The sequence below is a fragment of the Metopolophium dirhodum genome, chromosome 2, assembly GCF_019925205.1.
Source record: "Metopolophium dirhodum isolate CAU chromosome 2, ASM1992520v1, whole genome shotgun sequence".
In the NCBI taxonomy this organism is placed as follows: Eukaryota; Metazoa; Arthropoda; class Insecta; order Hemiptera; family Aphididae; genus Metopolophium; species Metopolophium dirhodum.
Window position 1 is genome coordinate 19,021,476 of NC_083561.1, and position 144,179 is coordinate 19,165,654.

Here is a 144,179-nt window from a genome sequence, read left to right on the forward strand (position 1 = left end):
ATATTGCGATAGTAGTAATTTTTATTTCTAGGTATTCGTTATAGGTACAGTTGGTTGAACTAATTTTTGTTAAAAACAAATCGCATAATATAACTATTGTATAGTAATATTAATACATATTAGCATGATTCATGAATAAGATTTCATATAATATTATACTATGAACCTTAGGTTAGGTTATATAGTTATATAGCCTACCTATTTAGGAATTTTTCGTGGAGGGGGGTCCGGCTAATTTCCTAAACACATTTGGGGGCTCAGCTACAGAATACATTATTATATATATTAGATATCTAAATAGGTATTTATGGGGCCAATTAAGGGAGGGGGTCCGGACCACATGAACCCCGCCCCCCGTAAATACGTCACTGGTTGTTATAATTTAAGATCGTGGCGTAAATAGCTTATATATTTTAGTATATTAATTGTGTTCACAATTTTTAATAAAAAATAAAATAATGATAATTAATAATAATAGAAGAATGTTTCAAATGTCTACGATTGATGTTTTTTGAATAACTGCCACAATAAAGTGACAGACACAAAAAGAAAACACACATCTTTGTATAATAGGTATCTACCTATAATCAATATATTCATCTCTCCATTCAGAATCGTATAGCCGAAAAGTTCGAATTATGGACAAAAATACTCTTAACGATGGTTAACCTTTTGACATTTTTAACAGTAATATACTCGAAAGGACGCGATCACTATGTAACTTAAACTGAGTTAATTGACCAATTAGGAAGTTGTCAAAATCAATCGCTCATAACATTAGAAATCACTGTAGGTAATGACTAATATATAATCATCACATTTATTATTTACTTAATTTTTACTTAAATGCCTACTTATATTTAACGTGCAATCGTGAACCTAAACGTTTTTTATTACAATTTTTAACATGCACGATTAATTTAAATTTTAATATTTTAAGTGTGGATGATGTTATTATAATATAATTTAATAATTTATAAAATAATTCTTATAAATTATTTATATTTGATTAAATTTAGCACTCACATTATTGTCTTAATTTTTATGATGAGGATATCCAACTACCGAAAAGTTTGAATGGCTGTTTATAGCACAAATAGAGCACCAAGCACCCATACAATTATTTAGGCACTGATTGCGCGATATATTAAATCTGGAAAAATAATAATTTAATAGATATATGAAACAATATTTCATTATTTTTACCACAAGGCAAAAAACGAAAATAAATATTTATACCTATAACTTGGCTACATTCTATTAATTATATATAATAAATTATAATAACTGCTATAGTGCTATTACCTATATCAAGTATAGCGTATAACTTACTATACTTATATAGGTACCTGCTACCTACTATATGCCTATTTGTTTTGCATTAATAACTATTCGGAGTGCACTTCAATTATAAATACTCACGATTACACTATATAATATAACATATAATTATTACTCGGCTATAATACCTATATACGCGTCTCTCTAGTCTCTGCGTAGCCATATTTTGTTGTGCACAGGTATGTATTATTTTAATTTTGTTTTCGTACATTTTAGGTCACACATCAATACTTCGTATTACATATTATTATTGTTTAGAGAAAATGAAAGTTGGCATAAATGATTTTCTCTCGTCTTATAATAACACAACCTTCCCAACCATATACTTACCTATAGTTACCTACCTAGGTACCCATTTGACGAAGTATTATATACCTTTCGATTATCCTCCTCCTCCTCCTCTTTCAATACGGCCATACGGACAATAATATTAAAATAGTAAATTGCAGTTGGTACTTGGTACGTTTTTAGTAGATTTGCAATTGCACTGCAGTGTGTATATATATGTGCTACACCAGGCTTAAGTAATAGTGCCCAGAGGCTAAAATACAATTTTTTTCGTACTTCACACTTTATATTAAACTTAGAGTTGCCATGAGGGGCTTTGCCTGTGTATTTCATCCTTACACATAAACATAGAGACTCAGGGCCTTAAATTGTGTGCAGTATCTAGCTAATATTAAATGTGCAGTAGCAAATTTAAAAGTGTGCAGTACATATACATTTTTATTTTGTTAATATTCAAAATTGATTATTGAAAATTACTAATTAGCATATTGTATTCGTTTAAAATCCTTAACACTAAAACTAATACCGACTACACCATATTCTGGGCGGCTTATACTTTAATAATTATATTAACCCAAGCTAGTTATTTCGTTTTTAATTTTAAAATGTTCAGTCGTATAGCCATATAGGTATCAAGGAATTTTATAGAAAATTTTCTTAGATTGTATTATAACTAATTATTAATGAATATCAAAAACAATTATGCAATGAAGTTATATGTGGCATGTGCACTACGGAATATTCATTATTTTAAAATATTTTGGTGTAGAATTAGGTGTGAAGTAGGTAGCAAAATATCTTAACTTTAGGTCCTGCATAGAGAAGTCAATTTCTATTTTTGTTTATCTACAGAGTACAGACATCACAATAAAACGATTTACGTCAGTATATTTGTACGATTATTAATAATTATACATAATTTTACAGTAAATGCACTGAACTATAGTATTAGGTATACGGACAATGCAAATTTCAAAATAAAAATCCACGGAAAAAAATTCCCGATTCTAGGAAAAATTATCTCCAGACCACAATATTACTCATAACCAAATGAAATTGATTGATCAAATGTTTTTTAAAAGCTAATTAGTGTAATTACCATCACATTTTTAATATTTTGAGTCGGCTAGTCAATACCAATTTTAGTTTTTCAATTTTATTTCTGTTACCAATGGCAACCGTATAATATATAAACAGAAGAATTATTTGATTTTCAAGATCCACAACGAAATCCCGTTTGACTGTGTGGCTCCATTGCAACCTATAAGGGTTCAAAACGAAGGTAAGGAGTAAGGACACCACTCTGGATTCCGCAGAGATCACTTCAGGGCTACGCGAAACTTAAGTGCTTTTTTCACAATTTTAAATCGATCTCTGTATTAAATGTTGGTGCATTTCAAAAGATGGATATCCTCAATCGTCACAGAAGGCCGTGTTGCCACTTTTACCATTTGCAACCAGTTATATGTGTGAAACGGGGTTCACCACCTATGTACCAACAAAAACAAAATACCGCAACAGACTTGATACCGAACCTACTACTACTTACAACTTTTATCAATAAAGCCCAATATTAAGAATATTTGTAATAATAAAAAGTAATTTTACTCATCTCAATAAAATTAAAATTTAGAAATCCTGTTATTTTCTGTTGTTTAAAATATTTTTTGAATTAAATACAGAATAATGTGTACACATTATTATTAAATGAAATTATTATAATTTGTATTGCAAATAATCCTTACATCAAATGACACATTAAAACTATTGAAACAAAGTATGGGTTCTAATTGTCGAGCTAAAATAACTTACTGTTGAAAGCTAAAAAAATAAAATAGTGGTTCCTCGATAAAAATGGATATAAAAAAGGGTTCCACGGATAAAAAAGTTTAAGAAACGCTGGTGTAAGTATAGGTACCTGCTCAACTGTTTTAAAATATGTGCGCCTAATATATTTGTTGTACCATGGTACATGCTGCAGCAGGTTTAAGTACTGGGTAGGATTGCAAGTAGACAATATACTATATTATCTATGATTCAAACTTTAAAGGTCTATGGTATAAAACGCATAATTATGGATGGTGTCCAAGTTCATAAATATAACGTGGGTATGTCTATTATCTTCCAACATTTAATTGGATAATAATTTCATGTCTTTCATGTTTCAGGCTTTTTTTTCTCACATAATTGATCTAAAATTCAGCATATTTTACTTGTATAGCAATTAGCAGTGGTCAGAGGCTGTGTTGGGTTACTGGGGAATAGTCCCTTAATGTACCTATGCTACAAATTATTACTTTTAAGTATTAACGAAATTAACAAAATTTCAGGATGTTTTTACATGTTAAAAGAGTAACATCATTTGTAATGCCATACTTTGTAGGTATTTTATATATGAAAAACGAATGTTACACTACGGTCACAACCTACCTACATTTTAAAATTATATATTTAATGTAGTTAACAATTAGTACTGAAGTACGTACCCAACGTAATTGTATTACTTTATAAGTTATTTACCCAACAATGACAGTGGGGAAGCAAAATATAGGATACTGGGTATGGTCGTATTACTGGTTTAGGGCCGTTGGGCCCATAAATCATATTTTAACATATTGAACGTTCATATTATCATTGATTATAAATACTAGTATGTCACTTGTCATTCATAAAGAAAAAACATCATAAAAATTGATAATGATATAACATGCAAATTTTGTTTTCAAAATAATTGTTTTGTATTGACTTCTTATTATGTTAAAAATATATTTTCAAAAATGTTGATGTGACGAGTCAAGGAAATAGTATTAATCGTCAAAACATATGTCATTAAATAGGAAAAATGTGAAAATATGCACTTAAAAATATACATTAACCACATTAACTAGTGTAACGAGTTAAAAGGCAAATTTTTTCGTACTTGATAGTAGGTATAGGTATAAATCAAGGATAGCTTGTTTGAGCCCAATTAGTGAATGAGACAATGAACAATGAGTTCATTATCAATAAGCGGTGACTAATGCCTACATTTAATGCTGTCTAGTGTCCAAAAACATTGTTAAAACAAATCATGTTTTTAAATATGACTTATGTAACTAGTTCACAACAATCAAATCATATATACTAATTTAGTTATTAATTTATATCCTGATAGTGTACCAATAAATCTGATGAAAACTATATTTTATTATTAAGGTACTTAAAATAGCAATATAAAATAAAATCTTATTATAGTATAAAACTTGTATAATACAATATTATAATGTATACATAGTATACAAATTACATGGTGGTAAATAATGTGAAAACAATTTTAAAATAGTGTTTTGATGGAAACTCCAATATCCTATTACAAAAAAAATATATAGGTGCATCATTGTACACCATGTACGTAATAAATATACAAAAATTAATTTTAATTAAAATACAACATAATAATCCAAAACGGAAAATATTTATAAATTATAAAATAGATCATAATATATCATATTATATTACTTTGAAAATGGCGGATCACATAGACAATGTTCTATGTCTAGGTGCTTTTTTTATAAGATCTTTGAAATCTTTACTATCAACACTGTCTATCTCTTTATTCTTTAGCATTGCTATTAAATTACTTTCTTTTGCATAGTTGATTTTGAATTTATCATCATGTGTGGATCGAGTATTTTCAGTTGGACTTGGATGACATAAATTGATATTGAAATTAACATTTGGAAATGCAGGGATTTGAGGTGTTGTATGTTGGGCTGATGTTGTTGGATGAAAACTATTGTTAATTCTTTTATTTGTTGTATATTGGTCATTGTTGGTTGGTTCTGCACCAATTTTTGCACCACCATATCCAAATAAGTATTTTGTGCTTAAACCTCGACCAACTAACAATGAGCACGATAAAAATACTGTGTGGATGATTACAACAATAACGATAGGAATCAAAATTATTTGAGCCCAAAATGGTATATCCTCTAAAAATAATAGTAATAATATTTTTATTAACACAGAAGTCTATACATAAACTCAAAATCAAAAAATCTTTGTGAAAATTCCAGTTCTCATGAATCAAATAAAATATAAATAGAAAATATATGATGAAATGCAATTTTTCTTACTTAAAACCGATTTATTGAACAGATATATAGATTCTCCTAAGGCTTCTATCGGCTTCATCAACATTTTACTGACCATTTCAGCTAATATATCAGTCATGGCGATAGAATATTTAGGATCCAAAAAAATTGCTTCTTTGTGCTTTTTGCACTGATCTAGAGAAATAAATATAAAAATACAATTTAATTAGAATAACATGAAAATTAAAAGATATTACCTAAATTGTTGGATTGAAACCAAGAAAAAGTAGTCCAGCCTGTCTTTTTGCGACACTCAGTAGGCATGTACTCCAATTGAATACTGCGATTTATTTCAGCTTTCTATAATTACATAACAATATAAAAACACTCTAAACTATACAATCATTAATAAAGTTGTTACAATGATCATTGGTATTCTAATATTTTAATAATTATAAAAGTAGATATTTTTTTAGGTCCACTATTAATTTAGCACAGTAAATGTCTTAATGTAAGAAATTTAATGTAATCATAAATCATCATTTGTAGTAATTGCACTATGAGTCCATGAGCAATAAAAAACATTTGAAATAAATAAAAATATGGGTTTCTTACCATGTACATGGTATACCAGGTTGAAGCAAATCCAAGTGCAAAAATAATAAATAGAACAAATGTTAGACTGAAAATATAATTAATTTTTTTAAAAATAATATACAGTATAACAATTGAAATACAACCAACTGAAATCCAATACGGCGCGTCTTGCTTAAACTGAAACAATGATTATAGTTTGATATTAAGTAAAGTATTACCCAGCATACAAGTATTTAATAAAATTCTAAATGATATTTAATGGTTAATTATACTAGGTACAGCATGAAGGTGCAAATACAAACAAGTAATATAACAGCAGGTAACACCTTTTTTAAAATGTATTTATAAAAATAGAAACCTATACCTACATATATTTATGCATAATTAAGGTAGGTAGCTGATAAATGAGAAAAAAATATAAATATATATTATATGAATAACATTAGTGAGAAGGTTAAATATGTGGTAATTTTTTTATACCTATATAAAAAAAATAGTTTAGCTTTAACCCTCATTTGATTTAATGCCAGAGTATTTGAGAAGGGTTACATTACAATATTAGAGACAAAGTATGGAACATTTTTTGGCATAAAACTATTAAATGAAAATAGATATAAAAAGATATTTTATTCCCTTATTGTCTATACTATTAAAATACATATCAATAAATCATTTACCAAAAATTGACAATCTACTAGAATCTAGTACCTAACTAGATTACCTACTAATCAATAATCACAAAAATGTTTTCAAGGATGTTTTCTATACTTATTAAAAAGTATTTATAATGACATTAAGTTGTTTGCTTACTAATTGCTTTATTAGTACCTACCTAATTATCTACTACAAAATATTCAAATTAATAGTAACTAATTAAATAATAATATAAATGACAATTAGATACCTGATCGTATATTTTTAAACGACTGTTTCCGTGGCCATTTTCTTCAGTAGAGTTAATTTCCACTGGAGTAAATAGGCCGTTTAAAATTCGATCAACTTCTGTGTAATCTACATCCCTTTTATTGGCCATGTTTTTCAACAACTCTAAATCTTGAACACTGAGGGTCACTGATGTGTATAACTTCAGCTCTTTGTTTTCGTCATTGTTTGACACTTGATCAATGTTCTAAAAAAGAGCCACAAAATCAAATAGAATACAACACTGTTCACGAGCAATTCTTTAGAGTATATTATGTACGGATAAATAATAAATATTTATTTATTTATTTAAATATACACACTTACAGATAGTCCAGTGTTTATTAACAGTATGTTGATGAATCTTGAAAGAAAGACTGTACAACGTTCATTTTGAACGGGTTCATTAGCCATTGTTTTTGGTGTAGGAATTTTCATTGATTTCGACGACCTATCGTAGTTGAGCATATCCAACGGATCGACAAAGTCGTCTTCAGAACATTTTAGGGTATACTCACTAGATAAACACAAAACCAAAACGGTGATAGAAATAACTCTCATTGTAATTTGTAATACCTTTACGCGCTAATAATAATAATAACGATAATTTTATAATTTTGCTACAAAACCGTATTATAATGAAGGAACGACACGACCCATAATTATTAACTACCAAACTAGTAACTAACTAACTAATAAGTAGCTATTGACTATTGAGTAATTTCAAAATAATAATATACTGGTTATGTGACAAAACAAACTGACAATGACATTGTCTCTAGATAAATATTGGATTTCCTCCATTATAGTCCTTATATTATTTATTATTTAATCCTCAAAATTGATAATAATCATAGATGTATATATATACACAGTTCTAAATATCTATGATAATAATTCCCGCCGTTATTTAAATAACAATCATAAGATATATAAATAAAAATTTGTAATGATTGTACATTTGTACTTGGATATAAGTATTGGTTATAAGTGTTATAACTAATTTATAAGCAGTATTACATAATATGTATATTAGTAAATAATGCATATTGTTATTTTATTATCGTTTGACATAATTTATAACACTGAACACTATTATAATATTAAAGTTCGAATTTGTAGGCATTCGCGTTTTTATTATATTGGTCTAAGACGAAGTTACATCAGCTATATGCCATTTTATTATTATACTTACAATAAAATGCATGCAGTTTTGTTTTGCTTTTTAAGTTATAATTTTTTGAAATACTTTTTTGTGATTTTTTTTCTTTTGATTAAGTATACTTGCAAGATTTTTAGTACCTTGTATAATCTGATTAAATAAATCCGGCACGCAACCAATACAATCTATTCTATTAATTTAATAATACCCACACAAAACGGAACAATTACTTAAACAAGCTCCATGTAAAATAGGTTGTCGGCAAATTGGAAGCGTTGGTATTGAATATAGAAATGTTGGGTTTTAAACGCTTGAAACTGTATCTGCGAAGATTTAATAACTTTAATTCAAGGAATCCTGGAAGATATGACATCAGAAGAGATGGTCTATTTAAAATTCACGCCCATTGGTTTTTGTTGATGTCGAAAAAAAAATTATAATATAGGTAAGTAGATAATCAATAACAAAAAAATCCACTCTGTACTACTACCATTATAATATTATTAATTAGTTTATTTGCATATTTGTATCTACGTATTTGGTATTTAATTTAATTGCGCCTGTACTCTATGCCTTTGGATAAAACCTTTTATTGAAATATGATTACAAATAAATTATTAAATAAAGAATAATATTTTGTTTTTATAATTACAAAATGTGTAGGTTAAATTTAATTAGGTTTACATAATATAATTTACACATATTATAATTATAATATGTGAGCAATAATTCCGCATGCTGGTTGACATTTTTTATGTATAATATTAGGTATATTATATATTAGCATAGTAGGGTACTATAAAGAATATAGGTAGGTACCTATAAAGTAGCACTGTAGCTGGACACTTCACTTATACTTTCAATATAGATGATATTTGTTCAAAATACCTACCTATTTTGGTTCTTATTATAGACATTTGAAATGTGCTATAGATTTTTTCGATTCATAGTTAATGTAAGCTAGTACCTATTTGTTTCATTGTTTGCAAGTAAAAAACTTGGATATAGGCACGAGGTATTCCTCATAAATTATTCGATTTGAGTATGTATTAGGTACTCTAATTACAATAATATTCACATCTTTTATATATGACTGTACATTTGTTCATAAATCTATGAATTATTATAGTACCTATCGCATTAATATTTAATACAATGATACATTCTAGCCTTACACTTTTACGGTTAAAATATTAATACTGGCTAAATGCGGGCCGCGGTTGTTGGGTTGTCATTATTATTAAATCGTGCGTGCATGGCGACCGCCACCTATATCATTATTTATTTACGTAATTTTGACATTATTGTTATTATTTTTACGCCGCGCATAAACCCGCTGCAGATATTGAAACTACGAACGAAACTGTGCCATCACGAACATACAAATTTAAACACAGTTATGCCGTATAGTGAATCCGTATCTATGAATCGGAATATTCCGAAACCAAAAGGCTCTCCGAAATGGAGAAGACCTAAGCCGTCCGCCGACAAGACTCGTTTTACAGAAAAGCCGAATTTTACTGAGCCAACACAAACATACAAATTGTCTTCGCTAAACACAGTTATGCCGTATAGTGGATCCGTATCTATGAATCAGGATATTCCGAAACCAAAAGGCTCTCCGAAATGGAGAAGACCCAAGCCGTCCGCCGACAAGACTCGTTTTACAGAAAAGCCGAATTTTACTGAGCCAACACAAACATACGAATTGTCTTCGCTAAACACAGTTATACCGTATAGTGGATCCGTATCTATGAATCAGGATATTCCGAAAGCGAAAGGTTCTCCGAAATGGAGAAGACCCAAGCCGTCCGACGACAAGACTCGTTTTTTGGAAAAGCCGAATTTTACTGAGCCAACACAAACATACAAATTGTCTTCGCTAAACACAGTTATGCCGTATAGTGGATCCGTATCTATGAATCAGGATATTCCGAAACCAAAAGGCTCTCCGAAATGGAGAAGACCCAAGCCGTCCGCCGACAAGACTCGTTTTACAGAAAAGCCGAATTTTACTGAGCCAACACAAACATACAAATTGTCTTCGCTAAACACAGTTATGCCGTATAGTGGATCCGTATCTATGAATCAGGATATTCCGAAAGCGAAAGGTTCTCCGAAATGGAGAAGACCCAAGCCGTCCGACGACAAGACTCGTTTTTTGGAAAAGCCGAATTTTACTTCGCGTACCGGAAAACTGGTCGATGTGTTGTACGGGCGCCGTCACTGCAACCCCAGAGACGACATAACTCTGCTGTGCACTTACTTCGAAGCAAATAAAAGGTACTTACATATTATTCTTAACAGGAATGTTGGAAACAATTTTTATTATTTTCAACACCTTATGTGTCAGGGGTGACTCCAGAGATTTGTATTGGTTGGGCTAAGTCATAACTTTCAGAAAACTATAATATGTTTATTTTTACAAAAATGTACAATTTTTTAGAAATATGATCTTGGGGGATTACGGCCCCTGATACGTATAATTTGATCGGTTGAGTAAACAGATATTTTTTAATTGAGGAGAGATTTATTCAAGCAATTGATACAAGTTCTTAAAATAAAATAATCAGGTAGAAATTATGTTAATAGACATTTATTTAAAGTAATGGTTTTTTTTTTTGGAAAAGTTTGGAATTTGGAGGTGAGCTTCTCCTTGACTCTTTCCCCGCAGAACTACACTTCTAATTTACATCTATTTTGCAGTTTTAAATATTTTGTCGTGAGTTATCTGCATAGTTAGCTGTACCTATACTAGCGGCTTTTAAAATAATAAAAATATTTTGTTCTACATTTTTATAGGCACGAAAGACTTCCAAAGGGGTCGAAATCATTTGTAAAAAATGAAACCTCTAATGTTACCTTCTATTCAGATAAACGCAAACGTCGTACTACTAATATTGAAAACGAACCAAGCTACATGTTGTAAGTAATATTTATAATTAATTTTGTTTAAATAATTTTAATTGAATAAAATGACTTTAAAAATAATGATGTAGGTATACGATTTTACAATACAGCAATATTAAGTATGAAAACATGCTAAAATGACTATTCGATCATTTTTAAAAATAGTTTTTCTTTTCAAAACTGTATACATTTTTACCGTTTATCATAATTTATAATATAATATTATGTTGATTATTGATGCATTAACGAGTATAATATGGACTATGATTATTATTGCCAAATAAATCTATACTCAGACCAAAATTTAATAGGTACATTAATTGTGTATAGGTATTGTCTAAGGCGGAATCGTATGGGATCAACCAAATGTTCCGCTTTACAGAATAAAACCGAACAATTTTGGATTATTAAATTCGATTCTAAATTGTATATAATGTACTATTATTATTCCTTTTACATAATTATAGTTTATAATATTTATAATTTTAATTTTAAATGTAGGTATTGATTAATTTTTAATTGTTGCAGACTTTTTCAAATGTTCAAAGTTTTCATTCATATTTCGATAAGTTGATATTTTTCATTCAATTATAAACTTTTTTTTTGGCATTTTGATGTTTGAAAGAAACGTAACTATGTACAAAATAAACTGTTCGATGTAAAATTGTTAGTGCACAACAGCACAACTGTTTTTTCACAGCTACGAAAAATTTTATTATAAAAATAGATAGTACTATATGGTATAGGTAACTATATAATTTTCGGCTTTTGTTACACCCGCGCGTATCGTGTTTCCAGTTTACTTATGCACATAGGCGCAAATTGACTAAAGTTTTTGGGGGGACTCAAGCCCCCCTCCCCATAGGCCTTATTGCTTAATACCACAGAATATAAAAATTAGTACTAATTACTAGATTTTGAACTGGGGGACTTGACCGACATTAGGAGGGACTAAGTCCCCCACAAGCCCCCCTCTATTTGCGCCAATGCAAGGTTTTTACTATTACGGGACCTACAAAATCGTTCGGTTTTCAACTTTTAGAAAGGATCTGTTTTTTTTGGGTTCGACGTGCAGAATTTGAAGTTATAGGAACACACGCCGGGACCAAAGAAGAATTCCTGATTCGATAGTTCATAGATATTCGTTTTATTCAGGGTTCGCTTTAGACAATTGTACTATAATATAATATTATATACCTACCGTTATTTTCAAACTAAATACTTACCTAGTTTATCACGTATATTAAGTTGAGTTGTATATTAGTTATGAAGTTAACAGTCTGTTATATGAATCCATAAACCAATCAAATGAGATTTGTATTTAGTTTATATAAATTAAAAATAATATTATGGAAAAGCCGAAAGTAATTGGCATTTTTAACAGTATTTATTAAATATTACTTTATAAAACAAGTACCTGCATGGCTGTATAGTATCTTACTGATGGATGATTTATTGTTTTTTTTGTTACAGACAACAGTACAATAAACCCTCGGCAAAAATTAATGCTGTTCTTAAAGATCTAGGTTTTGTGTGTAATAGTGATAAAATGTATACATTTTATCCATCACAGATAAACTATTATAAAGACTCTCAAAAGCATATTACCAGATATGGTCAGAAAAGTTATATTGCACCAAAACCAAAAGTAAATATATGTTTTGTTTATTTACTAAAATATATTAGTGATAGAAAAATTAAGACTGGTGGGTGTTTAGGTAACTAATTTTAACAATTTTTTTTATACAATAAAAATAGAAGTTTGGGACAAATTTAATATTTTAATTTGTAAGTTATTTAGTTATGAGTTTGATAATTTATATTAATACTACATATTTATAAGTGTATAGTTTATCTGATTTCAAGTAGAAATCAAAATATCAATAATTACAAAATATCAAAAACAATAATATTTCACCAATACTTATAGTACTCACTGTAATTTATAATTATTTATTTAAACATCAAAATATAAGCATACATTTTATCTAACAATTTTTAAATATTATGTTTTTATTTTAGAATTCAATAGGTAGTTCTGATGGATATAATCAAAACGGAAGACATCAAAAGCCAATTCGCTCTAAAACATACTCGGAAAATAATCGTTACAACAAAAACTACAAAATTGAAGTATGAAACATATTTAAATTAATATTACTTTTAAAATTTTTCTTTTTAGTTAGCTCTTGAGTATAATTTCAAAATTTTAATTCCATTTGTTGTGCAAATAATTAATCATCAACTATTTTATAGCTGAAATTTAATACACATTACGTTGTACAATAGTTATTGTAAAATTCATAATATTTAGAACTTAAATATTTAAAGTTAAATAAATTTAGTTATTTATATGTATATGTTAGAATCATCATCAAAATTCAATAATTAAGAAGACTTACTCAAATCAATTGAATTGCCAAAAAAACACCACTAATCTTCATCAAGATAAACAGTTGCCTATTAAATACTGGTTAATGAGGCACTTGTTATTTACAAATTTTGATCGCGGTATTCTTTTGGACACAGGTAATTCAACTATTTTCTGTTTAAATCTTATGTTTTTAAACATTGTTTTATATTTACAGAGAGCTTCTATTCGGTCTGTCGGAGGTATTAAGTTATCATATAGCAAAGCGTTGTAAAAATAACATAGTGTTGGATCCTTTTTGTGGAGCTGGTGGTAATATTATACAGCTAGCAAAAACATGCAAACGAGGTATTATTATAACAATGTTACATAATATTTAACTTAAAAATTAAAATATATTAAAATAAAGATTTAAAAAAAACTATTTTTGTTTAGTTATAGCATGTGATATTGATCCAGATAAGATAAGATTAGCACGGCATAATGCTGAGATATATGGTGTTGCTCATAAAATTGATTTTGTAGTTGGTGACTTTTTTCAAATTTACCCAAAGTTAAAAGCAGATGTAGTATTTATGTCACCACCATGGGGTGGACCAGGATATTCAATTGAAAAAAGCTACAGTTTAACGTCTATGTGTGACAATTATTTCGGGGGAGGTTTTGGTATTTTTGATATTGTTAAAACTATTGCGCCTAATATTGCATTTCATATGCCGAAAACCACAAATATATTAGAAGTAAGGCACATGATGTATGGTGTTCAATATAATCTAACCTTTATACTATAATTTTTCAGTGTATGTGGTTGGCAAATGATTTTGGTAAAGTGGAAATTCAGCAGAATATTATTAATGGTAGACTGAATTCAATCACAGCATTCTATGGAGACTTTCACTCAAGTAACTGACAGTTGTCGGCGACTTTTGAAAATATTCTTTGCAGTTTTTGATTAATTGTGTTTGATGATTAGAATAAAGTTATTTCCAAATTATTTCATTATTTTAACGAGTATTTTATTGTAACAAATTAATATAATTGTGCAACCATCATATATTTATTGATATATTATAAATATATAAAATGTATACACTGCTAATACGACAAAATTTTATGTTAAAAAACTATAGAAAATTAAAAATTATACCAGAGGTTGACATAATTTATACCAATTTATGATTTTTAGTAACTAAATGTATTATTTTAATTGTCTCGTCAAGATAATAAATTTAAATAGATTTAGGTTACAAAATAAATGTTCCTATTCCAACTATTTTATTTTATTAAATATTAAAAAAAAAAAAATGTCAACTGAAAAGTAGTGTATTGTGAGAAGATGAATTTATAGAATATAAATGTTAACTATTTTAATATAATATTTTTTTAACTCATTGATATAAAATAAAATTATACATATTAAAACAATACAATTGCTGCAATTTAAAACTAAGTTTTATAGTTTATTGACTATTACATAAAACAAAGTTAACTCTGCGTATGTATACATTTCATTAAAAATATTTAATCAATAAAATCATTGAATTGAAAAAATAATATAATAACAAAATACCTAAATATAATGTATTTGTAGTGCTAAAAAATACTATACTTACTAGTTTAGTTTTTATCTTGGTATCTTTTAAGGATTGAAATAGTTAACTTTTAATCAAGGAAACCTACTATACACTATACAATAAAAAAAAAAATGAATAATTTATATTCACACTTTATCATCGCTTCTTAATTCTTCCATTTTATTTGCAATATTTCTTTCCATTTCAGCTTCATATCGCCATCTCCAATAAGCTGCCTAAAATTGAAATGTTCAAGTTAAATTATAAAGATATAAAGTTTTTTTTTAAATTTTGATTAAAAATATATTTACTTTTGAACGATCCCACAACGCACCAAATGAATCTAAGGCTGGCCTTACATCCAAAACAGCCACTTGATATTTATTTGGTGAATTATCTGTACTGTAATAATCAATAACATATCGTACTTCTTTACCACAACGGTCTACTATCCAATCATGTCTATCAAAAGGTAGTTCATATCCCATCCAATTTCGTATTTTTGCTCTTGGAGAAAAATGTTTAGCTTTACCCCCAAAGCTTTTCAACTTTGGATTCATACATTCACTTGCGTGGAAAGCTTCCCATTTAAGTACCTCTCGCCAAGCAAGCTCATTGTTGATGTTGTGTATTTTAATTATAACATCCATATCTTTTGGTGATAAATCATCGTCTTTCCAACGCCACCCTTTTCGTAACATTGCATTCCAAAACATCTAAACGATTTTCAAACAGTTTTTAGTAAAAAATATTGTATTCTATAATTTTATTATTCGTTTTACTTGAGCTGACGGATAAACCCAAAAGTCACCCTCTCCTTCTGACTTAGGTATAGTAGATACTTCTCGTTCTGTTGGTAATAGAAATGGTTGATCCGGTGCTGGTTTTTGATTTGGAGGTGGCATCTATGAGTATAATACATAAATTATATAAAGATTTAATAATTGGTTTTAAGTTATTAGGTATGATGAATGGTGATGGTTTATGAATCCATCAGAATATTAATTTAATCACAGTCAACATTTTTTAGGTTAGATTAAGTACTGACAACCACTGTCGGACTGGCTCGAAAAGACCCAGTCCGCGATTTAGAAAAAAGGGCCTCCAACAGGCAAATGTTTTTATTAGCCCAGAAAAAAAGGTCGCTTCGCTCGCAATCCAATAATCATGTACATAGACAATTTTTTTTTCAATTCAATTGCCATCTTGCATAATATTTATCATACAGCCATATAGGCACAAATAACTAAATACGTACCTAACTAAAATTCAATCATTCGATATAGTAACTGGTTTAACTAGAATTTATATTGAGCATATTCTCAAAAGTTATGACATTTTCTGCAGGTTCTAAGTAAATTGGTGACAAGATACCCATCAAACTGTTTTTATTATCAGACAGGGGAAATCCCATCTATCCAGACATCTAACCCCCAAATTATGCCACTGGGGGGCAGCCCTATACTGGCTACACCACCTGTGACATCAAACATTATAAAGAAAAACACCGATTCGAATTGTGTCATATTGTGCACGAGTACAATAATTATCCAAAATATACCTAAATAATTCAGTGATAATGCGAAGACCAAGTCATACGCATAAGCTCGTATGAATTTAATATAATATTATTTAATAGTCACAACAATTTTACACTATTTAAAATCAATGGTACATATAACATATTTGTATATAGACACTATTAAATTCATAGAATGATAATAATAATGTCATTATTTTAATAATTATTGAAAACTTCTCAAGATTGTAAACAAAAATGTTTCCCGATTTGAAAAAAAAAATTTATTTCATATTTCTATTTACTTTAAACGAATAATAATAATATTAATAGGTACAAAATCAAGGGCCACGTCCGCAATTGCGGACTAGCGGTCCGGACCAGTCACTCTGCTGACAACTGACAAGTATCCACAACTGAGAGTACAATTGATGTAATAGTTTTTAATAGCTAACAAAAAGAACAAATGGCGATTAAAAATAATTTCCTATATAATATCTAAGCTGAAAATAACGTCTATAGACAAATAGTAGATGAACGAAAAATTTAACTATAAATAGATATATTTACTATAAGCCAGGCAGTCTGTTTTGTATTTTTATAAATAAAAGTTAATCTCTCTCTCAAACAAAACTAAAATTAAGTCATTTTAATATTATAGGCAAATAAGTACTAGGCAAAGTAGATTATTGAGCAATATGTACATTTAGGCAATTATAATACAGTCCGATTTTAATGGATATGTCAAAATTATATATTTGTCGGGCTATAAAGAATCAAGGCTGGGCATTAACGAGTTAAAAAGTTAATTTAATTTTAACTTTTTAACTTAACTTGTTACTTTTGGCTTTTCATTAACTTTTAACTGTTAACTTACTAAATTTCTTTCTTAATTAGCGTGAAATTAACGAGTTAATTTTTCATTTTAAGAAGTAAGTTAAGTTAATTTATTTTGTTTTTAATTTTATAATTTTTCACTATTTCAGTCTATTTTTTTTTCATGTCAAAAAATATGTATCTTAAATTGTTTAAAGTTAAAAAATTATATAATTCAAATCTAACTTATATGGAAATACTGTAAGAAGTATTAACACTATATCCTATAATTGAGTTTTGGGTTGGAAAAAAATTAAGTACGCTAGCGTTGTATAAACAAATTAATTTTTTTTAACTTAATAAAAACTTAACAAAAAGTGTGTATTAACTTTTAACTTAACTGAGTTAACCTAGAGTTAAAATAACTTTTAACTTTTTGTTATTGCTGCATATTAACTTAACTTAACTGAGTTAAAAAAAAATCATTAACTTGCCCAGCCTTCAAAATATCACAGGAAAAGTATGTAAAATCCTGTCAGGAAAAATAGTATTTTAATGTATCGCCCCAAAATACCAGGTTAAGTATACTATATACTTATATGCTGTTTTAAAAGAGAACAATCGCTTTTTGTGCATAGTGAATGATGTGATAGGTACGCTAAAAATCAAGTGACCACACTAAAACTGGGTCGTTGATTGGAGAATCGCAGTACTGACGAAAATTGGCCGGTGGACTGATAATTGAATTATTCTCTTTTGAGATGGACTCTAGACCGGGTTATGTATCACATCGCCCGTAAAATATATTTATTAAACATTAGGTAGATATGTAATAGATACTTTGACACTTTTACATTAATGAAGCTAAGTAAGGGAGTTGCATTATTTAACGTTTGTGGATTCAATGGATTACAATGATTACCCATTTTATTATACCTATCCAAATTCAGCATACCACACTTTGTCATATAATATGTTTACCATATTTAGCGGATTAATGTCATCTGGGTTTCCTGCCACAGCACATCCAGTGGCTTTCTTATCGTCTGTTTTGACGTGCATTGGACATTCCGGTGGTGGGCTCATGCCAGCTGTGTTGGTTAGGCCGTGTGGATTTTTAGGCGCTTCATTGTTGTTAGTTTCGTTCTGTGGAATGAACGCCTGCACCACAAGTTTTTGAGCTCCAGAAACCGTATTTCCCATAGCTACTCGTCAAAAAATCTAAAAGACGCAACGTCAAAGTAAAAAAATACCTACGTGATACATATGTAATATCTAACTAAAACAACATATTTACTCACTCGTACTCGATGATGGGTAAGACAATTTTGGGAATTCAAAATCGTAATTTTCAGATCAGAAATATATTCACATCTTCAGTGAAGTGTCTGAAATCGGGGGTTGCACGTCGTGGTCCAAAATATTAGGAATTCAGATTTCGAATAATTCGGAACAGAAATTAATAATTATTCCTATTTCTTAGATGTAATTTTTCCTCGGAGAAAATTTTCTAACCTATATCACGTCTTCTTCCTCCGTTGGGGATGTTATCAGCTCGTATCCGCGCGTCTGATTGATAATCATCATGGAAAAGTGATTGATACGTTATCTCATAACAATTATAATCACTAACGTTTTGTTTATTATCGCACATCATATTTTTTTATGCACCACCGATATATTACACTTACTACTACTACGACAACAATACTACAACTATACAACTACAACTCATTAGTTATTATAATACATATTATTATTATTATTATTATTTCACCGTCTATGGTCCATCTTTTTTTTCTCTTTATTTCTTTTTAAAATGTTGTCGATAAAATAATAATAATATGTCCCGTCGTCTGCGCAGTCTAGTCCGACACTCCGATCCGTCCGCCGGTCCATCGTAGTTGGACATTCTCGCTCTCGGGGAGATGAGAATAAGACTATTACAAATTATTTGTTTGTCAATCGTTTAAGACTCGTAAATCGTGTAGGGCGGCTAGTGTATACCAACAAAAAAAAACCGCTTATCCGTCAAAATTCTGAGACGAAAAATCGGTACTCTGACTGTACATCAATACACCTATACCTAAAGTGTTTTATACAACTCATAATAATATATGAAAATGTCCATATCGTCAGACTCGATAATTCACAAACTGTATAACCGTCAGGTAATTGAATTTTTTTTTTTTATGATTATTATTCTGATATACTCATAGACTAATGGACAGCGCTTAGAGAGAAAAGTCAGGGGTGGGGTACGATGTAGAGTGAGCGAGTAAAGAAACAAAGTAATAAAATGTATACAGTTCCTTAGGCGGGCTTTTTGCAGGCTGTGTGCGGTGCTCCTTCACTACGTTATGTTCTTTCTCTATCAGTTATATGGTTATGTGATCGCCTAGCATTGATGGCAGGGTGGAGTGGAATGCGCTGTCCATTAGTTTATGGGTCTATGGATATACCTAATATAAAACTGCACCTTCATGTGTTGTGTTTAAAAATCCCAAATTGAACACACTTGTCACCTTAATAAGTATGAATTCTGTATGACTGGTACAAGCAATAATCGGCTTAAACCCTCATGGGTGGTAGTTTTATAATAAAATGTATTTTAAGTACATTTGATGTTTGTCGTTTGTGTACTGCATAATACATAATATACCTATGAGAAATTTAAAGTGGCACCCATAATTTCTTTTTAAATCATCACTGGTATTGTGGTTAAACCAATTTATCATTTTTTCTACTGGTTTTTTTTTTTTATTACCTACATAATACTATGTCAATGTTTAACTTTGAAATGTATCTAATTAATTTAATTTTTATCAGTAGATGTGTAATTACTTACATCAAATTATTATTAATTTTCTAGCTATTTCATTACAAGTACCTATCATTTGAATTGCATTTATCTCTTAGTCTAAATGATGATTTATGACTATAGTAAAATATATTAAAAGTAGCTCACACTTTTATTTAAATAATGTAATTAATCACAACTACTTAATTACTTTGATTTATGTTATATTTATTACATAAATGTTGTTTTTTAAAATAATTTTTTCCTAATTTCTATGAAATAAGTTTATTTGATCATTGACCCAATGCCTGACCCGACGTTAGTTGCGGTATGGTCAAAATTACCTCACTTTTTTTACATCTTGAATAAAACATATACATTTTACATTTCAATCATTGATACTCAATATACCTTTTATAAATATTATTAAATATATTATAAAATATTCTAAATAAATTTAATAACTTGGTTGCTAAAGGTTTTTTGAAAACTTCAATTGCTTGTACATTCCTATTATTTTTTTAAAAATATTTTCTATTTAATGTATAAGGAAGTAACTTTTTATAACTATATTGTATAAATTGTAAAATATGTATGAAATAATTATTTGTTTTGATAAAATTTATAAAAATGTATGAACTATTTTTTATTAAATACAACGTTATTGAAAATACTGCGATGCCATTAATGATGTAATATATACTGACGCGACTAACGTCTGTAGTTGACAACTCCTAAATTCAAACAAATACTCATACCTATTTATTTTTATAAAATATTGTACGAGTGGCTCTTCTAGGTTCACATAGATTTAAAAGTGTTGATTAATAGTCTACAAAAAAGTAATAATTAATAATTTGTATTATTCTACCTTGTTTCTAGGTTCATGGTACTTTTAAATACAAGCATAATCCTCAAAACAATACAAGATATTTATTTAAAGACAATCCGGAGTATGGTAAATTTTTCTTGCCAGATATTATAGAAGATATTTCTGAGTTAGTAAATCAATCAAATTTTATTTATTCCTTTAAACTAATATGTAATTCTTTTAATGTATTTTTATATATATTTTGTTCTTTTAGTCATGTTTTTATGGGTTTAACTCGATGTGGCCGATTTCTATTGACTTACACAATAGCAGACTCAGAGAATATAGTTGTTGTTGATGGTCCTCTTATGTCTTCATTAAACATGAAGTATAAACTGCATTTTTGGGCTTTTCGACCGGGCCAATCAGCTTTTAGGGTTTCAGAAATTTCATTATTTGAGAATGCAGAGTTTAGTGATTTTTTAAATATTTACATTGTTCAATGGCCAAACCGGTCTGACAGAATCGTAGTTTTCGGTGAAAGGTAAATAATTCTATTGAAATAAATAATATTGTTATTAACTATTCTTCTTTACTTCTAAATATAGTGTGACATCTGAAGATGATGATTGTGACATGCACAAAATTTACATTACAGTCACTACATTACCATCTCTAAATAACTGTAAAGATTGTCAATCAGTAGCCTATGAACACAGAGATGAAGGTACATAAAGATTGCATATCATTGTTTTTTTTATTATTTTATTACAACTATAATTTTTGTTTAGATCTTTCCAAGTATTATTTGGGTAACACGTGTCTTATTCATGGCCTTACTGTACACACTTCATTTACAGTTTCACATCCTTATCCTCAACTGGAGCCTTCCGTGTCATTGAAATATGATAATCATATTGTGCTCAATACGTGTAATTTTATTCACGTTTTAAATTTTGATTTAGATAAGAATCAAAATTCTACATCTGATAAATCAGAAAACATTAATGTTCCATTAGCTCACAAGTATATTATATCAAAAAATATAAATTAGTCACTAAACTTTTATTAAACGATTAATTTTCATTTACAGGCTTAGTAATGATTTGACTGAATTTGGTTATAAAATGGCAACTAAAAGTGATAGTCAAGAAAGGGGTGTCAAAAGGAGACATATTGATACAAGATGTTTTGTATGTTAACCTAAATAATAAATATAATGTAATTTAAACAATTTGTTTTTATTGATTGCAGTTTGACAAAGAACAAGATATGACCATGGCTGCTCTAAACGCCATGCCTAATTATAACAACCATCGTCTTTTAAGGATGAAAGATGCTGAAAAGGTAAATAAAATTACAAATAATATATTTATTTTTAACTATTAATCTGATGTTTTCATTGTTTACTCGATAGATATATGATTTTGATGAAAATGATGATAGTTGTTTGCTTAAGTTTAAATGGTTCAGGCGGAGAAGAATAGCAGATAAAATGTATGAATTTTGTTCGGAAGAAGAAGATATGGAAAATGTGCATCCATCATCTAAAAAAAATCTCTTTCAACGCCGTGAATCACCTGGACCTTCAGCCGTCGATCAAACACCATTATATATACAAACAGACTATGAAGATAATATACTAAATGACTGTGATAGAAAAATGTTATTTGCTCAAGAATTAAATGCAATCATTGCCGACTGGGATTGTTTATCATCACCACGTTCAGTTACCTCTGAAGATAGAGACATTAAGAGTCCTGATAGTACCAACAGGAAGATTACCAATGTGCTCAAGCCAAGAAATAAAACTCCATTGTTCAAAAATTCCAAAAGCCCCTGTGATAAGAAAATCGGTGTTATGATCGTTCCTGATAATATTCAAGGTAGACATATTTATAAATACTTTTTATAAATGTTTTATAATATAAGATAACATTTTTGTCTATACTTTAAACAACTTGATATTGATTAATAGGAAATCAATCAAGTAGTTCATTTCGATCTGTACCATTACAAGGATGTTCAGTGAAATTTGAAAGACAGTACATAGAAGTAGATGAAGAAATTGTCTCAGTCACTACAGATTTAGATGGTAATTTTATTATAATAATTTTTCGAACAAAAATAATAAGTTGAATTCCATAACCTGAGTTGTATGAAACAATATTGAAGTTGTCAATTTAAGGTTTTCGTTTTATAGGAGATGGGTATTTGTGAACTCACTCTACCAAAGCATGAATAAATATTTACTAATACTCACTAATATGTAATAATAATTGTTATAAAAATGTATCTTTAGATTGTAATGAATTATAATTTATAATTCTAGATTTAATACACATTATTATTTGGATTTTTTTTTTAAATTATAGAAGAAGATGGTATAACAGGGTCTTTATGCGCACTTCCGTTATCTGTGCATGGGTCTGCGTCTGCTCAAATGCAAATGATCAATACTGCCAAAATTGGAAAACAGGTATTTTTCTTAATCTAAAAAATAATTATTGTTGATAATAATTACTAATTAATTATTATATTTTAGTAAACATCTTAAGTAAGTAGTAGAAGTTTAGTATTTTACATTTGTTGGAAATAGTTAGTATTACTTATCTTGAGATGTTTTTTATGCAGTTATCATGATGTTTGTGTAATGTTAGTAAAAAAAATGCTGTCATTTTTAATATCTTTTAGTATTAAAACATGCACATTACAATAGTAAGTTTATAAAAATTCAAACAAAATTCCTCTGTCTATTTCAGTGGTTGTCAACCGGGGTGACACGGACCCAGTTTAGGGCTGACACAAAATCTCCACAGAAAAGAAAAAAAAATTAATTTTTTCGCAAAAAATCATTATTTATTATATTTTAAAAGTATTATTCGCTTATTATACAAATAAAAGATACTTTATGGCGGTTTACCTGCAATTACGGGATACTTGTTATAATGTTATATGCGCTCTACTCTGCAATTTATATATTTATTATCGTGGTAATAAAGATTAGGACTCTTTTCCTGCATAATATAATTTGTCGTTGGTCCTCTAGAAAACGGAACTAAAACTTATGGAAGAAGGCTTGATGGGCCATGGGTATTCGGCCTGTGTGACAATAACGAAGGAAGGTATTTTGTTGTCCAAAAAAGGGACAAAACGACTTTGCACAAAATTATTCAAAAAGAGGTTATTGTTGAGTCTTCAATACATTCCGATAGCTGGTCAGGGTATTATGGACTCTCGAAATACGGGTACAATCACTACGTTGTAAATCATACCGAAAATGTCTTAGATTCAATATCAAAAGCACATACCCAAAGGATTGAAAGTTTATGGCGGCCTTTGAGACTAAAAAATTATGAAAAATATGTGTGGTACAACTCCAGATTTGCTTCACTGCTCCAGATATTCATTAAAACCACTTTTACATTATCCCACTTATTATGAGAATATATTGTCCAAAATCTAAATATAATTGTAGAGTGGCAAAACACGGCAGAGCGCATACTGCAGTCGCAATGATGCCGGTAGTGTGCATACGACAAGATAGCCTATGTTATTACTTAGTAATAAAAGCTGTGTATACTTTTATTTACTTAGGACAAACGCTGTAAGTAAATTTTACTAACTGACAAATAATAATCAGAACAAAATGTACATTAATACTTTATCTTAACATATTGACTATTAACAACATTTAACCAATTTATAGTTTAAAATGTCAACATTTCAAAACATTTCAAAACTCAAATAAAGTGTATACTTATTATTCTTCTGCGTACTGCATTTTGTTTTAAACAAAAGAATAATTCTTAAATATATAGGTAGTTAAGATTGTTTATTATATTGATGTTAGGGTGACACAGTGTTTGATTCTAGTGGATAAAGGTTGAATAAAAAAAGGTCGAGAACCAATGGTCTATATATTAGACCTCATTAGCATATATTACACATTATATATATTTATTAATCTAATCATTTTTTTCTTTAGGAAAAAAATGTTTGCGTTATAAAACAGGCGAGCTTAGATTTTGAACATGTTAGCTATAAAGTGGCTGAAATTATTTGCAATCTTGAAGGTCACAAATTTTGGTGCTATAACGACTATGACTCGGCTATTGTTGATGTAAATATGCGTCTATTATGTTCAGTTTGCAATTTAATGATATAACATTTTAACTAAAAGATATTCAAATGTGTTTTAACAGATTTGTCCATTAAATGGTGATATTTTAATTGTATTGTGCATAAGACTGAACACAGAAGAGGAGAAGAGACCTACACCCCTCTGTCAACCAGTGAATAGCAGGTAATTTGTGTTAGGTGCTTAGTACTTATTATAATTTAGATGTCTAAAATGTATGTAAATTTTATTTAAACATAATGTAAATGTCCACTTAGGGGTTTTGAGACAAAGTGTGTGATTCTGTGGAACCCTGAGACTGATACTTGTTACCTGGAGGCTTACTTGCAACTGGAAGTAGTCACGGATGATCCGAGTCAAACGAGTTGGAATCCAGCTCGTTTTGAAGCCAATATACTGCGCAACGCGTCCATGGGTTTCTTCAACGTCCCTATGGGCCGTCAAGTGAGGTGTTTATCACATGAAGTCTGGTCTAAGCAAGTTGGTAATCTAAGTGAGTGTTTTTGCTATGTTTTGAATAATTTACCTTAAACCTTAAATAATATTAAGTATTATAATAATTTTACTTATAATTTTCAGATCCACCTTTGTTTGAAATTAGAGATGAAGATAATATGATCACTATCCTTAGAAACCGAATGGATGCGGTAGATGAAAACAATGTAATGGTGTTCCTCCGCCACAGGCTGCCAATATAACTAGAAGAGCAGTAGGAATTTATCTTAAGGTATATTAAGTTTAATTAGACTATCTAAATATTACTATTGAAAATTAAGTGTGGATAGTTATATTTTATTTTTCAACAATTAACTACATGAATTTAATTTGTAAGTTTTATATCTCATCAAATGTTTAATGATATTATACTTTACCTGTTTAATTTGTATTAAGGAATTAGTCCCTTGAACTCATTTATTTCTCGTTATTCTCTTTAAATGTTCACGAAAATTTAAAAATAATAATCAAATTTTTGTTTGGAAAAACTATTGGTATCTTTTTCAAATAAATATTTTACTGTTTAAAATAATAATGTTCAATGTAAATTTTGAGTTAAATATTAATCATTGTATTCGTTCACATTGAAAATTATTAAACTTTACAATTCTGTCAAAAACTTAGATTTATTTGTATTTTTCTGTGAAATAATCTCTCTTCAAGGAATCAACATTATTATAGTTAGAATAAACAATTAATTTGTAAAATCGTTCATATTATTATTTGTTTTTAGTCAATATCTATAATGTGTATTGTAGATATTTAAAGTACAAAAATATTATTAAAATTATATATTATAATTTATTTTGTTATTATTTTTCATCTCCCATTCAGCTATAAAATTAGTTAAGAGTATAGTATAGTGAAATTGAATAAAATTATTTATGTTTAACTATAGGTATTATTATTTAGTTATTACACATAAAATGTCAAAATAATCAAAATTTGTGTAGTTTATATAATAAAATCATGTATTATAATATTCATTTAATATTAATAATGCATAAATTAAAATTATAACAATAATGTTTCTATAATCTACATTATAAATATTATATAGATAACAATATTAGTAACATCCACTGATTATTTAAAAAATATAATATTATAATAATTTTAACTTTCTTACTCTACACTGCAATGACAAAATAAATGTCTTACTTAGTATTAGAATAACAGACTGTGAATGATGATGTATATGTGTAAAAAAAGATTGACCTGTAAAACATTTGACAAAATTTGTGACTTAACAGGATCAACATACGTATAAAATGTCTGAGCAATATAAAAATGTAGGTCGCATACTTACCACATACGTGTTTAGTTTGTATGATAGGCTTACTACTCTTAAAACTTATGTACAAAAGCGTTACTATTTTGTTGTACCTAACAGTAATATAATACCTTTTTCTAATATTATGCAATGTCCGCTATGATGCGGTGAGATTAGTATCCAACCGCGGTGGCAGGTAGCGCAAAAAAATATTTTTAAGAAACTGTTATTATATTATATTATTATTTATAATACAGTCGAGTCTCGATAACTCAAATGTCAAGGGAGATAAAAATTAATTCGACTTATTTTCGAGTTACAAATATTGCATTGAGTGTATAAGAATTTCCCAGGAACAAAAAAAAAATTTGAGTTATCGAGATTCCACTGTATATACATTCAGAATCACATTTACTTATACCATTACTATAATGTACATTCTAATTACCTCAATATTATGTTTTTTTTAACTTAATTTTTTTTTATGTGTAATTTTAATATATATTTGTCTAGTAAAAAATGTACATATTAAATAGTGTTGCATTATTTTAATTCTAACCGCTGTATTAGCAAAGTAATTTGAATGTATTATTTGTCGCGTGCTGCTCCCGTGGGCACAATTATGTGTTTGAAAATGTACACAGTAGAATCGATTTTACTCAAGACTCGTAATGTTTAACATAATAATATAAAGTACTTACTAGCTATAGAATTTCAGTTTGTAAAAATGTATTATGCCTCCGTTTGATGTTTAGAAGGTGCTGAATTGTTTTTGAGTAGGAACAATTTTTATTTATTTTTGTGAAACAATTTTTTTTATTATTATTATTACTTACCTATTTTATCTGATGAGAATGTTCAATTATTGTAAGTTCCTTTTTGTGGATTGTTTATTTTTTATAATAATAGTCCGGAAATATTTATCTTTATTGCCTATTAATAAAAATAATATTAAATGTTACTATGAAATTTGAAAATAATATAATATACTGAAAAATGCATATTAATTATATTTGTACTTTATTTTGTTGTTTATTTGATGGTAAAAAAAAAATACATGTGTAAAACAAATAAAATATTTATTTTTATCTTATGATAAAAAATTATTGAACAATGACACAAAAATTGTTAATGATAAAAATCGTCTAATCTGTAGAAATTTGGTTTATGAGCCAATAGTCTTTATTATTCCTTCACGCTAATGTTTGGATGCATTAGGATTTGTTAAAAATAATAACAAACAATTAATAACAATTATATTTATATCTATTTACACAATACATACAAAACCATCACGTACATAATATTATATGTCACTAATTAATAATAATTTGTTATAAATAACGTAATGTCTTGAGGAAAAGTCGGGTGTAGGCCACACGTTCGCCCAACTCGTACAAATTATTATAATGTAAAATTATAATATATTAATTATATTTATTATTTTTTTTTTCTTTTGATCAACAATCCATGCAATTGCTCCGCTCAGATTCTAATAACACTACAATGTTAATATTATACTAAATATTTGTAGTATTTAGTATTATTTTTACAATCTGCATTGAATCTTGTAACATTTTAGCAATGACAGTTAATTCACAAAATCATTTATAATGTATTATGTTGGTGCAATAATTAGAAAATATCAATAAATCTCTCCTAAAGTATAAGTGTTTTGTTCATTCTACGTCGTAACCGTATTCCACATCCACCCTTGCTAAATTTTTAACAATATAGCAATCCCTATTGGAAGCCGACCAGAAAGTATCTTGGTGTAATGTTGGAGAAAATATTAACTTGGTTGTCGCACTTATCATCTAAACTTCAACAAGCAAAGCAATGCTATTCCCAATTCTAAAGATGAAATCGACATCACAGAAAAAATGATTGAAACAGTACCCACACAATTCCGGTTTAGGGCTAGCGTCCGGAGTATTATCAGTGGCATGTCAGGTATTTTGAAAGGGGAGGGATATTAATTTTTGATTATTCTTAGATCATTTAATAAAGCGGTAAATATAAACTTTCACTGCTTTATCATAGGTACATTTTTTATGACAAAAATAATCCAAAAGTGGGAGATATGACACCCTCCTCCACGTGAACACGCCCCTGGATAGTATATCCACCCAATAAAGTACAGCAGTACCACAAGTACTAAAGTCATTTGTTTTAGAGTTATGCCAAAAACCAAAATCGATTTGATCAAAATAATGTATTATTTATAATTTGTTAATATAATATTATTATGGTGACAGGGATTTTATAAACTTCCACCGACATGATATTGTTTTATCTATAAGCTTATTGGAGCATGGTGATTCACTCTGATGCACATCTAACTAATTTTTCATTTGCAATTTATAAGTGCTTGTTAAATTTTTTTTTTGTGTTTAAACCACATGTTAAAGCATTTGTGTATACATACATAGTATTTAGGTCAGCCTATCTTATGAATTTTGATATTGCTATTAAACTAACTTATTTTACTTTTTGTATTACGGTATAGGTTGATTTAATTTTTTCCGAAAAAATTGTATTTATTATTAATTATATAATTATCATAGTAGAGTATATTATGTTTATCATAATATATCATTTTTATTATGTTTTGAGTCAATTCCAACCCCGCCTTAGAACATTATGAATAGGTTCATAGTACAAATAGGTGATAGCTGAACCTTGAAAATGATTCTTAACATTTTGTCAATGCCTTTAGTAAAATGTATAATAAGTACGCAAAAGTCCCCATGAATAATGTTTATAAATTACAAATAAATAACTAACATCCCTATTCGTCGTTTTAATATCTAATTTTGTCCAAATTTTAACTCAAAATATCTGTAAATAAAAAACTGCGAAAATTTTTTTTAGATTTTTTCGATACATTTTAAATTTGCAATCCTTAACTATATAAAATGAACATTAATTTAAACAGTTTTAACCAAAAATTAATTTGCACATTTTCGTGATATTGATGAGTTTTGTAAACATTTGAATTTTTAATCCTTATAAAAATCGAGTATTCATATATGTATCTTTAATATTTTTGTACTAGGTACTACTAGGTACTATAAAAGCTTTTGAGAAACCTTGTATTCAATTTTCAAGCTTTATTTTGACCCAGCGAAAATCTGTTTACCGATATTTTTGTTAATTTGTAGAAAATGCTTAAATAAAAATTTATTGAAAATTTCAAGTATCTAGGTACGGTTATTCGTTTTTAAGTTACAAAAAAATAAGGTAAAATCGTTTAACGAGAATTTATTTATTTACGAATGTAAATCTAATGTCAAAAAAAAAATTGAACTTAATACGCTTGTTAAGTATACGATATCTTTTAGGGAATTTCGTATTACATGTTCAAATTTTAGATATAAATATAAAATTTATGAATATTTAACTCAAAATAATTAGATAGGAAATGTGCACGGTTTTGACGAATAAAGGAATACCGTGGATTTATGTTCAAAGTTTTTATTTATGTTGAAATTGTATTGAATTTTCAAGTTTTTTGACCGAGGGCAATTCAATAAAATTGTCATGTATCTTTAGTTTTTTTTTTTTTTTTAGAGTTGGTTACTTACACCAAAAATCAAAATCGAACTTTATAAAACTGGCTTTCCTAAGTTTTCATTTTTTCTTCTTTGGTATTGAATTGTATTAGAATTGCAAGTTACTGACATAAATCAGTTAAAAATTATAATATAAAGAATAACAGAGTATAACGGAATCTGTTTTACGTAAATCTGTCCATGTTCTCTATTCGTAAGACGCAGTAGTGCCAACTACGCCGCGTCCATAAAGGTAAAATCCTAAAACGTTTTGATTGAAAATAACATTATATAGGTAACATTTTTTTTTTAATGAAATCCCTTATTTTAATCTGACATCTGTCATAACATAATAATATTAATATATTATTTACAATTTGGAAAAAATTTCCAAAAATCGCTTTGCAGCTAAACTGCATTGTTATGCCGTATTTCAATATTTGTTACCTATTAACTATCCTAAACACATAACTAATAATTTAGTTGTTCAACAATTTATGTAAAAGTTAAATTAACAACTGATTTCTATGTGTGCAATAGTGATAATAAGCGTTTATTACGAAATAATATTATCTTAGTTAATAGTTATGTACATCTATAATAGTACAGGCGAGTCGGGTTTTTATGTATTATTTCTATACATTTTACTATAGTACCTATAATATCTATAAATTATAATATTTATAGTTAAATAAAATAGGCTATTGTTTGCCAGTAAAAAAGCAATTGTGGGGGGACGAAGCCCAAATCCCCCATCTCATGATTATGCCACTGTTATTGATAACAATATACAACACATTTATTTTATCTTTACACTGGTACTATTTTATTGATTTGTTTACTCAATTGTTTATGAATACCTACACTTGTTTTGTATGCTGAAAAACCCTCGAAATATCAAAACTAGAAAAATATTTATAGCAGTCTTATATTCAACACTAAATATTGATCATTTATTGTACCTTCAAACATGATCAAACATATTAGTATATTGACTATATTTTTTATGTTAAATGATTGTGTATTACTCACTAGTAAGTATATACATTTTTTTTTACTTTACATGATACATCACAGATTATAATCTTAATAATCATAAATTATAAATTATAATATTAATGGCAAATCATAGGTATAAAATGCATAATTGTAACTATCTATAAACTGTTAAGAAACGGGATTTTGACGGTTTTCGACAAAATCGATTTTGGTTTTTGGTGTAACTCTAAAACAAATGATCGTATATACATGCGATTTTCACTGAATGTTTATATGTATTACCATTGTCTATACACCATAGGATTTTCAAACAATTTTGACTTTTTTTTTTTATTTTTATTTTTTTACTTTCAGTTTCCAATTTTTTTAGGTTTTTTTCTGTAAATGTCATCGGTTGGTTTGGCTTTGAATTAAAATATAATATCATTTGCACTAAAAAAACATTGCTTCCACAGCTTGTTACACTCAGGTCCCAGGTGCGTCCTACACACCTAAGTCTTGAGAAATGTTCTGTTTTTGCTAATAGATAAATACATTTTATAGGTACATTTTGTTAGTTGTTAAAAGCGGTATTCAAGACTAAAATGTTTTTTAGTTTTTGTTGTTGTTGAATTTAGTTCTTTGCAAAATAGAAATTGCTCAACAATATTAGAATGATCAACAAATCTGGCAAAACCTTTGTAATGAAAATTATTTTTTATTTTTAATTTTCTAAAACAATTTCATTAATAACATCAGCCATTTAATTTATTCGGTGGCTAATAGTATTGTTGGAAAGTGGGACTTTAGATATAAAAACTTAAGTTTCTTTACCCAATATTGTTTCAACTATTGAACTATAGCTAAACAGGCATGTTCTATTAATTTTTCTCGAATCCGTGGGACTCGTGAGAATTCATATTTTTAGCAATTAGTTCTGCAACTTTAAATGATGCTTCAAGAGTTTTATCAGGTAAATATTATCATTTTTTTTATCATACTAGATGCAGCATTTTTGTTTGAATTTAAGAGGCGTTCAAAATATGTACCTACGTGTTTTCAATGACCCGGATGTTCTGTTGTCGCTTTTTAATTTACTGGGTACCATTACTTAAATGTTCACCGCAAATGATACAAGCAGGTAAAGGGCAGTAAATATCGTCATTCCACATAAATCCAAAACATAAATAATATATATAATATCAGCATATTTACATTTATCTTTTATCACTTATTGAAGCTGAGTGTTCAATATTAATTTCAATATTTAGATTGTTGTCATTTACATTAACGCCACCATTATCCATCAATCCAAGTTTTTTTTACAAATCTATCCATTTTTAAATTTAAGTACAATAATTTTTGATCAAAATATACACGTTACAAATTACACTCTCGCGATTATCACTATATTAGTATACAGAATAACAGTTACTCAGTGACTGCTTGTACTACCCGTACCTATCGGACATATAATTAATAGTTATATAGCTGTTCTATCTGAACATTTTATCAATCTTATTTTCAGGGGATTTCTAAATCAATGTTATTATAAATATAAATTATAATTTTGATTAATATATTTAGCACACATAATAAGACAAAAATTACACGGCACAATTTTGCGCCGCGGCACAGTGGTTGACTCCTTACCTTATACAGTAATACATTTGAAAGTGGATTTGATGTTCTCTTCAAAGCCAACCGTTTTACAACTTCATTATTTTTTAAATTTAACATTTTTTACAAACCATTTAATATTTTGGATCTAGATAAAACTAAAGATTGTTATAGTAAGTATTATTCTATTTTAATTTACAACATAACTATACATTATACGCATGAACATATTATTATACACTAAATGCATGACAAATCTAATCACTTAGAGCCACCCCAATTAAAATAAGCAATTATATTGAACTTTTATCGTAATGTACAGTGTATATACCTATTTAACTTTACATGATTATTAAATATTTTAACTATATACATCTTAATTAATAATTTAACAAATATTATTTCAAGGTTATATAATATTATACTTATCTAATCTACTAAAATATATCTAAATATAAAATTATTTTTATCAAGAAAAATAACAGAAATGTTTGAATTATTGTAGTATTTGATTATTAGATTTTGATCTGTGCAATGAATGTATTGTACTTCAATTATTTGTGTTATTATTTGTGTTTTTTTTCTGTTTGTTATCAACATTTGTGGTAGTAAAAGTGCTCCAATTTTAGTCATCAGCATCTTTTCTGATACAAAAGTTAATCTAATTGGTACTTTATGAGAGGTCCATATTTTTAGAAAGCGTCGGGGAAAAAATGGGAAAAACCATTTTTTAACTTGATGGATTATTTTTAAATAAACTGAGAAAAACTAAGTTATTTTGACCCTCAATTTATTAAACTAGTTAAGTTAATAAGTGATTTGAAAATTAACATATACTAGTCAAGTTAAATAAATAATTTTTAACTTGACTTTTTTAACTAGTCAATGCCCATTGCTTAACTTTGATTATTCTTATTAAACTTAAATTGTCTTAAAAAAATACGGGTTCAAGTAAATTCCTAAATTCAATAATTCGTTTAGTTATAAATACGATAAATTAAAAAATAATACGCTACTTAAATATTATTGTTAGATAGTTTGGGCTTAGGTATCGCTTATCAAAAGTTGTATCAAATTGTATAAAAAGTTGAAGTATTAATAAAACATGTTCAATGAGATTCGCACGATGTTAGGTTCCTAGTTCTTAAATTTGGGCCCCCGTATTTTAGTTGCATAATATTATACAGTATTACGGTTAAATCATACATTTATTGTTCGTTATAATAAACTTTTGTAAATAAATTAATATTTGTAACTGAATACCTATATTATGGAAATAAAATAACTGTAACATTAAATACATAATATATCAGCTATACCAGTTGATAGTTTAAAAATATTATATAAATGTACGTATTGTTATTTGAATCATCATATAATAAATTACAGAAGATCTGGTAACTGATGGTTTCATGAATGTTACAGGCATGATAAGTATGTAATTTACTGTTTATACTTAATACTCTTATAATAATATACTACATAATTTGTGTACCCAAAACATAAAAATGATAAATTGGTTAATTGATAAACCAACTATTTCAGCAAATTTCGAGGAACACATCATGATTCATCAATTTATCGGATAATAACTTTTATTGGCCCTAAAAAACGGATGAGTGATTTATAATTATTATAACTTTTAGTTCTTCCTTAATTTTTTTTTCAACATAGTGAACCTTCTAAGGTAAATAACACAAAGACATATTATATAATATGGTGCCATACATCAATTTCCCTTAAATTGGCGGATCATATGCATTCCTTGCATGGGCTGAAATGTTTACAGACTACAGTAACTTATGTATTATACTTAATTTAGATAAAAATTATTCCAATAAAGATGGTTGGGAATTTCGTATTGTGGATGTAGGTAAGGATACATTCGTTATTTATAGATATTAGCTGTTGTAAAATTTATGCCAACGTTATTATTATTATTATCAATTTCATTTTATGTTGTTACCAGTTCACCAGTAGGTAGTCCGTCAACCATCCAGTAATGAATAATGATTTTAGTTTGTTTATGAAAGAGCCTTTATGATCTTATATTTAGTTGTTTATTTTGGATACTCGATATAATAATATAATTCGCACTAAGTACTGAAAGAATAGTGACTCAACCAAAAACACAATTATTGGTAATGACACTAATGAGTAATGACTAATGAGTTATTTAAGGTTTAAAAAATACGCTAACGTAAATGTTATAAATGGATAAATTATTATTAATGTTATTAACAAAGGTTTGAAAATATTTTGACTTATGTAGTTATGTCACTGTTCGTGACTGAAATAATCATTTTTGTGTACCTATATTGCCTGCTGAAAAATAGTGACACAGCTCAAAACTGGTATTAAATAAAATTATATCTATATCAATTAAACAGGATGCTCAAACCACGATTTTGTGATTTACGATAGAAATTTTTGTTTATAAATGGTTGCTATAGTTGCTATTATAATTATAATTATTGGTTGCTAATTTCTATTGGTTAATCGTTAATTAAATTAATATTATCTTAACATATTATAAAACAAAGTCCCTTTTTCTGTCTGTATGCTTGGGTCTTAAAAACTACGCAACGGATTTTGATGCGGGTTTTTTCAATTGATATAATGATTCAAGAGAAAGGTTTATATGTATATAAACATGCATAATATAGAAGAGAAACACCCCGGGAGGTGCTCAAACAGAAATTTTGAGATTTACGATAGAAATTTTTTTTTAATCGAAAATAGAAGCACCTTTTGTATTTACGCGCATATTATCTCAAAAAAGTATGAGTTGCACTTTGTCCGCGATCCACGTATAGTTGCACTTACTGCAGTGAGTTACACATAAAAGGAGCTGAACTGCTGAACAATCATAATTTTTTTAAGAGTTGCCATTTTCTATGGGAAACAAAGGGCACGGAATCAATCAGCTAATACTTTTATAATATTATAGTAGAAAATATATGGCATTTACATGTTTTTACAAATTTATTTATAAATCATTGACGCTTGGAACGCTGGGCGGGACAGTTAGTCGTTAGTATTATATATTTTATTCTAATTGTATTACTTGTGTTGATTAGAGCAAGAAAAAGTCTTAATACCTAGAAGACGTAAGTAAAATTGTTGTTAAAGACATAACCAAAAAAAATATTTTTATTAGATATTGATTTTGATACTTGACGACGTTAAGAAAAATAATATTGCGAAAACAGAATTTGAAAAAACAAATTATTTATAGAGTTACGGGTGAAACACGAATTTATTGCATTGATTGCGATGATTATTGCTTGAAATATTGTTTTCGATAAAATAAATATTTAATTGTAAAATGTTTTTAATTCATGTAGATATAATTTTACTGAACAACTATATATAAACAATGTTACGCTAATAAAGTAACAATAAATAGGTAGGTACTTACAGAACCTAATACATATTATTTCAGCTTACACCCAAAAGTTTGTAAGAACTTATAGTTCAGGTAATAATTATTAAACTGGCTACAATACATAAATCTGGCATTTTATAATTAATTAATAATAAGTGGTTCTATATTTATATTAAAATTTTAAAAAATAATTTTTTATCCAACTGTTTTTATTTTTTATTTTTAGGTTTTATAAGGGACCCAAAAACATTTTGTGACAATCAATAAAACATTGGTAGTTAGATTCAAATATTACATAAAAAATTTTATTTTTTATTACATATTTGTACTTTTAATTTTGTTAGGTAGTTAAATGTAAGAAAATTACTTTATTGGATAAGACGGTTACATTATATTGTTATGATTTATAAATTAATCTTATTAGATATATGTATTTATAATAAAGCATAATTTTTCTATATTATAATAATTTCTATGTATATGGTATATTCTGTTAATTAATTATCTGCAGCCATTATTGCCGTCGTTTATTTCCTTTTCCGGCCTTTTCCAGCCTTTTTTTTATTATTTTTGAAGTGGATCGACGGCGCTGCTGGGCCCGGGACTGCTTGTGCATTACGTTGATAGTGTCAATTAATATGTTTAAGGTTTACAATAACAATACGGTTTACCATATTCTTAAGCAGAAGGAGACTTGAAAAACCGTCTTAATTCATGTCAATCCATTGTCAAGCTCTACAGGGCAAACGGCTGAACATATTATAAAGTCGTATAAGGTATCAATCGATCAGAAATATTGTGCAGATGGGAACAGAGGGACCCGCTAGCAGAGTGGTTAGATGGTTTTTAAGTTATAAGCAAAAATGACGCAAGTACTTTTAAGACCGTACGGAACGAAAATATCGTTAATGTATCCATCCCCACTACTCTCATCGTGACGGCGGCGTGGTCTCTCGGATGTCGGTCGCCGGCAACCATTCGTGTATTGCTAACAACTGTGATTGTTTACTGTTTAGTGAATTCGTGATCAAGCGCGACGGTATTATATTATTATGCTGAAAACTTGGAACAATTTTAATAATAAATTAAACAATCTGGTGATAAATTCATTATCCATGGCAACAATTAAGTTCGATGGCAAATCATATTAAGCTCTTAATTCTATGATTTGCCATCATGGTCCGTCTATGACTCAAGTCTCAAGCCCATTATACATTAATTACTAAACATAATAATAAAATATAAGTTAGATGTAACGATATGTCTATAAGTATGGTGGAAAAGATGTTTACATTTTACTATTTTAGTTTTATAGAAAAAAAAAACTAAAATAGAAAAAAAGATATAATAACAGGAGGCCAACGATGTACGCTACTACGCGGCTATATGGATGATTATTATTATTATTATTATACCTATACAGTCAAATAAAATCGCGACTTATTTCATAAAAAAATAGCTGATATCACACCAAAAACACTTCGTTATAACTCCGTGTAAAAAAAAACTATGTTAAAAAAAAAAGTAATGATTAAATCTTTAAAAGACGTGATATAATATTATGGAAACTAAGTAAAATGCCACTTTATAATATTACAAATAAGTTCAATTGTAATGTTAAATACTTAGTCAACATATTATTGTTTATACAATATATTAATACTATAGTGGTTACTTATTTGTATTTATTTAAGTATATTTATTAATTCTACATCCTACCAAATAGTTAAACAATATGTTGACTAAGTATTTAACATTACAATTGATCTTATTTGTCATCATAGGTATTTGTAATATTATAAAATGGCATTTTACTTAGTTTCCATATTATATCACGTCTTTTAAAGATTTAATCATTACTTTTTTTTTTTAAACCTTTTTTTAACTTTTTTTTACACGGAGTTATAACGAAGTGTTTTTGGTGTGATACAGTATACAGTAAACGCCCATCGAGATCTCAAATCTAAAATCTCAATCTCACATCTATCATCTATGATTGCACGTTACATACTTAGCACTTACATAGTTGCATACATCATTGATCAAACATAGTATAATTATATATAATAATATAAATATATAATGTTATTATGCATAGTCAATATTATAACTTACCTATTTTATCTGATGAGAATATTCAACTAAGGTAAGTTCCTTTTTGTGGATCATTTATTTATTTTTTAAAATAATCCGGAAATATTTATTTTTATTACCTATTAGTTAATAAAAATAATATTAAATAAATGTTACTATGAAATTTAAAAACACTTAATATAATATTATACTGAAAATGCATATTATATATATATTTATACTTTATTTTGTTGTTTATTTGATGGTAAAAAAAATATATATCTAAAACAAATAAATTATTTATTTTTTGTCTTACAAGCTACGATAAAAAATGATTGAATAATGACACTTAAAAATTGTAAATAATAAAAATCGTCTAAACTGTACAAATTTGGTTTATGAGCCAATAGTCTCTTATTCCTATACGCTAATGTTTGAATGCATTAGGATTTGTTAAAAATAATAACAATTATATTTATATCTATTTACACAATACATACAAAACCATCGCGTACATAATATTATGACACTAAATTTCTATATTAAGTTATAAATAATTAGGTTCGTATTGTCTTGAGGAAAAGTCGGGTGTAGCCAATAGTCATTCCTGGAGTTTGACAAATTCAAATAGACAACGCACTCCGTTTGGTTTTGATTTCTCGACCGCGAACCACACGTTCGCCCGACTCGTACGAATTATTGTAGTATAAAATTATATATTTATATTGATTATTTTTTTTTTACTTTTGAGCAACTAATTATTATTCGTAGTCTATTCACTGGCATTCGCTTTCGGTATCGCTTTTATCTGTAAACAAGTATAAGAGACACAGGTCAAACGAAATTCACAATTATTTTTATGAAATTGTAACTCCATAGCACTTCCTCATATTGTGTGTAGGTTAGTACTCAGGGCTGGCTTAGAGACTTGGTTGGCGGCTAAGTCATAATTTTCAGAAAACATGTTTTTTTTGTAATTTTGTTTTTAACAATATACAATTTTATAGAACTATGAGCTTGTTGGGGCTTGGGGCGCGGGGATAAACCCCCCACCCCTTGTGTACTGTAATTTATTTCTAGTCTACAGATACTCAACACTCCACCGAATAAACTTGACCAAGAACTGTGTACGGTACAACCGAAATTAACCAAAAAATATTAAAAGTTGTAATACCTACTATATAAATTGTATATAACATTACAACGAGACAATCAAGGATTCTGTGTAAGTATAGAATGTCATAATTTGAGAAAACACATTTTTTTATAATGAATTTCTGTAATAAACTTAGGGACACGAGGCATTTGTAAATAGGCTATTCGATATCGTGCAAAGGAGCATAATAAAAGGTAATAAAATATCACACTACTCGCCTTTCTTGCCGTTGTAAGCGTGCCTCTTGAGTCTGTCGTATAAGTCTTCTTTGTTACCGTAAATGCTGGCGTTCGACCTGGCCAGGCTGTTCATCTTGCCGTTGTGCAGACCCTCTGCGAACACACAAACGTCGTTTACAATTTATTACATTAATCTAACCACGGAGATTTCGTACGACAAATATGCTATGATTGTACTATATACACTACCACTATGATTGTAATATAAACATATATATGGATATTCTAAAAAATTGTTTTTGCCGAATATATAATTACCTTTCATGTACGTCTCGTTGTAGAAGTTGGGCATCTCCCAGCCGTCCTCCTCGTCGTCGTAGTAATGCGCGTACGTGGAGTGGTGAGACGGCGCTATGGACTCAGCGTACGGCGCAGCGCCATAGTAGAAGTTGACCTGGGACCCGGTCTGGTCATTGGTCTGGGCCATAAGCTTCTTGGGCTCCTTGACGCGCTCCGACCGAGCGCAGATCATCCACACGAACAGCGCGATGACGATGAGGAACACGACAGTGGCCGCGATGCCACCGGCGATGTACGCGAAGTCGGACTTGTCCTCGCAGTGGGGCCCGATGAACGAGCCGACGCAGCGGCACGATGGTTGACCGCGCAGGTCCTTGACGCACGTTCCCTTGTTCTCGCAGTAGCCGTCGCACACGTCTTTGCACGCCTTACCAGTTCCGTTGAACCCGGGACGGCATTCGCACTTGAAGTCTGACGTCTCTGGTATCAGCAGACAGTCGGCGTTAACGTCGCAGTGCTTGCCCGCTACGTTCGCCTCGCACGGGTTCCAACATTCGGACTTGCTCGTCTGCGACAAACGTCGTAATTATTATTATTTACCATACCTAACAGAGCCTGACAGAAACCACACTTGCGGCGATGGCCGTTTTCGTTTCAAATTTAGTATAATATACTTACGGCAGCCATGGTCTTGGTGCTCATGTTTGGAGGACACGGCAAACAGTTGGTCTGCTGCGTGGCCGGTTGATAAGTGCCCTTCTTGCACGAGATGCAACTGTTCTGGGTCGCGTTCAAATATGTGCCTGCAAAAACGTTATCACTCGCGGTCAGATGGGTCTGTATCACGCTGATATTATATATATGATTATTTAGTAGGTGACATTTTATTACCTGGAATGCAGACTGGCAACGAGCATTCCTCAATGCTGGAAGCTCCCGATTGCTTGGTGGTTCTACCGGCGGGACATTGTTGACATGCCGGTTCGACGCCTTGAGTTCGGTAAGTACCCCTCGGACACGGTTCGCATTCCCCTTCCATGCCCAAGTGCATGCCGTCAGCACATTCATCTCGGCATTCCTGCAATAAAACAGCAATCAGACAACATGACAAGGCGCGTGTCTTTTTTACGTCTTATAATACTATGGTCGTGTGACTAACCTCTCGGGACACTGCTTCCGTGGTCCGCGTAGTCTTGCCGAGGCCACACAGAAGGCATTTGAAACTGCCTTCCGACGGCTGGTAAAAACCGTAACCGCAACTTCTGCACAGACCGGCCTCGTCGTCGTAGTACTTGCCTGCTGGACACCTTTCTTTGCAGTGGGACGCCGACCTAGCACCCGTCGATACGGTCACACCTTGCCTTCCCGCGATTGCTGGGCACACTGAACACTGTAACTGACCGGATTCGCTTTGGTACGAACCCACCGCACATGGTACGCATTTTTTCGTTTCCTTTTCGAAGTAACTTCCCACAGAACACGGGACTGTAAAACGAAACGCACGTGAAAAGGTTGTCATATATAATTTAAACTAAATCAATAACAGTATATAATGTTCATAGAGGTGTCTTACCGCAGTCTGGTGCCATGACCACTTCGCCAATGGGACAAGCGTAATCGGATTCCAAGTTCAGAGAAGCTGGGTCTGGGACGGTGTTCGGTAGTATGTCATGCACGTCAAATTGATCTTCTTCCAATATGAGCTTCTCCAATAATCTTTGAATGTTTGCTCTTTGGTTTGAGTTGCTGTTGACCACGGGATCACTGAAAACAACAAAGTGTTAGTATTCAAACTTACAATATTAGTAATATGCACCACTGGTTAAACCGATGAATACTACTTACTTGATAGCTGGGAACGAAATCTGTACTGAGTATGTGTCACTGGCTTGCCTCTTCTCTCTAAAATATTGAACACAATCATCTTTTAGTTTACAAGTAATGAATTTGAACAAATTTTACATATAATTATTCGTATGTCAACATTTTTAATATAAACATCATTCATTTTTACCTTATTACGATAGCAGAATCATATTCGTCGTATACAGTTACATTTCTCGTTGGCCTAGAAGATCGATGATCGCATTTTACGTCAATGTTCAAATCTTTGCACTCGCGTGTTCCTTTAATAGAATACGAACAGAGGTTCCAGTCTCTGTTCAACGTATTTATTGCATTTCGGACTTTTTGTCTCAACACTCCTTGTCCCGCTTCGTTACATAATACTGACGTAGGGAATTTCATGTCAACCTTGAACACTCGTTGAGCTGGTTTAGATGCTGAACATGCAGGATATATTGTCGGGTAAGCCGGATCTATGGTGGGTCTCCAGAAACCTTCAGCGCCACACGTATAGAATTTCGGGACTTCTTGTGAGAACCTTAATCCCGGATTACAACTGATTTCACACACTTTGAATTGTCCACCAGAACCCCAGTCTTTGCATTGTTGCTTTCCACCAATAGGATCTGCCAGCGTTGGACAAAATTCAGCTGAAACCAAACAATATATATACAACGTTATTTGTGTGTAAAATCTTTTTAGAAAACGCTAGTTAAAACTTTACTTACACAGAACGTACACTCTGAAAGAGCATACTGCAGCGTTACCAACTTCGTCAAATGCTACATATGCGATACGATAAGTTCCCCATAGAAGTGTTTGGCCGGGCTTATGACCGTTCTTTTCCTCAACTCTTACAACTCCAACGTTATCAGTAAATCTCGGTTCATCCCAATTGACAACCGCTGATCCATTTTTCGCAATTACCCAAAGATCACCTGGACAATATTCAACTTGAGGTGGTTTTTTATCGACTTGAAGCTGTTCGCAGTTCGGTCCTGTGTATCCAACTGGACAAGAGTGTTGACTGCACTTCGAAGGAACAATTCTTTCAACACCCCCTTGGATATCGTCAAAACCTGCCCACGTGAGAACTAATCCTTGGTAGAGTACTGGCTCGGTTCTACAATCACGCACTTGTTTCTGCACTTCATTAGTGACATCAAGAGCACGTCCCCAAACTTGTACTTTGTTCAGCTGACCCTTAAAACCAGCCTCTGTAAATGTCTTTCTGTCCATCCTTGGCTTTCCTAACACAACCCAACCGCTATAACGGAAAAAAGATTTATAAAATATGTTTATTATAAATGAATATACAATTTAACTCACAACTCTGGTAACTTCCTTCCCGTTCCGTAACCTTCCATTTTACTTGCGATTAATCCTTCGGTGATCAAAGTTAATGTACCTTGATTCCACACGATAGCAATGTGATGCCACTGACCATCGTTAATAGTAGTGTATTCATGGAAAGCCAAAAATACATCTTGAAGTTCTGGGAAAATTGATACCTCAACCCCACTAGAGTGAGCCTGTATAAGAACTCGTTGACCCTGTACTACATGGGGAGACCTAAAAACAATTTCAAAAAAATTATATTTTACATAAATTCATACTATTGATTATTATTTAGTTAAACTAACGTGACACTGTAAAGTGTGAAGAATATTCCTGGTTCGTCTTTTTGTGCATATTGAACCCACATAGCAATAGTGAAACTATCTCTAGCTCCCGTGAATTGGAATGGAACTGTTAAAGCAGCACTACTTAATGTCTCTTCCGGGAAACTAAAATCGTAATCAACTTGGATTGCTGAAATAAAATTTAACATTTAAAATAGGTTTTGACCATTTTCTAAGCATGCATTGTAATTTACTTTTTCTGCAATCATCTCCCGTCAAATTAAACGGACACTGGCAATAGAACTTATTGGTAAGGTCGATACAAGTAGCTGTAGGTGGACATGAGTTTTCTTTGCAGTCAACTATATCTTCATCACAATTTTTGCCCATAAATCCAGGTGGACAGATGCACTTGTACCCCGGCCCGTTATCAATACATGTCGCTCCATTTTTACACGTGTTAGCTTGACAAGCATCAAACTCATATTGGCAACCGATTCCATCGTAATCACTTGGACACGTGCAATTCAATCCAGATCCAAAATCTTGACATCTACCTCCATGCATACATGGATTACCAATACAACGTTCTGGTGCAGTCTCGCATTGCTTTCCGTCAGTTCCCGATGGACATCTAAAAAACACGGTAAAATATAAAAAATCCCCGTAGAACAATTTTAAATATTTTTTTTGTTTATATAAGTATACTGAAATATGTATACTTACACGCAGAAATAGTCTTGGAACAAGTTAATACACGTCGCGTCGTTGTAACATGGCTTACTCTGGCACGAGCTTAAATCGATTTCGCATCGTTTTCCGGTCCAGCCAGGTGGACATTGACAGGAGAACGTATTGACACCATCGTAACATTTACCATTGTTCATGCATGGTGAAGAAGCGCAATCATCAATGTTCTTTTCACACATATACCCGGCGTATCCAGGATGGCATACACACTTGTAATTGTTGTCCAAATCTAAACATTGTTCAGTACCTTCGGGACTGCAGGGATCGCTTAGACATTCGTCAATTCCAGCTTCACATTGAAGACCTAAGTAACCCGGTCTACAGCGACACATAAATCCGTCCAACATGTCAACACACGATCCTCCATTTTGACATGGTCCCGAAGCACAATCATCGATCAAATGTTGGCATCTTTTACCGGTATAACCAACGTCACAAGTACAAGAATAACCATTCACCATGTCTGTACATTCTCCATCGTTTCCACACGGGTTACTTGCACAATCATCAATATTAATTTCACAAGCAGCACCAGTCCATCCCGGATGACATACACATTGATGACTGAACAATCTATCAACGCACACACCATTTTGACATGGGTTAGCCGCGCATATTTCAATTTTCGTTTCACAGCGTTTTCCCGTAAAACCTGGTGGGCATGCACACTTGAAATCGTTAATGAGATCTGTACAGGCAGCTCCTAAAAGGCATGGTCGTTCTGCGCAGTCATCGATGTTTACATCACAATGTTCACCTTCCCAACCAGGCTTACATTCACATTTGTATCTACCTTGTTTCAATGCTGTACAAGTAGCCGAGTTCTTACATGGGTTTATTGTTTCCATGCACGGGTCAATCTATAAATAATTAAACAATATAGTATTTCATAAGTCTTATTAAATTATAACATTTTTTTTTTATAACTAACCGTCATATCACAGTTTTGTCCTGTGTACCCACTGCGACAAAGACAAGTAAAGTTGCTTAACCCTGGTTCATCTTTGCACATTGCTCTCTCGGGACATGTATCGTTCTTACAGTCAGATTTCTCTTCTTGGCAGTTTATTCCACTAAATCCATTTTTGCACTGGCAACGGTAACCTTGAGGAAGGTCTATACATGAACCCCCATTGAAACATGGCTGAGAAGCACATTCGTCTATGTCGATTTCACAACGCTTTCCTGAAAATCCAGCGGGGCAGAAACATTGTATTCCATGGCCAAGTGGTACACAAAGTCCACCGTGTAAACATGAGCTCTCAGTGCATACGATAGATTGACATTCATCTCGTCCTGCAGCTCCTGGGCCTTTGGTTTTTGTATTTGTAGGACATCCCAAACACACAGTTTGTCCACTTCCCGCTTGATAGTGGTTTGGAGGACATGGTGAGCAGGGCGCTAAGCCAGTTTCTGAATATTGGCCAGGAGGACATTTAGCTGTAACATTAAATGTATTATCACGTGCACATGAATTATGACAAAAATTAATACCTCTGCAAAAATCTTTGTTCGGAGCAGAAGGTTGGTATGTAAACATGTTAGGTGGACATGATACACATTCCTTAAAACCAGAGGTAGGTGGTTCTGATGTATAACTATTTCTGGAACATTCGAGACAAGGAACGAGACCTGTCGGTGAATAAGTTCCATATCCGCACACAGGAATACAGTCTTTCAAACTTTTTGAACCTAATTCCTTAGTGTATGTTCCATTAGGACATTTCATACAAGCGCCTTGTCTAGCTGTATCTTGGTAATACCCACGAGCACATGGCATACACGATGTTTGTTTGATTCCAGCATAAGTTCCAGCCGGGCAATGCACTAAAATTACATAAGTTTGATAAGTTCGATTCATATCTTAATATAATAAATAATTATTTCTTACAGCATCGAGGCACTTGATTAGTGTCCATATTAAGTACTTCCCCAATATTACAAGTGAATCCTTTAGATACGGATGATCTGAGAGCCTTCAAAGGAGGACATTGATTAGCTACTGCTGATATATTCAGCAGTGGTTCTATAGCAGCACTAGCATATGAAACACTAAGATCGAAAACTAAATTCAAAGTCGACCCACAGAAATCGTATAATTGAGGCTGTCTAACTTCTGGCAGAACACCTAATACAAAATCAATCTGAAAAGAAAAGAAACATATTATACATTTAATATTATTTTTATTTTTATACAAATAATCGACATGATAATATAGGTACAGATTAATACATTGATTAGATTAACTATCATACCTGTACTAAATTTTCATCTAATAGTTGTGGTTTAGTATCAATGAATGATACATTCATGTTGACTTTAACAGCAGAACATCTTTCTGTCAAAATATCATTAAGAGGTCCATAATGTTGGCTTAAAATGTCAGCGTATTGTCTTAAACATAAAGACGGGACTGCTCCATTAGCACGATAAGTTACAGATGGCACTACGTGGTAATCAGCTTGATGTGTGTCTTCAGATACACAATCTGGTACAACAGAGGATGGTGACCATAGACTTCTTTGTTCACAAGTGAATGATTTTGTTGGTTGGCCGTCAGTAAATCTAAATCCAGCTTTGCAAGTAGCTATACACTCCAAACCACTGTCATCAGACGGCAGACAATTTAATGCTCCATTTGATGGTGGTTTAAGATCCCAATCAACACAAGGAGTTGCTTGTACGGAAACCTACAATTCATATAGGTATAATAATAAATAAGGATTTTTTTTTATATAAGATGCAAAATGTATCAATTTTTTTTTTTAAACTTAATTTTACCTGGAAATAACAAGTAGCCTTGTTTCCAAATTTATCAGCCGCTGTAACTGTTACATTTTCAAAGTCTCCAATAGCAATTGAAGCTCGGTCTGGGTTAAATGTAAGCGTGACTTCACCAGAAGCGTCTGATACATTAATTCGTCTACGAGTCTCATTAAAGTTGACTACATAATTGTCTTGTTTGTTCACTAATTCAATGACGTAACTCTGTGGACAGCTCAATTGTGGTGGGGTTTCATCTAAGAATAAGTATAAAACGTTATGAATATAGTTATTGAGTTTTAATATTATTTATTTAGTTCTACCTGTAACTGTGATGTTTATTTCACAGATGGCTACATTTCCGTCAAAATCAAACGCAACATATTTTACTGCTGTGTCTTGGAACGTATAGAATGGTAATTTAAAACTTTGTGGTTTTACTTCAAGTCTTGCAATGCTACCACTGTTGTCAACTGGCACTGGTTCTGTCATATTAACTGGTTCTATTCCATTAGGTCCCCGACGTACTATGATCGGTTGAGTAGGACAATTTTGGAATACCGGAGGTTCGTTATCTAAAATATTTTTTATTTTAGTATTTTTACTTTTATTTTAAATAATATATGTTTTTGTTTATAAAACTTACCGACGCACGGTGAATGACCATAGTCAAAACCTAATAAAGGTTCAACTTTTGGTTCTTCACAACCCATCAGTTCAAATTTCAAACAAGCATTATCCATATAGCTAACAATTCCTAAAATTGTTCATAGAATTAATATATTTGATATATCTACATTTGATACCGATTATGTTATTAATTAATAATAACATGTTGAACATACCTAAAATGACAAATCGTGCTTGCACATATTTAGGTAAAGTAATCATAGCCAGTTCACCAAAGTTTCCAGGATCTCTCATTGTTAAATTGAAATTTGGGAAGTATACAACGAAATTTTCTTTTTCTTCTTGTTTGTAAAAGAAGCGAATTTCGGTTGGACGTCCTACGATATCATTAGTAACTACACCTTTCACAAGGATAGCCTAAAATAAAGTTTTTATATTAATGTTTATTATTTATTTACAAACTTAAAATATATTTATATAATATGTACCTTGACTCTGTATACTTGTCCCAAGTCTACACTGACATATGTAAATGCTTCTTGTTTACCACACCAACCAGTAACTGAATTCAAACGAATGTTACGAGCTTCATAATTTGGCCTAAAAACACATTTTGATGAGCTTTAATTTAAAAAAAAATTAATTAATTAAAGATATTTTTACCTTTCTGATGTTGCATTAATAGCTGAATCTGGAATTCTACCAGAAGTCAAACCTAATGGTTTGATAACCTTACATTCAGGCTCTCGGATACATGTAATAGGCCTTGGATTAATTAATATGTAGCCTGGTTTATTACAGCCAAATTGTACTTCAGAGCCTTGTTCATAGCTAGTGGCTACTTGATAACCATCTGTAGGTCTTCCAGGGTCTTGACATACGGGACCTTCACACCTTAAATCTCCGAAATCCCAAACACCGTTAGCTTGACAACGCACTACATTATCGTTCTTATCGGTCTGCCCAGCAAGTTTAAATGTATCTTGACAACCAAAGAAGAAAGATGATTGATATCTCGTATCTTTGAAATTTCCATACTCAGCCCCAGCTGTAGGCATTGGTACACCACAATCTACTCTTGGACATGATGGAGTTGCTCCAGATAGCCAATACTCGGGGAAACCCTTTAAAGATTTTAAAATAAAATACAATTGTTTTAATTATTATAAAATATTTAATTTAGACTTACTGGTTTTGGATCATAAACACATTGTCTAAAGCCAGAAGTTGCAGTTCCTCGAAGTGTTCGTCCTGGGTTTTCACATTTTAACGTAACATTTTCTTTGAATGGCACGAGTACTGCATCTTTTTCAAATCGACTTACTTTAAGACCTTCAATCTTATCATCGGGAAGAGATACACATTTTGCAACTGTAAAAATTCATATGCATTTTACACCAGTTATATTATATAGATATAAAATATCAATGTTAATTTTAAATTACATTGACATTGGGGTACTGTTCCATTCCATGCACCAGTGGATGTACATAAAAGAGATGCTGATCCAGCCATCACGTATCCAAATTTGCACTGGAAGTTCACTAAATCTCCAAAATGATAAGATTCTTTTGTAGAAAGAACTACACCATTTTCAGGTGCTTGTAAATTGGGACACATAACTGGAACACAGGTCTTATTTCTTTGGTATACGTCACCGTCTCTTTCTCCAGATTCAAATTCATTAATTACAAATCCAGCTGTTCCGTTCTTTACATACAGTTCATATCCAATATTACAGGAACATGCATAACTTCCAGGACTGTTAATACATTTTTGCTGGCATCCACCATTGTTAACTGAACATTCATTTATGTCAACACAATCTAATCTGGTACAACCGACTAACTCAAGTTTTAAACAAGGAGCAACGACGTAGTCTTGTATTTTCAGTTTAATATATTGAGCTTCAATGGGCATTGGGAAATTGAGCACTGACAAACTAGGTTCTAAAATGCGGAATTCCACTGGTGTGCCATCGGGATTAGTGTAATCCCTGAACACATCCGTCAGATTATTTGAATATTGAATCCTTATAGCAGAGGAGAATGCAATTTTGTTAGACCCTCTCATTACACCTTGTGATCTAAATCCTCTTATTATTGTTGGTGCTTTTAAATCAATTAAGACCCAGTTGTCACCAGGTTCAACATTCGTGCCACACCATCCACGCATGGTATTTAATCTCATCATCTAAACACACAAGGATAATTTTTATATAAATTTACACATTATTTTAACAAAAAAAAATATAAGATCTACCTCTTTGGTAAATGAAGGTTCAGATCCAGAAACAGTGATAGAATCGTCTGAAATTCCTCCACTAATCAAACCAAGATCTCCAACGGGTCTGCATTCCATTGTGGGTGCGAAACCAGTCTTGCATCGGCAGTGGAAACCACCTAAGTTATTGACACATTCTGTCGATGACAAATCACATTGACTAGCAGCACACTCGTTTACATCTAATTAACAAAATACAATATAAAGAATTATTAAAATAATAATAATGCAAAAATCGTGTAAAAATTTTAAAAAAAATGAATTTACCTTCACATTTAGGTACATTAGAAAAAGTTTGGTTTGCTCCACATTTTATTATCGATGATCCACCTGTTAGTTTGAATCCCCGATGACATTGTACACGAGCTTCATCTCCAAACAAGTATTTACGAGTTTGATCAATAACGAATCCATTATGGATTTCAGGAAGCACAAGACACTCAGCACCTACAACGTACAATCATACACTCAAATCTCTGTTATTGTGCCAAGTATAATAAAGCTTACGAGAACAGACTGGAACTCCACTTGACCAAGTTCCGTTACTCATACAGAGTACTACAGGATGTCCTGACCGAACATATCCTGACTCACACTGGAACCTCACTATGGTCCCATAACTTCGTCCGCCACCGTTTAAAACCGTAAAATTGGCATGTGGTGTTTCCGGAAGTGGTGGACATTGAGAAGCTTAACATTTTTGAAATGAACGATTAGAAAAATTTGTTCACACATACAAAAATAATATTTGTTCCCTTACCTAGACATGTTGGTAATCTTTCCCACCGCCCATCTGCAAGGCACGACACTTTTTCGATTGGCTCGTTGGATGGGAAGGCAAATCCTGCATAACACTGATACATTGCTTGACCACGATAAGTAACATTAGTTGAACCAGTTGAAAATCCATTATCGATTTGTGGAACGGGACCACAATACACCTCTATAATATAGAAAATTATATTAGTAAGTATAAACTTTTTATTTGATAATATTTGATTTACCTTGACATTTTGGGATATATGAAACAGACCAATTGCCACTAATTAAACATTCAGTCGTAATTTTTGATTTTCCAGTGGCAAACTCTTGTCCTACAGGACATGAGAAAGTAACAGTTGTTCCAAAAGCAGTATCTCTGTTTGATTCTAATGCTCCTTCGCCAGGCTTCAATGTTGGACAATCTACAAATATAAATTAAATAAAAAATGTTTTACAAAAAAAAATGTAATTAAATCTTACCAGCTGAGAACGTTGCATGCCATCCTTTTTGATTGTGTAATGCATCTGTTACAAATCGTACTAACATCTCTCCGCTGGCTGCTGTAAGTGTAATCTTAGGAGGAGTACTTCCAGTAAAGCCATTATTTGGATGAAGTCTTAGTCCACTAGTACTTGCTCCATCATAAACTTGTACATAATCAGATTGATGTAAGACAAAAGAATCAAATTTCAGTGATAATGGACTCATAGTTGGATTCTTGATTTTAATGAGACATTCTAAATTGCTTGGGTAATTTGATAAACCAAAAGTAGGTGAAGCAATTGTTCCATTAGCAGCGGTTATAGTGGCTTTACAACCTTGTGAGTACTTAATTTTGAACCCTTTTTTGCTGTCACCCAAACTTGTTTTGAAGTATAAATACATTTGGTTTCCGGTAGACATTAATAACCTGGGATTGTTTTCCAACGATCCTGTTAAACGCCCAATTGGTTGGCTCTTTGGCGAATCTCCATCTCTAATCAATACAAAGTCTCTGTTTTGTTGTAATTCTAAATCTTCAATCTAAAATTTGATATTTTATACAATTAAAAACTAAAAATGATTTTAACAAAAAATAAAATAATACCTCGAGAGTAATAATTCTTCCAGCTTGAGCAGTGATGGTGTACAAGCATTCTAAACCACCAGGATAATTATTAGGAAATCCGGGTGAAGTCAAAGGTTGTGGTTGTGTTGTTGCTCTTAAATTACCACCACATACTTGTGGTTCTGTTTTCCACGAAGCCCTTTAAAATAAATTTTAATATATAATATTTTTGTAATAAATTTAATTTAATGAAATTGCAATGTTTACCTGAATCCTTTACGTTCTACTGAAGCATCTGAGCTAAATTTGACTATCATGAAATTAGAAGCCGACACAAACATTTTGTTACTCAAGTCCATTTTTCCAGAAAGGGTTGCTAAATTAACCGCCTTATCTTCAGTACGACCACCAACGAGAATTTGTACAGTATCAAATGATTTCTCCGTTTCAAATTCTTGGAACTAATAGAAAAAATATATTAGAAAAAATGTGCATACATTTATATTTTTCAAGTAATTTTATTCAAACCTGTAATAATATATTGTGGCCTTGTGGGCCTTCCAATGTCCATTTACAATTAGACAGGGCTTCATATTTGTGCGGGTAATTGGGAGATTCAACTACGTCACCGCTATTGGCCATATAATAGTGGCAGTTTGAAGAGCAATCCAGTTCATCTGACCAATCACCACAATCATTCTGCTTGTCACATTTGAATGCTGAATTGATGCAACGCCCGTTTGAGCAGTGAAACGAGCCTAAATAACAAATTGCAATTGCGTGAAAATAAAATTACATTAAAATTAAACTGTCCAGAAATCTAACCTGTTGGACAAGCATTAGCTCTACACAAAAATGGCAATAGAGATTCGCACGTTTGCAACTCCCACGACTGTTGTTCATCAGTCACAGTCACATCAACGCATTCTCCAGATGATGGATCGGGTTGAGACAATGACCAAAATCCTAAAATGGTATTAAAAATTTAAAAACGTGGTTCATAAATATCAACTAGTGTTATTTTATTTCTGAAATATACCGGAATATTGTGACACTAAAACTCCACCAGCGTATTCTAAAGTATTTGTTCGAAGATCGTCTAACGAAGCCAATCCCAACCAATATTTCTGGTTGTTTCTATCCACTGGCCCTAGAGTTCTCCTCGCCAATGACGCAGTATAGTTATTTTCCGTGTATGACTCAATCAATACTAAGTCACTGCCATACCTATACAATAGGATACAAATGTGTTAGTTAAAGAATCATCCATAAATAAAATTCTTGTTTGGTCAAAAATAATTTACCTGTTGCACAGTTGGGCTGCGTTTTCCCATGAATGCTTTATGCTGAAAAACTTGTAACAATGTAGTCCTTTGAGCTCCCATCCTACAACAAATCAATGATATAAATTGTAAATAATCTGCGGATTGAAATATAGGTACATAGGTAATGATTGCATGAATAAACTATTATGGACGAATATCATACAATTTCGTCAGATACATTTATAAAACAGCCGAGAAAACGATATCGTGGTGAATATAATCAATATATTCTAATTCTATTCACTGCAATGCAAAATACGAATGCCCGAGACCACCGTATTGCGATATTGCGTACAACCTCTTTAATAGAATTCTATCTGCAGCACCTATATTATATCGGCTCCAAAACCATTGAGACGTAAAATAGACAGGTTTTGAACACGAAACTAATGGGTATGAGTATCATAGACAACGATACCTGCGGTTTTCGATGTATCTGTGCCGGTCTATTGAAACCGAAACCCCGCGGCTCTAAATAGAGTCGAAAAACGATACAGTTTCCATCATCATGACGGAACGCGATTGATATTCAATGTGACACACATTCGTCGTGAAAGAGTTGAAGCAGCGTAGCACGTATGTAGGACTAGCGACTACTAGTACCTGTATATTGTATATGAATAAAAAAGTGCACTTCCACAAAACAGGAATAGCCGAGTATTCCTTTCCATTTATTATTTTTTTTCATAGCAATTTTTTTCTTTTTATTTTTTGTAATATATATACATTGTTCGTTTTCATTCGGTGAAACTTTATGAATCACGTGCGAGTTTGCAATAGAAATTGAAACTAGTCATCGGGTACACGCGGTACTGGGTTTTAGGTCAGATCCTCGTTGACGTTTTTCAAAACGTACCTATAGACTATAGTCTATGTTCTGAATATACTGCAGTGTACGCCACTATTTTATACTTGCAGCCAACGACCGGCGGAGAAATACCGAAAACGATGACAATAGTTGCAGTAATAGTATACAGCGTACCCGCCCAAAGCGGAAAACAATCGGAATGGTAATAATAATAATAATATGTAATACGCATTATTATAATATTTAGTGCGCATAATATTATAATATTGTATGTTACTAGCGAGACAATCGTATAAATAGAATATAGGCAATAGGCCCACACACACACACACACACACTCACGCTCTCGCACCACGTAAACAATAGGTAATGCTTAAGTTTTAAAAGGTTTTTAGAAAGTAATAATGACTTTAAAATAGACAAAATGAAACAATATACTTAGTTACAGGGATTAGAAAATCGATAACTAGTTTTAATTTTTATTCTTTACCTGTATTTTGAACTCCAGACGAACACAGATGGTTTTATACACCTTAGAGTTTGGGGTATATTATTAGCTACAATAGGTAATAATTTTCATTTGCGTTCCGCATACATGAGACATGACACGATCGTGATGAGCAAACGTAGTACAATAAATGTTTATTTTACTATATACGATTTTAATATATTACGTTGTTTTGTTATATACTAATATATACTAGTATAAAACCGGAAATCAAAACAATGAAAAAAACCAAATATTAACTTTTACGTAAGAGTGTAGTAAAATTTTACCGATAAACAATCAATTTTATATTTAAATATAATATTATAATATACATTGAGTCCAAAAATCTGTTTGAGTTATAAGCTTATAATGCTACGATAATTGGTAAGCGTCACAATTTTTGTTAGGTAAGAAAATAGAAATAATAATAAAAGATTGAAATAAAGAAATGAGAACAGTGGCCTAATTTATTGTTCGATTATAATCAATTAGTAAAAGTTAAATCCATAATATTGTAATAATTTCTCTAAAATCTCGTTTGGTTAACAGTTAAAAAAAAGTAACAAACACGACCAGCCAATATATTATAACATTTAATGTTAAACATACTATATACAATATAATATTATATACTTATATTAGTTATTACATATTACAGGTACCTAAAATAAAAGTATATTATGCACCGCAGAAAACAGCTATAGAAACGTTGTCTGACGGACTTGCATTTACAACCACTGTTTATAGTACCTAGGTATATAATACAACACCGGGTACAAGGGTGTCGTAATAAAGTCGTATAAAAAATACCATCACTTAAATAAAATATATATACTTGTATTATTACAATACCTAACGATAAAGTAACACACGACTACGGTTGCACGCCTCCTTACAGGTACAATGGGCTTAATATAATTTAATATAATATTTAGAGATAGACGATACCAATAGCTTTGAATTTTGATCTACTCCATTGAGTCATAACAGGTGGAGAAAATGTACAAACCGTTATAATATATTATAATCTATAGACTATACCAAATCATAAAATAGCTTCAAAAAATTTTAATTTCTTTACCCGAAACTATTTCTAAGTATATCCTAGTTTGTCCCTAGTCCGCTTAGACTTACATCGACACTTGTTTTTTGGAATTGGGGGCACCACACACTCGTTATTTGTTGGCGCGTGCAAAATATACCCATACGGGCGCTACGATAATAATATTATTATATTATACTCGCGGCTTTCTCCTGCGAAACGATTTTGGCGGCATTGCAGCGGATAAACATCGATAATAGCCGAGGCCGAGACCCCGCGTCCGCGGCGGCGGCGGCGGCCCGGTTCACCCGCGTTGCGTCGGTCGGCGCGTCACGATCCGCGACGCGCATCTCCGCCGATAGGAGAATAATGTATAATTAATAAAAACACGCGAACGTTGCGACCGTCCAGCGTTGTTATCTGTTACGCAATGGCGGACCTGCGGAAATGAAGATGGGCGAACGCTTAGACATAACCTAATACGCGACTGCTTTGAGCACTTTTCGTCGGGTCGAGACTTTACGCGCACTAAACGCTTATGCCGATTCGAAAGTCGGTTTGTTTCACTATTACATACGACGACGACGACGACGAAGAGAAAAAAAAACGGCAATCGGTGACCTAACCTAACCTCTCACACTCTATTAATTACCGCTATTACTATAGTATAATAATTACTATATAATACCTATTATATATATACATATTATAATATCGGTGCACATGGGTGGACTCCGAATCGCCCTTGAATTTGGGGAGTGATGGTGAAGTCAACGTCGTTAAATGGCCGAATGGGCAGAGGTTTATTTGCACCCGGGTTGCGGTTGCCCGCGATAGTGATACAATCGGTATGATATGGATACTACGGCTGAAGGGATGGCGGAATGATGTGAATGCGAATCCGGTTTCGGTTCAATCATATATTATAATATACTTGCAATATCTACATATTATTACGTTATTGCAATCCGCTGACACTATTACACTACTACACCAGTACCACAGACTGTACTCATACATAATTTATTAATATGAATATCGATATCGACATTATTCTGTGTTCACTATCGAGCAATAAAACATGACTAATCATGGATGTCCTCGACGATTACGCCGCGAACGTATACGATTCAAATATTTGAAATATTTGCAAGTGTCTTGTTTCCAAGTGATTTAACCGTATATTTATACATATTTTGAATTTACCGTAGGTAGGTACTTATATTATTTATTTTGAATTTTTGCTCCATATAGCTGCGGACGCGCGAAACGCGTTTATAATAGCGGTTTGAAGCGTTATAACTTATAACCTAATTTATACCTATACATTATACAGTTAACGCGCAGACGTTATTATACAGAGGTACCTGTATGGATGTACCTATATATAGGTGCACTTAGTAGCTCTTTACTCGTCCATATTAAAACGTAATAAATTAATAACTGTATCATATTATTATACTAGTGTAACGCCGAGTACACTTCTATATATTATTATAATTATACTATAACGACTTAATTCATACACCGTCCAGTTTTTCGTTCATCATATTATTGGATACGCAGCTGTTTTGGTCGCAGTGTATTATCATGGTCGATAAGCCATACACGATTTGTGTACTAATTATTAATTGATTTCAATCGCAAATCCCAATGCAAAAAATTTAAATACCCGCATCATACATTAATTGTTTGTAGGTATAGATTCTAAAAAATACTTTACAGAACATTCGAACTTTATGCACGAGGAAATATCTATGCCGTAATAGTAATTATATACACATATTATTATATATATTTTCCAAACACTCGCCGTCACCGTTAAAACTGCAGCGGTATTTAAGTAACCCGCGGTTTATAGATTTAGGCGAGTACAAGCATAACAAGGCGGTTACGATTAAATACAGAATTTTTTTAAAGTATTTTAGTATTTTTTTTGTACCTATAAACGTTTACTATGATTTACTGAGCATTGAGCAAACATTAAGCACGGCACGACACGTTTACCGTGGATATGGCGTATAATGTATATTATATTATATATACACCGTTATGATTATTATTGTGATGAATACAAAATAAAAAAAATAATTATTTATTTAGTTGAAAAACACACTACAGTGTTATAATTAACGAATGTAATTTCTTACAACTACATTATTTTTTATAATATAATATGTTGTGTTCAATGAATACAGTTTTCAAAGATAAATACCGTTATTCTTAATGATGTATAAATTTATTCAATTCAACAGTTCAATTTTAACTCGAGGTCATTAAATGTTATTAGCTGTAAGAGTAAAAAACACATAAATACGTAAAAAATTATTTGTTATGCGTTTTTTTAAGACGTTCGATTTTAATTTTAAATGTATTATTATTTTATCATATGTATCGATATATTATTTTTGTCTTATAATAATCGCCTGTTTTATCATTATAATTGTTTTACTTTTCTTAGAATAATAAAATAAAGAACAAAAATATTAAGTATTAAGTAGGTCATTTTCTATTTATATCGTATGTGTCACGAAATTATTGCAATAAAGGTTCCTGAGGAGGCAACGGGAACGAGTAATAACGTATTGGTCGCACATTTTCTCCGGGCTATTTTTCATGTTTGAAATTTTATTAACTTATAGAAGGTACTTTAATATATTTATAGTATTGTTTGGCTCCCGCAGACATTTCACATATTTATGTATGGACATTGGCCAGTCAAAATTATTAATTCGATTATTATATAGCTATGGTAAATGTTAAATAGTATACAACGATTTGCTTACACACGTACTCTTCTCTCTTTCTCAAACACACATTTAGTTGTTTGTGTGTATGTGTATATATATAATTTGTATGTTTCGTTTGATATTCAAATGGAATGCATATTTTGAAAATTGCCTTTAACCTAGAATGTCTCGTGCAGACAAACGACGGATCCCGTAGAAATATATATTACGTGCTTGGCGAATTAATAAAACGTAGTAGAAAGCGTTACTGTAAGTCTTTTTTTATTATTATTTACGAATATGTGACTAACAATTGAGTAGAAGTTTATGCACAAATACTAATTATTAGGGTCTTATAACTGTATAAATGTATACCATATACGGCAGTGTTGTTAAGGAACGATTCCTTTTTAGATAAGGAACGAATGAAGGAATAAATTCCATTATTTTTTAAAGGAATAGGAACGTGAATCAATTCCTTATTTTTAGGAATAGGAACGTAAATATTATAATTCTTTTCTTCTTCTCGGAAAAGTTTAAAAAAACATTTGGGGAGACAAATGTTGTTTACTTATCATGTTTTTAACCTATAAAAAAAATAATAGACAAGAGTACGAGACTACCAATTTTTTATTCGCGTATGACTTAGTGTTCTGATTAGTAATTATGATAATAACTGATAACTCATGAACCATGAGGAACGAGGAAAAGAATGAGTTCCTTTTTCATAGGAACTAGGAATTGAATGATTTCCTTTTAACATTAAATAAACGAGGAACTAAACGAATTCCTATTTATACTAAAGGAACGAGGAATTGAACGAATTCCTATATAAAGGGAACGTTAACAACACTGGACAGTTATACACATTGTCGGATCATGACAAGGATTCCAGTGTAAAAGAAAATTTTGGGGCCTCTAAAGATAATGACATTAAGGTACATATTTGTATTAAAAACAATGTTATTATTAACAGTATATTACATCAACAAGTCATTTGCGCTCGGTACTATGCTATTATATTATTATTTTTATGCCGTTTATAAGTACTTATATAGATAGTTACTTTGATTTTGATATCCATAATATCTGGGGCCCAGTTTAATGCACCGTTTGAATCAGTGGTTTAGTGGTTAAATGGTAGATGTCAGAGCCGGATATTGTAATATAAGTTTTTAACTATACTTTACTCAAGATTCCGTAAAATGTGCGATAAAAATTGCAAAAATGAAAAAACCATCGACAGAAGATATTTATAAAAATACTAAAAATAGATTGTTTTATACTAGATAGTCATACAAAAATTAAACTGTAACTACTGAAAATTTTATATTATAATATTATATGAAAAACAATATTTTTATTATAAAAACAACCAGTTTAGAATAACTGTTTTCAAAACACTAATTTGAATTTTTTACTAAATTAATTATTTTTAATTGGTAGGTAAGTTAAAATAACGTAATATAATAACTTATTATATTTAAGACTTAAAATGTCTAAAGTTTAAATATATTATTTTTTTAAATATTTAAGTAGATACTTACATAATTATTAGTATCACTAATACCTAGATAACTAGTATTTATTACCTACTATGTTATTATATTATATTGTTTGTACTGCAATAATTATAATATAAACCTGTGTCCACAGGCTGTAGGGTATAACTGTTTTTCAGTATTGGCTTACCTACTTAAAAATAATTATAATAATACGATAGCTTATACAATAATTATTGCAAAGTTTCCGATGAGATAAGACAATATTAATTGAGTCACGGTGTCCGGAGAACAAGTGCCGCCATCCCCCCACCCCGGGGCACGGCAGAAACCTACGGGTGCCCCATTAGAAATTCTGCCAAACACAACACACACGTGTACCAACCTACCCAATATAAAACCTACCAAACCTACCCAATATAAAACCTACAGTGCCCTCCCCACACCCAATGGCCTATGTTGCCGCGGGTTACCCAATAAAAAAAAAAAAAAAAAATATTAATTGATGTTGATATGATATCGTACGACGTACGTGTAGCAGTGTAGCAGACTGCACAAGTAGGTATATAATATATTGAACAAATAGTAAGATATTATACAAAATTATATATCTAATCAGTAATCACTAATCACTTATCAATAATTATATTATAATATAGCCTTATAGGTACTCAAATACTCGTATAGTCGTATATACCAAATACCAGTTGTTTAGTTAGTTGTACATTTCCATACAGAATCACGATTTAAGATATATCTTAAACTGTGTACAAGATAATAACATATGAATTATAAATTATAAATTATAAATCTTATGTATTATAATTAATTCATATTCCAATAGACAATAATCAATATATTATCAAACATACCTACTACAACTATTTTTGTTTTATATGGCACCACCAGGGCCATCTGTATGACATATTATAGACATGACTCTATATTATAATATAGGGTAGCGAATAGTAAATGGTGTGAGACACGAAATTTTGGTCAAGCGATACAGTTATAACAGTTATAAACATTTATTATTTCTGACCAAAATCAATTCCACGGTCCGATGAAACGCTTCGCTCGTTTTTAAGCGTCAATAGCCAATAGTCAGCAGGACAGCAGGTTATGGATAAATCACATGAAGTAAAAAGTATATACTATGTACGACTAAACCTATTATTAACTAAGTACCTATTAAATTATTTATCATTCTCTGCAACTTGCAAGTTCCTCGTGCAGGGATGGACGCGTTCACAACCACGCTCCTCCACGACCATTATATTATTTTATAATATTATATCGAGTTCACATCACCCCAGCCCCAAATCGAGATAGGGACGCCACTAATTATATATAGGTACCTATACCTTATACGCCTACCAGTTATAATATTATATTTAGGTACGTAATGAATAACGATTAACAATCGATACTGTTTGATGCGGATCGAATTATAAATATAAATAATAATGATATTACACGTCACATGATATATATATATATATAAATATAATATCTGTGGTACCGCGGTATTCTCGGGTCTATTCGGCGAAATCGATTCGTGAACAATACATTATAATTGCTCCGTGATGTATTATAAAAAACTATATTAGCCGCCGACAGCTGATGCAGTCACGTTGTAATTTGCACAATTATTTCGTATATAGTTATTGCGGTATATCTTTATGCTATTCAGATATTTTTATAATATACACCGCGATCGTACGCCTGCCGCGAATCGTGTGTTAGTGTGTTATCTACATATTATTGAAGAACCCCGGACGAGTTGAGATGATTTAATATACTTATATATACCAATTTTATCAATTATTACGATATCAATAGGGTTTCGGAAATGTTTTTCTTGAAGGACTTTTGATTTGCATATATTATAATTTATATTGGACATATTATTATACAATATACATAGAAAAAAACCTTCATAATATAACCTTATGAAATAATATGTGTACGAATAGGGTATATTATATTATTATATATTTAGTATACTTCCCCTATTTTTAGGGTATTGAACGGTTTAATAACTATATACAGTCAAAACATTTTTAGTTTTGCTCCGGTTTAGAATGTAGGTAATTAAATTACGGGCCTATGCAATGGGTTTGATATAACTAACTACAATTAATATTTAATAACATTTTTTAAATATTTTGCGTTCGTTGTTATTTTAATTTTTGAATAACGTAATCTATTTATTTTCTATTAAAATAGAATTACAACTATCATTGTATAAGTACAGTATACGTTCAGTGGTGTGGTGAATGACGTTTACCTAATGCAATTTCTTAGTGCTAGAAATTTATTTTGTTTTTTTTTCTAATTATAATTTGTGAATTTCTAATTAATTATTCTTGTATTCTTTTCATACTAAATTATTGATGACGTCCTATAGCAAAAATTCTAAATTAGCATACAGCTTTAAATGATAAATTGTGTAGTAGGGGATAGTGGGTGAGTCGTTGTTTAAATACTTTGCTTAGGTTTTGAAATATACTCGCCACGCCACTGCATGTATACATTTTGGCCAATACCAGCCTCATACAGTCCTACTGTCGCTTCTCGCTACTAATATATTTATAATATTTTATAGTTGCAACCACGATACAAAGTAAGTATGTATGTGTTATTGTTAACATTTTTTCGTTAAAGTTATGCGTGGAATGGTCGTGACGAAAAGGGCAGACTAGTTACGCTCATGTTTAAGCGTCTTATGTAGTAATATCATATTGAACGTGAGTGAGTGTGACACCCAGTTACCTCCCTCAAAATTCCCGTCCCTGAATGTGATATACCTGTTGGCTGTTGTATTCGCATCCACAAAAGTTGCGCAGTCATGTAATATACCTACATGGCTTCATCATAATCATTATTATATATTATAATATATTCGTGTGCACGATATTAGGTTTATTAAAAATAAAACCGTGAGTTCTCGTACCTACCTATACGGCGTATGTATTATCAGTTTAATATGCACATTCTGCAGACTTATATATATTACCAACGAGTGGTCTGCGGTTTTTATTCGGGATAGACGCTCGTAAACAGCGCGATTATCGAAAAACAAGTGAAAAAACGGTAACTGCAAGTGGTATTTAGATACATAATGTATACCACACTGCAGCACCGTGTATGAACGATAATAATAATAATAACGTTTTATGATGGCGAAGAGTCGGTCACGTTCGAGAGCAAAAAAAACAAAACGAAAAATGAAAAAAAATTATTCACAATCGCGTTCCAATACTAAACTGTCTAAACCCTATACATAATAATAATATACAATCGTAATTCGTATATTATACCTATACAGCTATGCATGTCAAAAATTATATATATGTATGGAGTTTTTTGCCGACCAAACGTCGTCATCGCGTATAAGCAGCTCTCGCGGGTTCATAATATCGTTGTGGTCGATAAGTATAATAATAATATAGTGGCGGTCGTTTCGAGATTTGAATCGGTCGTTCGGTATACAATGGTAAGGCCGCGTGAGGAAACCACGGCTATACCACTCGTCTTTGGGGCGAATATGACCGGCAGACTTTGAAGGAACGCTGCACCCCCGTCGGGTGTAATAAGTATGGCCGCGGACGAATGACGATGCGCGTGCGTATTATATTATAGTTCTTTGTGTCCCAGCGCCTCCATAATTATTTTATTATCCGTGCGCAGGGCTGCTTCTGCTGCGTATTGGTACATCTTTGGTATACAATGTACCACAGAATAAATACAAAATATTTACCTACGTTATCATCGAGTCGTGCAGAGTGGAATGTAATAATCGTTGGCCTCTGCACAGTGTACAGTGTACACAGCGTATCAGCTGCTGGTGGACTCGGCAATAACAGCCGATCGACAGTATAACGCGCGAGTATATTTAATAATATTTATCTGTGGAGACGTATACCTATGCGGCTACACATGGGTATGGTATACGGACAACGTCATTGTTTCATTGTGTCGACCGCCGTTCACGTGAGTACGGTATCCGGTCATTGTGCGGTCTATGTATACGCGTCGGTCTCCACAGCAGAAGAAGACGACGCGAGTTTCGCTTTGAACCACCGCAGCGACCTTCGCCACCGTACGGTCCGAGACTCGACAATATAATATTAATATTATACATCGTAGTACACATAATAATAATATAATACTATATTATATTATAACTAATATAAATGTATATAACTATCGTACAGCCCTTATATTATTATTATGTTTTCGTCTCATCTACCGTTTTGTTTCCCCGGACGTTTGTCTCGTCGTCGTCGTCCTCCTCCTCATTATTATAATATATTATTTATTATTAATATTATATTATATTGTTATCGTCGTACAAAACACGACAATGGACACGTTGGCGACGAGTGACAACAGCCCGCGCGCTCGTTCTCGTCCATGGTCCATCACGAATTTAATTCGGTTTCCTTGCCCCTCGCCCATCCCATGAACACTGTACAGCCACTGATGTAATTACTTTAATGCATTGTTATTGATCGGCCGGTGGCGCGCGCTGTCCGTCGTCTTCGTCGTACCTTATTAATCACCCCACACCCACTTGCTCTATGACCAATATCATTATTATTATATATTATATTATACGTAAACCGCTCCACCAGCGGTAAATATAGTTCCATTCCATTGACTGTGGGCATAATATTATTATATGGTTTACATTCGGTAATAATGATCTAATATTATACTGGTGTACGCACTATAATACCCGCCAACGCCGAGGTACACAACAGGTCGATACTTCTATAGTCTATAATATAATATATTATAGATAGAATGCGTTAAAATTAAAAGAAATACACATTTTTTTGACGCCGAAGCCCTGGACGGTTGCTCGAAAGGAATAAAACGTATCTTTACTCAACAACGATTTATCAAAACTCATCATATATAAGAATATAAGACACAGATACACAACAGTACTTGCGGTGTGAGATTTTTTTACCCGGCGGCCACAATATATTAGTTATTACACGTGTAATCGTTAGAAAACAATAACCGTCGCTAGAGGCTAATATTAAAATACGCATTACTGTCGGTAATATATTAATAATAATATACGACACACGGTTTTAGAAATTGAATAGGTACCTATGTATAATCTGTGTTCCGTTCATCGCAGTAATTGACAATTTCAATTTTTAGTTTTTACCCAAAGGAAAATGAGTAAAAACGCATGATAGGTACGTGTACACAATATTATAGTATACGAGTTGTGTCTGTTTAGCCTATATATGGGCTATATTATGTATGCGGGTGAAAAGTTTCGAATACGGCCATTGAAGTCATTGCGTGTATAATAATTTCAATTGAAAACGTGTTATACGTCATAATACAGAAATAATAATAATAGTTACTGAACCAGACGTGAAAGGATGAAATTAAAACCGACTGTATTTTTTTTTTTGGACAAGATATTATGAAAAAAAATTGAAAAGACGTAATAATGACTAAATTTCATAATAGGTATCGTTGTCATTAGGCATTAGATTTATAAGATCATAAAATCTGTAATAATTATCGAAAGAAACTCGAATAATTGCACTAGGATGGTAAAAAAAATAATGTTTTACTTTTTTTGTTTTTATTACACATTATAATATAGGTACTTGGATAGTAACTACCAACTGTTGGTATCGGCTGTTTTATTGATGAATATTTTTTTTCGTTGTAAATAATATCTATCTATTATCTAATATAAAATCAAACTTACCCGATGGACAAGAAAATAGTCCGGTCCCTGGAGTCTGAATCTGCAAACGAAAAAAAAACAATTTATAAATAAAGGTGATAAGAACTTTTTATGTGTGCAAAAATATTATTCCGGTACCGGGAATCGAACCCGAGCCTCCTGGGTGAAAGCCAGGTATCCTAGCCACTAGACCATACCGGAGTGGTACTTGATTTTGGAAATTTAACAAGATTTAAATTAGAAGGATATCGTAATATAATTCAATATTTTTTTAATAATATTACGATAAAATTTATAATTTTTAATAACAAATATTAGGTCTATAATAATGTAAAAAAATCATTACAATCTTAGTCATTCTTAAATTATTAGCCTACCTACAAAAACTTAGATTGGTACATAGTATGTACAATGATACCTACTATGGTAGATAGATTTAATATTTTAATCTATATGTGATATGGGTACCTATTGATTTACCTTGTATTAGTCAATGAGATAGGTAGTAGGTACATCGTATAAGGAATTAGGATGTACCAAGTAACCAGGTAGGTAATTTGTATCTATTGAATTCAAAAGTAATATAAAAATATAAATAAAACTAATTGAGTAGGTAGTAATACATTTGGTACCTATATGCCTAATAATAGACTACACTAGCTAATAAGTAGCCTATACCTACACCCACACTAGATACTTACTATTATAATAATACAGCCAATAAAAATAATTGTAGGATAGGTATCTGATATAGCCAGCTAGGTCCTAGCTAATTACATTTAGTGCTGTGATTTTAGATGACAAAAAAGAATACAATTTATTATAATCTTATATAACCCAGCTATACCTAAACAGCTAAACGTCTCAAACCTAATAAACATAGCTGGTTAGGTATACTAGTTCGGAGTTCCCTATAACTAGGCTATAAACCTTAAAGATTTGATATGATTATAAATTATGAATCCTTACCTATTTATAAATACATAGTAGGTACCTATTTAATTATCTTAGGTAATTGGTTAACTTAGACACATATGATTTATGACTGATTTTGAACGATGCGTAGTAGATATATATATATCTATTATAAAAACATTTATCACTTATAATTATATCAGAATAATCGACTATTGTAAATTGTGAACCTATTTGATTGTGTTGCTGTTCAGGACTACCCTGAGGGCATGATGGGCTACAATATTCTTAATTACTTTTTTATAGTTATATCTAAGTCGTTTGAATAAGACCACTTTTAAATAATTAATCTTGTTTCCAGCTGGTTTGGTGTTTTATTTTTGAGATGATCCTATAACGTATGTATGATTGATCATTGATTACAAAAGAAAACGAAGTAGGTATGTTCGCCTGTCATGATATGTGAACGGGATAGATATTGGATTTGTTAGAAAAAAAAGATAAAAAGCAATTATGGAATTATTAAATAGGATTTTTTCCTAGCGAGCTACAGTCAAGTATAATAGTATAGGTAGATAATACGGTAAAACTAATAAAAACATGATTGTTATAACTTATAATGCATTATAATTTATAACATTAAATAAATTATAACATATAATGTACCTATGTGGTACCTAGGTATGACGAACAGTGTTCGTTCAACGCAAGGATAATTTTTTTGAGATTATTAATGTGTTAATGTGTTTTAAAAAAAATAATAATAACAGGTGGCAATTGTGTGTTATTATTTTTTTTTTTACGATAATATTAAAAATCATAATTCATAATAGTTATAGAGACAGTCAGAGAGAACATGCACTTTATTTTTGGCTTTTTTAGGGGCGCGCGCTCTTAAACTATATTATATACTTTAATACTTAATACTTATATAGTAGTTATAGGTTATATTTATATAAATTGATAATGCGTTTTATTTCTGATTTGGCCAAGTTATTGCTACGGGTTGTTATAGTTTAGAGATCAGTAACACTTATTCTGTAGACGACATATTATTTTCACTAAGCAGATTCAGAATACACCAAAGGTTAAAAATATTTCTATCTAATATCTATGCTGTACTATAAAACATAGTAAAACTAGTATTTTATATATATTTTTTAACGTGCCATCAACAGTCTTCGAAATACGATATGTAGGTTAAACTGCGTGTTCTACAGCGAGGATGTTTTATGAAACTCTTTAATTCTCCATAACTGACCGCTTTACGACCATATGAGATTGGTGGTGGCCTAAATAATACGTAAATATTATCAATGGAATCAACGTGGAGATATTAGGTAGGTAGATAGATGCGTTGGTATATTATATAGTAGGTATAGCCAGTAATGGTGCATAACATAATATTATTGTTATTTACGGGTATACATGATGGGCTGTAACTAATATGGAATGTGCATTCCCAAGTTTAAATAACTAAATGGCTTTAATAATTGATTGTAATCGCTTTAAAAATAAATTACACGATAAAACAGTTTCTATTTCTAAAAAAAATATATAGAATGTATGCATGATAAATAAAATATAATTATATATTTTAATGAGAAATAAATAAGAAAAGAAATCTTAGCAATAACAAAAAAAAAACAGAACTAGTAACTACCTGTAAATGGTATGCGTTATATTATTTTATAGAAAAATTGATTTATCAACTATACTTGGGTACCTATGAATAAGCTATAATTAACTAAATATTCCTTAACGGACGAAAATATAGTAGATTTTAAATTTTAGAACCTATACAGTTGTTTTACATTGTTGACGATAATTTTCGGAAATATATTATTAGTTTTAAGGAAACGCATAATAATGTGGTTTTTAGAAAAAAATGTAATTTTTTATTATAATTTAGCATGGTTCGGACGGCTTGAATTCGATTTGAAATGATCATAAATGTACATACAACCTGTACCAAAAATGACTGACTGTACTGACTGTAAAAACCTTGAACTAATTTGATATAAAAAAAATTACTTTTTATATACTTTTTTCGGGCAACATATTATAGTATCTATAAAAACAATTATATTCATGCCAGTTGTTGTAATAAAATACGTACCGTACATACATATATTTGTGTTTTTTTTTAATTGTAAGAAATTGTAGATCTATTAAATTTGTCTGCCTTGTGCTTTTTTTATAAAATCACATTAAGGCCATTAGAAACTCGGAAATTCACGCGCCAAATACGGTGTTGCGGAAACATACAATTATTATACATTCTGTGCGCAAACATAGAAAAAAAATAATTCAACACAATTATTATTAAACCAAAATTTTGTATAAACAAGAACAATTTGTTGTTATAAAAATAATATTTTTTTTATTGAATGTCAAATTTTAAAACGACAAATATTATTAGTATTACAAAGACTTAATATGGTTATATAGATACACTACGTGTATAATACAGTTAAAAACATACATTTATTTTTATTTTTTCATATCTTAACATCTGCAATGAGTCTAATAATATTAAATGATATTATTATAAATTATAATGCACATAACACCTAAATAAAAACAAGATTTTTATTTTCATAAAATATAAAAATAATTTATTTAATTGAAATAATTTAAATAATACCCATTCTTTAATAATTTGAAGGACATGTTTTATTATATTTTATGTAGGTTTATAGAACTTATTTTGAATAAATTAAAAAGTATATTGAAAACTGAAATAGTACTTTTGCACTACATAAATATAAGTTATATAGCCTATAACTGGCTATAAGTACCTTTTTAATAATTATTTCATAAAATTATATGAAAATAAAGTCAACCACGTTTCATTTATAATACTATATACTTAATTTGAAAATCCAAAATGCATGCATGATAAAACTATTAAAATTGTAATGTTGCCTTACATTCGCTGACCTGGGTCGAAGAGTCAAGGGCAATGAGGTTTTCCGTGTAAGTAATATTTTACCATTGTTAATATGTTGCAAAATTAGTTATGGGAGTCTATACATAAACAAAACTTGTGAAGTCTCAATTTTCTATGCTACATATAATTTGTATTACAATTCATTTTATTTTATATTTTTATTCATAACGATATCTACGAGACTACGATGGCTAATAGCTACATGTCTGTATTATAAAATAATGATTCTGTTTTAATATATTACTATATTTTATTCTTAACTATTTGTTATGCTGTTGCATATTATATCTATTGTACAGATTGTCAATAACTGCGATATCAATTTTTTTAATAGAGTTAAAATGAAAAATTCAATGATCGTTCATATTATATAATTAACAAATTGTACCCATTGTCAGTAAAATATGCTATGGAAGTATGGAAGTTACTTTGTAGTTTATTCATAGATTTTTTTTATTAAACATTAAATTTATTATAAGGAACTATAAAGGGTATAATAGAGATTCACAAAACAAATTCAATTAAAAACCAACACGCGATCGCAATATAATAGAAAAATAATAATAATATTTTGCTGATGGAATTATTGCATAAAATAAATTTTAATCTCGAAAAACCAATTTCTGATATCCGCAGACGGTTGCAAAATATTTTTAAATTTATATTTCAAACAAAATAAGTCACGTTAATAATGTTATTATAGTCGGAGAAAGTCATTACAAATGCCTGTAAAGTATGTGTTTGAATTACCTATACTATAGTTGTATTATCCTGAAGTTAATCATTCGTAAAGCATACGAGTATAATACTTAAAATAAGTACAACATACGTTTTAACGTTTACCTACGTACTACACTACTACACTGAGATTATAAGCACGCGTATTATAATTTATTTATTTATTTTATTATATATATTATATATAAATATAATCAATGATAGGTAATATGATATTATAGGCTATAGATATTGCATATTATAATTTATACAACTAGCTCCACTTATAATATAGATACCTACGTATTTTCTTCTTAAGACTACAAGTCAATTATTTAAGTTGGTTTTGAATACTAGGACAATCGCAATATTTATAAGTTTATAACCGTCTAAAATAAACAGGTAGGTACCTATATAATAAATATATTACTATACCATATGTACCTATACTATACAACACGACATTGTATACTGAGATTTGAGACTGTGTCAGTCGTAGCATTGTGGCTGCGTGTATATATGTGCGTGTGTGAGTGTATTTGTGTTTATGTTGTGGTCCGGAAGGGGAGGGGGTTGGTATTAACTACAGGCGTATTAAAAAATAAAGGTTTTATCACTCATTAAATCGTATCGCAATAATGTGTTTTATATTCATATATAGGGCGTGTAGTGTGTGATTAGGTAGGTGCCTACTGTGATTTATAGAGAAGTATTACATCGATATATATTGTTATAGTTATAATTATGTTAAATACAATAATAATAATTATAAATGTCGAACACGGGATTAATATCTTTATGAATAAATATATGCCATATGGTATATATTGGTGTACTTTAAAAGCTTAAACGGCGATCTAATGTAACGATGACGTAACGCGTGTTGCATATTATATTATAATATAATATTGTGTGGTAGAAGGTTCTATCGTATAGTATAGGTATCTCGTGCGAGAAGATGGAGGAAAAAAGTGGCATTCAATCGCGTGTGTATAGGTTACCTATACACAGCGTATATTATGCGTACATCGCCGCCGTGGTTATCGATTATGCAGATAACTGGAGGGCACATAATAATATAATATTATATTATAATGCTGTTAGAGCATACAACAGTTAATTCCGTCGAGAAACATTATAGAGGTGTTCTTATAGATATTATTCTGTCGTGATGTAGCCGTGCCACTTTCACAGTGGGCACATGGACCGAGTAGAACTGATTAATAGTACGGAAATGTGTGCGCGTGTTCGCACACCTATTCCGTAGGTACGCGGATAAATAATACGCATGTTGCCCTGACAATAAACGTAGGTTATAATATTATACGTAGCATGTATGTGTGTGTGTGTGTGTGTGTATAGATATATATATATATATTGTCCGAAATATTGATCTTTTTTTTAGGTTAAGGATTGTACTGTATATCAAAATATATGAAATAATATCGTTGGGTGTACCTAACTTGAGGTAAAGGTTTTCGAAATTACAACGACAGCAGGGCCGAACGATTTCGGACACGATTAATTTACAAGGTTAACGGCGGAGAACATGTAGTGCGTCCTACGTCCCAAACACAATATCATATATTATTTTACATTATTATACAATAGTCTGATGGTCAATAATACATCGAAACCTTTCTACAATAATTAATAGATTAAACACTATATTTACAGGCTACAGCATTCCTAGGTACTGTTTTATATATCGTTATTCGATAAACATTTGTAATGACTATTAATTATTCCTAGATGGAAATTTTTCTGTTTCGACGAGTATTTAAAAAAAATGTATGTACGATGGTTGAGAACTAGAGTCAACATTATTATTTTAAAATTATTATTTGAGATTTTAGAAAAAAACAAGTATATTTATTAAATTTGTTAGTTATTTAAAATTTAAGGTTCTAAGTAAAATGCGTTTTTGTTCAATTAAATTAATTCGATTAAACTGAAGGGGTTATATATTAGATATATTAATATTTGCTTCTAGAATATAATTTCGTGAATTATGCTAACACTTTCCCCTAGAATATTTTGATTCATTCCATTTCTGGTCTTATAATAATATAAAATGTATGAATAAAGAGTACCTATACAAAAACGTTACATCACTACGCTTAATTTGAAGTGAACGTCTTAACGTAACCGCGAACCACAGTCTCTACGGCAGCAGATTATTATATCGAATAGGCAGAATAATGAAATTGTCAATGGAATTATTATTATATTATATCCTTAGGTAACTGGAACAATAGGTCGTTGACGTAATAATACAACTATAAATTTGTCTCCAAAAGATAAAACGTAGTCATTATGATAAATAATTTAATAATGATTAATGAGTATATAACTATACCTGTGACAAGACGTATGGAAGAGTGACGACCAGTAAAATGGCCGCATATATTTTAATCCTCATGCCAGCTGGATGAATCTGTAAAAAAAATTATATTAATAAAAAAGATTTTTCGGAAACCATATTATAATCAATATAATAATACCACAACTACGCCTAAACATCTTTTTGTGCATTTCATGATTGAATGAAGTAATAACTGACACTTAAAATGTAACTATATATCTACTGCAGTATACCTACCTTGCTGATATTTTATGAGCTCATTTACAGTAATCAGACACACCTCCTAGTATTAAAACTATTACACAATACCATCAACTGGCAAATTATAATTTACTTATTTCAACATATTTTTAAAATCTTTTTTTCCCGAAATAGTAGGTAATTGATTTTTTGAAATATAGTTGCCAGAACTAATGTTTTACACGGTCTACGTATTTTCAATCTACTTATACTAATACTTTATTTTATGTTGGTACCTTATAGGTACCTACCTATATTATATTTTAGTATAGGGTTGCCATATTTTATTTTACTTAAACTGAAATAAACATTTTTTTTTATACAATATGTATAGGAAAAATCTTACTCCTCCACGGTCAACCACCAATTTTAACATCCTATTTATTTGTAACTGGAATACTGCACACAATACTCTACGCCATACGTTTATTGAGTAAAAACTATCTCAATGTTACAAATCGGAACGAGTAATCGGCAAAATTTCAATTACCGATAATTGAACGGATTAGTAGGTTTTCGCATGAATGTAATGGGTTTATATGCAGCTCAAAGTTGGTAAAAAAATGTGGGTGGTTTGTTTATTAAAAAATTCGTAGAAGTAAGTACCATTAACTTAATATAATATAATATAATTTACTTAGGTGTATAATTAAATAATATAATGACTAAATAGCAAACAAGAAGCCTATGAATGTATATTTTACCAGCCTGCTTTTGACAGAATATGAAGAGAATAATTTAAGGTTTTTCAGAGCATATCATCATATTTTAAACTTTTAAGAACCTAAAAATCCGCTCTCGAGGCCGATAAGTGATAAAAAAAATTGTTGAGAGGGAGTGAGAAAACGATGAACGTATTCGTAAATAATATAGTCGTCAGCAAGACGGGAAAATAAGTTTAAAATAGATTTCGTGAGTCAATCAAAAAACTATTACTAATAACAATTTATAGTCATAATTAAATTTAGTAGGTATTTATAAATTTATAATAATTTACCAGTATTTTTATTTTTTTTATTAATATTCTGAGTAATTTATAATAATTTATGTTTTTATTACTCAATTCAAACAATTAATATCACATTGATATTAATCATAAGTATTTTTTTAAATATTTTTATAGATTATTAAATTAATATTTAACGAATATTAGAATATCTAAAAACATGATACTAAATACTTAAATGTCATCAATATTAATTGTATCAATAATCTATTTATCTGAAATACATCTATCAAACATTTATCATAATGATATATATTTGTATAAGACCCACCTAATGATACATTGTAAGTTATAACTCAGATATCTACTTAAAGGTCACTAGGGTGTGACATTTCATTCGTCTAAAGAACAATATTGCTTAATACATCTGTATTATGAAATAATTGCAGATAGTGGCCGCACAACATATAGGTATAATATAGCAGGACTCTGGAGGTACCTAGATATACCTACTACTAACTATTGTAAGTACAGTAGTACACTAGTACACCATATAATGTGATGTGGGAGTCAAAGTCGTTATGATTCTTACTTTATATAACACGTAAAAGTATACCAAGTCACATTTATATTATATTAATCGTTGTTGTGATTGTTTTGTTGTTCCCGAACCGTATCCGTATTAATGACTATAAATGTATTATTGTCTTTTATACAGTTACGATTATACGATAGATTTTGTTTGATATAGGCACACTATTATAGTAATGGCTTTATAGACTTATTGTACACTCCAGTTAGTATAATATATTACATTATGTGTTATTCAGACCCCATTTTTTTTTAAAGTGATGGCATCGCTGGAATGAGGTAACTACGTGAGAGTTTCAACGTTTTTCCTTCCCCTGTTATCTGAGCCAATACGAAAGTTGAGAGAGGAAACAATGAAGGAAAATTAGATTAATATATAAATATATGCAATGGCATGTATATATTAATAAATCATGTTATCAACCAAATGGTTGTAAGTATACCTATACATATTACATATTTAATATATCATTATACCTATAGGACCTATATAGTATAGGTTGTGTTAATTCTTGCATTTTCCGCCTGAGTATTGCAAGACAAGTTGAATTGAAAAACTGGCTTGCAATTGCAGGTAATATATTATATCGTCCTATATAGTAAGACTTGCATAATTCGTTTATAGAAAAATAATAAAATATTAAAATTACAATTCAAAAAGTAATGATGAAACCGTATTATTTAATAGAATTAAAATATATATTTAAAAAACTAAAAATTTTAATTAAATCAAATTACGAATAATTTCAAAAAATCCTACCGTTATGAACATTTATATTAATATTTTGTAACAGGTTTAAATATTATGTCTTTGGTAGATACTTAAGTGTAATGTAAAGTTGACTATAATATTATACACTATATCCTGCAGTATGCAAATACGAGTGGGTAACTATTGGACTTGTCGCCTGTAATAATCGCACGCAGTGAAAGATTTTCAATAAGAATTTTGTAATGGCAGACAATCGTCAATCTGACGTAGGTATTTACCTCAAGCAGTAGTAGTTTTAAATAACAATAAACATAATAGGTACGTATTTTCTCAATCCGGTGAGAGTTACTCGAGTATGAATACAATAATGAAAGAATGTTGCCAAGGTTCAATATATTAATTTTAGTAATTAGATGAGAATAATATTAGAAGGTCATAAACGAGGCCTATGTCAAATTATTATTTTTATACTTCATGGTATAAGATTCCAAAATATATACAATCAACAAGCATAGGGACTCACTGATAAGTCTTAACTATTATTATTATTATGTTAAACAAATATACAAGAATAAAATATATATAATGACCTTTCGGCTCTCCTCAGTTATTCTAAAATGTGAGATCTTTCAATTTATAAAATATGCTTTGTTGAACTCTTTAATTTTTTTTATCTGATTTTTTAGCAAATATTTTGTTAACTTGCAGACTTTTGAGTGAAGATTAATTTTGATACAAAATTTCAAAAATTATGTTTTCTATTTCGTTAATATTATTAAATAAATACTTGTAAGTTATAATAGTTAGGTATAACTTATATAACTTATTAGAAACGTACAGAGGTAATGCGGCGTGTGCCGTAAAAGTATTTATTTTCGTATTAAATTCAAAAAATGTAGTAAATAAATAACAGTCAGTTAACGAGGCTATGAAACAAAAATGAGATAAAAATAAAAAGTTGTAAATAATTAAAATATATAGGTATCGGGAACGACAACATAATAATATAATATACTTAATTACCTACTTGTTATTATACTTCGTGTACAATATATTCATTATAATATATATGAAGTTATAATATAGTATAGTATTTATAAACTATCCTAGTGAGAGTAAATGTATATAATGACATGTGCCTATATGTATTAAGCATATTGTTTATATTGAACATAAAAAGAAACCAGTCCAAAGAGTCCACACTCCACATATAAAATATACGTTATGTCGTTATATTATATAGGTAGTTATTCCCAAAAAAATAATCAAGCATTAAGTACGTCCGGTGTGCCGCGTACACCACAAAATATGTAACAAAAATGTATACCTTTATATATAATTATATACGCCCGGGAAATTATTGTCCCCGTTGAATAGGAAAAAAAATTGTCCCGCTGTCGGCGGTATGGCCGCGACGACGATCGATCGGCTCGGTCGTGCAGTATAATATATAAATATATAATACCTATTAGACAAGGTAGACTTGACGACGGCTGAACGGGAGGGGGTGGGGAGGGACGAAAATGAATCTATATAGGTATGTTCAGTTGTCCGGCGTAGTATATAATAATATAATAAAATGCATAGCGTGGTCGTCGCATGAAAGATGGGCGAAAGAATGTAGGACGAACAACGGTGCCTGGCCGCGGCGACTTAATAACAACATTCCGAAACCGGGTTGGGTTTCTTTTTTAAAATACATTTTTTTAAACACATGGAAATTAATCGAGTCGTATACGCGGAAACTAGAATTTCGTGCTCGCCGCCCATCACGTGTACCTAACCCACCTATAACTATATATACATAATATGTCCTATAGCTTATGTTTATGCCTATATACGACGGCGGGTGGACAGATTTAAAATTGTCATAGGTCATAATGCTACAGAATGCGTCGTTATAATACCACCTTAGATTGCTGTTGGGTATTTTAAATTTCAGCCGACAGTCACATAACTCACAATTTCCACGTCACCCGTGCCTCACATACACTATATTTTTCCGCCGCACTAAATTCCAGGCAGTGCCTACCAATACATTACATACATAGAAATATAATAAGTACAACTTTTAATTATAAGTATAGGTCGTAGGTGCGTTCGATTTGTTTTTCACGTTTCGTCTGAGGAAAAATCGCCGGCAGACGAAGAATCGCTCTACGGGGAGACAACTACGAGCTAGGTATAGACAGTTCGTGTCTTCACGCGATTTTAAAAGAGAAAGGTCTTACACGTCGCTGCGGTATATATGGATAACGACGTGTATTAATCCCAAGAGAACCGCGAGCATACCGTGTATACATGTATATACGCAAAACAATCATGTGAAAAACGAAAGGAAATATGAGGCATTACTGCAGCAGTCTTGTCATTGACACAATAACGTGACTAGTTTTTTCGCACTTGAACTTCAATCCAAAAACGAGCGCACGGCGCATGTGCAATATATATATAATATTATATAGCAGCAGCCAGAGTTCGACAGTATCGCGATGACGCAACCACCTGCAGCCGTATTTATTTATATTTTATACCTATATTATATTTATATCAACGTTTTAATGGTTGTTTACCCTTGTAATGTCATAATTATTGATATCGTCTGGCCGTCGATGTTTTCGTTGTTGTTTACGCTACGCGATAATAGTCAAGTACCTACCTACTTAGGGCCATTTCATTGCCTATTATAATGGTATACAGAAAAACAACGTTCATTAAATAAATTACACAAAAAGCACTCACTGCAAGACCTGCACAGACCATGATATTGTTGTTCCGTAATTATTCGTATAAACGTGTAGGTTGTTTACGATTCTTCCGAAGAAAAAGTTATCGAACTAAGAAAATATAGTAGGTAAACGACTGAACTTGTTGACATTTTTCGCAGGCCAACAGAGAATAAGACCTACTGTCAGATATAGCTATATTGCTATAAACATAAAATTGAACGTTACCCATACTAAACGAACGATTTAGAAAAATAGAGATAATCCAAACTCTAGCAGTACCTACCTAAGTAACCAAGTGTCAAAACCAGTTTTTTGAATTTATCATTCTAGATTCGACCATACTATTTCGATAAACATAACATTATAGATTGCTTTAGATACAACATTTTAGAAAAATGAGCAAAGTTTTCCAACTCTTGCCGATGAATTAAAACTGGTTTCAAAAATAAAAATCTCGTATCTTATTAGATACAACGACTCCATAACGAGTTTTTTGGAATTTCAATTTTCCGTTCTGTATTTGCAAAACTAACTGCAGACTATCAGTATATCATTCGAATATACTTAATACTTATATGATGAATAATCTACCGTTATAATTAAAACAAATAAATCTACAAATTATTTCACAATCTTTTGTGTTCATTATAATATTTTGCACGAATCCTAAGACTAAATTAAATCTTAATTAATAAAATGAAAAATGCTGGGAAAATGTAAAAAACACGCAGACACATGGCAATTAAAAATATACCTATTATATTTTGGCAATTGTTAAACAAATCTACGGACTACAATAATTATTGGGCAATGGAGATTTGCATCAATTTGATTACATAGCAGTTATTATAGTAATAACAAAAAGCAACAATAAATAATATAATCTCAGTTGTAGTCACTATACATAATATTATTGTTATAATATTATATACCAATGATGGTATTATTGCCGTATTTGTATATACTATATATTATGTATTAAATTATTATATATTATATAGTTGGTCCATGTTTAAACACGATAAAACTACCATCGTCGTCGTTCGATAGTACGTGTACAACATCGAGTGTATTGTTCAATGTGTAAGCCTTGTTATCAGACAACAAAACACATATTTCACCGTTGAAATAATGCATATATATATATATAATATTATACCTATACGCGGCTGTAGTGCGCTTATACATCGTCGCCGACCGCTACTAGTCCTTTTTTCAATATTCGTCCGTACACACACAATAGACGTTCATGCGTTATTCGAAAAATATAATAATACAATAGTGTATACAATAAGTTTTCCTCAGACATCGAAACAGGCGTCCTCGAGACACATAAATTTTATAATTTATCGCAGCAGTCCAAACCTGCAGCAGCAGCAGTATAGGTACGCGGCAAGAATGCGTTCACGGCTTTGCACAACACCCTAGCCCTCCTCCACCACCCCCGCAACCATGTTATTATTATTATATTACCCACGACGACGGTTATTAAGAGCAATTATTTAACGCACGGGCGACACAAAGCCCATGACCACTTTCTCACGAAATTACCCGGCGAACAGCACAGTATAATATAATATAGCGAGTAGGTAAATACACATAATAATGCAATAATTTTTATAACAATAAAAACATATACCCGCGCGTATTATAATATGTATGCGTATACAACTGTAATTCGCATTTCCACGCGCCGGCCAATAGGTACGCGTAGTAGCACTGTATATATTTGTAGTAAAGGCACATGTACAAATCTAGGTTAATTTCGCGGAACGTTTCGTCACATCGGATCAAACCCGTGCGCGACTGCGAGATGAACCGATTCCGGGCAGGGATTATAATGTATATTATTAGTATAATGCGGGCGAGTGGCAACTAGAATAAGTACCAATAAACTATATGATATGCCTGTTTGTTTTTTACCCGTTAAAAAGTGTACGGTATAATTATAATTCGTTATCGACGCTCGAGCCCGATGAGATCACTGAACGAATCTCTGCACACTCGCGTGGTGTGACGGCGGCGCGGCTGAGTGTTGAACTTGTAGAAGACGAAGACCGAAAAAACTCGACCGGATGACGGGACCGAGACTCGACTATAGAGCTATATTATGATTTTTTTTCATTATTGTTTAATTTATGCTGCGGGCTCGGCTGTGCCAACCGAATACTAAATGCGCATATATATGTACGGTTGAACGTTATAAGTCACACAGGAGACGCGTAAAAAAACGGTCGTCGGGTCAAAAACCCAACTACATCACGATGCTAAGTGTATCCTCCGTCGTCGTGGCGAATCGACGGTAATATTATTTCTGTCACACCTATCGCGTTCAGATGTCAAACGGTTCGTCTTGAATATTAAATTATCCTCTGCCGTGGCGCGCGCGCGTGTGTGGATAGTTTTTAAACACAACAATACTTTTAAGCGTTTCCGTCTCCCCCCGAATGAGCTCATCGCGTCATGTATAGGTAAGTGTACCTCTAATATATGTACACTGGCACTGCAGAACGCTCGCCCAGCGACGACGACAATTCCATAATATTATATCCGTCTATATATTCGGGTTCAAAACAATGATCGCACACCGAAAATTTATGATAATAATATTTTTATTGTTACCGTCGCTGGTGCACGCGATATGACGTAATATACGTTCGAGACGAAATACCTCTGCGTCTTTCGCCTCGCACGCCCACCGAATGTTTTTTTCGCGATTCGAACCAACCCTCGTAACGTATTTAGTACCTACGCTGAATGTGAGTACGATAATAATATAGGAATAACGTGCACACGCGTGTATTGAACCATAGCCAATATATTAATATGTACCTACATTGTATAAAGTAATAAGTATATAATATGTGTGATACTTGGGTGCCTGCGCAGTGTCGAACACCTGCGCGTAACGTTACCGGCTGTTGCACCCGCTCTTGTATGGGTTTTGGACCTATACACGAACACGGCGAACCATAACTCAAGTGCATCATCAGCACATCGTCATAATAATAAAAATATATATATTATTTCAGTAAGCCGTATATGCGACGACCGAAATGTGTTTTTGGTGTACTGTATAATAATTTTCCAATTAACTGCAGTACAGTATATAATATAGTATACTATAATATATATACATAACGTAATTTTCGTTTGAATTTCCCTATTGTTCGGCATGAAAAGAAAACATGGGGAACGATTAAAAGTGGCATAATAATACAGAGATAATGCGCTCGATAATCAATAGTAAAAGTGTTTGGATAATGCCGGTTTTCTGTTTTGTTTTGATTTATATTTTCCCGTTGCGGTATTGTGGTGGATTTCGAATATCGTTAACAATAGCGTGGGCGGAGAGTAATGATTTATAAATCTCGTCAGATTATTATATACCTAAGATACGTGCGTTCAAATTTTAATTAGATATTTGAAGTGCAGCCGTTTTTATACAATTATTATACGACGATGGGTATATAAATACGGACGACGTTTGCGTGAAACGAAAACCGTCGTAATCGTATATAGGAAGGTACGCGTGTATAGGTTACCTGCATAGAGGTTTTTGCTTTTATAAAGAAAGCGCGCATTTAATGCAGTTTCCTAGTTATTTTTTCTTATACTTTTAATATGCGTCTATACGCACGAGACCGGAGACTTCATCATCATCCATGTGCTCGGTCACAATATAATAATAATAATATCTACTCAGTCGGCTCTATATTATATCGACGGCGCATTCCTGTTGGCTATAAATTCGTCGGCTGTATATTATATATATATACCTATAGGTACGCAATAACCGGACTGCTGGTTCAATATACAAGAAGAAAACGCCAGGGGGCAATAAAACTCTTGCGATGTACAACATACCTATAACGACGAAGACGGACCGAAGTCGGATTTAGCGCAATGTCCAAAACGGAATACACACATCGCAGCTCACGTATAACACTGAAGACTACAAATAATCAATTTACACGTACCGAATATTCTGCAAAGATATATAATATAATAACTGGTCCGACAAGTCGGTATTTTTATTATTTATTTTTTTTTTGTCGTAATTACGACGCAACAATTAATAATGAATTGTATGTACCGGGCAATAGATAGGATTTTAATGGATGGGAGAAGATAGGTGGTGGTGGGTTTGCCTGCATTCACGAGGGAACCTCGCGCGCATCGTTGTTGTTAATTAAAAAACCGTTTTGGCTTCCATACAAAATAAAAAAAAAATGGTAATAATAATATAATAATAATAATAATCGTTGTAAAATGATTTCCGGAACGTTTTTCGCTCCGTCACGCAGTTTTCGTCGTGTGGGAGCTGTGCAAATCTGTATACGGTATTACATCGTTGTATATAATATACAGACTGAGGATAATATGGTATTAATACAATATAAAATAATTGTTATATAATAATTCGTGCCACATAGGATCATAATATGTAGGTATACGTGATATTCAGTGTTCAGGCGAAGAACGGTCAAAAATAAGAATATTATTTATTTATGTGTACCATAATTTTCCCGAGTGTGGCTATTCCGAGTTAAAAGAATTAGTAAAAGATTCGATGACTGCTGCTGTATAATATACCTACTTGTGGATCAACTAGCTGTACCTTATTTAGTAGTGAATGCATTTTCAACCATAATGTTATTATGTACTTATTACAAATATTATAATATCAACTATATTATCGTGTTTTGAACCGAATCTTACATCAACACGACTTTGAAACATTAAATAATATAACTTAAGCGATTAGAATATTGTGTTTCGTTCTTATTATTCGTATCGTTCTTATTTTTAATTTATTACATACTATACACTTATCAAACGATTAGCATATTTTGAGTGTATTTTAAACTTTTAATACCTTAAAATCTCGCGTCTACACAATATTTCGTAGTAAGACCTACCTGATGGCTAGTGCTGTATAATATATTATACTATAATATCACATACACAGGTTCGAAAACGATTTATCACGATGACGATTAGAGCTGACACCGCGGCGTGTGCGTGTGAAAGGACGTGCCGCCGAATCCGATTCGGCGCGGGCTAGTTCACCATAATAACAATATAATAGTTGTTGGTCGTCCGGTGGTGGTCACGGCGTATTATTACGACGACTTGCGAGCCGGCGGCGTCGCGTAGCCGTCGTCGTTTTGACCACGGACCACGGACGACGGTGCCAGCTCATCAGCTCGTCGGCATCGGTGGCCCGGGAGGAGTTCGATGCTCCCGATGACTTCCTATACCGACGCGCGCGCGCGCGTTCGTTCGCAGCTCGTACGCCGTATTATTATTATTATCATTATACGTCACTGGGCCAACAACCGGTTTACGCGCGCGGGGCGACGCGCCCAGCTCCTACGTACCTGTGCTTTTTTTTTTTTGCCGGCCAACTACGCGACGTGCCTATCGAATTACCGGGCACTGCGCAGGCCGACGACGGGCGTAATTAAAATGTAGGTAACGAACGCCGTTTTTCCGCACACGGCCTCACACTCGGGCCTCTCTGCCAATGTAATATTATTTTAATAAAGATACCTCGTACAGCATAATATAATATAATATATTATAATGATGATGATATTATACGGGCGTATGTGCAGTGTATACCTCGCATTAGAAATAATAATATATGTATATAATATATTACACACACGTGTGTGTGTGCCATGTTCAGCGTATAGGTATTTTAGTATTTATTAATAATAGTAATGATAATCGTTGCGCGCCAAGTCCGAGTCCGGTGACCGAACCGTCAGACGGGCGCGGAGTGGCGTGTCTGTGCATTGCGAATGATAATCGCGGACGTTGGGGTTTTTGCACTCCGATAACTGTTAGTAGATAATAATTTAATATAACATTGTGCAACACGCGAACACCTTCAAATCTCGTTTCAGAGTGTTTAGATATTATGTACCTTCCTGCACGCGTGTTTCGTGTATGATAATAATATTATTTATATTATTATTTTCTTCTATTGGCAGAGAGAGAGAGAAAAAAAAACCGTCGTTACCGGGCGCGTAACGGGATTGTCGGGATTTCAGACGATTCGATATAATAGTTTCATGTATTATATATTATTACACGTCATGTAACTCTTGTGTATATAAGTATATAACCACCGAGCACCGTACCTATAGACGTATCATACCCGAAATCTCGTTCCTCAGACCCGTCGCGGAGATACTACCTGTGCGTCGCGGCTGCAGGGGCCTTAACATATATAAATTATTATTATAGTGACAGGCTGCAGATGCGTGCACACACACAAAAGTAAAATATAAATGAATAAAAAGGATGGGTCACGTTATCCTGGAGAGACGGTCGGTCGTTACCACTTACCCGTTTTTAAAGTGTACTACAGGTACCTAATAACGTAGAAAAACCACTTTTCGAAATCAATTTCCAGTGGGAATTTGTTGTTATATTCTTATTTATTATATTATTATAAAACGCACCCCCGAAATACCACGTCAAGTAGAATGTTTAGGTGGGTACCTAAATATAAATTCTTATACTCGACTATATATATATATAGCCACGTAGGTAATGTAATAACCATCTTGGTTCAAGCAGGGGCGTATCTGAGTGCTATATATAGTGATAAATGTTCGTTATTGTTGTGGATTTTCAGTTAAATAATTACATTATTATACAACCCGGGGTTTATAGACTTTTGACGGCGTCAGAATTCTGTGGATCCCGATATCGTGTGTAGACGTGCCGAAAGACCAGAATTCCAGAGTGTCTACGGTCGTAAAAAATGATCGTTTGCTCGAAAACGTACGTCACGCACCCATATATACTCTAGGGAGACGATATTCGTCATGCAGTGGTATGCGTTTTACCCAATATTATAAATTTATAATATACTTTTTAACAATAGCATACATTGTGTATTACATGGTGAAATGCTATAAGAACAAATAAGTGCTCCGAGACAAATACATTGTGAAAATATCGAAATGAATAAAATAAATAATGTACTATTATATGTTACATTTATGACCTTTCAACAAAAAGTAAATAATTTTTATGAAAATGACATTTATTAAAACAATTATTATAATTGATCACATATTGGCAAAGATATTTTGATTAGTAATGTTAACTAGCATATAGATATTTGTTTAGGCACAATTTGGAGAAAAACTTTTTAAGTCTACATTAATTATAAGAAATTTAAACTTAATTATAATCTAAGTGACACGTTAATCTTCTTCAATATAATATTAATATTTATCATACAAAATAAAATTCTCGATTATACGACCCAATTCTTAATTGAAGCTTCTCCCAAAGACTAGTCTCCCAATCACTGAATCACCGAACAACAATATAGCATGCGATTTTAATTTAGGAAGTTATACACTTTATAATATTGGTATATACTATATACGCAGTAAAATTAATTCTATAATCTATATATATATATTATTCCTAATTTCAAGACGGTTTCGTTTGTCAAGAACTTGGACACTTGGCGCACAACTTATTAATTTAAAAATTCGTCAAATATAATATTTGTCCTAGTTTTTTTTATCTACTGTAATATATAGGTACAGATGTTATTCCACCGTATAATTATTCCGCGATTCGTCTAGACCACAGAGAAACAATAATAAACGGAATACTGCTAAGTGCTAAGACACACAACCACCACATTTCACGGTTCGTGTAACGGCGGGGAGGCGTGTGATTTATAGCCGATGTGATGCATACTATTATTTTTATCATCATCGCGTACCAATAATAACACAAAGCGGCGTTTAAAAAAAAACCCGAACGGAAAAACAGGCCAAAAATCGTTTTGCGATTCGCGTCGGTCGGTCGGTCACCGATGGATCGCGCTTATGCGAATGTAAAATAATAATAAAATTATTATCGTATAAGTACAATGTACACACATAGTATTATTATCTATAATTATCCGCCAAACTTACCATTTAATATGTTTCGTACACACGCGAGTACGACCGACCGAAGCAATAGTGCATAATGCACGAGTCCCAACTGCAGCGGTGCAACGTCGCCATCGTCGTCAACGGTTAGTTGTTAGTATTCTTTTCTATGGTCGTCGGCGTGTAAAAGGTCCATTATTGGCGTAGGAATAATACTCTATTATATAAATGGAGCATATCCGTGGGCTTTTAAATCGTGTACACGGTTCGTGATTCGACCCGAAGTATAATAATAATAATATAATCCCATGTACCTATTATATACCTACACTACACAGCAAGCTCAGCGTTGTTGCTGTTGCAGGTTGTGTGATGTTAAGTATATAATAATATGGATCCGACGGGAATATATTATAACGAAGCGGCACTGTTTACGTGCGGTATAGCTGCTGTAGGTATAGACAGATACCAGGTAGTACCAGGTACTCGTAATTAGTACATTTTGTAATAATCTAATTTTCAATAATATTATTATTATTCGGTATGTCTTATATTATGTGTGTACAACTGTGTATATAGTTGCTATTATAGGTATATTATGTGTGTAAATATGTGCGTTGCGATACGAGACTATAATATTATTGTAATAATATCGACGATCCGCTTTTGCGCGGGAATCCCGCGGTGCGCGCGCGCTCCATTATTCACGGTATACGCGCGCGCTTTAATCTGTTATCAATTAATCGTATTAATTAGATTTGCCACCGAATCGTATGCGCCACCGACGTCCACAACAACAATATACCGATCGACAGCACACGGCGGGAGAAACACAAAGTACCTATAAATCATAATAGAATATAAATCAGGTAGGTAGCCGCCGACCGCCGTTGCGGATTAGGCTGTAAGTACAACGTATACAATATAATATCTATCGATGTATTCATAGTAATAATAATAGCGTGGGTATATTATTTCGTACACCGTTGAGGAGTTATAATTTTCGATTTTTATCGTCGCTTGTGTATCTCCGTCTCGAGCCGGATTAAGGAAAATATTTTAATATTTGATACCCCATTTCAAGGCGCTATTATAACACAACATAGTATGCATATTTGTGTGTACAATATTATATATTTTATGAAAGATGCCGCTCTGGGGCAAAAGCTCCTTTGGCACCTATCCGGCGCTGATGATTGTTGGTTCACGATATTATTATTTTTTAGGCCCGCACTTTATTATGCCCCAGCTGTCGCGACCAATATTCTCATCGACTCGGACTAGTCGGAATGCAAATAACTATAATATATTATAATGTATATAATGTGTGCTGTACACCTGTACGCAGGTAATATTATATTTCGGACGACCGTGAAAATCGTCGTCTTGCGGCTTTAGTATATTGCTGGGTACCAGCTGTGGTAGCAACGGCATACCACGCAGCGGACAACGCCATGATTGCGATGACTGTCGAAAATCGCGATGATCGCGTACGTGCGTTTGTATGGGTGTCCGCTCATAAACCGCGGACAATGACTTAACGATCACTCTTGCATGTGCGAACGCTATGTATATATAATATCGACCGCTAGTATGACGTGGCGATGATGCCGCGAAACTACAGAGTGGAATCGGTGAACACGATATTTTTTTTGTAAAACTGACCGCGGGACACGGGGTACCTACACTCGACGATAATAATATAAAGTATAAACGCAGTTAACGTCATAAAAATACGTAACAGCTCGTTTTGTATACAACACAATGTCGTCAAACGATACGATCAACCTACATGTAATTCTATTATTATTATATTATGTGTAGCCGTGTACCTATCACAAGACGTCATGACTACCCGTCTGTAAGAAATCATTTAACGTTGGATATTATAATATGCACTTGATTTTTTTTTCATAATAATAAATAATAATTATCATCGATCCAATGCTGTGCACGATTATACTGAACAATGTATTTTTGACAGCGTACATGGTTACCGTCGTATAATAATTAATGCCATATAATAATATTGTACAGCAGTTGGGTTACCGAAAATATAAATAATTTGCCGCAGCACACGGGTTGAGTGTGATTAACATTAATACTACTACCTAGATTACTAGATATAATAATAATATTATATAAACGGTTATAAAAAAAAACATATCCAAAACGTTTAACGTTAATTGTGTTTCATTCATGTACGGCTGTTTAAGTCTCTGTCATAGACGATCGCATGTTATTATTTTCCTTACGCCGTTATGATTTTTTGGCGTGTCTGTATGACTATAGTATAATATACGTGTTCATATAGGTATGGCCGTATGGGTATCTCATATTCACATAATCCATAGGTACTAACTAGTAACTACTAATATACTATATAATACCTATATAGATAATATATAGTGTATACGTATATACATTAATATACCTACTTCAAAGCAATATCACCTAATGTATAGACTATGTAGGTACCTATATCATATGTATAATTATCTTTCTGACATTTATTTTCTCTATATAGCAATAATAGCATAACACATCTTGCCAACAGGTCAAGTTCATTAAATCATCACGCGCACACCGCCCGAGTTGAAGAATTCGGCTTTATAGTTTATACCATTATACCTACATTAGAAGTCAGGACCTAATGATTAGGGAGTACCAATTTATCAATAGTATACCTAAATTATAAAACCAATATCATATTTCAATTACAATTTGTTTTTATTATACCCATCACTATCAAGTATATATATATATATGCATCATTAATGAACGGTTAAATGAAGAACCCGCCTTTACACAGTTGCACATTCTTATAAAATAAATACACCAAAACCTTATTAATTCTTCCACGGGTATATTATTTGTCATATTATGAATAATAAATTAGCAGTTAATTAAAACTATTACGTTTATATTAAAGGGCATTCGTACATTTTTAAGTAGTGTGAAAAAATATATTACACAACAATTATAGTTTGTTAGACGTTGAAAAATAAATAACAATATAAAATTATTGTAAACTAAAATTATAAGCTATTTTAACTTAAAATTTGAAATGTGATAAGTGATAAGTAATGTTAACTTATTTTAACTCAATTAAATATTTAATTTCAATAAAAAGTTAACGTTTTAAAACTATATAGGTATTCTGAATTTTTAAACATGGTAAAATAAAAATATATTGTATAGAGTAGGTACTACAGTATAAATTACTCATGTATAAACTTAGATATTTCTATAATAGGCAGTAGACAATTACGGGCATGCCTACTCTTCAGAAAAAGAATTTCACTATATGAAAGTACAAAGCCGTGAATGGTTTTAACGATTAAACATTTTTTTACAAACATAGAGTAAATAATATAACTCTATAATATACTAGTTATATTATTATAATCAATAACTTATTTGTATTTATTAATAAATATGTTTAAAATAGATTTGATTAAATAGCAATTCGAATTATTTAAAATTTAAATAAAAATGTCTAAATTGTCAGTGGATCACACAAATTCTATAATGGACTCTCTAGGATATCAATGTCCATTTATAAACGGTCCTTCAAATATTTTTGATAATTGTTGTCACCTGTCATGGAAGTTAAAGTTTTTTTGAGAATTAAAATAAAATATAGGACACGTATTGTCAAAATGTTTTAAGTTCCACACTGCAAACCATTATGTACCACTTGGATATTTAAGAGTACCTATCTACCTACTTGTAATATATTTTTTATTATTTGCAAAAATATTGTAGGTATATTTGTATTTTATAATTTTAAATTTATTATATTAGTGATTGATTTGTGAAATATGAAAAAATTACGATTCAATAAAACGGTACGCATTTCCTTTTTTATACATTATGCTGATATAATCTCTGTACCTTCAATCAAAATGTATATTATCAATAATAGTAACGCCTTAATCAGTGAATCAATATTAATTAATAATAATAATAATAATTATAATATAGTCATGCATGCGAACATCCGGTTATTGTAGAACATTTTATAAAAACTTTATATGTATAATCACATCGATGATACTTTATTACGTCAACACTGAAATTATAAGAATAATAACTTTTTGAACAGTTATAACTTGTAATTAGTTTTCATAACATAGAAGTGATGTTGCACATTTTATCTTGTTATTAGTACCTATAGTATTTTTAAAAATAATAATATTAATGCATTTTGAAAAATGTCACTTTCACAATCCACGAACCATAAAAGTTATTATAAATCAATGATTGGTAATAATAATTAAAATATGAGAATATATCATAAAAATCGAAAGTAACGTTTTACGTCCTAATCATAGGATGTTTGTTAAAAAATTTTAATTTCCTTTACTATGATGTAAAATACAAAATATATTTTCAATTTTCATACTACAATAGGTACGTGTATTATAATATTATAATATATTTGTATATATTTTTACTGTATAGTGGGTACAATGGTACATATGACATTTTGAAAATAATGACAATTGGCCTCTGGCTGGGCATTCGTTTGAATAATCCCACGGCTAAATAAAACATATTTTAGCCCGAGGGTTGGGCGAGACATGTGTTAGACTCAACACAATAGTTTTTTTTTTAAATCCCTGTGTAGGAGGGGACATTTTTCTGACAAAAATATAACAACAGAAATGGACAGGTGTTTATAAGAATTATAAGCAATATTTTTTCTCTTTATAGAAATATTTATTTTAACAGATACTTCGGATGACTATATTGTACCTACACTATATTTATATTGACTTTGATGTTCAACTATAAGAACACAGACGATATTTTTTGAAAAAAATTACGATAGACACAAATATAATATTATCGCGTATAGGTGTCATAATATACCGTGTAATTAGATATCATAACTTTGGTGCCGTTGACCTACATTTAAGCACAAAAGACTATTATCCACGGTTAGATTGACTTCAGATGTATACACAATGAAATATTACAATTCTATGAAACTATATAGAGATATTAATACTAACCGTGTCCTAAGATTTTTAAAACCGCATAGGTACAGATTATCAAGTTACCTACATACACATACCGGCACCTATGTAGTTTACTAGGATGTGCACATTGAACAGTAATAACAATCCAAATATAAAATAACTATATTGAAAGACACTTGCCAACTTTAATAAATGGTAGATGAATAATAAAACAATTGTATCTAACAATACTTAATACGAATATAAATATAATCGAATATCATTCATTAATTCTGATTTCAGAAGAATATAATATTAGGTACTCTTTTTTTTTTTAATTCGGTTTGAGTATTTTTACTCAAATTATCTCGATATAAGCTACAAATAATTATTATTTATTTTTAAATTAAAAAAAAACCGAGATTTAAAGGGAAAAAAATAAAATTTTTTTCTTACCTGTGTATTTCTTAAGTGAGACTGTTTAATCCATCAAAACACCATATTCCTGTAGAAAAATATTAACACTTTCACTAGACCGACGGTACACTTAACTAGAATATTCCACAAAACTTTAAAAACTGAAAAATACTAAATAAGCACTAGCAAATAGTAAAATGCAATAATAAAAAAGTGTAGGTAATAGTTAGTATAAACGATACCGGTATTGCGACACCTTTACTCGGAGCCGTCCAACCGACACGGGTTATTGTACTTAACTACCTAGAAAGAAGAAACCTGTTGGCCAAGACAGGCAGGTGCGCCCCTACCACTGCGGCGCGCAGGTAAAACGGACAAATTGTGGCGAGTGTTCCTTCCTAAATAACGAAAATCATGTTGATAATAATAATAATAGTAATAACGATACACATCATTATAAAATAATAATTGAGGTAAAATACTAAAGATAATGTAAGTTTTGTAAATAAATTTGTACTTAACTGTTTTTTTTTAATAATTATTAAGGTTAGTAATCACTCTGTTTTATCTTTTATGATAAATTGTATAATTGAGGTATATTTACATAATATAATAAAATATAAATTATATTATTATATTTCTTTTATCCTTTATTACAATGAGATATATTAATCACAATAATAACTAATATTATTATCCTCTTGAGGGACATAATTTTTAACAAATTAATTAACAGCTGCAGTTAAAACATATTATCTATGTGTATAATGCACACATTTCATATGTAACATAGGCACCTAATATTATATTAGGATAGGTACTACATACTTACATATTATAAACTGCTATGACGTGTAGTATATATTAGTGTGTAAATATTTATTTTTGTTCAAAACCTTAATGTAATTAAAATGTGTATATAAAAATATTAAAATTCATACCTACTATCATTGATTATAATATTATAGTATTTATAATCAATGCTACTATATGTATTATTTAATACTAAAGAATCAACTTTAATAAATTATAATAGTATACATGCATTATGCATAATAACTGTTTATAGTCTGAACAGGATTAGATACTGAAGTATACCTTAAGATAAATTCTTTTAACACTTTACGCAATATGATTGAACGAAACATTTAAATATTTCGGTAGGTATCTATGCAAGTTTAAATTTACTTGAATATACTTTTTTATTTTTATTAAATTGGTCTTGAAATTCGGATTTAAAATGTTCTGAAAGTTGAGATTATATTGCAGCTATGAAATACATAAACCAAACAAAATATAATATAAAATATGACTACTACAACACTATATTATAAGGATGAATTATTTGACTTAACAGTTTGCTTCCGTAGGCAAATAGGTACTATGTACCTATTTATATAGGACGATTTAAGATTTAATGGGTCTATAAAATTGTTTTATAGCTTTTGGGAAACCTATCATAGAGAAATAAAAATGTATTATACTTTTTCGTGAGCAGAGAGATTAATTTTACAACGATGCGTTTTTATTTTTGTGTCTGTTGTCTGTTGTCAGTTATTCAGTCATCAATAGTATATAGGAACTAGTTGGTACTTAAGGGAGGTCAAAAGTAATAAATTCCCAAACAGAACGGACATTTTTACGAAAAACTATGGTCTCCTACCAATTCAATTTCGTTTTTTTAATGTAACAAATAAATGAAGAAACTTGAATTTTTCACCAAATACTTAAATTAATATTTTATAGAAACGATATTATTTTCAAAATATTATAGCTCTATTTGTGCTATTTATAGACTTAATAAATTTTTATATGATAAATTGTTTTTTTTATGAGTAAAACAGCTTGAAAATATAATAGGTACAAGGTTTCTTATAAAGTTGCTCTTATGGCAATTGAATAATATAAAATTACTTTTTCAGCATAATTTTTTTGAAGTGGAAAATCAAAGAATTTTTACTGTTGAAAAATGTGATGATATAATAAAAAAAACACACACATGATTGTAAAATCATTAGCAATAGGTTTGTCATCGCTTTGTTCAGAATCCAAAATTTAATATAAGTTTTCTCAAACTTTTTTTTTACTGAAATTTGAAAAAAAGTTTAACGTGAAGCCATAAACATTTTTTATTCATAGGTATAATAAATGTTAACATTTTAACAACATTTTTCATATGCTATGGATGTATCATTAAATTCAAATTTAATACATCCAGTCAGTGACCTACTCTATAATATGTAGGTACGTAGAATACACTCGCACCTACTATCTTACTATATATTATACAGAGTGAGTTTCCCAATTAATTAAGCATTATAACAATAACATTAGTTTGGTTATACCTAATAAGTTATAAACAATTAATTAATTAGTAATAAAAAAAAAACTTTCAGTAAGACTATTAGACGCAGGAGGACTGGTAACTAGATATTAGAGATGATATTTAGATATTATATTCATTATTAGGTTGAATTATTTGATACCTATAGTAAATACTAGGAATATTACAAATTAATTACAACAAAAAGAGGTGCCTTAAATTAATCTCTTCAATCCCGAGATTCCCATGGTTCCCAAGATTCCTAATTTTTCATATTCCATAAACATATTATTATCAAGCCCGAGAGTTTCGAATATGTCGTCAGTTTACTATATATTTGCGGTATATTACTTCTATACTTATAAGAATAACCTATAGAATTTCTAAAAAATAACCTATAATAAGTAATAACTATTAATAATAAATATCAAATTGACTCATTACTCAATATTAAGTAATGTTTAATCAACAATATAAATCTAAGTTTTTGTATTAAGTAAAATAAATTAATTTATAGCTATTATAAATGGCAATGAAATATTATTATTTTGAGATTGAAAATAATATAATATGTAATAACAATTATTTAATAATGAGTAATAATAGTATATAATATTATTTTATATAATTAACTAATTAAGCAATAGTAAAATAACCGTAATATTTAAATTTATTTACATTCATTTTTACCTTGATTTGGAAGTAATTTTTATTATTAGGATCAACGCAGTTGAGTAATTAAAATTGTAGGTACTTAAATTAAAAAAATTAGTTAAACTTGTTTGTAAATGTATTTTTTCGTGCAATCTTAAGTTTCACAAATAAATGTTTTAAAAACTTATAGACATGACTCCATAAAATATGACTCATCACATTTTAATCATCCCACGTATACCTAGACCTACCTATCTGTATTATTATTAGCAACACATTTTCTACGCCTAAAAGTTAATATATATATATATATATGAAATTAAACACAAACAATTGAAGAGTCAAATGTACAATGTAATTTGTATCTTTTAACGGTTTACACTTATTATTTTGAAAAGTATAAACTTTTAAAATTTTGTATTTCTGTATTCGTTAAAGTTATAATTCTCAATTATAAACATGTATTTTTGTTTTAGATCATGTTTCAGCCATATATGGCATCCTACAGTTGAATGAACCGTCCAACCACAATATTCTTTCAGGACTCATATATATGGACAATTATGGTTACCTATTTGCGTTGTCAATATTAAAGTCATATAATTGATATTTCGCATAATATTCATAGCTTTAATTTATTTGTACACAAGACAAAATATTTTCCTTACATTATAGTTGTAACTTAATTGTATACTACGGTTTAATGTTTTAACTAATAAGTTATAAATCATTTACTTATATTGTGCCTAATTATATCATAAATAAGTACAACTAAACCGTATACATGATAAGAAGTATATTATTAGGTAAACTTATTTATATTATATATTATTATAAACTAAAATTATTATTTTAAGGCATTTTGCAGATTTTGAAAAATCGTAAACAATGTTAAAGTTTAAATTTTTAGCATTTTTAAATTAAAAGTATAATAAGCATACAATTTACAATTGTAACTGAACTACTGAACTATTCTGTTTAGAAGGTATCTTAACTTAACTTTTAACAAATCATGTAAAAATTAGTATGACTAAGATTCGACAAATAGTTTATAACACGTTGATTCATTCTTGACTGCAGATTATTATTCAGATTTATGACACCACGCACAGATTCTTAGAATACCTAAGAACAATGTATTTATTTTCCTGCTTTCATTGAGGAAAGTTCTTTTTAATAGATTACTCATACATTTTTATAATATTATGTTGCTACTTGCTGACCAATTATGGGTTATGTTATTTTGGATAAAATATAACTTACTCATTAATACACTTACCGTATTGGCTTATAATATATTACTGCATAGGCGGAAATTTGGTCAAATATGTATGGTGGTGTGTGTGTGTAGGGGGAGAGCTTGGTATTTTTACCTTTATAAGTGTATAGTAGAGAGAGACTAAAACCTTCTGGTAGGCTTGAATGCTTGATAAGATTCTTGAGGGGGATTTAGCACCCCCCCCACGAACCTCATCCCAATATCCGTCTATGTCTATGTTAGGTATAATTTGTTTTAGTTACATCAACATTTACATAATTTGTTAATTATTGTTCTGCAGCCATTCAACAACACGTTTTATTTTTATGGCAATTAGTGTTTGGTATTATTATATTGTTACATCCTGTTTGCGAGTCAGGTCAATCAATTTTATCATATAGTAATTATTAAATACAAATCAATAAATACAATCAATTAACATAAATGGGGTTACATGATAATTGTTTTTTTAACTTACTAGAACGCCCTAAAAATCCTCTCTTTCGTTATATCCAAGTACAATACGGTAAATCCCATTCTTTTACCAAATCAATTTGAATTTTCGAACTATTTCGATAATCCTCGCTATATTTTACTTGTCACGGTTCCATAATATTAAAGTTATAATCGTGTGGGAAAAAATATTCCTATTATATTACAATATTATTTATTTATGCTTTATTTCCAAAAAAAAATAACCAACTTATAACTGCAAGTCAGAATTATTCGGCATGGTGGTTTGAAATCAGACAATATAAAAATGAGGGAAAATGAATAATAGTATATAAAGTCACCCAAACATTTGTATGTCCTTGACAGTGGTGACTAATCAAGATGGAATTGGGGGTGGAGTAGGTGGGGAAATCAGCATGACGTTGGCCTGCAAAGACTGTGTACTTTCACCAGATGCAAAAAAAAAAAATGCTTCTATGACGAACGTGGAGGCCTGTATTTTTTCTCCACCTTCTTTTTGTCGAGACTGAGTAATCCGGTATTGATTTTCACTTCCTATTATAAACATACAGTCGTCGCTGTCGGTCTGACGACTATTTGATTTGAAACAGCCTCCGTCATAAAAAAAAAAAAAACATATCAGGTTTCGACTTATTTTCATCGAAAGATGACACTGCCATTTACAGATTACTACTTAAGTGCAGTTGAGCAGGGGTGGTTTCTGTTGATTATTTTCTTGACGGAGGGTGCGGCGTGGTATAATAACATACAGACACGTACAAGGATAAAAGGGTGGGTTTATTATTATTACATTCTATACTTAGTGTTTTTTTTTCTCGAAAAGTGGTTCCCGCGTGCACTGTTTGTATTATATATGTGTCTGGAATGTGGTGTGGGCTTCAAGGTCGACTACAAACCTTTTGGCCCCATAAGTACACACATACACAGACGTTAAGACCTCGTTTCGTACAGGCAGACTTGACGAGTTGCCGCTGGTGGTGTATAAGTGTAAGAAACATAAATATATACCAGCATCACGAGTTTAGATACCTAAACTGTCGTGGCTTATTTCCATGTACAAGTGTCACTTTGCGTTTCGACAATTTTCTACACCCTTATCATTTTTATAGAGACGAACGTTAAAAACTAAAAAGTATGTACCCACATATTGCAGAGTACTTGTCTTGTAAATTATATTATTACCACGATCGATAAATCATTTGAAAATTAAAATTCGTCGCATAAGGTACCTAGTATTATTATACAGTCGAAGAGGACACTGGACGGTCGGCGGAAAGAGCGTGTTGTATGTGACGAATATCTAACTGTACAAAAGGATAAGAGGTAGAAAAAAGCACCGTTAAATACGTTAAACAACAAAAATAAAAAGAGACTCCGCACGATAGGTCCACCATATCTAATCAGTATATTATTATTATTATTAATACACATAATATAGCGACGCGCAAGTAGATATACTGCGATACGACGTGTCACGTCCATCAAGATTCAATACTATTCAAGATATTATATTTTTGTTGCACACAATAAAATAAAATTGTTATTTTACTTAAACGTATATCATGTGCAATGGGATACCTCTTCGCAGCAGACTCGCGCAGAAGGCACAATACGGTTACAGACAAATATATGAAATGTGCACAATGTGCGATAATATAATAATATCATGAGAATTCTTACATTTTGTTACGTTGCGTCCGAAAAAAAAACAAAATAAAATAAAAAAATAAAAATAATCGTCTTGATTTTGTGCTTCCACGTATGATTGGATATGGAATGTTTGGTGTATAGGTCACACGTTACCGTGTACCGTTAAGAAGCCTCGAGGGTCATCGATACAAGAATGTCTCACATCATTTTTAATTTATGAAAATCATGTTCACGGGATAGTTTGATTATGTTTCCGGTTTTTGTTTTCAAATTTCTGACTTTCTATTGTTTTCTTTGGCTTTTAGTCGTAAAGGTACTCCAAGCTACGCGTATCTATGTGTAATATATTTAGATATCAATATATCCTGCGTAATGGAGGTCAAGATTTGTTTTATTAATACACCTATTTCAATGACGTTATTTGTATATATTACCGACATAATTATTGGTAATTGGTAGGTATTTATATACATATTAACTTAACGGAATTTTACAATTTATTTCATCACAACACAAAAATAGTTTCTTGTACAACTATTATTGCTATACTGTATCCTAACTCATAGAAACTATATATGCCTACAGACTACAATAGTACAGTAAGCAGCTCGAAGAGTTGATAATAGTAATCGATTTTATAACTATTTGAAAGTGTTCTTAAACTACATTCTTAGAAAACGTTTAAAATTCAAAATGTTTGAGATACCTTTATACTAGATAGTAGATTCCACAGTATACCTAATTCTCTGTTTTATCTAAACTTTCATTGTAAAAATGAAACTACTTTATTAAAAGTTAAAACTAATAACTAAAAATATGAGATATATAAATACTTATTAAATTTAATTTGAAAAATAATGAGTACCTACTCGTATATATAAAAATATATACATTTTTTTTCTCATACCATTAAATAACCACTAAACTAATTAATTTAATTAACTTTATTAATTTTTAGGTTAAATGAAAAGTGAAATAATAAAATATATCAATTTTAAATTATAAACATTAAAAATAGTACAAGTATCAAATAAAAACGAAACAATAAGGTCTATATGATATTATTTTCGTTTTTATAGTAACCTTATATTAGTTTTAATATTTAACTTTCATTATTGCGTCTGTACAGTTGTATTATTTAAACAAATTAATAAACAATCAATGTCAAAAAAAAAATTATCAATAAATACAATAATATAAAAAATAAAAATATAAAGTACCTATGTTATTATTTATTAATGAAGAAGTCACATCTGCAGTCGTGGGAACCTGACTCTAAAAGAAACTGTATAGGTGCATAAGATAAATAACTCCAAGATAACACGATTAAAACTTATTTTCAATTACAATTTTTTTTTTAAGAAATCAAATTCTGAAATACCCCATTTTACATTTTCTGCGTATTTTAAAAATATACAAAAATAAATCAATATTTTAAAAGATTTTAACTATTTTTGCTGTAATAGTAAATATTTAAATATTATAAAAATGATATGCATGCACTATTATATCGACTATTATGTCGGATATATTATACCAAGTGAGTTTGAATCAAGATTCAAAATTACATTTTTAAAACTAAAACTCATCAAAAAACATTAAAATTATATATATAATATAACTGATAGCAGTTATGGGTAGGTTATGTTTAGCATAACAAATCGCCTTAAAGTTGCACCTACGCCGATATGTGCCGTTGATAGAATACGAGACACTCCACGAGATGATGTCCTAGTGCTGAAGGCAACGCTAAGATTGGTGTCAGTAGACTTCTCTCATTATGTCAACCCCAGGAGGTTGCCGGAAATGATTTAACATTCTTCGAGACCCCACCCCGAGTATTTACTGAGTCATTGCATGCTGAAGTCTACAAAGACCTAGATTAATTTAATTTGCAACCGATGGTATTTGTAACGAAAAATGTTTAGTCGTAAATGCATAAAGTAAACGGTTTACAGAGGTTGAAAATATAAGACATTTAAATACCTACATTTTATAGTTAGATACTGCAGTTACTAATTTACTATTAATATATTCTAAAAACAAAAATTAATTGAATGAACGCAATGAAAAGCGTTGGGAGATTTTTTTTAAATCTATTAGGTAGGTACCTAATTCTTACTACATTTTGTTTGATAATTTTTTATTTTATTTCATATTTTATAATTTTTTTTTGTGTTGTTTATGTAAACAATTAGCTATTTATGGAAAGGGGTCTGCCGTGTTATACTGTTATAATTGCTATTATCGTTTGAATATAAATACTAATGAATTTTAATTCATATATGATATTATTATATTATGTGTTTGACATTTAATAAATAATGAACACTGGTCATTAATAATTTATCTCATTCAAAACTAACCTAACCTAGTTCTTACCGTAGCCCATAGGTAACTGTACTTTAGTATTATATCTATAATACGTACCTATACATAATATTTAAGTTACACTTGGCGACTGGCGTGATTTCAAAGTTCAAATTATAACACTTGATTATAAAAATAATACTATATATAATACCTAAGTACACGAATGCTCTATAGTCTATAGGAAAGTCTTTCAAGTTAACTAACCTCACGTGCATTCCACAAAACATCGAATATAGGTATTATTCGAATTGGTAGGTATATTCACGAATATATAAATAATATTAAAATTGAATTCGGCGGAGATGTTAATAACTATTATAAAGAATATATTTGCTAATTTAATAAAAACCTGTTCTTACAGTACGGAATTTGAATAAGTACGGCCATACCTAACTGTACATCTCGCAGTATTCATAATTTGTATATTATACTTCTTCATATAAGATAATTATAATGTGATATCTATAAATAGTAAGCATTTGAAATATTTTATTTTTTTAATAATTACATATTAGGCATAGGTATACATACACATTTTAAAATAAAATAGAATAAATTATATTTTTGGATTACTAAAGATAACTATTTCGTGAAGATGTTATAGGTAATACGAATGTATGGAATGCATTTTAAATTTTGAACTGGTTGTATAATACTATAATAGACTAGTCGGCACTTATCGATCGTTAAGTAGGTACTTAGGTAGTTAGGTATATATTTACGTAGGTAGAAAATATAATTTAATTAAAGATGTTTTATTATATTAATCTGTTTGATTTCAATTCATTATCAAGACATATTATAGGTATCTTAATTCTTAAGCTGTACCTATATGCTAATATATTTTTTTTTAAATTCGTCCACGTGTTGTGGACAAGATATAAACCTGCTTAAGTAGGGCGTCTTTGAAGTATAAATTATAAATTCATAATATTAGATACGACGTGCATATATATAATATATAATATGCATATTTTAAAAAATATTGATCGATGTTCTTTCTGTTTCTATACAAATAAAATCAACCTTACCTATTTTGTATTGTCACTTTGGATTTATACACTTCTCTTGAAAAAGAGTATATTATGCACATTAAGATGATGATAATGATATAATAAGATTATAAAAAAAAGAACATTCAAAAAACGTTAGTAAGTATTATTCATTGATGACAGTGGCCATGTGACAGTTATTTAACACACCTATAGCCTAACCTTATCTAACATGACCCAAGAATAAAAGAGAAAATTCTTTAAGACTTCTTCGTAAAAAATCTGTTAATGAACAAACAGAAAAGAAAACTTCTCAGACACGTTTTTATTTCAACGAAACGTGCGTGATTAATTCCTCAGCAGGTACCTATATAATAATAAAATATAAGTGAGACTTTTGTAGAATTTTTTTATAAAAATCTTATTTATAAAACTTTACGGAGCTCAAACGGAAAAAAATGTATAACTGTCTGTGTTAATCTACGTGTTTTGTAGTAAACACACGGTTAATTTATTAATTCCCGTTAGTAAACAATTTTCCGTTAGTTATCCATTAATATACTCGTAGGTGTAAAATACTAGGACGTATAGTTTTATATGTGAATTGTGCACTATCATATTTTTGTGTAAAAACTAAAATTGTATCAAACAATTGACGAATTAACTTAATAATTAGAGTAAACTAAAATGCAATGTCCAGTGTTACCACTTACCATAATTAATATTATAACTCGAACCTTTAAACTTTTAAATACGTTTTACTATTTGAGTAATGAGTTATCGATTGATGGAATATGAAAATTGGTTTCTTTATATTTGTGTGCATTTTTTATCCAGTTGGTATATACTTGGTAGTTAATACTTATTAGTTATTACTCATTGGTTTATTACCCATCTATAAAATATGTAGGTACTCAGTACTTACCTACTATCTTACCTACTATCAGCAGCTATAACAAATTTCAGAATAATACAATACCTTAAACTTTACAGAATATAATCAATTTAATATATATTTTTTTAAACTAAAATTCCAGTTCACATTTAAAACCATTCTATGATTTCTGTATAAAATATAAGTACTAGGTAGATATCAGAGATACCAGAGGTACCTGTATGTATAGGTACCTATACGCCCGCCTGTACATTTATATTACATTCCCAAGAAGCATTTGTGTGTGTGTACCTATACAATTATTACATCACGAACGTGTGAGAATGAGCTACTCGCATCGATATGAGAACTAATTTTATTTTTATTGATTAAGTACCTATGAAAATGATTTTTGCACATGCAAAATCATTATCTGGACTATGCTATTTAATTAGGTACCTACCTATGTAATAATAATATTCATACAGCAAAGACTATTTTTTTATTGCGGTTAACTTCAAAATGAAAACTAGTTTTGAATACCTAAACCTACGAACCACTGACGACGACACCGCTATAAAAACCCAATTTGCCAATTCTCCCATGATACAATAATATTACAATACCTATATATTTTCTTCCGTCAAGTTCAAGTACACGATAATTATGTAGATCAAAAACTAGAATAATTACTCGTAGTGGGATTGTTAAGGTTATACGCGTCACAAACTCACAAACTCACAAGATGTAACTAAAAATTAAACCGGATTTTTTAAATAATATCTAGCTGCGACTAGGTATGATGTTTCAACTTCATGTTTAGTGTATACATATTATCTACAAGTTACAACTGTACAAGTGTACAACTAAATAATACCTAATATGTCACACCTATATACATACTTATTACAGTTATATTATATAGTGTAGGTATTGTATTTAAAAACACTGAAATAAAACATCTAGAAGATGAATTAACATTTCTAAACTAAAATTTGCAGCATAAATGTATAATAATATAATGGCTCTAAATTCTAAAGACGACTGTGAACATAAACATACGGTACATTCAGTTATTTCAGCCCCAGCAGTGAGATTGTGTTCTTTTGCCGGTTTTATAATGGTGATTTTAATTACCCGTTCAAGGCTATATCCGATGAGCCATTTGAAAAGCTCGTTTTTTTAAAGGGAAATTACAACTATGGCTTATTTATTTAAAGTTTTTAACTATAAGTTTTAATTTTAATATATTAACTATTCTTATTACCTAGGTAGTCACTAATATAATTAGTACTTGTTTTTTTTTTTAAATTGTAATTTGTAATTTAATTTTCCACCGTAATTATTTACTAACTGTTTAAGTAATTTATAATTTGTAAATCATTACTTTTTTGGGGTAATTTGCCAATCCCTGAATGTAACCAGCTAGGTACATAAAAGACAACGTACTTTTATTGGATTAATATTAAAAAGTCGTATTACATAAAAAGTGGATTATTAGGTTCTGAAAAGTTTAAAAGTATGATTCTAATATGCTCTACAAAATCCTTAAAAAAAAATATATTCTTAAATATTGTATTACTCTTCTTTAAACAAGTAAAATATTATGCTGAAAACTCAAAATACGTTTCTTTTTTACGTCAAATAATTTAAAAATCTATATACCTGCAGTTACGATGGAAACATAATATTAAGTAAAATGTATAAAATATTGTATATTATGTTATTATTAAACTTTATACATTTTTAATATTTACACTTATCATCCATTCATTATTTGCACATCATGTAATAATATACTTAAACTTGAAAATAATTATTGCATACCTTCTCTTTGGTAAATTATTTAAATGCAGTCATACTCTAAACAATCAAACAAATTATTGAACAATTTCTATTTAATTTTTAAATTAAAAACATTTTTTTTTGTCTCGTCATTTTTGAGAATATACTCGTGAAATGAACAAATACAATGATTTATGAACAAATAATACAGTACATCCTTAAATATGAAATATATGTAGGCTGAATATTCTTTAATCTTAAAAATATGATTTTATAATATGCAAAATACATTTTTTTCTACAAATTCTGTACTGGAAAAGTTGTCCAGAATTTCCCCTCTGTTAAGCTCCATAAAATCAATAAAAATATTATGTATAAACCTAAAAACCGGCCCTTTAGACTTATATAAGTACTCCCAAGGTACACATTTTATGTTTAAGGTACCAACATAAACTTTAAAATAACATATTATGTAGACTGTACTGTAGAGTGCATAACCACATACCACATGGTACCTAGGCATTTAATAAATATACAACATTTAATCAATGCTGATGGTAGGTATTCTGAAATAGAGTTATCGGCACTATAGATTTGCTTAAAATATAAGTAGGTAGGTTAGTACTCAACTACTTAAATGTATCAAAGAACGTCTGACACAATATTTTACAAACGGCGCCGCCTTCAGTATAATTGGCAAAATTCTTCATGTAGGTATAATATATTGAATGTTATCAAATGTTCATAAATAATAAATCAAAGTTGAAAATGAATAGGTACTTGTATTTGCGCAATTTTCTTTTACTGTAATAGTTTATTAATATGAGACCAGGGACGATCTGAGGATGACATATTAATGAATAATAACCAATGATTTAATTAAGTATAAAAAGATAGTTATATATTATATGAAGCACAATAATTATTATTAATATCTTATATAGTTTTTTTTTTCATAGGTATTAAAATATATATGTATGGGAGGTAAAGAAGAACGATTTTTTTATATGGCTCGAAAAACTCGTTCTTTGTTCATGCCTTTTTAAATTGGATTATAATGAAAAATCTATTTTCTTCCTAGGTCAAGGTACATTCAATGCCACTTTTACATTCAATAGACAGAACTTGAATGTAAGTATGTAACCATAAAATACTTTATTTATTATATGAACTTGATGTTGCGATACTAATGATAGGATTCCCGAAAGATCGAATATAAAATCCGTCAACATAAGTCATAATAATAATAAGACTTTACTAATTACCCGAGTAGGTATTTTTATACTAATTCATACATTTTGGTTAAAATTGAGTGAGTAATTAATATTAATTATAAATTATAATGCAACATCCAGTATGACCCTATGCCTAAGCCTAATATAGTTCATAAAATCATAATTCATAAGTAATAGGTACCTAGTACCTAAAAATGACATAAAAACACAAAAAACGACCTAAAAATGTTATATGTTTATGTTAATAACCTCAATACTTATAAAACGCTCATAATACTGTTATCTATAGTTAATAAAATTTAAGTAATAAAATGTATTCACATAAATAATATGTAAAGTTAGGTAAGTACCTGATAAAGTTGTGGTTTTTTCCATTTTTCAATTATATAAAAATTTACCAATGACAAATAATTAACCCGTAATTTTTCTCTCAATTGTTGAAAAAGTAAAAATACCCTAGAAATTCAAAAAATGCAAATAAAAATTAGCTACATAATTATAGATTTGTATGTTATTGATACACATTTTAAGCATGTATAATGTTCTAAAAAAAAAAAAAATTCATCAAAATAATAGATATGGGCCCTTATTGCATATTATATGTTTTATGCACCTAGGACCTAGATACCTACAATATCTAGCTATATAATGCATTAATGCGGTATATAAACTGTTAACTGATGTAGATCAGAGATCCTATTAAATTCTAAGAGTATATTTATTGCTATTATTCATAAATTATAATCAATTATCATTGTATGCAGTGGCGTGCCTAGCTATTTATATGGTCATCTAATCTAATCTTTCTATGGCTCAAACTAGAATCAGGTGAGCATGAGAGGGTGTTAAAATCGTTTATTACAACTATCTTATTGAGTATAACTATATTAATATAATGCACTATGCACCTTGATAATATTATAATAATACTGCCTTATATTATCTAAATATGGTTCAATAATAATTTCTTAAATCATAAAATCAATGCAAGATATAACCTTTACTTTATACGCCAAAATCAAAATTTGATTATTTTTATTGCATTTAGCATAAATCAAAATTACAATATTTAGGTATATTCTCTATTACTCATTAGTTATTTTAATACTAATTATTATCACTCTCAAATCTCAATGGGTAATAAAAACAATAAATTATTATTTATCAAAAATTATAAGTTAGCACTGTAAACTTACGTTGTTAATGTATTATTGTTTAAGACATTTAATAAGTTAAAAAGTAATAAATAATAATATTATAACATCGGTTTATAGATTCAATAGACATAAACAATTAAAAAAAATATATCAGAAAACGAAATATTTGAAAAATGTTGTGTTTTATTGCTGTTTACTTGTCTAGGAAGAACAATGCATTTTATATTTTCTATAAACATAATAACATATATTATAAAAAACACAATAATTTGAAACTATATCTGAAGCGCTATCTGTTGGTGAGTTACCTAATCAATAGTAGTTGATTATACCATTAATTATAAATACTAGTAAGGAGATTTTGGTCAAAAAAATGTTTTATAACAATTATAAATACATTTTACCATTTAGACTAAAATAATAAATACCAATAAATAAACTATGCTGTACATAATATAAAAATGACATCACTATTATCATTCTAGCAGATGCGACAATTCCGGCTCATTTTTATCAGCAAGGTTCAGCGTCCTTTCTTCATAATTGAAATCTAGACTTAAGTCACACCATAGTCATCATATACTTTTTAAATGATAAATTAGTTTCAATTTAATTTAAACATAGCCATAAATTATACATAATTACATCTATTTTTATTTTGAGCATGTATATACTATATAAGATTAGAAAATTATAAGTAAATTACTTATATTAATTTACACGTTAATATTATGATTTATGGTAATTATTTTTAATAATATTGTTAGTGACTGACAATTTTTTGTTCGATAAGGATTTCCATTACTACGGCTTTATAGCTTTTTAATTTATTTTATTCAAATATAATGAAGTTATAGAAATGAACCTACATTTTAGGAAAAAAATAGCCCTGAACATACACCCAATGACTTATATAAGCTATAATAAGCTGATGCCAATATATTTCATACTAATATTATTTAAGGACAAAAGATATGATTTAATTTGTATGTCAATAATTACAAATCAAGAAATTCAACTTTTTTTTATTAAACAATAAAATATTAATTTTGAATTTAAAAATATACAATGGCCAATGTAATCACTATTTATACATGATACCTATATTATATCAATCATATTATATATGCCTAAAACCTTTTTAATTTATTTAACAAGTTATTTCTTCTCATTGATAATTTTCGTACTCTGAGCCAATATTGTTTTGAATTAGGATCCAATTTTTGTAACGGTACTGGTCCATCTAAAATCAAATATAATGTAAGCATTATTTTTAACTCTGTTGCTGATGGTTATAATGTTTATAGTTAAACTAATTATAACAATTAATTTATATAGGTACTATTCAACTTAATTTGCTCATGTATTTAGTATTTACCATATTCACCGAGAGAATATAAGTGCGTAGAAATCAAAACTATTAATTTTTTACTTAAGCGATCTGACCAATAAGATAACAACTTGGGTCTCGGGGCAGAACTGTAGTCGTATGCGCTAAATAGTCATTATAATGACTCGGTGAAAGCAGTATAGTTTATAATGTGCGTATTTTTTAAACAAAAAGTTAGAATATTAAAGATGTGTTTGCAAAGACAAGAAACTATTCTTGAAATTTAAATATTTAAAGGATAATAAGTTTCTGAAAATCATACATATGACACATCTACCACATATATTAATATATTATTCATACCATACAAGTGTAACATTGGATGATTTACAATTTTGTAATAAATAAATTTTATATAATAAATTAAGATTTAGAATGATTTATTATCATTTTTAGTTTTTATCAAGTTAAAAGTACCTATTTTAACAGCACAATTATAAAATACTTGTGATAGAAAAAATAATAACTTTACAACATTGTAAAATACTAAAATTATATCACAACATTTTTATTTTTTCACATAGATGACAACAAATATTATACCTGAGTGATATAAAATTAGGATTTATATTTAATATTACTATTATTAATAATATTAGGTACCTATATTCAAATTCCAAAGCCAATCTGGATATTCTGAGTCAGGTTTTAATTCTATATCTTGCCCTTCTTTCAATGTATTGCTCCCGCATACAAAATTGACTAATTTTTTGGCATCTGTTTCAACAGGAATTTCAGATTTTTCTAAAACCGGACCTCCTTTGCCCAGTTTTTTTTTAGACTTTCCCAATGAAATAATTCCTGAAACAGTAGATATTAAATGTTAATATAATGTAAATACGTAATAACTAATAACTATTAGCTTTTTTTTTTTTATAACTTATAACATTGGTGCTTATAGTAACTATCAAACACGATGCATAGAAAGTGGGTAATTTTTTTTGGAACAGAGTATACTATATAATACAGGGAGTACCCTATTTATACTGGAGACTCCAAAAATGAAATAGTGTGCACTGCAAAAATATAATCAATTCTAGTAAAATTATGGGCCTTAACATAAATGAAGATGATACCAATTATATGGTAATATCTAGAAGTGTCGTAAACAAAACAAACCTTAAAGTCGGACCAAATTACTTTGAGCAGGTGAAAATATTCAAATATTTTTAATTTAATATCATTGAAAAGAATAATATGCATAAGGAGATACAAATACGGATAAGTGCAATAAACTGTGCATATTTCACCATGAACATGCACCATGTTGAGCTCCAAGATGTTATCAAAAAACTAGAAAATTTTACACTTGTTATTTGCGCCCAGTAGCAACGTACGCATGTGAAATCTGGTCCACTACTGCAAGGAGATAGAGAAAAGCTACTAACAATTGAAAGAAAAGTTTTGAGGAAAATACACGGGCCCACAGGAAACCAAAATAGAGAGTATGAAAGAAGGAAAAATGCGGAACTAGAAAACCTGTACAAAAAACCAAACATTGGAAAGTATCTAAAGGCGAAACAACTGAAGTAGGCTGGTCATGTGTGATGAAAGTCTTATTCACAATGCACTGGTCAGGAACGCTGGAAAAAAGTGGCCTAGAGGAAGACCCCGTCAACAGTGGCTGGAGAGTGATCAAGGATGCAAAAGAAGTAGGCAATAGGATAACGATAGAAATAGCAAGAAATCGTGACTGTTGGAAAGACTTAGTAAAAGCGTGTAAAAGGTATTACGTCTGTTAAGCAGTAAAAAAAAATACCGTATAAAACAGATTATATGTATAATATAACTTACCACTAGGTGATGCGTATGAATTATTTGGTATTTGAACACAACTACGAACATAATTTAATTTCATTAGTTTAAGCATTGTAACGTTTTTATATCGTCCAATATTAATTATTATTATTTAAGAAACAGACTATAGAAAATATACGGCAGACGGCAGTACGGCATCGTCCTCGGGGCTCGGGCCTCAGAGCAGTTTCCTTATCACAGTTCCATTATCAGTTTATCACATAAGTAGTCATAATCACGGTCACGGTTTAAGATATACTTAAACCATGATCTGGGCCACGAACATATAATTATAGCATGATCTGGGCATAGATAATAAAGATATGGATAGGCCACGGCTATGTTGAATATATTTGAGACCGCGTTCCCGGAGGGGAGGCAATTGAGGCTCCTTTATCCATAGCCGTGATCACGGCCTTAGAAGATATCTTCTAAGGCCGTGATATTAACACTGTATGAGGCCGCGTTTTTTTTTGTGGGAGAGAGAAAATATCTTTAAGAATGTTCTCTCTCTTTCATGGGGTATTATTTAAGGTTATGTTCAAACTTCAAATAATTGCCGCCCGCCGGTATAATATGAAATATTCTAAATTTCTAACATGGAATTTATTATAATAATAATATAATATACCTATTAAGACTTTTGACTTTTGAGACTTTTGAGACTTTTGAGTTTTGAGTAGTTTTTGGCATGATATAATATTTACCATTTTACCCCATATAACCTCAAAATTGATAGTAATACATGAACGCATGATAAGCTTCAATGGCCTATCCCACGGTCTTAGAAGATAAGGTTGGACAACTATACATTATCAGCATTCCGCTTAGTGAGGCAAATCCATTTCAAAATTTGGCCTCTGTAGTATTGAGCGCTGCCCTGCAGACTTTTTTCGATGTTATAATAACAAGTTTAAAATAACCTTCGACCATATAAACTAGCTAGTTTATTATAAACCAACTAGTTTATATGGTTGGAGAAAATAATATAATAATATGATCCATAAAAATAACCCCGAATGCCATATAAATATTGTTCTTAATCTTAAAATAAGACTAACCGGCAGCGCTTTTGCGGCAACTTGGGAAATGTTTTTGCCTCATTAAGCGGAAATATTGTAATAGGCGGGAGGGTGGGAAGTTGTCCGACCTTATCTTCTAAGACCGTGGCTTATCCATATTTTTATTATCTATGGATCTGGGTCATAAAGTTTAATACACGGACTAAGATATAATGGACTGGAAATGACATGGTCGGCGGGGGTCGGGGGACGGCCACGAAAAGGTGTCACTTAGCTGATAAGAATACTGTTCTTGAAGTTTTCAGCGCTACTGGTGGTTTTATTTGGCTACACAATTTGTATCTTAGTCCGTGTTATATGCAGAGGGCGTTGTGAACTCCAGGAACACGGGTGACCCCCCGCACTTTGCCTCTTGTATATACATTCGTGGCCGTGATAAGCTGCTCGTTTCCAGTCCATTATATCTTAGTCCATGGTTTGATACCATATAATAAATAGTTAATAAAAGTCCGATTTTAATTTTGAAAACGTATTTTAATTCCTTATTCTCTTTTCTAGGTTATGTAGGAAATCGATTTTCGATTTCATTATTGTTTAATTAATATAACACCAAATTTATTTTCTTTTTTTTTTTTCAAAATTCACCTTAACTTTAGTGTAACTTAAACAAAAAAAAAAATAAAAAATCCGAATTTTACATATCCTAGAAAAGAGAATAAGGAATTCAAATATGTTTTCAAAATTAAAATCGGACTTTTGGTATTGGGTGAATTTTTGTCCTGCTTATTGGTCTAAATGTATAAAAAAACGAGCCGCTTTCAACAGTTGTGTATTTCTGAAGAAGGCAATTTACTTATATATCTTCAAACCTTGCCCTTTGCAGTGTCGTATTTACGGGGGGGTCCATGGGGTCCGGACCCCTCCCATTAACTCGTGTCTCGTACATGTTAAATTTTGTGTTTTTACATTATTAAGAAAAACAAATTTTACCATACGAAACGAGGGATTTGTAAAAACTTTTCGTCGCTTCAACTGTCAAAATTTTCAATTAATATCGTGACTTTTTTTTTGTTATCACTTTACATTGACAGTAATACATTGTGATTTTGCGCAGTATTTACACTGGCAAGGAAAATCTCAAAATCCCTGTTTGAGCAACTCCCCGGGTGGGGCTAAAAGGGTGAAAAATGCTTTACTACCTATTCTCGTACCTACCAAATGTACAAAAAATATTTTATCCGAATCGGTCGAGCCGTTACGGAGGCGTTCGTACACTAACACCGTGACACGAGATTTTTATATATTAGATGATTAAAAACTCAAAAATTTTACATGGACTTTTAAGCTCCCTACGGCTCTGTGTTCTGAAAATGATCTGGGCCCTCCCCATAACAAATTCCTAAATACGCCACTGACCTTTTGTGCCAACTGCCAATATATATATAATATATATATATATTTACAATATTTCTTTAAATACGACGTTCTTTATAATTTTAGAGGGTGGTGTCAGCACAACCAGACTATGGGGTGAGCTTTTTCACACGCTATACGTAAAACTGACCTCGGGAGAAACAGTCCTGTCTCAAGTCAACTCCTGCGAATTTTAGAGTTTGGCCCTGTGACTTGTTAGACAGTTAACACTCGACAAATGAACCGGAATCGGGTATATAGACATACAGAAGCAACAGCACCCCATTCATCGTGTTTCTTTTCAAATCGACAGCGGCACGGTTAACTGCCTACCCAGAACGACGTCCGTTGGAAATTCCAATTTTGATATTATCGGAAATATTGCCCTATCGTTTGTACTTTGTACTCTGTGATCGCCATCCTTCGGTATCTGTAGTTGGTGGTTGTATATTTAAAGGCGATTGCTGCCCTCATGCACTTATTTCGTTACATATATAGCAATATTTTTTAATTTTTAAATTTTTTTTCATTAATTAACCCGCGGAATATTTGGTTTTTAACTTCGGGGGAGGCCGGGAGGGTACTGTAGGTTTTAGTTTTTGCAGAATTTTCAAGTGGGCACCTGTAGGTATCTGCCACGCCCGGGTGGGGGATGGCGGCCTCCCTCACCAGAAGAAAAGTGCCACCCGTGGCCGGCTTCAAACCGGCGACGGTGCGCGTCGCATCCGACGCCGAATTTTATAATCCTGTTAATTCAAGTCCCTAACGCACACTTTACTATTTAATCAAAGTACAGGTTGGCAAAATTAACAGGACTATATATATTATATATGCAATTTTCTTATTGAGAATTATTTATCCATTAGATAAATATAATCCGTTAGCTCGCATTTAAACTTCCTATTATATCCACAACTTTTAAATGGAAAACTAACTGATCAAATGTCATTATTTGTTTCCTCAATGATTTTATTTCGTATGGAACATATTATCATACCACTGATCAAAATTTAATTTCATTAGATCACTTGGCACAATATTACACGCCGAATTGATTTCTAATTTTGATTTCACAGATTTTTATTTCGGACGGGGTATAATATCGTACCATCGATCATAATCCAATAATCCCGATCATATGACACTACATTATACGCCGTCCCGATTTTTATTTGATTGTTTTATTTTCTGCAATATAATTTATTCAAATTACTATATTTATTTTTATACTTATAAATTTTTTTTCACATTAGTATTGTTATTATTATTTTTCCTTTCCTCTTTTTTTTTCAATTAATTTATTTTGTTAGATAAGCTGGTTTATTAGTATGCGAGAAAAAAAATGTTTTATTTTATATCTTGGTTAACTTATGGTACTATTGTTTCTATTTTTAAATTAATTTACTAACTTGTTAGATAGTCTGTCTTATAATATTTCTTTTTAATGTTCGGTTCATTAATTAAATGTTTTATTAAATTTGCGTATCCTTGTTCCTTCAAAACAATATTGAATATGCATTTTGTAAACCTCAGTACCTCACGTCCATTTTCGGGTCGTGAGTGTAAGTCATTCTATGTTTTTTCGGACAAATAATACTGTGTGTTTCCACCAAATAGGCAATATAATGGCTAAAAGAACTTGACTTAGACTTATAATTAATTATTATTTATAACAATATTGTATTATAATATGTTGATTTATTTTATTTGCGTTTATACTAACAACTATATGTGTATTACCAGATGGATATGTCCTGTTTTGTTTTGTTTTATTATTCTATTATTTGTTACAGTTAGAAATTGAATAGTGTATTAGTGTATTATGTGTTTGATATCCATGCCATACGAAATAAATAAATCTTAGAGTAAAATAACTTATTACAAAAAAGATAGAGAATAATATTTTTGAGGGAATGACATATCGATTTGTCTAAATATTGTCTCAAAACAATTTAAACATAATTTAAATTTACAACAATTTTTCGTTTATTTTGAAAGTCGAATACAAAGTTAAATAACAATAAAATATAAAATCGATATGTCATTCCCTCAAAAATATTATTTTCTATCCTTTTTGTGATGGGTGATTTTACTCAAAGATTACATAAAAACATAGAAAAATGATTCTGCGTTAATGCGTTTTGTCTATATTACGCGTGGGCAAGAAAGAGAAAACAAATAGTGCGCCGACATCCTCTTAATTAAAAAATAAATAACTGTAGATACTTGAAATGTACACACCATTAGTTTATATTAACCAGATAATAAAATACATGTGAAATCTCCGAAAAAATCGATTCATTCGCTTCAAAGCCTGTCCCAGAGAAAAAACCAAATGTATAGGTACAAGTTTCATGCAATATAACAATATATTAACATTTTATAATTTTTAACGACAAAATAATTTGCACATTTTCCTTAATCTACTAGGTATAACCCGTGACGAAAATCACCGAGAGATACGCTTTGGTACGATTACTTTTTGTTGTATCATGCATAATATATAAAAAGTATAATTAAAACTAGGTTAAGTAAACATTCATATGTAACAGGTAAAATACCAAAACAAAACAAATCAAATCATACAATACTCAATAAGCTAAGTAAGAACATAGAAACAATTATGCATTCCACCAAATTAGGATAAGATAACAATTATTATGTAATACAATAACAATTAGTATAATAAATTTTAAGCATAGTCAGTAAGTCTGATGTATTAATTATTTTACATTATATCAATGATATTCGAGCGTGTATGGTTAGAGCGTTGAACTTTGAAATTGTAATGTAATATAATATTATTATTTAAACAGACACTAGCTGGTATCATATATGCCTGATATACAATACCTTTGTAGGTACAGCCCTTTTCTACGTAGATTGTTCTTAGTACCTACCTATGTATAATATTATAATAATATACCTACCTATATAATATTATATTTTTTAATTTGACTTTCTTGTAGACATTTTTTTTTTGATAAAGGTAGACAAACTTATATGGATAATCTTGTATTACATTTTCAAATCTTAGATTTGAGATGAATTCTCAACTCAAAATAATTTGCTAATTTTCGTGATTTTTCCGTATTTTGTCAAGATTTGAACTTTAAATGCTTATAAATAAAAACTGTGACTAAGGATTTTTAATTTTTTTCATCTGCCTTTGAAACAATAACCTAGGAGCTTTTTCCCCAACAAATAAAATGTTATTGATATTTGTAGAAAAAAAAAAAACTAAAAAAAATGGAAACTGAAAATGTCCGTAAACAGCTCAAAATAAGTCAAAATATTTGGAAAATGTTATGGTGTATAGAAAATGCTAATATAAACATTCAGTCAAAATTTCATGTACCTACGGTAATTCGTTTTAGAGCTACACCAAAAACCAAAATCGATTTTCTCAAAAATAGATTTTGCGTAAAAATTCCCGTTTTTCCTTAATTTTTGTCGCTTTTGAAAACTACTGGGAAATTTCTAGTTTTGACCCCTCCCCCCTCCCCAAAGTACAAATAGATTCACTTTCCTATCAGAAAAGTTACTGTTGAAGAAAATCCAAGCACTTTTACTGTCCTAAAAGGTGATGACAGATACAAAATGAAAATTAAATTAATTTAAAAAAAAAACACACATCATTGTAAATTCAATACATTCATCGCTTCGCTCAGAATCTAAAATGCAATATAAATTGATTCTAAATTTTGAATAGAAAAGACTTATCGCTATGGTTGTACAGTGAACACCCTAAAGTAATTACATAACATTATATCAATATTCATATAATTTATGATTAAAACAATTCATTATTTATATAAGTATACAAAAGTTGTATGTATATTACGTTTATGTATAGGGCTGAGTGTAGACAACCCAATTTGTTACAGTAATATTCACCTTAACTAAAACAAATAAATTGATGGATCTAAGTATGAAAATGGAAATGGAAATTGTCTACTAACATTCCGAACTCTATGCATTCGATATAATAATTATAAATGATGTATACATGACGTACACATAGAAAAAATTATAATGCAGTGATCACAGAGTGTATGTAACTTTCATATGAGAAAACGTATAAGTTAAATCGAAAATATATAGGTACCTATGTGACCTTATTATCTTGTTATAGAAATACACGTTAACAAGATTTGCGATTACAATAACAACAGATATATAATATTATAACAGTATTAGTGTGTATTTTAATTTCAGAATTATCCGCTAATTACATATTAGCAATAGTCACCAAAATTAAATTATTTCATAATATCTAAAATATTCCTGGAAATTATTACGTGCGCGGGCGCGCTGATTGCCGATACAGACAAATATAATTTTAGTTTATCGTGGAGGGGTAAATCGTATTCGATGTCGCAACGACCGTAGGCAGCAGAAGATTACAGCCAAAAATATTTAATAAAATTGAAATCTTTATGTGAAAACTGTATCGCGCGGGAAAGAACCGAGAAGGCTACAGTTATAAGTCATAAACTCATAACTAAGAAACGACATTTTCACCACATAAAAAGGAGACATTTTGATGTGAAATATCGTTTTTATTTTTTCGATATCGGAACTACAAAAAAAGTTTGAAAAACACAAAAATAATGGATTTTGAAACAATAAAAACTTTTTTTGTTAAGTGATATCAAAAAAATAAAAACGATATTTCACAAAAAATGTTCTCGACTATATTGTGTATCAATATCTAACCAATTACAATAAATTATATGGTTTAGAATTAATTGAGTTATCGGCTAACAGTTAATTGCATTGATGTAGTGGTCATACATCACTAAATATTATAGTTCCAAACCACATATACCTATGTGACCTTATTATAGAAATATACGATAGCACGATTTGCGATTACAATAACAACAGATAATATGCAATTTGCTGTAACATCATATTATAATATATTAATTATATTTGTAACATTTATACCTAATCAAGTCTTATAAAAAGTTCGTAAATCATTATTTTTTTTTGCCAGCTATATCTACGGAGTTTGACCATTGACCAATGTGATCGCCTATAGTTTAAGGTATATAATATACAAACAAACTGCATATCAGCTTCATTCGATAGTAGCTTAGATTTTTAGAGGGCCCGACTTTATGTGTCTAGTGTTGTAGAGTTTTATTGATATTATCGTCTCTAACATAATGTTATCTGATTAACTAAAAAATTAATAAATTCTCTACAGATATTGTCAGTGTTAAATATAAGTAGGTACGTTATATTATTTTAGTATATTTTTCTATTCCTACATGGCAGATAATGTACTGTATACTTTTATTAATTTCATATAATTAATGTGTAAATGTTTATTGATTATATTTTTTTTTTTAATATAGGTACTTGGTTTAATAACAGCTCACCATTGACAAAGACGATGGTGTCATCCTGGATAATATATTCGTTTTTAATTTTAGGTACGTAACTATACCAGTATTGATAATATGGTAATAAATAGAAAATTATGTTTTTAAGATATTATGTTAGTATAATATTCATTATATTTAATTATTAAAGAAACCCAAAAAGTTTAATAAATATAGCTATCTAAAGTGAAGAGTTTTTAATACAATATTACAAAAGAGTTGGGCAAGTGGGTACATCTCTGCTAGTAGTTCGTTGTCGAGCACGTCGTTGTAATGGATGTGTTATATTGGTATTCAATGATACATCATTTCATACGAAAAACGATTCTGAGCGGAGACGTTGTGTCTCCTACAGCAAATAAATAATCAAATTTAATAGTTAAAAAAAATTAATAAAAATTGAAAATATCTCATTGCTACAAATAGCGTAACATTTCGGTGAATTTTTTTTTTCATATAGATGTAGAAAAACGTGTTGAGAATATTTTACTATGATTTTTAATGTTAGCTATGAATAAAAAAACTTTTATGAATTTCTAACTGAAAATAATTTACAAAATTAGAACAATTTTCAATTTTGACCTCTCAAAAGAACCGAATATCAAAAAAGATGCTGATGCCGAAAATCCGGATTAGCACTTTTCCTGACCCAAATGTTGATGACAGACAAAAATAAACACCCATTGTAAATACTAAAATACCTTACGTTCATTGGCTACGCTCAGAATCTAATATAATATTATGTACCTACTAGTAATTTAATCGAAACAATTATCTGTCATTTTGATAACAATATTATTCCAACTGATAATTTAAATTAAACTTACTCAACTTAGGTACTATACAAATACTGTATCATATAATGTACCACCTATACAGGGTATTCGACGAGGATTTAATGAAGCCCCCCACCCCCCCCCATTGCCCGTATTATTATCACTTAAAAAAAATAATTATCAAGTTTCAACTGTCAACTACAGTAAGCAAGACGTAAATTTCATATATTATGTCTTACCAGAATGAATTCATTTTTGAAAAAACATTGTATTTGCATATCTACCAATTTTCATAAATTATCTGTAAATTTTCGGTAAAATTATGAACTACTTGTATGAAAGACCTTGTATTAAATTGTCTAGCCTTAGCTATACACATTTAATATTTTAATATTTTTAGGTATAAGTTTTGTACCACAAATTAACTGTGGTTTTGACAAAATTTGAATTTTAAATGATTATAAAAAATAAACATGATGCCTATGTATCGTTAATATTTTATCTATAATAAAAATTACTTATTACATTTTTAAGCTTTTTGACCAGATAAATAAATTTTTATTGACATTTAAAGTAAAAAAAATTTAATTAATCAAAGTGAGGACGGTATAACCAAGCTGGTTACCAAACAGTTTTAATACATTTTCATTTTTTTTCCTCCAATTATTTTAAAAAGCACTGAGCATTTTCAATTTCAACCTCCTATAAGTACAAAACTAGACCTAATTTGCTTCCAAAAACATACACTGGGCATCGACTTTTATGATCAGAGCATTTTTCTACCAAAAAAGTTGAAAAGTTACAAACATTTTAAAATACCTCAAATAAACATCTGAAATTATTAGACTGGACAAAATAAAAATAAAATTGTAACAAATTTTAAGCCCCCCCCCCCCCCATTGAAAAATCCTACGTACGCCATATTTTAATGCATACGAATTCATTATTTCAGGTACTGGAATTTTGGGTGAAAGACAATAAATTAATCATTGCGCATTCATTTAAATTGCTATTTCTCCTAACCTTATACACGTCATATTGATTTTAGACATTGTACTTTTTTATCAATATTTATTTATAGTTATAAGGTCCAAATATTATGTGTTAGTAGGTACGTAAATAAAATGTATACGGTAGCCGGTAGGTATTATATTTATATTATATCAACTGACAAATAAAAAAGATTCTGAAAATAAAATAACCACTAATCGGCGATAACGACAAACAAAAATGTAACAATTGAAATTTTTCTTATTATGAGACTGTATTGAATTCAAACTGCAAATTATGATTAAAACAATAAATAATAATCTTAATACACTAAACATTGTTTACGTATATTTTAATGCATACGAATTCATTATTTCAGGTACTGGAATTTTGGGTGAAAGACAACTTGAAAGACGACAAGCAATATCATCTTGCTCAGAGTTGGTGACTGTTGTATAAATAAATATCATGTTATTAAAAGTGTGAAAATAATTGTGGTTGGGGCCCTAGGGGATTAGAGCCCTAAAGTCTTAATAAGCACCAGTGCACCACCAATCAATATATACGATCTACATATATTTAATATAAGATATCCTTAGTACTAACTACACATTGTCATTAATAAGTACTCATTTTGCGATCAAGGAAGATCAAAACCTCTTACTTTTTACATTTTTAATACCTCTTTAAAAAATAAACTTTATCTACTATTCTATCATTTTTTATTTCTATTGTTAAACTTATAATTTGTTGCTCATTTGAATATAATTATAGAGACAATGATGATAGCTTTGTTTGTACAAATGGACTATGCATCGAATGGTCTTTGGTTTGTGATGGTCATAAAGATTGTTCAGATGGTTCAGACGAGACCAAAAAGTTGTGTGCTCGATACGAGTATGGAACAAATATGAACACGGGTATAAAATATTATCTCTAGGACAAATAATTTTTTTTTATATTTATGTAATAACTAATAGATGCAAGAGTTACGCATATTAATCTAAATATGGGACTTCTAATATTACATATAATAATATATCTAATATTGTTCTAGATTGCGGTAAGAAGGTAGTTGAAAATAAAATGATAAACAATTCACCTTGGCTAGTTTATTTACGTGCAATGGACATTATCGCGTTAGGATCAATTATCGCACCAAATGCAGTCGTTGCTAGTAATGTCTTTGCACAATGTATTGAAGGAGAAATGCAAATTAATTAAATATAATTTTTAGTGATTGAAAATGTTGAGAGATTCAATTTAAAATATAAACAAAATTCAATAACTGTTCGTGATGAATTTCCGTATAAAGTTGAATTTCCAAGCATAAAAAGGTTTAGAAGACCCTATTATATCTATGTAAGTTATTAATAATTCAATGTTTACAAACAATTTGTATAATATCTATTATGTAAATGACAACTATTTTGCAGCCAAAAATGATTTACTTTGTTGAAGATTATAAGAAAGGTAGTGACACTCATGCTGTCAATTTAGCAGTTATTGTGTTAGCCGACATAATTTCGTTTAGTTTTGCTGTTTCGCCTATTTGTATCGATTGGTATAGTAAATATATACTTATAGTGGATGGAATAATTCTGCTACATTTGAGGTAATTTTTTGTACTATACACTTATTTTGTAGTTTTATTAAATACATAAAATATAATATGACATTTTTTGCCTGGTCTAATTTCTACAAAGTGCTAGGATTTGGACAAAATTGGGGAGTTTTGTGGGTTGGAATTGTTCAGTTGAATTATGTCACAACTTAGTTCTGAGTAATGTACAAAATATAAACACTAACTTAAATATACATTCAGATTGAGATCTGCAATATTAATAATTAGTCCGTTGTAATTTGGACAAAATGGGCTAATTATGTTTCCCTTTACTTTTCAATGACTAGGACACCACGTATGAGTTCTGTGAGTGCCTACCTAAACATATTGGTTGTTATTATAAGGGCTTTCACTGGCCACAAGAAAAAAATAAACTGCAGTAAAACAACTAAACATTAGTCTTATTTCATATCCGATTGATTTGAAAACTTTGGTTAATCACACTTAATTTAACAAAAAAATTTGAACTCAATACAAATACTTACATGTCAAGATATTTATATTTTACCTTTATTTTAATTGTACATTATAAAATTATTTCATACTTTTACAGGGCATTTATACTCAAAAGAGGCCATATAATAGCATGGTCGGTACAACATATTTTAATGAAAATCAGATACACATTGACAACTTTTCTTGTATACATTTATATGATACATACAATCTTGCAGATTTAGTGACTTATGAAAATGTTTGTATCAGAATAATTACAGGTAATACAAATTTAGATTCTAATCATTAAATTAGATTTTTAACAATTGTGGAGGTATTTTATTGAATATTGGACTCAAGTTTTCAGGTCAGAAATAATTTTATTGAAATGTAAAACTAACATAAATAAAACACTAATTCGAACAGTTTCCAATTTGTTTGGTTCTTTTAAGCTACTGCATAGCTTTTATTGCAAGACTGGCTGACCGTAAGATGTTATTATTATTATCTGCAATCGTCGGCTATTGTTTGTAAATGTATTTGCAAGTAGCAGGTATAAATGTACCTATTATATATGATATATATATATTAATGATGAAATTAACCATAAATCGGAGTTGTCGAATTGGTTACGAGTTAATCTGTCTGACTCGAATTTTTATTGACAATCTGTAATTTGCGTCGTTCTGTGCTAGTTTTTTTTGTGTGTGCCGCGTATAGATTTAATATACCTATGTATTATAATGCTCCGAACTCTCTATCAGAATGTCTGAATGTATACCAATATCGTCGAATTTAGAATTTGTAAGTCATTCCTCCCTAATTTATTCCCAAATAGAAGTTGGTCGAAAAATTAATAAAAAAAGCCTAGTTAAATTAAAAAATATCTTTATAGGATAAACAATTTTTATGGAATAAAAATCAGCTAAATAAAAATTGATATTAAATAAAATGTAATTTCAATAAAAAAAGGTTAGTTAAAATAAAAAATCAAAGTAGAAAAAAACTTATATCTAAGAAACCTAAATGGGATAAAAAATCAGTTGAATAAAAATATGATATTTATTAAAAAATCAAATATTAAAAAATGAGCCAAGTTAAATTTAAAAAAATATCTTAATAGGACAAACAATTTTAATAAAATAAAAAATCAGCTACCTAAATAAAAATTGATATAAAACAAAATATAATTTCAATAAAAAAAGGTTCGTTAAGTTAAAAAAACCAAAGTAATAAAAATGTATATCTAAAAAACCTAAATAGAATTAAAAAACCAGTTGAATAAAAAATTGACAATAAATTGAAATTACATTTTATTTAATATCAATTTAAAAAATTAGCTACCTAAATAAAAATTGATATAAAACAAAATATAATTTCAATAAAAAAAAAGGTTCATTAAATTAAAAAAACTAAAGTAGTAAAAATGTATTTCTAAAAAACCTAAATAGAATTAAAAATCCAGTTGAATAAAAAATTGACAATAAATTGAAATTACATTTTATTTAATATCAATTTTTATTTAGCTGATTTTTTATTCTATTAACATTTTTTATCCTATAAAGATATTTTTTTAATTTAACTAGGCTTTTTTTATTAATTTTTCGACCAACTTCTATTTGGGAATAAATTAGGGAGGAATGACTTACAAATTCTAAATTCATGCTTACAAATACTTACAAATTCCCCTTGACGATTTGGAGTAGTCAAAAGCTTTGAAATTCCAAAACGGCCAAGTTTTGCGGAAGTTAGCCGTGATTTAAACTTTTGAGGATAGTTGAAAACGGCTGTACTTACAAATTACCAAATTGTGCTTACAAATACTTACAAATGACTTACAAATTATTGACAAAGTTTGGAGCCAACATTTTGACATTGTGCGGCCAACTTTACGGACCTCCGCAGTAAGGCATTTGGCTGGCTTATCATATAATAACGTTATAATATAGTTAATCTGTGATATAGGTTCCCACCAAAAAATATGTTTTAAATTAATGATTAACATGAATATAATATGATTCTAAAGCTGATTCTAAAGATCTATAATTATATTGTCTATGCATTCACACGTAAATGTATGTATGCAAATATTGCACACTGAACATTTCGAACAGGGTTCATTGCATGTCTTATCAACTCTGATAACACAATATTTTACTGAGGGATTTAATAATATTATTGTTATCTATAAGTTAAAATTAACGGCAATATAAATATTAGGTACAAAGTAACTAACAGTTACTTTTATCACAAATACCACTCATAGGATGTGGTTACTAGCTAGTAATGAATAAAGGTGCAACGTATATTTAATGTTTATACATTCAAACTTTCAAACCATCTCTGCCATGGTTTATAGTTTTAGGTTCTATATCAATTTTAAATAAAATATATCCTTATAATGAGCAGATTGTATATTATCTATAATTATTCATGTAAATCCGTATTTCACCCACTTATTGTTGGAAATCAGACCCCCTCTGATTTCTAGGATTTGCGAATGAGCTCGGGGGACCAGCCAAATATTCCATTAGCTTGTATACCAAAAACAGACGGCTTTTTAGTTGTGTAATACCAAGGCTCACATAGTTTTTTTTAAAAAAAGACTAGAACCGTTTACTCAGTTTTGCAGATTAGTTACTGCCTAAATATTGCCCATCAACCTCAATATCACGGCCTAGCCTATTAGTTTAGTCACTCGATCTCAAACTATGATAAGGCCGCATCAAATGTTGTGATAAATGTACCCAGAGGTTAATTGAAGATATGATTTGTGCCAGCCGCAAAGACTTTTCCCAATTATAAGAATAATGTCCTTAACTAATAATAAACAATTATCACTCGTTCCGAGGCAACTCTTTCCTTTTATGGATATTAAGTAGTCCATGGACCTATATACAACGGAGAATCGGAAATATATGAAAGAAGACATAATTATGAAATATGGAAGACCAGATATTCTATCATTTACGTGAAATAAAAGATTCGAATAGCAGGACATATATATAAGGCAAATTATCAAATTATAAAACAAATACTGGTTGTGGAAATAAGAGGTAAAAATCATTTATGCAGACCTAGAACAAGATGGAGGGACTTTGTTATAAAGGACCTAAAAATACTTCAAAATAGAGCTCAGATAGACATGGTGAACAATAAAGAAAAATGGAAATGTTTTGTGATGGCAGTGTTGGACCGCAAATACCCGTTAAGCAGTATATGTGACTTTACTACTACATTTTCCATTCTGTTATTTCTTATAAACTATTGTTTAAAAATACAAATAGCGTTAATTTATATATAAATAAAATAAATATAAAATGTAACCCAACCATAAGAAAATGTAATGAAATTCCTAACCTATGCACCCGTCAATAGTAAGATCTTTAATTTGTTTCTTTTGTATAAAATACCGTCTGTTTCAGATAAAATAATAGATGAGGCATTTACCTACCAAAGCTTAAACATTTTACACTCTAATTCTTTTTTTTTGACCGGGTTAAAAAGTTACTGGAGTACTATAAATAACAAGACAGCCTTAGGTTTTATAGACGTAAAATACTATGTTCCGTGGATTCGTGGAATTTTGAACAAACATGTACGTAACTATGTTTCTTATTAGTATCAATTTTACTTTTTAATTTCTGGTATTGGCTTGGTTTTTTAATGACAACTTCTGCTTTAAAACTAATATATTTTAGAAAGAATATATATTTGTACATTTAATATGTTGACAGGGTACAGTGAATTCATGTGTTTTACCAATTGTCGAAGGAGTTGTATATTCTCATGAAGGTTCTCATGAAATTTTATCTCCCGGGACATTAATTAACCATCATCGAACTGTTGTTGAGAATTGTGAAGTTGGATATCACAAAGCTTATACCAATGGTTCTAGGTTTTGTCGAGAAAATGGAAAATGGTTATCGAATTCTGAGAAATTGTGTTTCAGTAAGTATTGTATTGTAAATTTTGTGTATTAATAACTGATTTAAATATTATGTGTCTGATTTTTGGTTATGATTGATAATAATTTGTTTATGTTTATAGAAATGTGTCCACCTCTACTATCAGATAGTTTAGATATTAAATGTAGTTATAATGGTAAGAATTCTAATTGTTCAAATTTATCAATACCTAATACAACAGCAACACTATCATGTAAGCCAACATATAGTGCGCCAAATGGACTACAAGATACTACACTTGAAATAAATTGTCAGTCCAACGGGATATGGGATAAGCAACAATATGCATGCAAACCAAGTAATTATTTTTTTGTCAAGAAAACACAAGTTTCTAATTTATATATGTTTTACTAATTTAATTAAATGTTACTGTAAACTAAAAAACGTAGATACTTCGCGCCCGAATAATTTATTCGGGGTTTTGGTTTTTAGTGCTGCATGTGTTCAGGTGTTCAACCACTAGAAGAAAATATTTTAACAAATGTTTCGGTGTTAAATAACCGTTATTATTCGGGTTAATATTGGTTAATACGAATGTGAAAAGGTTCTGAAAAAATGTAATTTTAGATTCTGAGTGAAACGATGAATGTATTGATTTTACAATGATGTGTGTTTTTTTTTTTATTTTTTTTTTTTTATTTTTTTATTTTTGTGTCTGTGTACACGATAAGTAGTCGAAATAATGCTTCGATTTTCGACTTCAGTATCTTGTTCGATGGGAAAGTGAATATCGTTGGTGCATTGGGGAGGTCAAAATTTTAATTTCCCAGTAGTTTTCAAAAGCGATGTGAAAAACAAAAGAAAAATTAAGGAAAAACGGGAATTTTTACGCAAAATCGATTTTTAACAAAATCGATTTTGGTTATTGGTGTAACTCTAAAACAAATGACCGTAGATGCATGAAATTTTCACTGGTTGTTTATATTTGCATTTTCTATACACCATAAAATTTACAAAATATTTTGACTCTTTTTGAGCTGTTTACGGCCATTGTCAGTTTTCAATTTTCTTAGTTTTTTTTTTCTATAAATATCAATAAAATTTTATCTGTTGAGTAAAAAAGCTTGAAAATTTAATAGAAGGCTCCTAGGTTATTGTTTCAAAGGCAGATGAAAAAAATTAAAAATCCTTAGTCACAGTTTTTAATTATAAGCATTTAAAGTTCAAATTTTGACAAAATACGGAAAAATCACGAAAAATGGCAAATTATTTTGATGAGAATTCATAAAAATTTTTCTTTTCAAATCTAAGATTTGAAAATGTAATATAAGATTACTCATAAGTTTGTCTACCTTTATCAAAAAAAAAATGTCTAGAAGAAACTTAAATTAAATTTTTATGAGCGTCTGAAATTTATATTTTTACAACATTTGATATTTACTCGATTTCTCATGTAACAATTTTCTTATTTTATTGTAATTAAAAAACGAATGACTGTAGATACTTGAAAATTTCACTGAATGTTTATATTAGCATTTTCTATACACCATAAAATGTTGAAAATATTTTGACTCTTTTTGAGCTGTTTACGGACATTGTCAGTTTTCAATTTTTTTAGTTTTTTTTCTATAAATATCAATAAATTTTTATTTGTTGGGTAAAAAAGCGTGAAAATTTAATATAAGGCTCCTGATATATCGTTCTAATAGCAGTTGAAAAATATTAAAAATACATAGGCACAATTTTTTTTTATAAGCATTTAAAGTTCAAATTTTGACAACATTTATCAAATTTATAATTTATTAATTATTTTGTAGTTAAAAATTTATAAATTTTTAACTTTTATGGCTAAGGATTGAAAATTTAAAAGAAGGCTCCACGTAAATAGGTTATATTTAAATTACTTTATTCACAATAATATCATCAAATATACTTGGTAAAATCATAGGCTGACTGACCGTTTTCGCTCAGAATCGTTTTTCTTATACAATGATATTATATCATTGAATTCAAATTTAACACCATCCATTACAGCGACCCACTTGTAACCTACCGTACAGCAGAGCGACATCCACTTATCCACCTTTTTAATAGTTATTTTTATTAAATATATTTTTTAAATTTTTAATTGTTTAGTAAAATATTCCAACATTGTTACTATTAACGAATAATTAACAAAAAAATCGAACCAACCACATAAAATATATACAACATTATATATCTCTTGAAGATCATACAATAGGTTTCGGGTTAACCAGAATGTTATATTTAGGTTTTGGTTGATTCAGGTATTTGATTTTTCAAGGGGTTTTAAGGGTGTTACGGATTCTGGTTAATTCAGGTGCAAGGATCTGGAGAGATGGTATTTTACACCAATTTGATTACTTGTAATTGGCGCCACGGCAGAAAACGAAATGGAATATGTAATCTGCGCCACACATTGAACTTTAATTGTTGGCATTTACCAGCAGATAAACTTACTGATATCGCATCGGAAATACAATATTACCAACGCATGCCGGATATAATATTGTTGAGTTCCACTAATAATAAGTACAAACGAGATCGATTACGTCTAATCTAATAAAAATTATCAACTGTCAAAATATCGAACAATATTGAACAGCAGTAACATGATATTAATTATGGTTAGTCCGTTATAAATCGCAAAAATATAAATAATATATTTATTTAATATACATAGAGTACGTATACTTATAATTGTAATATAACTTATTTTCTATTAAAATTAACTTGATTATCTATATTTAGTTATTTTAATGTGGCACAAATTACAATTTTAATAAGGTGAACTGCAATGGTGCAAATTACAATTATTGTAGGTACACGATGGCGCAGATTACTTAATGCCCTTTTATCAAGTTTTGTGTGGCGCAAACTACAATCTTAAAAAATGGCACAAATTACAAAAATTAATTTTTAGATGTGACACAAATTACATATATACATATTTTTTTGGAGGGGTTGTTTTTGGCGTAAATTACATACGCCTTAGCTGACTCCAAAATTCACCAAATGATTTTATTTATTTAAAATATATTTGTGTTACAAATGTAAAAATTGTAAAGGAAGAACAAATAATCGTTAGATTAGGCATAATTTTTTGATGTACATTTTTAAACCACCAACAATATGTCTATTTTTTAAGTATTACTACTAATTATTACAATTTGTATTTATATTCAAGCAAATGTATGCGTTTTACCAACTGCCGAGGGAGTTTTGTATACTTATGAAGATTCAAATGAAATTTTATCTCATGGTACATTAATTAATCATAACCTGACTGTAAATGAGAACTGTGAAGTTGGATATCATAAAGCTTATCCCAATAGTTTTAGGGTTTGTCAGAGAAATGGAAAATGGAAAACTATTTCTGAGAATTTATGTTTAAGTAAGTTGTGTATTGTAATTTGTCTGTTGTAATAATTACTTACGACTTACCTATTTAAATATTATGAATCCGATTTATCGTTATATTTGGTTATAATAATTGTTTATGTCTATAGAAATGTGTCCACCTCTACTATCATATAGTTTAGATATTAAATGCTTTCTTAATGGTAAGGATGCTAATTGCTCAAGTCCATCGATACCTGGCACAATAGCGATACCATCATGTAAGACCACACATAAACTACCAAATGGACAAGAAGAGACTCCGCTCAACATAAATTGTCAGTCTAATGGAATATGGGATAATCATCTATATGAATGTGAACCATGTAATTGTATTTTTTATCATACAGATAAATCTCTAATTTACTTAATATTTACTATAATATAGTATCCTTACTATTATCATTTATATTCGAAATTCCGATGTTATTTTAGATTGTGGTAAAAATTATAGCAATACAAAGTTATTGATCGCCAATGGTCAAAACGCATCTTTTGGAACAGCACCTTGGAATGTAGCAATATATCGTTTAAATGAAAAAAGTCATAAATTTATATGTGGAGGATCAATTATTGGTCCTAATTTAGTAATTTCTGGTAAAATTCTCGTAAAACGAATTTAAGAAAGAATGAAATTTAAATTAATATAATTTTTAGCTGCTCATTGTTTTTGGAATACAACTATTACATCGAATACAATATTTGTAAATGATAGTTTCTACAAAATTGCTGTTGGAAAATATGCTAAGGATTTTACAGTGATTGACAATATATTTACTAAAATAATGGATGTAAGTTTAATTTAATGTCTATAAATAATTTTTATGAATAATATGAATTAAAACAATTGTATAGGTGGAAATGGTTTATCTGAAAGATTGTTTTAATGGATATACTGGGCGTTATGCCGAAGATATAGCTATTATTTTGTTAAAAAACAGAATTGATTTTAATGATGGTGTTGGACCGGCTTGTATCGATTGGAAAGGTAAATTCAACGTAGCCAATGGAGATATAGGAAAGGTTGGTTTTAAATTTTAATAATTGTATTACAGTTGATTACTGTACTTATCACTATCGACCATTATTTATGTACATATAAAGAGTAAAAACCGTAAGATTATCTGTTAAAGTTTGCATAAATGTTGGTATGTTTCAAAACATAACTAAAGTGGGCAAGTGAATACTTTTCTGATGAACAGAAGTAGGTTACAAGTGGGTCACTGTAATAGATAGTGTAAATCCTAAATTGTATGTTATAATATCAGTGGTAGTTGAGCACGTCCAGTAAACTTTGGATTTTTGGAAAGACAATTTTAGGAAAAGTAGGAAATCTGTATGTAAAAAATACAACAGTGGCGCAACAGTGTATTATATATTGGTTGCTATTGGTTAATCGGGCATGTTTCTTGATTTGTATTATTATTTTTTGTCATTATAATATAATATATATATATATATATAAAATGAAAGTTTGTGTGTAGATTAGACCTCTGGGAAGAAGACAGGCTAATTTAAAAATGGTTAAATTTGGTTTTTTTTATTCATCAGATTTTAGTACGGTTAGGTTAGGATTTTGTATTAATTGATTATATTAATCCACCATAGGTGGAATACAACATTACAACAAACTTGGTATATAACTTTGATACTTAAGTTAAATCATACACCTACGTACAAACCGCATGGGGTACGCGATCTACCGCAGGTAGATTGCCTACCTGATAATATAGTGCTGCGAATCAGAATTTATATTCCGGGCAACGGAAAAGTTAAGATAAATTTTGAACACCATACACCGAGTATAAAATAACGAATTGAACAAAGTTTGAGTCATATAGAGTTGGTACATTTAACGGTCAACGAAGTGCACGAGATCAGCTAGTTATTTATTATTATTATAATTGTAAATTATACCACATTTTAAACTTTTACAGATTGTTGGTTGGGGAGAAAAGGAAGGATACTTTAAAAGTCCTATTTTATTGGAAGCATCTTTACCATACTTTAACAATAGTTTTTGCCGGAAAATGTTTAATACCGAATTTGTATCATTTGTGACTCCTGATAAGTTTTGTGCCGGCTCTACATCGGGTAATAAAATATTTAAACACTAATAACATGAACAAATTGATATTTTTAACAAATTTAGCTTAAATTTATTAAACATTGAACATTTGAAAGTAGACACTTTCAATAACATAAAGATTTACTATTTTTTATTGAATAAATGAATCACATTTAACAATTAGAATAAGAATCCAAAATATATTTCTACAAATCTGACAAACAAACTATATATTATGCATAGTACATAGTAAGCTTAGTATGTTATGGCGCCACATTGCTATAACTATTTTTTTATAATGCATTTTATTCTTACTACACTAGTTAATCAAATCCAAAATGTTATCTTGCTGGCACTGTTGTACTATGATGACGTACACGTACAATGGCATAAGATTATGCCTTTGTGTGTAATATCTCATCGACTCATATAATGTGTGTACGTTATCAAAATTAAGTTTGTTTTTAGAAAAGTTGTCGTTAACTTACATAATAGAAATTACCTATGGCAATTTGAAACTCAATTAAATAATTTTTTCCTCCATTAAATAGTTAATTTAGACCATAGTTAATTTGGAAGTAGATGAGCACAGATAATGTTCTTACCTAAAAGTTTTATAATAGGTTAATTGACTCTTGTATCAAAACTAACAACACACTATTGAAACTAGTGAACGACAATTTGTTAAGTCGTGCGTATCTAAGACGGAGACAACAAATGTATGGGTAGCGTCCTCTTGTGGAATTCAAATATGTTTTCAAAATTAAAATAGGGCCTTTGGTTTCCTGGTGAATTTTGCTTCCACTTTTTGGGAGTTTCGTAGTACATGAGAGTTGAACATTTTTTATCACAAAATATAGTGACGTGACTGCGCGTATATACGTTACTAAGATCCAAGAATCTTAGCCGTCGTTTATCTTTAATAGTTTAATTACATAAAACGTTTGGAGAACTCACACACACTAATGATAAGTCACTACACACACAGTCATACAGCACTAACGATACTTACAATATTTCCTATATCTGACCATTCCGACCCCTTCAAAATGGTTCGCTTTCGACAGCCTTAATTTTTAATTTTTATCAAACATATAATATAATATAAAACAGGCCAAAAAAAATTTCGGGGGGCACGTGCCCCCAGTGCCCACCCCCTGGCTACGGTACTGTTATATGTATTTGTAATATAATAATGTATAGGTACTCAAAATTAGAAGATTCTAGAGTTCCATCTAAATTGTCCGTGGCAGGATTTTCAGTCGTGTCATCTAATCCATTAGCTGGTAGTAGTAATAGACCTTCAATAAAATAATTACATCTAACAATCATTTAAATATAACAAAAATAATAATTGTCTGATCCCAATCCCAATACTATAATTTACCTGTAAGTATCTAAAGCAGGTACTGAAATAAGTTATAAGACGGATTATTATAAATTAAAATGTCATACTTACGTTTTTTTTTTTAGTTTTATATTTTTCATACGCTTACTAACTGCTTTTTCCCCAGATGCTCGTATTTTTTAATGTAATTTTTTAGGTAACATCATAAATATTAGTCAGTAGCAACCAAACATTTAAATACGCATTTGTATCGCGTGGGAAAGAACCGAGATCTATCCCCTCACCCAATTAAAGTTGTATGATTTATTTAGGTGTGATTTATAAAATAAACCGATAACAGACGTCAGATTGTTAATTGATATTAATTTGTGTCTAATGTAGAAAATATATTTAGTTTCAGGACAAAGAGTAGGTGGAGGAGATAGCGGTGCCGGTTTATGCTTTGTACACTCTGATTTGTATTATTTAACCGGAGTTGTGAGTTCCAAGGATCCAGAAACAAACTATTCAATCGCAGCTTTTACAAATATCCAGTCCCACATTGATTGGATTAGTGAACTGTATATTAAACATAAATAAGTCCAATATAATTATAGTAATGTTATGAAAATAATTTGTTCTAATTGTTATTGAAATCAATATTTGTATAAATAGTTTTTTACCTATGTGTAACAATATGTTTAACAGTTCATTAAAATTAAACATAATAGTACGCAAATACGTACATAATATTATGCAGTACCAAAGTATTATATAATATATTATTATAATTTTCACATACTGAATTCTGTTTTTAACATAATATGCCAATTTTGCATTTTACCTATAATATTATACATTAATTATTTCATAATTATTACCTACTTGGTATTGTGGATTGAATTTGAAATAATAACTTGTCATATTATTCCTTTTTATAATTTGTATTATTGTTACGTACAACGAAAACAATGATTTGAATCAAAGAACGATTATACTTTATTTTACTTGACTGGTTAACTTTAAAACATTAATTACACATATACAAAATTCTCGTTGCGCAGAGAGACGATATATTATTATATATATATATATATATATATTATGTTCACTAAGTTCGCTTCGCCGTCCTTATTACTACTAAAATGGATGCTTATCTACGATATTGTATAGCCATATAGGCACCTATATAAGTTATTTTCTGAGCATATCAAACATACCGGCCTCCATGAAATACTAAGTTTCAAAAAAAAAAAAAATATGATGACAATAATAATTAATATGCGTTTGAGCTAAACAAAATACAGATATATGATAGTAATAAATACAAATATAATTCCGAAAATAAATAATAATTGCGCAGATATAGAGGAAATTATAATAATTGTTTAATATGCATATTATTGCATAAGCCATAATATATTAATATTATATTGCCATTATAAGGCAACGGGCATTAGTTACGTACAGCGCGTTTCTGAGTTTGAATTCCCAGTGACTCGTTCTGACAGTCGCTATACACGTACGTGATCGTCAGTGTCAACATGGGTTGCTAATTGCTATCACGAACTAACAGGACCTATATGACCATAACCATATTATAATATAATAGACCAGGAATGAAATGAGATAAATTATGTGAAGCTAACGTCATGTCTTATTATTAGCAGGCTGGGCAAGTTAACGATTTTTTTTAACTCGTTAAGTTAAGTTATTTTTAAATAATAAAATTAAGTTAAGTTAAAAGTTAATCATATATTTTTCGTTAACTCGGTAAGTTAAAAGTTAACTTTGAAAAAAAAGTAACTTAACTTAGTTTAAAGTTAAAATTTTCTAATTTGCATTTATAAAAAAATCCAGACTCATAATATGGTTTATTAGATAGTTTTTCTTTAAGCTCAAGGAAATTACTGGGGAAATTTAAAATGATAGATCGAAGTAAAAACCTTGTAACGTGGTCGGGGGAACGACCAGTTAAATATAAGATGTCCAGGGAGAATCGTAGGATCCTATAGATATAAATACCGTAGCCAGGGGCAGATATGTAGATATCAGGATCTTAAATATATTTAAATTACTAGGATTCCTTTTCAGTTATAATTATGTTTTATTGTCTACTAAACACTTACAAATATTAATACTCACAAATATATCAACTATGTTCTATTATACTATGTAACTGTCTAATAGTCATACGGAGTCCGGTAATCGTAGTGTGTATTGAGGTCTAAGGTGCACAGCGAACTAACTTACTAATACATTGTGTGTGTTGGCCTTACAATTATGTGTGTGTTTTAATATTAATGTATCGGTCAGCAGTTAATCGTACATACGGCAGAGTTCGTATTATATACATTATACATAAATACATAGGTGTCATGTAACATATTTATATTTATAATTATTACAACCTCATTAAAAAATTTGCATTATTCTTCGACGAAAATGAACTTGATTCAAATACTTTTGAATAAAATAAACTTGAAGTTAACACATTAATCTTAAAAAAAAGTAACGAACTAATAGTTAATCAACTTCATTAAATTTAAAGTTAACGTCTTAACTTAATTTTAACTTTCAACCCTGCCTTGCTTATTAGATCCATATACATCTGCGGTTGTATATCAAAGATTAATGTGATGTTTTATCAAGGAAATTCTAACTCAGAATAGGCATTATAATGCATTACATTGTCTGTCTCTCTTTATTCTATTATATGTCTATGTCACAAATTAAGATATACCATATACAGGATACAAAACGAACTTGTGATAAGTGAAACCCGCAACGTGAGAAGCGGGCGGATTCAGAAAAACATTGATAAGACCTTTCTGTTTTGTAAACCTGTATATCTTGGTTCGTGATTGCGACCCATGTCGGCGCGGACGATCCATTGAAAAAGTTGGGGGGGGGGGGGGCTACGATTTTTCTCATAAATTTTACTGAACAACTGAACAGAAATATAAAATTACTGTCCAGTTATTTTTTTTTTTATACTTGAAATTTAATAATATAAATATTTTATAACATATATAATAATATAGTATAGGTACTGTATAAGGAAAAAAAATACTATAAAATAACAGTCTTGTTGAATATATCTTATCACAATAAATGCTTTATTTTAAAACCATCATCCTTGAGGATTTAGAAAATTCGTTTAAAATACATTCAGTATCAATATTTTATGTTACATCCTTCTCTATGTGAAAAATAGAAAGGTTTGTAAAGCGTTCTTGATGCATAGAAGTTCTTACCCACGTCTTTATTCTTCGCATAGCCGAAAAAGATCGCTCACATGTTGCAGAGCTGACTGGTAAAGTAAGTGCTACTTGTAACATTTTGTAAATATTTGGAAAAATGTCTTTTTTTATTGTTGTTTTCAAATCGTCAATGTTAAAATCGTTGTTGATTTTATTTATGCAATTTCTAGCAACAGTCATTTCTGATTTAATATTTAGTTTGTTAATATCCAATAAATCCTAAAATATAAAATAATTAAATATAATTTTTGAATTTATGTTATTTTATATGTTTAAATCTACTTCAAAAATATAAAAATAATATTATTAATTTGATTTATATTTTATATTTTATTTTTAAAATTATGAAAAAAATGAAAAGTCACAAGTTGTATAATACCTATATGGGCTATATGGCTATATAGTTATTTTATATCACTCAAACTAAAAATGGTCATTTTTAAGGGAGGGAATATACAAATATAAGAAATGTTACCTTATAATAATCAATAAACACCAAACTTCCTTCATAATTAAGTTGCATACATTTGTCAACAGAAATAGCTAAATCGGTGCAGCGATCAACACAATCATTGTATCGACCATCGGCAGCAATGGTTTTTCCAAATTAATATAATTTTATATATTTTGTTTCATTCGCCGGACGATAAAACAAATCACTATAGGACAGTGTTCGGAGTGTTCCAACTTATAATTTTAATTTTCGTATAAAATATTATGTAAAATATTATACAAACAAATGTATAGTAAAAACAATTATTATGTGTTATATTTCTTGTTTTTTAAGAATATAATACATTAATTAATGAAACTACGAAATTGTTATGTTTGCAAGAAGGTTTGGGGGGGCTTGGTGGGCTTTTTATTTGGGGGGGGGGGGGGCTAAAAAGTGCAAACTGGCAACGGATTGTTCAGACTTTATATAATTATTATCTTATTTACTCTCTTGTAGGTGCATATTTTTGAATAATATAATATTCTTATGAATATTATTATTTAATAATTAATAAACCAATACATTCAGGAATAATGAATTTTAAAAATAAATTTGGCAAATGTAGGTACTTTGATAAGTACCTTTTTATGTGAACAGTGCCTGTCACGTTCCAAGCTAAATTAATTTAGCCCAACAATAAACAAATACCTACAATTTAACTATTCATTATTAGTTATTATGTCCATGAAGAAACCCCGCCTGCACCCTCACACTAATGATTTTGGGTCGATTATTTCAAGAAAGTATCTATAGGAAATGTAATACGAGTTGTACATAGACAATACTATACAATACAATAATATTGTTTTCCTACCGTCTTTTAAAATATTTCTATTTTTAAATGTTTAATATAATATTCTCTCCGATCTTTCTATAGTTATATGTATATCGACTATACGAATGATTAAAATAGTTTATTATGTAGTCTTGTTATCTTGCTATTTACGTATGATTGTATCGTCATTTATTTTATAAACGATAAAGTGAATAAAAACGGTTTTATTGTCGGTCATTCGTTTTCGTATTACGATTTCCAACGTGTGATTTTTGATGCGATTACCTACTTATAATTTGCTTGCCGCGTTTGGAAAATGGACAACAAAATAGTAAGTTACCTTATAAATTATGTACTTTTATGTTTTAATATATGTATAAGTAAGAAATTAATAAGAAGTAAGTAATTATTATAAGGCTATTATGTCATGTCCTACGTGAATCCGACAAATGCGACTAAAAATAAACATTTTTCTTTTGTCGCATCGGTCGTATTGTCTTCCATGCTGGTCAGAATAGAATCGCCGGACTGGCCGGATTTACGTCGAACATGGCGTTATTATGATTATAATAATAAAATAACGTTTTTTTTCTCAAACAATTTATTGGCAATGCTTGCTTGCAATTAAAAAAAAAAGTAGGGAAGTGGTTCCGCATTCCTAATGATCAAATTGTTGATGGTGAAAAATTAATTTTAGATCTATAAATAATAGTTAATCATCTAAAAACTTGGTATTAATGAAAAAACAATTGTATTATCATCAAATAATGAAGAAAGTTCATCAGATGAATCATTACTGTTGACATCAGATTCATCAGTATCATTAACAAATTCTAATAGAGAGTTATTTAATTTTTCTCTGCCATATGACAAATTTAGACTTATATGTCCTACAACAGTTTCGTATAAAAAAAGAACTAAAAGAAGAAATTATGAAATATTAACACCATATATATGGACAGATATAATAAATGATAAATTTTTAAAGACTCATAAACTTCCTTGTAATTTTATTTATAAAAGAGGAAAAGCATACCTGAATTCCGAAAACAGGTATTACATTACATTTAAGGCAAAATGTAAGGATTGTGATGCAAATCTTTTTGGTTGGAGTGAATCTAAACCTGATGAAGGAAAACCGCTAGATGTTTCAATTTTAACAAATAACACAAAAGGACTTGAACATGGACATAAGACAAAAAGGCTGTTGAAAGGAATAAAGCGTCAAAATATAGGGCAATCATTAAAAACCGATCTCGCTTGCAATTGGAGGCGTGCAAATGTTGTCGATATGGAGTTTGGTAGTATTTCCCCACCAAATTTATATATAACATCTGTCTTACGAAAAGCTAAACAAGAGTCAAAAGATAAAGAAATAGGTAAAAAATATAAAAGCCCAGTTCAATCACTTGTAGAATTTAAAAATAATTCAAAGTACTCAGGATCTATACATACTATTGGCATTGATCCATTCTTAGTACATTATTGGACTCAACATCAAATTATAATTTACAAAGAAGCTTGCAAAAATTATTGTAAGTTATCAATTGATGCTACTGGTTCTTTAGTTAAAAAGCTTAAACGTTCGTCGCTAAAATTACCATCAAGTCACTTATTCTTATATGAGGCTGTAGTAAGTACCAGTTTTGGATATAATATGACTGTTTCACAAATGTTATCAGAGAAACAAAATACTTTGACAATATTTATGGTTGAGTGAATGGATGCAGTTTGGTATTGGCAATCCGAATGAAGTTGTCTGTGATTATTCGAAAGCTATACTTGGGAGCCACGTCGAGAGCCTTTTGTTACGGTGGCAGTATAAGCAGCTATGTAGAAAATTGTTTCATGGCATTGACGGGCCATGAGGAACGTTTACCATGTTGTTTCTTACGTATAGATGTTGCACATGTTATAAAAATATTTTGCCGATTGAAATGTTTAACTGGTGTGAGAAATAAAACACTGAAAGAATTTTATGTAAGATCATTGCGGCTTCTCTTATCATCAGAAAATCTTATTGAATTTGGTTATTATTTAGAAGCGGTACTGACTGTAATTTTGATCGAAACTGATGGATGGATTGAAGATGATAATCATAATACAACTCCGGCTGAGAAAAATAGAGAAATTATACAAAATAAAATAAAAGGATTGCCTGAACAAAAAGACTTTACAGATGATTTAAAAAGTACTGATGATTATGTTATAGAAGATAATAATGTTGAAGTATTATGTTCAAATCGTATACAGCAATATTTAAACAATATTTATGAGACAAGTAAAACAAATTCTTTAGTAAAAGGAGATCGGTTATCGGCATATTAACTTCCTGAATTAGCCAATCATGTTCTACGTATTTGTAAAGATTTCCCTCTATGGACCAATGTTATGAGAACAATGTTTAAATCACCATATACTAATGGAAGTTCTGCCGTAGTTGAAAATGATTTCAAAGAACTTAAATCTCAAATTCTCAGATTTGATGTTCGACCTATGAGTGCAGATAGATTTATTATAACACTTCTAAAAAATATTGATTCTAACGTAAAACTGATTAGAAGTACCCAGATTCGAGACTCTTTAATAGAACATGATCACAGAAATAATCACATTTCAATCACTGATGACACAATGGTTCACGAGAAATTGAAAAATAAACTATCCGCACCAATAGAAAATTTAAAAAATATTGACGATTCTGATTCTGACGATTTAAATGCAATAAATCCAATACCAACCAACAGTGATAGTATTCAGAAGTTTTCCATCTGTAGTCCAAACTCTCCATCTACGGATGATGATTTGAGTACTTCAATAAACTCAGAATCATCCCTCAATGCTGTTGAAAATTGGCGTGGTTTTGGAAAGGATACAACTATTTCTCCAATGCAAATAATTAAATATAAAAAACAAAGAGCTACTAAATATATGAGTTCAAATCCAGAAATAGTAAGAATCCTTAGCAATCCTTCAATGCGTTCATCATTGGATATTCTATTAATAAATGGTAATAAATCTACTCCCATTCGATATAATAAAAATAAATATTTATTACACAACACATGTCCGTTTGATTCGGTTTCGTCGATATTAGTAATGGCACATATTGACATAAGTTTGTACAAAGATTTTATAAACAAAAGTAAAAATAGTATGTTACAATTTTGTAAAGAATTAGCTCACCACAAGACATCAAAAAAAACTTACACCGATCGATTTGTTCTCCTAAAAGGCATTTTTAACGAAGACATGAATGTAACCAACGTAAAACTTATTAACACGGAATGTAACGTTTCTTTTATTGTAACACAATTACTCAAAGATGCACCATCGGCTGAAGAACACATCACTTGTTCAAATAACCAATGCAAAAATGCTTCAAAAACTCACGGTTGCCCAACAATCATCATGCGATTTAAGGACAATGGGTTTAGTTAATTACAACAAAGTCTTATTCAGTACATTAAAGAAAAGAGATACGAATGCCAAGAAGAATTTTGTAGCGGGATCATCAATTCATTCAGAATCTTAGGATATCATTTGTTTATTGAGACCGATATTTTTGCTGAAAACCTAACAATTTAACCTGGACGATTTTCCAGTGAACATACAAATTGAAACATCAAAGTTAGTATAGTAGTTAAACTTTATTATATAATTTAATCAAAAAATATAATTATATTCAATGAGTTAAAATTGAAAATATTTAATAATTTCATGCATTTAGTAATAATCATACCTATATATTTTTCAGCTACATATTTTACGGAGCTGTAGCTTTTAGTTCTGGACACTACGTGGCGTATATTACAGTTCATTAGTTTTTTACTTTTTATAATAAACTATTTTGTTATTACACACCTAATATGGTACTCTATTATATCTGTTGAATCAAAAAAAATATTTATTAATTTATTTTTTGTTTTCATTTTAATAATGAGAAATATTATAATTCTTTAAAAATAAGGCAAAATAAAATCCTAGTATAAAACATTGAAGTAGGCACCCCCAAAAATATATTTATAAATACTAAAAACTTCATAGCAAATTTAAGCAAATAAACAGCTGATACTAGTATCAACAATTTTTATTAAAATAGGAGATTTTTTAAATTGAGAAATTTTTTATGGAAATTAGTATTTACTATTTATTTAGAATTTTTTAATCAATAAAGAATATTTTTTTTAATAAACACTTCATTAATATTACATTTTTTATTAATTTTAACCTTTTATGAATTAATGAATATAATATTTAATGATTTAGGCTTTTTACTAAATTTAAAATGTATTATTAAACGTTTTAAATTGATCTAAATTCAGTTTCTTTTTACAAATCTTATAATTTTTATAATTTAGGGTTTTTATTATTAATATTTCATTTTTATTAAATTTGGTTTTATTTCACTTTTTTTTTAGATATATTCAGTTTTTTTATTCTAATTTGATAAAAATCTATCTTGAAAAATTATTCTTAATTGATAAATAAAAAAAAAATGATTCTATATTAAATAAAAAAAAAACTGGGATAAAAACCGACCATCATGAATTGAAGATCTTATTTGGTTAAAAAAAAGAAAATTGCAGTCGGTGTATTATTAAAATATTATAATGTATTGTAGACATCCGAGAAGAGCGATATCCATAATACATATAGTTATATATAGTATATACCTATTAAAGTCAGTTTTCCGCGGGATGGATTCGAGATCGTTCGTTTTTCCGCGGGCAAGCCGGCCCGCGGCCTCGCACAATCCACGGCCCTCTTCATAGGAAAGTTTTTATTTTGTATTATTATTACTATTATTTAATAATATGATCTAACTATCTAAGGTGGTAGGACGTACCTAACGTAACCTAACTAGAATAATATTATTATAGTTTGCCAACCATCAGTGTATTCATTATCTGGATGATGATTTATGATTAAAGACCGGATTTATATTCTCGAAAAAACCTTAAAATATTATCATTATATTCTCTTAAAAATTTAAAAAAAAAGCAAAAATATGCAAAAATAATCAATAAACATCATTATATTTACTTTAATATGCATTTAAAATTTTTTTTTTTCAATTTTATATTTATAGTGAGGTAATTATTAGGTATTTAAAGTTTCGTATTCTAATGGAATATTATTGCACTTTAGTAAGAGTTGGAAATGATAAAATAAAAAATTGTAAATGTTCAAAAAAATTTTTTCTGGGTACCGTAATATTAAAATTAAAAATAAATACAAATTTTTTCTCACAATTTACGAAATATTCCAAAATATGCTAAATGAGTTAAATATTCTCTAACCCATAAAATATTCTCAAATATGCAAAAAAAACTTTTTTCTATGCATTCAGAATTGAACAAATCATCCACATTTTTTACTCTCATAAGACTGCATAGACCCAGTAACGATATGTAAAAACATATAAATCCGGTCTTTATTTATGATAAACCACAGATATATAAAAATTATAGTGGGCTAGAGGGTACTGGTCAGCTGTACGCATGAGGAGTCGTGTGGATCACTATAATGGATGTGTTAAATTTGAATATATTGTTATACTATTCTTAAGTTTAATTTATATAATAATATTTACCCAAATAGTTATTTCAGATTGCCATTTATTCCAAAATAAATAAATTTATATATAACGATAGTATAAGAAAAACGATTGTAAGCTAGAACTAGGTCTGTCAGTCTATATAATAACTATAATTATAATTTTGAATTATAAAAATTAATTTAGATTAAATTTGAGTTCTGAAGAATACATAAAAACACATTTTTGTAAGTTTTATTAAATAACTGTCAGTGGATTTTATAAATATTATGGTCATGATTTTCAGAAAAGTTGTTGAAACTGATGAGTTCCTATCTTTGTCTTCTGAAGAAGTGATTAATCTAATCTCCCATGATGACATTAACGTTCCATTTGAAGAAAAAGTATTCCTACTAAAATTCGTAATTGTTGTATTTAATTATGTATTGATGGGAAATCAATATATTTATGCTGTTTGTAAGGAATATAATCGAATCACATGATTCACAAATTCTAATGACAGGTGGGTTGGTGTTTGGGTAGGTGATATACCTAATTAATTACGTATGCCTCCACGTTTTTATATTTTTTATCATAAATAATAAAGTGTAAACGTTAAAATAATAAAATGTTTTACCTTGAGTAAGATTTTCGTTGTCATCGTTTCTTATATAACAAAATCAGATTTGAGTTATTATCGAGTGTTCGAGTTATTCTGGATGGTAACGTGGACGCGATATGCGATCTACACACGAATGCCCCTAAATTGCCTAACCTGTGCGCCGCCCAAAATGTTAACGAAGAGGTGATAGCATACATTATATTACATAATATACGACAAAACTCGATTATAAAATTACATTTACGACTGTCTACAATACACGACAATATTAACTACAAGTTACTTAAACTCGTTACCTTTTTTTGGTACTAACTTTTAATTTGATAGGTTACTCTTGTATCATGACGAGTCGTGTTGACATCAAGTTAATATTTTATGTACAGATGTATAATGTATTAAAATCAAATTACATTGTTATGTCAATCATTCTTTTGAATTGTAGTTTGAGATTTTTTTTTTGCGTTAGTTTTTATCGTATAAAATCACTTCTAGATGAAATAATTATTGAAATGTCCTAGACCATACACAGGGAATTTCTAAATTAGTAAAGTTTATATATCATTACCGATTTGATTTTGACATATTATACTGGGTATAATATATCGGTGGGCGTCGGTCATCCCATAATAGGAAGTTTATTTTAAATTAAATATTATTTTTTAATCAAATAATACTGAAAAAATATATATATACTTGATTACGGCATCTGAACATTTTTTTTGAATTTAAGTAACTATATGCATTATAATTTATTTTTTCCTAATATTAACTGTGGTAGAAACAAAATTAAGTCTTAATTAAATTTAAAATCCATTTGCAATTTGTAACTGATAAAAATGTTCTAAAGTCCACACAAAATTAGTATAATATTGTTAATAACGTTTACTCGTTAACATATATATATATACTCGTTTATAGAGATGATATATTGAGTAACACTCCAACACACCTTTAATTTTTCCGTTAATTGGAAAATGTTAATAATTAGTTGTATTCGTTCCAACACGTCTTTTATCTTTTCGTTTATAGAGAAGTGACAATCATTCGGATTTACACTAATAAAATGTAGACAAAAGAAAATTGATTATAAAAAATATAAATAATTTTGGATTTTAAAAATAAAGATAAAGAATATATCATCCCGGGGATCAATATTTACCATAATATGATATTTAAAAAAATTATTTTATTTAAAACATCCTATACATCATTCAAATTCAACTTGCGAGGATTTAGAAAATTTTATTTATGTATGAAAACGTCCAAAATTTACCAGAGAATAAAAAAGATTAAAATGAAAAATACTAACGCCTGTCTAACTATATTAGATAAACAAATTAAAGAAGAGTGTATTAGACATAATTTTGTTTCCGAATACGATGATTTACAGATCGATGTATATTATAACGGTGTAATAGAATTAAAATAAATTTATGTAGAAATAATTGTATACCAACACGTTCATTTTCGCCAAAATAACACCCCCCAATAAAATATATATGTATTTTATACTAATCCGCCGTAAGTGGACTTTAGTAAAAACGACAAACTTGGTAAAACTTTGATACTTTAGAGTTGAATCCATACAGTAACGTAAAAACAGCACGGGGTCCGCGATTTACCGCAGGTAGATTGCCTACCTGATAATATACTGCTGCGAATCAGAATTTTTATTCCGGTCAACAGAAAAGTTAAGATAAATTTTGATCACCATACACCGAATATTAAATAACGTATGTACATTTAACGGGCAACGAAGTGCACGGGATCAGCTAGTTATAAATAAATGTATATGTATTAATATATTTGCGATTAATATCGGACTAACTGTAAATATTATAATACCTACTGTTAATATTTAATTGCGATATTTAAATGCGATAGATATTAGTAAATTTATCTGCCAGTGAATTCAAACAATTAAATTTAAAATTGTGGCGTAGATTAGATATTTCATTTTGTTTCTTGTCGTAACGCAAACTACCAAAATGAATTTTTAGATGTGG

At 30.1% G+C, this 144,179-nt stretch overlaps 6 protein-coding genes, 1 non-coding gene and 2 pseudogenes across 7 annotated transcripts; 3 read left to right on the plus strand and 6 right to left on the minus strand.

The window, feature by feature from the left end:
• Positions 1–4,800: 4,800 nt before the first annotated feature.
• Positions 4,801–8,014, minus strand: LOC132938467 (uncharacterized). The gene is made up of 6 exons (XM_061005320.1): positions 7,548–8,014; positions 7,204–7,428; positions 6,318–6,476; positions 5,960–6,062; positions 5,745–5,897; positions 4,801–5,600 (listed from the first exon to the last, which is right to left on the minus strand). Exons 1-6 carry the CDS (start codon positions 7,779–7,781, stop codon positions 5,143–5,145), a joined length of 1,332 nt encoding a protein of 443 aa, XP_060861303.1. The 5' UTR covers positions 7,782–8,014; the 3' UTR covers positions 4,801–5,142.
• A 5,310-nt stretch (positions 8,015–13,324) lies between these two features.
• Positions 13,325–14,573, plus strand: LOC132938786 (trimethylguanosine synthase-like; annotated as a pseudogene).
• Positions 14,574–14,919: 346 nt separating this feature from the next.
• LOC132938350 (holocytochrome c-type synthase-like) lies at positions 14,920–19,093 on the minus strand. The gene is made up of 5 exons (XM_061005133.1): positions 18,874–19,093; positions 18,554–18,793; positions 16,020–16,142; positions 15,549–15,953; positions 14,920–15,473 (listed from the first exon to the last, which is right to left on the minus strand). Exons 2-5 carry the CDS (start codon positions 18,773–18,775, stop codon positions 15,384–15,386), a joined length of 840 nt encoding a protein of 279 aa, XP_060861116.1. The 5' UTR covers positions 18,776–18,793; positions 18,874–19,093; the 3' UTR covers positions 14,920–15,383.
• Positions 19,094–19,248: 155 nt separating this feature from the next.
• On the plus strand, positions 19,249–28,100 carry LOC132938349 (uncharacterized). The gene is made up of 14 exons (XM_061005132.1): positions 19,249–19,743; positions 21,255–21,370; positions 21,458–21,727; positions 21,792–21,910; positions 21,975–22,209; positions 22,277–22,376; positions 22,438–22,530; positions 22,601–23,069; positions 23,162–23,278; positions 23,559–23,662; positions 25,172–25,306; positions 25,389–25,489; positions 25,582–25,817; positions 25,904–28,100. The coding sequence occupies exons 1-14, from the start codon at positions 19,690–19,692 to the stop codon at positions 26,020–26,022; spliced, it is 2,268 nt and encodes a 755-aa protein (XP_060861115.1). The 5' UTR covers positions 19,249–19,689; the 3' UTR covers positions 26,023–28,100.
• Positions 28,101–32,205: 4,105 nt separating this feature from the next.
• Positions 32,206–33,369, minus strand: LOC132938787 (zinc finger BED domain-containing protein 5-like; annotated as a pseudogene).
• A 5,619-nt stretch (positions 33,370–38,988) lies between these two features.
• On the minus strand, positions 38,989–91,444 carry LOC132939847 (uncharacterized). Its single transcript, XM_061007246.1, has 41 exons — positions 91,180–91,444; positions 72,614–72,691; positions 65,691–65,730; positions 53,350–53,431; positions 53,085–53,272; positions 52,871–53,011; positions 52,574–52,803; positions 52,313–52,506; positions 52,085–52,244; positions 51,477–52,020; positions 51,239–51,418; positions 50,995–51,177; positions 50,742–50,924; positions 50,502–50,681; positions 50,214–50,416; positions 49,397–50,144; positions 49,141–49,322; positions 48,615–49,075; positions 48,440–48,551; positions 48,167–48,368; positions 47,968–48,078; positions 47,645–47,896; positions 47,340–47,578; positions 46,814–47,248; positions 46,449–46,701; positions 46,052–46,384; positions 45,489–45,997; positions 44,534–45,417; positions 44,062–44,441; positions 43,829–43,997; positions 43,515–43,757; positions 42,914–43,452; positions 42,355–42,835; positions 42,186–42,242; positions 41,914–42,104; positions 41,500–41,825; positions 41,232–41,418; positions 41,019–41,143; positions 40,359–40,908; positions 40,080–40,193; positions 38,989–39,513 (listed from the first exon to the last, which is right to left on the minus strand). The coding sequence occupies exons 2-41, from the start codon at positions 72,674–72,676 to the stop codon at positions 39,482–39,484; spliced, it is 10,686 nt and encodes a 3,561-aa protein (XP_060863229.1). The 5' UTR covers positions 72,677–72,691; positions 91,180–91,444; the 3' UTR covers positions 38,989–39,481.
• Positions 65,799–65,870, minus strand: Trnae-uuc (transfer RNA glutamic acid (anticodon UUC)). The gene has a single exon. It is a non-coding gene; the product is annotated as a tRNA-Glu (tRNA).
• A 15,476-nt stretch (positions 91,445–106,920) lies between the features above and the next one.
• On the minus strand, positions 106,921–109,454 carry LOC132938703 (large ribosomal subunit protein mL54). Its single transcript, XM_061005693.1, has 3 exons — positions 109,100–109,454; positions 107,909–108,106; positions 106,921–107,158 (listed from the first exon to the last, which is right to left on the minus strand). Exons 1-3 carry the CDS (start codon positions 109,173–109,175, stop codon positions 107,046–107,048), a joined length of 387 nt encoding a protein of 128 aa, XP_060861676.1. The 5' UTR covers positions 109,176–109,454; the 3' UTR covers positions 106,921–107,045.
• Positions 109,455–120,172: 10,718 nt separating this feature from the next.
• Positions 120,173–132,279, plus strand: LOC132939087 (modular serine protease-like). Its single transcript, XM_061006105.1, has 12 exons — positions 120,173–120,311; positions 120,874–121,036; positions 124,181–124,353; positions 124,493–124,706; positions 124,806–125,021; positions 127,872–128,078; positions 128,194–128,409; positions 128,519–128,680; positions 128,741–128,874; positions 128,939–129,106; positions 130,021–130,177; positions 131,894–132,279. Exons 2-12 carry the CDS (start codon positions 120,907–120,909, stop codon positions 132,076–132,078), a joined length of 1,962 nt encoding a protein of 653 aa, XP_060862088.1. The 5' UTR covers positions 120,173–120,311; positions 120,874–120,906; the 3' UTR covers positions 132,079–132,279.
• Positions 132,280–144,179: the final 11,900 nt, after the last annotated feature.

What these genes read in the sequence shown, in the direction of transcription:
- LOC132938349 (XM_061005132.1), top strand. Translation starts at nt 19,690, where the DNA reads ATGAAAATGTCCATATCGTCAGACTCGATAATTCACAAACTGTATAAC. An exon ending in ACAAACTGTATAACCGTCAG is followed by an intron (nt 19,744 to 21,254) that starts GTAATTGAATTT and finishes CCTTGTTTCTAG; the next exon opens with GTTCATGGTACTTTTAAATA. An exon ending in ATCGTAGTTTTCGGTGAAAG is followed by an intron (nt 21,728 to 21,791) that starts GTAAATAATTCT and finishes TTCTAAATATAG; the next exon opens with TGTGACATCTGAAGATGATG.
- LOC132938703 (XM_061005693.1), bottom strand. Translation starts at nt 109,175, where the DNA reads ATGCTTAAACTAATGAAATTAAATTATGTTCGTAGTTGTGTTCAAATA. An exon ending in TTCATACGCATCACCTAGTG is followed by an intron (nt 108,107 to 109,099) that starts GTAAGTTATATT and finishes CTACTGTTTCAG; the next exon opens with GAATTATTTCATTGGGAAAG. An exon ending in GCTTTGGAATTTGAATATAG is followed by an intron (nt 107,159 to 107,908) that starts GTACCTAATATT and finishes ATTTGATTTTAG; the next exon opens with ATGGACCAGTACCGTTACAA.
- LOC132938350 (XM_061005133.1), bottom strand. Translation starts at nt 18,775, where the DNA reads ATGGGAAATACGGTTTCTGGAGCTCAAAAACTTGTGGTGCAGGCGTTC. An exon ending in ACATTAATCCGCTAAATATG is followed by an intron (nt 16,143 to 18,553) that starts GTAAACATATTA and finishes TTATACTCATAG; the next exon opens with ATGCCACCTCCAAATCAAAA. An exon ending in CGTTGTGGGATCGTTCAAAA is followed by an intron (nt 15,474 to 15,548) that starts GTAAATATATTT and finishes TTTCAATTTTAG; the next exon opens with GCAGCTTATTGGAGATGGCG.
- LOC132939087 (XM_061006105.1), top strand. Translation starts at nt 120,907, where the DNA reads ATGGTCGGTACAACATATTTTAATGAAAATCAGATACACATTGACAAC. An exon ending in GTGGAATTTTGAACAAACAT is followed by an intron (nt 124,354 to 124,492) that starts GTACGTAACTAT and finishes ATATGTTGACAG; the next exon opens with GGTACAGTGAATTCATGTGT. An exon ending in TCTATATGAATGTGAACCAT is followed by an intron (nt 128,410 to 128,518) that starts GTAATTGTATTT and finishes ATGTTATTTTAG; the next exon opens with ATTGTGGTAAAAATTATAGC.
- LOC132939847 (XM_061007246.1), bottom strand. Translation starts at nt 72,676, where the DNA reads ATGAGGATTAAAATATATGCGGCCATTTTACTGGTCGTCACTCTTCCA. An exon ending in TTCCATACGTCTTGTCACAG is followed by an intron (nt 65,731 to 72,613) that starts GTATAGTTATAT and finishes TTTCGTTTGCAG; the next exon opens with ATTCAGACTCCAGGGACCGG. An exon ending in GTTGCCAGTCTGCATTCCAG is followed by an intron (nt 41,144 to 41,231) that starts GTAATAAAATGT and finishes ACGTTTTTGCAG; the next exon opens with GCACATATTTGAACGCGACC.
- LOC132938467 (XM_061005320.1), bottom strand. Translation starts at nt 7,781, where the DNA reads ATGAGAGTTATTTCTATCACCGTTTTGGTTTTGTGTTTATCTAGTGAG. An exon ending in TAATAAACACTGGACTATCT is followed by an intron (nt 7,429 to 7,547) that starts GTAAGTGTGTAT and finishes GCTCTTTTTTAG; the next exon opens with AACATTGATCAAGTGTCAAA. An exon ending in GTTTCAATCCAACAATTTAG is followed by an intron (nt 5,898 to 5,959) that starts GTAATATCTTTT and finishes TTATTTCTCTAG; the next exon opens with ATCAGTGCAAAAAGCACAAA.